The sequence below is a fragment of the Epinephelus fuscoguttatus genome, linkage group LG10 (genome assembly GCF_011397635.1).
Source record: "Epinephelus fuscoguttatus linkage group LG10, E.fuscoguttatus.final_Chr_v1".
NCBI lineage: Eukaryota > Metazoa > Chordata > Actinopteri > Perciformes > Serranidae > Epinephelus > Epinephelus fuscoguttatus.
Window position 1 is genome coordinate 41,084,720 of NC_064761.1, and position 114,058 is coordinate 41,198,777.

Consider the following 114,058-nt stretch of genomic DNA (forward strand, 5'->3'; position numbering starts at 1 on the left):
ATCTTCAGGTGATCGTACACTAAAGAAAACATTCTTATTATCTTACGTGCTATTTCTGCCAGTATGTCCCCCTGGATCCTACACGCTGCACCTTTAAGAAGGGGTCTCCATGAAAAGACTGTTTGCATTTTTTTTATTATCCCTGCACCATTAATTTTCTGTTGCATCCGTTAGCCCACAGTACCCGAGTCCACAGTGACCAGCTCTGTGGTGCCGCATGTTGCATTAATATGGTGATCGTCCCTGTTACAGAGGTGTTCCATCTGCCCAAAAATAGCTTCTCTAGTCTGGAGAACTGGACACAACCACACAAATCATGCCACACTCTTTTCGCCTGCTGCGATGGGTTTCTCTCTCTCTCTTTCACCATATGCAGTCGCTTTAGTTCAGCACACTACCAGCTCCTTGTATGTAAAAACCCATTTTTAGAGCAAACAGCAAGTCTTCTCCAACCAGCAAAAAGGTAGATTTCTTTGCTAAAACACAAGAGCAATATCCCCACTATTCTGGGATGTTTAGCACAATCACTGGAAGATTCCTATGAAAGGTATCCTTGTACATTCTTTAATCTATGATTATTCATCTTACAAAGAATAACAAGTCTTGGTGAGCTTAAACACTTTGGTAGGCAACTGTGAAATATTAGCTGGCAAATACAACTGCATGCCGTGGATACTTTATCCAAGCCCATACCACTCCACATCCAGCACCACTGCACTACTCAGACCTCTGCAGCTTTAGCAGCTTATTATAAAAAAACACAACTACAGTTTGAGCCTCGACCGCTCATCTGGAGAGTTCATTGCAGCTATATAATATTGCATAGATAATATGCTCAGCAGTGTCAGGGACTATTGATGAGTTTTAATGCAAGATAAAGCTTTGTCGATCCATTTTTCAGAGTCTTGTTTGTCCGCTGTTGCACACTCAGCTCAGTTATGTGCAACTATCATTCACAGTGAAGTAAAAGAGTCCATGAAGCAGCCTAGAGCTGAGTCTAACCCTACGAATTAACAGTCAATTCCCCTTTATTCACTCAAGAGTGGTTTTCACAGTTGTATCGCCCCAAAAACTGCCTGCCAATGCCTCTCTTTCACTTTCTCTCACACACACAAACACATACACACACATACACATCCTTGTTTTCTTCCCCAAGTCTGATTACTCATCATTGATTGCTCCACGTTGGCTGGTTTCTCATTCCTCTTGGTTTTTTTCTTCCTCTCCCCTGTGGGTTAAGCTCAGAGGAAGTAGTCAGGGGGAGGGGAAGGTGGGTTGCTGGTGCGGGTCGGTGGGGCGTCGCCACCGATGCCGTGGTTCGTGCTGAGGAGCTTCTCGTAGCGAGCCTTGTAGGCGTCTCTCTCCCTCAGCACTCGAGTCAGCTCACACTGTAGCTGGTCCAACTGAGGAGGAGAAAATAAATATCTTTGTGCTTTTGCTGAGACACAGTGCAAAGATGTTCACTTTTTATTCACGCAAGTGTCAGGAATGTAGGGAATTTAGGACTGTTATGGCTTTAGGCATTGGCATTTTGACTGGTTTTCTATAAGCCTCGCTTTCACTATGCAATTCTGTCTGCCACTTGGTACAATCCATAGATTTATAATAATGCCTAGATACTGGATACCAAGGTGGTGCCTGTTAATTCCAATGGAGTCGCTTGCCTGGCACATATGACAAAAACGTTTTTAGCTTCTGGGTTTACTTCCCTGGCATGCAGCTCACTAAATATGGGCAGTACAAGTTCCCACTCAGCTCACAGACTTTAAATAATGATGACGTCACAGATTTTTTAAATTGCTTTCCTTGGCTCATGGAAAGTTTTACAAGTATAAAACCTCCATGGATCAAAAATGGAAAGAACCATAATTGACTTTGTTTGCAGTTCGATGTGTCCTGTTGTGTGTTGTCAACAGTTTTACAGATATCTTTTATAATGGTGGCCTATGGGGAAAATGCTCTGTAGGCCTAAGGGGACTTTTGTGCTGCAATACCATGAGTGGCCACTGGGAAAACTGGCTTTAAGGCTAACCTACTTTCCTGGGGCGCTGGTATGATCTTGAACTATGACGACTAGATTTATGGCACAAACGACATGTGTCAACCATGGATATATAAAGAGAACTGGATACAGTGCCGGAGGCAGAGGCAGTTCCTATGAAAGTTGCTCACTGGTGCATGAAGCCAAACAAAGCTTGATTTCTGCAGAATAAAATTACCGCATTTTGCCGCAAATTGCCGAATGGCTAACTTCTGGTTTAGCGCTCTGCTAACTTAAATGGAGACGAAAATGACTTAATAGAGCAGCTTTTCTAGACTTTAAAAACATCATTGGCCCAAATCTCTATAGTTGGACGAGTCATTTCGCTGGGTTTTTGACAATTTAATATAGTGGGTAAACCGTGTAACCGCAACTTCCACGTCTGTCACGTGATGCTATTATGCCCAAAACCATTTTCCCCCAAAGACTTACATTGTGAAGGGGACAACTGTAAGTTAGGATACGCTTTGTGAGCATCACGAAATGATTCGTTTCACTATCGGAATTTGATACATTCAGTCCGATAAAATTACAAAAATCTAGAAGAGCCACTTAATTAAATCATTTTATCCCCATTTGAGTTAGGGGAAGGCTAAACTGGAAGTTAGCAGCTTGGTTGGCGAAGATGTGTAATGCACTCGCTCTATGGGCCCCATGATGTGGAAGGTCTGGGTAATTTCATACTCGAAAATCGGGCATTCTTGGCTTCATGAACCATTCATAGGAATGAACGGGGCTCCGCCTCCAAAGCTGTATATAGGTCTCTTTATACATCCATGCTACAAGCCCCCAGGAGCACCACTGGGCTTTGAAGCCAATTTGAAATAGTGGCCAAGTCATGGAATTACAACGTGTTGGTCTGTCACGTGATGTCATTAGGCCTAAAAAGATTGTAAGATTGTAAAACAGACATTTGTAAATCAGCAGATACATTTTTTGGAATGTCACAACCCCCACAAAATGACTCATTTGACTATCAGGATTTGATCAATTTGCTTTGATAACATTCGGAAAGTCTAGAGGAGCTGTATGATTGAATAATTTTATCCCGGCTGGCGTATGTGTCTGGTGCACTTGCTCTGTGGGCCCCAGGTTGCACAAGATCTGAATAATTTCATACCTTGGAAGTCACTTTTTTGGCTCCGTGTGCCTCTGAGCAACTTTCATTGGATTGAACAGGGTCCATATCCAGTTCTCTTTATACATCCACAGGTAGCTATCGGTAGCTATCCCCAGTTACTAATGAGTATCAATGTAAGATGGTGGAACAACTCAAATAACTGTTGAAACTCAACCTAGCAAAGGAAAAAGAGCCGCTTTGCTAGGCTCAAAGTAAAACAGAAAGCGACAGTGGCACAAACAGCAATACCACTAGGAAACACTAGGGGGATGAAAGTGTAAAGTTGTCTCTTTCCACTTTTACGATGAGTTTAGATTTATGATTAAGTTTGGGGTCTGAAAAACCTTGGGTGTACCTGTTGCGTGAGCACATGCTTCTCTGACTCCAGAGCGTGGCGATGCTGTAAGCGCTTGTAGCGGCAGGACTGGGCATAGCCGCGGTTCTTTAGCGTGCGGCGTTTCTGCTTCAAGCGCACCACCTCGTCCTTACTCACTCCCCGCAGGTGTCGGTTCAGCTCTCGCACTGACAGGCTCACCAGCTGCTCATCAGAGAAGCGCTCATTCACCCCGCACTGCTCAACAGATGGAGAAAACACACACACAGAATATGCTGTAGTTTAATGTTAACTGGCAGCGAGACACATGCTGGAGGTGATGTATGAGTGTGTACAGTTAGATGAGTGTGAAATGGATTTGTCTTTAAATACATGACTGGTGGACATGTGATGTGTTACACTAAGTGTGTGTGAGTGTGTCAGGGGGCACATTTCGGCACCACATGTCCATAATCTGTCATGTAATCTGACTGAGTGTGGGTGACAGTTATCGGGATTACGCACAGCAATAATAGCAGATATTATCATAAGCTCACACTGTGCTCCACATAGAGATCCACCCACACATCTTGATCGACCAGATTACAAAGTTTAGTTACCTAATTGAAATTACATTCAGCTCTCAACACTGTTTTATTCACAGCAAATGATTTTTCCTCCGAGCATATCAGATCATTTGAAGTGTTAGTTCTTAAATAATCATCCGTAGTATTGGCTTTAAGATTAAGATCTGGCTCGTGTAAACATCTGAAGCTCATTATAAAAGGTCGGCAAAGGAAATACAGAGAGATTTAAGTACATCAGTTACCAAATTTTGTAGCATTTATAAACAGCACATAAGTGTTTAATAAATGGTTTATAACACAGCAGAGTAGTAAGCAAATATAATTGTTTATTAATATATTTATTGACAACTTTAACTGCTTGGCGTTAATAATACAAAATATTTCCCTAAAGGAGGCGTTATAACTGAGGACAACTATTGTACATTAATAAACACTTAAAGCTGTCCTCATGTATGATTACAACGACATTATAGTGTGTTATAAACCATTTATTAGATGCTTATGTGGTGGTTATAAATGCTAAATGGAGGAGGGGGTAAAGTATAGCAGATAAATGCATGTTTTTCATTTGAGACTCTGCACCAGTGATTTAGCTCTACTTGTTGTTGCCACACAGAGAGCGATCCTTAAAGTGATGCTTCAGATAGACACAGACATTAATAACCATGTTCTAATGTCCTAATCCTAATCCTTCACTGTGCGATCCCTCTCTCCTTCCGCTCAGCCCTCTAACGCAACAAGTGTCACTGCTCAGTTCTTCCACCTCCAGAAATCTCCCATGTTGTATTGACGAACACTTCCTGTTGATCGCCATTCAACGATTAACCTATTTCACCTGATCAGGACTGATGAGCGTACCTGATTAAGTTGTGGGTGGTGATGATGGTGATGGCTGCCATGCATGGGGTGGTGCGGGTGGTGCTGATGATGGTGATGCTGGTGGTGATGAAGGCGACCCTGGGGGCTGAGGGGTTGTGGGTAGGGAGCTGAGGTGGGGGCGGCGTTTGGGAGCGAGGGCGGGGCAGATGAGAGGAAGACGAGCGGGCGATGGCACATGTCTGTCCCTTTGGGGCAGGAGATGTCGGCCCCGCTGTCGCTGCTGGAGTCCCCCAGGTTACTGCTCGAACTCTGAGAAAGCCCTGGAAACTAAAGAGGAGAGGGGGAGCATGGAAAAGGATGAAGAGGCACATAAGAGTCAGGTCTTTTTATGACAACACTCATAAGAATCATCAAGAAGAAATGACAGACTGTTACCTGTGAGCTGACAGCTGCAGCAGCTGAGTTCAGTAAAGCCTCCACAGCATCCTCACATCCCAGAAAGCCATTGACCGGCCCCCTCTCTCTGTCCCCTCGCTCTGGCACTCCCCCCAAGGCCCCCAGCAAAGTGGCGGGCCCCGTCACTTCCCCTCCAAACTGTTGCTGCAGTGCTGCCAGCCAGATCAGGTCCTCCAGCGAGGCCGGGGTGGGACCCTGAGGCCCGCCGTGGGCCGGACTGCCTTCCACGTTCCCCTGAGAGCCGGAGCTGATGCCGGAGGTGAAGCTGTTGGAGATGGAGAGCGGAAAAGAGATGGAGGAGGATGACGAAGAGAGGGAGGAGGAGCCTGAAGGTGGTGGGTGGGCATCGCTGAGTGTCGGTGAAGGTGGCAGTGAGTTGTAAGGGCTGGAGCTCAAACTGGAGTCCTGCGGAGGATGGCTGGTGTACGGAGAACTGGAGGGGTCGTGGGGGAGGCCAGATTTTGGATACGCACATGGGGGAGGGAGCGGAGGGGTGTCAGGTTTCACCTCAAACTTGAGGAGGTCAAAGTCGTTTAGGTACTCCATAGCCAGAGGGCTGGGAGGGAGAGAGGGCATGGGGAGGGAAGGAGAGGACATGGTGTCTGCTGCTGCTGCCGCTGCTGCTGGTGGGAGCTTCAACAGGGTTTTTCCGTATGTCAGGATTGTTGGAAAGTCCAATCCTCTGCCTCAGAGCAGCTCATAGACAGCAGCAGGGGTGATGTCAGGAAGTAGACTGGTGGATGAGTTTCCTCGGTGAGAAACTGTATGTCCCTGTGTCCTTGTCTCTGTTTCAGTTGTCCTGAAGGAAAGAGAGAATAAAAACAAGATGGTGTTACATGTGTTTTAGTTAAAGATCTATGGCACCATTTATAACGGATCTATAAGCTGTAGACTAACTAATGGCTTTATTAATTGTTTTTAAAAGAGTACTTGTATAACGCTTTAATTGTTCCACGTGTTCTTCTTTCTTGTCAAAACTTCCGTCTACATTACCCACAACCCCTCACCCCACCCACTCAACTGCAGGCAGGTCAGTTGGAGATTCAGGTGTCTTATGCTAGCAGAGGCTAAAGTAGCCTTGAGCTGCTAGATAAGAAGGGGTGGGTTATAGAAGCCTAGTAAGCCTAGATTGGAAAAATTATTTAAACCTGTGGTCTTCAGCACCAACCAAATCTGACTCAAGTGATGTCACTTGAGGTGATTTATCAGGCTCCAGCGGGAGCCACATGATGCTTTGTACAACTTTTTTCTCTACATGCACAGTTACGCCATAAACTTTTTGCAGACTGTGATGTGTTAAACTGGTGCAGTACCCTTTAATCATTCACTACTGCTCTATAGCAGCGGTTCCCAGCTGGTGGGTCGGGGTCCAAAAGTGGATCACGTGACTTGCAAACACAACGGAAAGCTACTTAACAGAGATAGCAAACTAACTCAACATGGCCAAACGCAGGTATGGAACTAAATGTATTAAACTGTGTGGACCTTGAACTAATGACTAAGAAGAAATCTGGACCCTGTGGCTGGATCAGTTGGGAACCACTGCTGCTCTTCAAGCCATTTAGAATGAAAACTTCCTGGTTGCCAGGTTGTGAAAAATCCTCCTCCAGTATTATACTAGCTTTGTCTTTTTAGCCAGCTCTTAATTTAATACAAAAACCTCCTTAAAGAAACAGTGTGTAAAAAATTTTTTTTTTTGGGGGGGGGGGGGGGGGGGGGTTTGTGACATCTAGTGGTGAGGACTGCAGATTGCAACCAGCTGAAACTTCTCCCTGTTAGAATTTCTTTAGTGTTCATTGTTCAGGAGGATTTTGAAAGATGAGGGCATTTAAAGGTCCAGTGTGTAAGATTTAGGGGGATTTAGAGGCATCTAGCAGTGAGCAACCAGCTGAAACCTCTCCCGGTTAGAATTCTTTCGGTGTCCATTGTTCAGGAGGTTTTTACTGGGAGCCAAATTATCCACAGAGGTCTCTTCCTCTCCAAAACAAACGGACACAGTGATTAAAACTGGTAAGAACACTGAATAAGGCAGTTTAACGTTAAAAAAAAAAATCTGTTTTTCAGTGCTGCTTGTCACTGAGTGGCTGCTAACTGCGGGGAAAATGGGAAAACGCAAATGGCCCTATCTCGAGCCAGTTCGTTTGTCTGTTCTGGGCTACTGTAGAAACATGGCAATGCAACAGGCGATCTCCATCGATCCAAGGATCTGCTCCCTATGTAGATATAAACACCTCATTCTAACGTAATGAAAACAAAAAATCTTATTTTCAAGTGATTATATATGAAAGAAAACATACTCATTACATTATAATCAGTTTCTGCCAATATCACATATTTGTTATAATGAATATTCACTGACTAAGATTTAAGCTCGTGTCATTACATTGAATATAAACCTTCCTTTAAATCAAACACAGTTAGATGTCTGACGTGTTTCCTCACAGCGCACTATAAATGCTTTGACGAAAAGATCCATGTGACTTAGTTCAACATGAAGTTAGACAGTCTGAGTCTGTGTGTCAGGCCTGTTTATGTGTTATATTAAGACACTAATCTGCAGCATCCCCCCCTCCCTTCCTAACACCTTATACACACACGTATAGGACTATAAACGCATGCACACTCATGTACACGTGCATGTTTACTTGCAAAAGTTTGTGACGTGTACAGACAAACCAGAACTTCTTGAGCTCACTTAACTTCCACAAAGCACTTAAAACTTCCTAATCTGTGCCTCTGCGTGTTCAATAACTTCTGTCGCTTCATTTTATGAGAGTGTCAGACAGTAATCCTCACGTTGCCTCTCTGTAGCCAAATCTCATCTGTGAAAGGGAGCACTGCAAGAATGTCGTTTTTTTTGTGTGTGTGAGAGAAACACATCAGAAAAAAAAAAATCCATCATCTTCCGCCTGCCAAGTGTTGTATTCATCTCTGTGTGGAAATGATTGCAGGTTATTGCGCTAATGTAATCACACACACAATAGATATAATGTAATATTTCTGGAAAGATCTGCCTACTGAACACGTAACTGACTGAAGCGAAAGAATTCAGAGGGCTTAATCATTTTTGGCAGAAAGATCCACAAGTCTCACAAACCAAATCCAATTATCAACAGGTGCAGGCTTTAATCCGGAGACTTTCTCAGATGAATTCAGACACATTTTTATACAACCGGAGGGTGAAACTAAAGTTTATTTTATAGCTGAAGCTGGTGCTGACCTTATTTATCAAAATGCTCTTTTTATGTTAAGTTTCAGATCAGATTTAAGATCACAAACTTTTCTTCTGCATGGAAATATACTGAAAAGTTATACAATTAAAAAAAGACTACAGAATAACTAAGATTTTATCCTGTTTTCAATCTCACAAATAGTTAAACATTTATCTAAGAATTCAAAACATTCATACACAGTTAAACAAACTGAAAAAGGCCAAGTATCTCCTCGGAATATCAATGGCAAGTTGAATATTGTCAGTATTAGTCACAGTGGTGACTACATCAAAGAAAGCCATAGAAGAGCAAAGCTATTTCCTCCAACAACACTGATTACAGGCCTCAAATGTAATAGTTTTAAGCACTAAATGAACATCTCATTAAAAGTCCACCTTTGACTTGTGCCTCGGCTGCACAGCTCATTAGTTTCGCCCCCCGTGGTTCAAAATGGATTGTAAAAGAAAGCAAACAGTGACGGGGCTTCATGGAGGCCTCAATCTGGATCTGGACCAGAGTCACGGCAAAAAGCCAGCCAAAAAAAAAAGAGTAACACGCACACATACACATGCGAGAGAGAAAAAAGTAGAATGAAAAGATAAAGGCCTGACGAGAGAGTCAAAGTGAATGAAATGATCTTACCGTCGGTCATAGAGATGAAGGATGGTTTCGAGCTCTTTTCAACATCCCCCCACCACACACACACACACAAAAATAATCAACTGACTGGTTGACTGACACGTTTGGAAAGAGACACAGAGGAAACAGAGAGTGTGTGTATGTGTGTGTGTGTGTGTGTGTGCGCGCATGTGAGTGTGTATAGCACTCTGTCACTGAGTGCCACTGCCCCCTTTCTTTCTTTCCCCTCTGCTGCAAATCCCTGTTTGCAACAATCCCCTCCTCTCTCTGTCTCTCTCTCCATATCCCTCTCTCATGGTTCACAGGCATGTTCACACTCTCTGGCAATGTCTCTCTCCCTCTCTGTGTTTTTATCTCTCACCGTGTCTGTCTGTCTCTCTTTATTTCTGTGTCTCTGTTCTCATTTCATACTGAAAGATCAGTGTGTAGGATTTAGGGGGGATATGTTGGAAGAAATTAAATGTAATAAGTATGTTTTCTTTAGTGTATAATCACCTGAAAGTGTGTGTGTTACGTTAAATCAGAATGATTTAAGAATTCATTTTAAACTTTTTAAAATTACATCAAAGCACAAATGAAACATCCATTTAAATGGTAAATAATGCAAGATAATGTGATGTGTCACACACATTCTCTCACGCAAACAGCGACATGAATGTTTTTTAATTTAAATGATGTTTGCCTCTTTATTAGGAAATGGATGCACACGACATACTGATACAATCAGTTTAAAATTAATTCATGACTTTTGTATAGGCCCAGTTTGATATTGCAATAATGTGTGGTTATCATAAATTTCTACGACACACCTCGCCCTCGTCCGCGGAGACTGCTGTGTTGCACCACCATGTTTCTACAGCAGCCCAGAACGGACAAACCAAACTGCCTCTAAATGGGTTCATTTGTGTTTTTCCATATCAGCCAGTGACGTTAGCAGCCCTTCCTTGATGAGCTGCATTGGGAAAACACTGAATTTAATGTGAAACTTCTTTATTCAGTATTGTTACCACAGAGGAAAAGACCCATTAAAAAACCTCCCAAATATCAGGATCTTAAGTTATCAGAGAAAGAAGGTGTGCACACATGAGTGGGTGCTGGGCAAACAGAGCAGGAGAAACACTGATTTGTAACATAAAACTGCTTTATTCGGGGTTTTTGCTGGTTTTAAATACCTGGGGTCTCATTTATAAAACAGTGCAGAGAAGCCATGCTGAAAATGTTCGTATGGACAAAAACCAAATATAGCATATGCCAAAAAATATTCAACAATTCTTATTATCATGCTTCTACCTTACCATCTGTGTTGCCAATTCCCTGTCTCCAGCATGGGTCAAAGTGTCTCCCATCAAGTCTGTTTTTTATAGATCACAACTTTTGCGTGGGAAGTAGCGTACGCGGCTTTTAGGCCTTGTTTTGTGTGTACGCAATGTTTATAAGTGAGACGCCTGGCCCAGTTTTTTTAGAGAAGCAGAGACTTGTGTGGATATTTCGGCCCCTGAGCCATGAACACTGAAGCCACTAAATCCCACTCTACACACTGTTGCTTTAATTTCTCTCTTTTTGTCTCTATTTCCTTGTTTGTCTCTCTCTCTCATACACACACACACACACACACACACACACACACACACACACACACACACCTCCATTCTCTCTCCCTTTGATGTTGCACATTATATCCCTGTGTAAAAGGCAAACATATTTCACCCTTGTGCTGAGTTTCACACACATGCACTGTCACACACATCAGGTATTCATCACATGCTAAGTCATGTCAGCTGCAGCACACATGTAGTTTTTAAACACTCCTCTTCACATGGTGTCAGCTCAGGTTCAGGTTTGTCATCTGAAATCATTTCACAGAGTAAAACTTGTCAGTTGAGCTGACACAAGTGGGACTGTAGACTCTGCACTGCCTCACAGTGGACGCTCACAGCTACTAAACTGAGCCTGTCAGCACATATGTCCACAAATATCCCGGCTGGACCACCGTCACAAAACCACCTCCATGAAAAAATGTAATCCTGTCCAAGAGGAAGAAATGCTCACTTTTGAAACTACATGACTGAGTTCAAAAAGGTGTCAAGGCTGCTGAACTTTCAGCAGTGATGGAATGTAACTAAATTCATTTACTCAGCTACTGTGCTGAAGTGCAGTTTTAAGGGACCTGAGTATTTCCATTCTATGCTACTGCACTGTATGTGATGTATTACTTTATTATTAAACCAGTCAGTCATGTATTAAATGCCTGAAGCTACAACATTAAAGGTCCAGTGTGTAGGATTTAGGGGGATATACCTGCAGAAATGAAATATAACATAATGTGTGTTTCCTTTAGTGTGTAATCACCTGAAAATAAGTGTTTCTGTTACCTTAGAATGAGCCGTTTATATCTACTTAAGGAGCGGGTCCTCATCCATGGACTTTGCTGTGTTGCATCGCCATGTTTCTATGGTAGCCCAGGATAAACAAACTAAACATTCAGTACATTTACATTACGTTAGAAAAAGATGATTTATTGTGTTAGTCGAATTCCTCCTGCATGTATACAGTCAATCTGAACCAAACTGGCCAAGGTGCTCTGCACATGCTCCACAGTTTCCTCCCCGGGCTTTGACCTGGATGTTGAAAGCATTAAATGTGTAACAGAAGAAGAAGCAGGTAAGAACATGGCAAAATCTACATCCAGATTCTTACATTTTTGGACGGACCAGATGTACAGAGCTGTAAAGTTGTCCACTATGGTACCAGTTAGCTGCTAGCTAACCTTAGCTAACTTGTTTGTCCATTGTTTGGTATGTGACGTAATAGGTCAACAGGAAAAAGGTCCAATACTAACAAGCTGAAAGAGGGAATATCACCACCCATCATAGCGGAGTCAGACATAAAAAGATTCTCCTTCGTGCTTGTACACTAGGACAAGGACAGTAGTCCAATTACATAGCCTAGTGGTGCTATATCCGCAGCTGACACTGACCATGACACGAGGACTTTGACAGAAGTCTTTGGGGGAATAACTATGTATGTGTAAACCAAAGATTATGTTAACTTAAACTTATTTTAATTATGCTAATTTTCCCTTGCCATGTAAATGTATCCTACAGGTTAATCTACAACCTGCAATATTTGGAAATTAATCTTTTTGAGAATGCAGCTTAGCCTTTGTAGCTTAACGCATTTATTTTATAGGAATTATTAAAGTGAACATTTCTGAGTACGTTAATGATTTTTACTTTACAGAGTGACTTACTTTTTCAGCTCCATGTGTGATATTGAAGGTTGTCATATTGTAAACTGACATTTATGTTAGTTATTAGGAGAATGTGGTTGGTTGCAGACTCACTGCCACTCGCTACAAACACTGCAAATAAATGTGTTTTTGCAAGTTAATCAGTGTGCAGGAGTTTGTTTGCAACCCACGAGGGTCTCCCAAGTGAGATTCTGTAAGTCATGTTTTAATTAAATTCGTATTATTGCTTTAATCAAAAAATATAATATAACGAGTCTTAATTAATATTATAAAATATTATAATGAGTCTTCTGGAGCTCATCAAGAGCTTCAGAAGCCAACCAGTAGCTCAGTGCCTGTGTGTATCTGGCCCCAGGTTTGTTGTTTGTCAGTGTTTTGTAATTTGATTAAACACATATGTTATGAGGAACATGCACCACAATCAAACACATTCATCTGAAATAATAAAGGTCGTAAAACTGGATCGTGACACCAGGCTCCTTAGATGCACACCTTCATCATTTCACCGCTGACACATTTGCTCTTTATGTGAATAACAGTACGGTGAACCTGGACCTTCGCTGCCCTTCAGAATCAGTCGACATGCTCATAGCCTGAAAACAGCTGCTATTTCTCTCCTTAAAAAAGCAGCTACACATCATTACTGTGGTGTCACTGTATTTAATCTATCTGGGATGAATAATTGAAAATGCATCAGCAGCCTTAATGACTTTTGTTAAACTTTTTCAGCTGCATAATGTCCAACATTGTGGGTAAACAAAACAATGCTGCTGTCATAAAGGTTTCAATATTTCCACAGAGGGGGTTTGTTTTTGTTCCTACAAATTAGCACCCCCTGCGTCTCCACGCTGCCCTGCCTGTTGCAGTTAGTCTCAAAACCCGTGAATTAATTCTGTTTTTTTCTGACCCATTTAAGTCCGCAGAGCAGAGAAATGCACAACAAGCATTTCTCGATGCTCCTTAAAAGCTGAACTTGTTAATCCGGAGTCTCTCTGTGTCTTAATAGTGTCTCGTTAAGGAATCAGTGAGTTAATAGTGTCTTCGCAAATCTGATTTGGACAGTAAACAAAACCTTTAAGGCAAGCAGACACGCTGACTCATGGAAACAGCTCAAGACTCATAAACAGGATTTAACCATTTATTTTGCAATTCAACAAAAATTTGGATCTCTAATGAGCAGAGAATTTAATGAGGGACGAGGAATGTATGACAAGTTTTCGGAAGGAAAAAACCCCTTATAACAGTTTCTGCTCTCTTCACTCAGCTTATCTTCCTCTCTTTCTCTGTTTTAACCTCTCTATCTGTCCATCATTTGTGTTTCCGGGGAAAGCTTAGCTGCTAAACCAACAGGGCCTCCCATGAGGGTGAGGGACAAAGAGAGGGAGAGACACAGAGGAACTTACCTCATACTTCATGCCAAACACACCATCATCCCTCCTGCATCTGCAGCTACATTTGTCCCGCAGCCACTTAGATGCATCTCAGTCCACCTCACATTCAGGTGGGACTCGATTTTACAGCCAGAGACTGTTCGCTGCTCCTCTGCAGCCTTATTTCCAGAGTTATATTTAAGTAATTAGCCTTGTAGAATCCCACGCTGTGATTAGCATAATGGGTAGAAGTAGTAGTAAGTAGTAGATGCTGTGGAGGTTGTTTTCTGACTGCAGGTTGTATGTTTACTGTGTGGTGGATTACAATATTTAATTCACTTTTACAGCCAATCACACAAATATAACGAGAGCTCAGGTTCAGAGTGTCTGTTTCTAGACTGCTGCTTCCTTTGAGGTTGTTGGTGGGATTTTAAAGGACTTGTTCAACATTTTTGGGAATATGTGTAATTGCTGTCTTGTGTCCTGGAGTCTCGCTGTCTCCAGTAAGCAGCCAAGACTCCGGAGAAATAGTGCACATGAAAACACAATGTGTTGTTGTTTTTATACAGATTACTCAAATAAAAGATGATGTGTTGATCAATGAGCTGCAGTGATATTAGTAGGTGGATTTGTTATCACTGGAAAGAACCAGACTAGCTCTTTCCCTTTGTTTCCAGTCTTTTTGCTAAGCTAAGCTAACTGGCTGCTAGCTTAAGCTTCATATTTAGTGTACAGACAATAGAGCGATATGTATCAAACGTAGACAACACATTCTCACTCCAACCTTGTCATGGACTTTACACAGTCACATATGACGTGCAAAGTACCCTGGATGTGTTGGTTGTTGACGTTCTGGGACACCGTGTCAGTTTCTGCCTGTTACATGCACTCTCTTTTTTTCAAAATACACTTCTGTTTTCACAGGAGATGTACTGTTTGCATTCAGTCTCTTTCAAAATAAAAGCACTCTGTCAGAACAACACCGTGAACTGACATCTTTTTTCCTTCAACAACAAAAGCACGTGGTTGTGTTGCGGAAAAAGAGCAGGATATAACTTTACAATCTCATGGGAAGCAGACACCGGCCTCCCAGGTGAAAGTCGGTGGTTGTTTGACCCATCCACCACCCCTCCTGCCCACCCTACACTGACTTTCGCTGCCTTATCTTTCACTCATTGTCCCATCAGTGACCTGCTGGGTGCTGTTAAACTATAACGGCAACAAGCCGCATATCATGCCGATGCGAATGAATGGCTTTTTATGTCTGTGTCTGATGCCAGAAATCACTGGCCAAGCGCCAGATTTTAATGAGTTTGGAGTGAGACCAGGTTGATGTAGCGTACTTCCAGGGTGTTTGCAAAGTTTACTGACTATGTGAGATGCACTGGGCTTTCCACTAACTCCAGTGTAAACCCATCTGAGTCATTATTAGATGTTCTGAGCAATGGACATAATGGGTGGGAGGGAGGTGGAAGAACCTGGTGTTGGAGACCAACAAATGACAATGGTTGCAGCATTTGTGCCACACAATGCCAGGTGCTTTTTAGCGACACACAACGCTGCATTTCCAGCCATGTTTGTTCCACTTTGTGTTTTTTAACGACACACAATCTTTTCCCAGCCATAACCACGTAGTTTTGTTACCTTTGTAACCTAACTGCAGACACATTCTTACCGCCGACCCCTTCTGCGTCAAGATACAATACAGGGCAAAATGCAGCCCTGGCATCATTTTAGTAACGCCAGGGCCTCTGTCCAAGCAGCAAAGGCCAATTTTTTAATAAATATTTAATTTTCAGTGTGTGGTTTAATGCTGAACACACACAACATGACTTAGGTCAAAAGAACAAAGGAAAAGGAAAGGCAGCATAAAAGTCTCTAATTAAGTGAAGTAATTGCACCTGAGAGGGCGATTCTTTTCCAGGCAGCATGGAAGCTCCTGAATGGTGACTTTTGACATTTATATTAGTTTCAAATAAAGACAGTAGCCATGTTTCCATCAGCCTGTTTAGATGCGCATCTAGAAGTATTGCATCGGAAAATTATGATGGAAACGCCAAAATTTGAATTAAATTCCCCTGATTAGCACAAACTAAAATACGCTCGCTTTAGCCGGGTTTTGGTTGATTCGAAAAAATGTTGATTCGCAAAACGGGGGATGGAAACAGTTATGTTCGAATTAAGTCTGACGTAGCGCACCTCTCTCCATGGTGATATCCACACTCTGGGTCAGGAAGGCAGTAATGCATTTACAAGCTGGTTGCCAACCGCCAGAAAACTTAGAAGAAGAATGCGAGACTCGTTTTGTTTCCGGTTCTGCAGAAAACTTGCGCGAGTTCGTAGTTTTCACCAAAGTCTGTACATTTAATGGAAACACACAGGATTCGTATTTCTTTTAATGCGCATTTCCCAATGATTCGAATCACTTTTGGATGGAAACATAGCTAGAGGCAAAGATTTTAGGGCCTTCGGGCAGCAGTCATCAACTGGATTTTAGGAGAAGTAGCAGCAGAAGGAGTCATTTGACATTTTGGGAAGTATGAGCAGTCTTGTTTCTTGGTGTCCTGACGTTACAGGTAACCAGCTGTTGGCTGCAGCTTCATATTGTCAAAGCTCAAGTTTCTTTTTTTTATTTCATTCATTCATGCTGTTTCCTGTTTTACTTTGAAACTCACGTCCTCTCTCGTTTCAGATCACTTCACTTCCTGCCCCTGTGTGTTTTCCCTCCCTTCTGATAACTTCACCTGTGTCTGATTGTCTGCTCCGCCCTGATTGGCCTCACCTGTGTCTCATCCTTCCCCTTACCACAGTATTTAAAGTGTATCTTGTTTTCGTCTCAGCTTCTCATGTGTCTAGCGTTCCAGCCTTTTGTTTCCCTGTGTGCTTTTCTTTTTTGGATTTAGCCTGTGGATTTGTTTGTCTCCACTGATAGACCCTCTGTGTAACCAACCCACCCTTTGACCAGCAAAGACTGTGTTATTTTACCTGTGTCTCCAGAGTTGTGCGTTTGAGGCCACTCTCACCTGGTTCTCCAGGTGAGAGTAGCATACAGACATGAAAGTGGTATCAATCTTATCTAACTTTCTGCAAGAAGGAAAATAATTTACCAAAATGTTGAACAATTCATTTAAAGTGTCAGAACTCCCTTTTTGAGTTCAGTGTCAAGAATTATCCAGAGTAACAAGGTTTTTAAATATCATTTTCAATACAATATAACCTCACTGTCAGTTTACACCGAAATGAATTCTGCATCCTCAGACAGCTCTGCTCAAGAGGTTCACCCACAAATTAGACAAACAATTACACCCAAAAAAGCACATCACACACTGATGACCAAGGAAGACGTCACAAAATATCCTCAGATTCAACTGAACTAATGAAACTGAAACAAAAAAATATGGCTTGGTGATTTGGCTGACCTGACCCTTTAAGCTGGAGCATCTCCCATCACTGCCCAAACACCCCCCAATGGGAAGCTAACCTCTCCGTCACCTTGTAAACCCGGTTTCATATCCTCCAGCTTTTATCCCCTGAGAGGCTTTAAGGGCAACGTGGGGTAATGAAATGGAGAGAACTGGGCGAAATGCAGGGCTGAAGCACAGGCAGAGGTGAGGGTTCCTTTCAAAAATAACAAGAGAAAGAGGGCAAGAAACAGCGCACAAGAAGAAGAAGAAGAAGAAGAAGCAGAAAAAGTGGCAGCCAGGACAGAGGGATTGAGAGAGTGATGGAGCTGAGGACAGGCCTGCACTGTTTGGACAGATGGTGTGAGGTGGAGGCCTGTAGGGTCGCACTACCTCAGCTTTATCCCACAGATACATGTCCTAATCCCGACTAACTCTGCTGCAAGCAACAGGCTTACACGTCTCACCTCAACTGGGGCCCCCTCCCTCCCTCACACTGAGGATCTGTCTTCTTCACTCTCTATACACACACACACACACACACACACATACTTGTTTTCAGGACATATCAGTACATATGACAAAAATGTGACAAATGGGAACGTACCTTTCCCAAGGTCCTAGAGGCTGGGGAATCAAAGTGTTTCTTCCCCATGCTTCCAGGAATGTGTGTATCTGTTGAGATTTTGGCTAGGGCTATATTTTGGTCAAACCTGATTTTAATGCGACTTATGAGGACACTGTCAGGTTTATGTGACTTATGAGCCATCACACACAGATTTGTCAAGTTTATGTGACTTATGAGTCATCACACACAGATTTTTCATGTTTAGGTGAATTGTGAAACCCATAGATACATAATCAATCAAAATAATCAAAAATGTGATCTTTCTACTTTTTAAGTAGTATTATTGTATTGCATTTATGAATTTTGTGGTAAATGTTCATCTAAATAAAAACATGGAAAACATCTTGCCATTCTTATTTTTTAATTACTAGTAAATATGTAAATTGAATCCAGAATAGATCACAGAGAATGCAGCAATCTTGCCTCCAAATTTCTCCAAAATTCCAGTGAATTTTCAGTTCAAAACCAGCAACACAATGCTGGAAACTTAGGTATAGCTTAAAGTAACAAACCTTTCAAATACTTTCTCTATTGCTTGTTGAAAGAGCAGAGTATGCACCTATCATCTTAAACATAATTTTCTAAAAGAAATTATGGCAGGTACTGTGAATAAAACCAAGAGAGTGGGGGGTTAAACAAAAAATACTCATTCTTCAATCTGAACATTTGGTAGCACAGAGCAACTTGAGCAACTGAGTATCATCATTTACAAAAGATATAGAATGAAAATAAAATTAAGTTCAACTGATATGGAATTGTACTTGGGCCACATGATATAGTTCTAGCTTTTCATCTTCCTTTTGTTGCTACGATTCTATTGTGAATGTAGTATTTGATGGCAACCCAGTCTCTGTCTTTCAGAGCTAGTGGTTCTGCTTGGAGGCAGGAGTCACATTCCTTTTTACCTGGTACTTTGCAGCTTGTTATGAAATGCAACATGTGCTGCTCAACAGCCTTCACTTCATCATCTGTCCACTTGCTTTTCACCTTCCCAGCTGTCATGAATAGAAACAAAAGAAAAAAAGTAAGATAGGATAGAAAATATTTTAGCTAATGATGTGGATACAAATTGCTTTTAAACCTTGCTTTCCACTGGGGTGTTTTGAGGATGCCTGGGATGAATGTAGTTGAAGTGCTGTGCTCTGCTGGGAATCTAAAAGGATGGAATAGAATAACAATGTAACACACATTCTACAGTCGATGGGTCAGAACATATGAGGACGTCACCTGAAACACACTCAAGTCTTTCACAGCCTAAAACAATATGAGGACAATGTAACACACATTCTACAGTCGATGGGTCAGAACATATGAGGACGTCACCTGAAACACACTCAAGTCTTTCACAGCCTAAAACAATATGAGGACAATGTAACACACACTCTACAGTCGTTGGGTCAGAACATATGAGGACGCCACCTGAAACACACTCAAGTCTTTCACAGCCTAAAACAATATGAGGACATGACGACTGAACACATATACAGTCCATGTTTCTAACTTCTAACTTCTCCTGCTGTTGTCAAAGAAGGCTCTAAAGCCCACACTGATGTAAACTGATCAACTTCCCCAGAAATCCAATCATGCAAGCTGATGAGCAGGAGGTGAAATGGACAAAAACATGAGCCAGAGGACAAAAAATATCAAATTTAGTGAGAATAAAGATTAATTTGATGCTTTAAGGGGAAGTTACAGCTAACAAATGGTACAGCCAATTTCTATCAGCTATGCTATTCACACAAGTAATGCTAACACTGATATTGTGAACATTTCACACAAACTGACTGTTTGAATTCAGTGAAAGGGTATTAAATTTATGCACTGGGCCCACCTGAGACATATATTTAAATCCAAAGAGAAGAAATTCATGTGTAATTACCTGTTGGAAGGATGAAGTGGATCTCTCACTTCTTGGTCTGCAGAAGGTTGAGTCAGGATGTCAACACTTGGTGTCTGCAACAAAACACAACAATACAGTGTCAGAAATATTCTGTAAAATAAATCCTCACTAATTAATGAAGTAATGATCATACTTGTTTCAGTGAACTAAATTCAAAGGTGGATGTGGGCTCATTATGCCAGACTCTATAGTAACAACTAACACTGTATAGCATCTGCTACCCAACAATATGAGGACAATGTAACACACACTCTACAGTTGTTGGGTCAGAACATATGAGGACGTCACTTGAAACACACTCAAGTCTTTCACAGCCTAAAACAATATGAGGACATGACGACTGAACACATATACAGTCCATGTTTCTAACTTCTAATTTCTCTTGCTGTTGTCAGAGAAGGCTCTAAAGCCCACACTGATGTAAACTGATCAACTTCCCCAGAAATCCAATCATGTAAACTGATGAGCAGGAGGTGAAATGGACAAAAACATTAACCAAAGGACAAAAAATATCAAATTTAGTGAGAATAAAGATTAATTAGATGCTTTAAGGGGAAGTTACAGCTAACAAATGGTACGGCCAATTTCTATCAGCTATGCTATTCACACACAAGTAATGCTAACATTGATATTGTGAACATTTCACACAAACTGACTGTTTGAATTCAGTGAAAGGGTATTAAATTTATGCACTGGGCCCAACTGAGACATATACTTAATTCCAAAGAGAAGAAATTCATGTGTAATTACCTGTTGGAAGGATGAAGTGGATCTCTCGCTCACTTCTTGGTCTGCAGAAGGTTGAGTCAGGATCTCAGCACTTGGTGTCTGCAACAAACACACAATAACAGTGTCAGAAATATTCTGTAAAATAAATCCTGACTAATTAATGAAGTAATGATCATACTTGTTTCAGTGAACTTAATTCACAGGAGGATGTGGGCTCATTATGCCAGACTCTAAAGTAATAAATACTGATGGCGGAATGAAGTCTCATAAATCAATTTCTTTATTTTCTGAGCCCACCAGATGGCGCTCTTTGTTCAACAAAAGGTTTAAAGCACACCAGATTTCTATTCTTCTAGCCTCTCTCCTTAAACCAAGAGCGCCATCTGGTGGGCTCAGAAAATAAAGAAATTGATTTATGAGACTTCATTCCGCCATCACTAGCAATAACTAACACTATATGGCATCTGCTACCCAACAATATGAGGACAATGTAACACACACTCTACAGTCGTTGGGTCAGAACATATGAGGACGTCACCTGAAACACACTCAAGTCTTTCACAGCCTAAAACAATATGAGGACATGACGACTGAACACATATACAGTCCATGTTTCTAACTTCTAACTTCTCCTGCTGTTGTCAAAGAAGGCTCTAAAGCCCACACTGATGTAAACTGATCAACTTCCCCAGAAATCCAATCATGTAAACTGATGAGCAGGAGGTGAAATGGACAAAAGCATGAGCCAGAGAACAAAAAATATCAAATTTAGTGAGAATAAAGATTAATTTGATGCTTTAAGGGGAGTTGCAGCTAACAAATGGTACGGCCAATTTCTATCAGCTATGCTATTCACACACAAGTAATGCTAACATTGATATTGTGAACATTTCACACAAACTGACTGTTTGAATTCAGTGAAAGGGTATTTAATTTATGCACTGGGCCCAACTGAGACATATACTTAATTCCAAAGAGAAGAAATTCATGTGTAATTACCTGTTGGAAGGATGAAGTGGATCTCTCGCTCACTTCTTGGTCTGCAGAAGGTTGAGTCAGGATGTCAACACTTGGTGTCTGCAACAAAACACAACAATACAGTGTCAGAAATATTCTGTAAAATAAATCCTCACTAATTAATGAAGTAATGATCATACTTGTTTCAGTGAACTTAATTCACAGGAGGATGTGGGCTCATTATGCCAGACTCTATAGTAACAACTAACACTGTATAGCATCTGCTACCCAACAATATGAGGACAATGTAACACACACTCTACAGTCGTTGGGTCAGAACATATGAGGACGTCACCTGAAACACACTCAAGTCTTTCACAGCCTAAAACAATATGAGGACATGACGACTGAACACATATACAGTCCATGTTTCTAACTTCTAACTTCTCCTGCTGTTGTCAGAGAAGGCTCTAAAGCCCACACTGATGTAAACTGATCAACTTCCTCAAAAATCCAATCATGTAAACTGATGAGCAGGAGGTGAAATGGACAAAAACATTAGCCAGAGGACAAAAAATATCAAATTTAGTGAGAATAAAGATTAATTTGTTGCTTTAAGGGAAGTTACAGCTAACAAATGGTACGACCAATTTCTATCAGCTATGCTATTCACAAACAAGTAATGCTAACACTGATATTATGAACATTTCACACAAACTGACTGTTTGAATTCAGTGAAAGGGTATTTAATTTATGCACTGGGCCCAACTGAGACATATACTTAATTCCAAAGAGAAGAAATTCATGTGTAATTACCAAGGAGAAGAATGAAGTGGATCTCTCGCTCACTTCTTGGTCTGCAGAAGGTTGAGTCAGGATCTCAACTCTTGGTGTCTGCAACAAAACACAACAATACAGTGTCAGAAATATTCTGTAAAATAAATCCTCACTAATTAATGAAGTAATGATCATACTTGTTTCAGTGAACTAAATTCAAAGGTGGATGTGGGCTCATTATGCCAGACTCTATAGTAACAACTAACACTGTATAGCATCTGCTACCCAACAATATGAGGACAATGTAACACACACTCTACAGTTGTTGGGTCAGAACATATGAGGACGTCACCTGAAACACACTCAAGTCTTTCACAGCCTTAAACAATATGAGGACAATGTAACACACACTCTACAGTTGTTGGGTCAGAACATATGAGGACGTCACCTGAAACACACTCAAGTCTTTCACAGCCTTAAACAATATGAGGACAATGTAACACACACTCTACAGTTGTTGGGTCAGAACATATGAGGACGTCACCTGAAACACACTCAAGTCTTTCACAGCCTAAAACAATATGAGGACATGACGACTGAACACATATACAGTCCATGTTTCTAACTTAACTTCTCCTGCTGTTGTCATAGTAGGCTCTAAAGCCCACACTGATGTAAACTGATCAACTTCCTCAAAAATCCAATCATGTAAACTGATGAGCAGGAGGTGAAATGGACAAAAACATTAGCCAGAGGACAAAAAATATCAAATTTAGTGAGAATAAAGATTAATTTGTTGCTTTAAGGGAAGTTACAGCTAACAAATGGTACAGCCAATTTCTATCAGCTATGCTATTCACAAACAAGTAATGCTAACACTGATATTATGAACATTTCACACAAACTGACTGTTTGAATTCAGTGAAAGGGTATTTAATTTATGCACTGGGCCCAACTGAGACATATACTTAATTCCAAAGAGAAGAAATTCATGTGTAATTACCTGTTGTAAGGATGAAGTGGATCTCGCTCACTTCTTGGTCTGCAGAAGGTTGAGTCAGGATGTCAACACTTGGTGTCTGCAACAAAACACAACAATACAGTGTCAGAAATATTCTGTAAAATAAATCCTCACTAATTAATGAAGTAATGATCATACTTGTTTCAGTGAACTTAATTCACAGGAGGATGTGGGCTCATTATGCCAGACTCTATAGTAACAACTAACACTGTATAGCATCTGCTACCCAACAATATGAGGACAATGTAACACACACTCTACAGTCGGTGGGTCAGAACATATGAGGACGTCACCTGAAACACACTCAAGTCTTTCACAGCCTAAAACAATATGAGGACATGACGACTGAACACATATACAGTCCATGTTTCTAACTTCTAACTTCTCCTGCTGTTGTCAAAGAAGGCTCTAAAGCCCACACTGATGTAAACTGATCAACTTCCCCAGAAATCCAATCATGTAAACTGATGAGCAGGAGGTGAAATGGACAAAAACATGAGCCAGAGGACAAAAAATATCAAATTTAGTGAGAATAAAGATTAATTTGATGCTTTAAGGGGAAGTTACAGCTAACAAATGGTACGGCCAATTTCTATCAGCTATGCTATTCACAAACAAGTAATGCTAACACTGATATTGTGAACATTTCACACAAACTGACTGTTTGAATTCAGTGAAAGGGTATTTAATTTATGCACTGGGCCCAACTGAGACATATACTTAATTCCAAAGAGAAGAAATTCATGTGTAATTACCTGTTGGAAGGATGAAGTGGATCTCTCGCTCACTTCTTGGTCTGCAGAAGGTTGAGTCAGGATGTCAACACTTGGTGTCTGCAACAAAACACAACAATACAGTGTCAGAAATATTCTGTAAAATAAATCCTCACTAATTAATGAAGTAATGATCATACTTGTTTCAGTGAACTAAATTCAAAGGTGGATGTGGGCTCATTATGCCAGACTCTATAGTAACAACTAACACTGTATAGCATCTGCTACCCAACAATATGAGGACAATGTAACACACACTCTACAGTTGTTGGGTCAGAACATATGAGGACGTCACCTGAAACACACTCAAGTCTTTCACAGCCTAAAACAATATGAGGACATGACGACTGAACACATATAGTCCATGTTTCTAACTTCTAACTTCTCCTGCTGTTGTCAGAGAAGGCTCTAAAGCCCACACTGATGTAAACTGATCAACTTCCTCAAGAAATCCAATCATGTAAACTGATGAGCAGGAGGTGAAATGGACAAAAACATTAGCCAGAGGACAAAAATATCAAATTTAGTGAGAATAAAGATTAATTTGTTGCTTTAAGGAAGTTACAGCTAACAAATGGTACGGCCAATTTCTATCAGCTATGCTATTCACAAACAAGTAATGCTAACACTGATATTATGAACATTTCACACAAACTGACTGTTTGAATTCAGTGAAAGGGTATTTAATTTATGCACTGGGCCCAACTGAGACATATACTTAATTCCAAAGAGAAGAAATTCATGTGTAATTACCTGTTGGAAGAATGAAGTGGATCTCTCGCCACTTCTTGGTCTGCAGAAGGTTGAGTCAGGATCTCAACTCTTGGTGTCTGCAACAAAACACAACAATACAGTGTCAGAAATATTCTGTAAAATAAATCCTCACTAATTAATGAAGTAATGATCATACTTGTTTCAGTGAACTAAATTCAAAGGTGGATGTGGGCTCATTATGCCAGACTCTATAGTAACAACTAACACTGTATAGCATCTGCTACCCAACAATATGAGGACAATGTAACACACACTCTACAGTTGTTGGGTCAGAACATATGAGGACGTCACCTGAAACACACTCAAGTCTTTCACAGCCTTAAACAATATGAGGACAATGTAACACACACTCTACAGTCGTTGGGTCAGAACATATGAGGACGTCACCTGAAACACACTCAAGTCTTTCACAGCCTAAAACAATATGAGGACATGACGACTGAACACATATACAGTCCATGTTTCTAACTTCTAACTTCTCCTGCTGTTGTCAAAGAAGGCTCTAAAGCCCACACTGATGTAAACTGATCAACTTCCCAGAATCCAATCATGTAAACTGATGAGCAGGAGGTGAAATGGACAAAAACATTAACCAAAGGACAAAAAATATCAAATTTAGTGAGAATAAAGATTAATTTGATGCTTTAAGGGGAAGTTACAGCTAACAAATGGTACGGCCAATTTCTATCAGCTATGCTATTCACACACAAGTAATGCTAACACTGATATTGTGAACATTTCACACAAACTGACTGTTTGAATTCAGTGAAAGGGTATTTAATTTATGCACTGGGCCCAACTGAGACATATACTTAATTCCAAAGAGAAGAAATTCATGTGTAATTACCTGTTGGAAGGATGAAGTGGATCTCTCGCTCACTTCTTGGTCTGCAGAAGGTTGAGTCAGGATGTCAACACTTGGTGTCTGCAACAAAACACAACAATACAGTGTCAGAAATATTCTGTAAAATAAATCCTGACTAATTAATGAAGTAATGATCATACTTGTTTCAGTGAACTTAATTCACAGGAGGATGTGGGCTCATTATGCCAGACTCTAAAGTAATAAATAGTGATGGCGGAATGAAGTCTCATAAATCAATTTCTTTATTTTCTGAGCCCACCAGATGGCGCTTTGTTCAACAAAAGGTTTAAAGCACACCAGATTTCTATTCTTCTAGCCTCTCTCCTTAAACCAAGAGCGCCATCTACTGGGCTCGAAAATGAATAAAATGCTTCATGAGGCTTCATTCCGCCATCACTAGCAATAACTAACACTGTATGGCATCTGCTACCCAACAATATGAGGACAATGTAACACACACTCTACAGTCGTTGGGTCAGAACATATGAGGACGTCACCTGAAACACACTCAAGTCTTTCACAGCCTAAAACAATATGAGGACATGACGACTGAACACATATACAGTCCATGTTTCTAACTTCTAACTTCTCCTGCTGTTGTCAAAGAAGGCTCTAAAGCCCACACTGATGTAAACTGATCAACTTCCCAGAAATCCAATCATGTAAACTGATGAGCAGGAGGTGAAATGGACAAAAAGCATGAGCCAGAGGACAAAAATATCAAATTTAGTGAGAATAAAGATTAATTTGATGCTTTAAGGGGAGTTACAGCTAACAAATGGTACGGCAATTTCTATCAGCTATGCTATTCACACACAAGTAATGCTAACATTGATATTGTGAACATTTCACACAAACTGACTGTTTGAATTCAGTGAAAGGGTATTTAATTTATGCACTGGGCCCAACTGAGACATATACTTAATTCCAAAGAGAAGAAATTCATGTGTAATTACCTGTTGGAAGGATGAAGTGGATCTCTCGCTCACTTCTTGGTCTGCAGAAGGTTGAGTCAGGATGTCAACACTTGGTGTCTGCAACAAAACACAACAATACAGTGTCAGAAATATTCTGTAAAATAAATCCTCACTAATTAATGAAGTAATGATCATACTTGTTTCAGTGAACTTAATTCACAGGAGGATGTGGGCTCATTATGCCAGACTCTATAGTAACAACTAACACTGTATAGCATCTGCTACCCAACAATATGAGGACAATGTAACACACACTCTACAGTTGTTGGGTCAGAACATATGAGGACGTCACCTGAAACACACTCAAGTCTTTCACAGCCTAAAACAATATGAGGACATGACTGAACACATGTACAGTCCATGTTTCTAACTTCTAACTTCTCCTGCTGTTGTCAGAGAAGGCTCTAAAGCCCACACTGATGTAAACTGATCAACTTCCTCAAAAATCCAATCATGTAAACTGATGAGCAGGAGGTGAAATGGACAAAAACATTAGCCAGAGGACAAAAAATATCAAATTAAGTGAGAATAAAGATTAATTTGTTGCTTTAAGGGAAGTTACAGCTAACAAATGGTACGACCAATTTCTATCAGCTATGCTATTCACAAACAAGTAATGCTAACACTGATATTATGAACATTTCACACAAACTGACTGTTTGAATTCAGTGAAAGGGTATTTAATTTATGCACTGGGCCCAACTGAGACATATACTTAATTCCAAAGAGAAGAAATTCATGTGTAATTACCAAGGAGAAGAATGAAGTGGATCTCTCGCTCACTTCTTGGTCTGCAGAAGGTTGAGTCAGGATCTCAACTCTTGGTGTCTGCAACAAAACACAACAATACAGTGTCAGAAATATTCTGTAAAATAAATCCTCACTAATTAATGAAGTAATGATCATACTTGTTTCAGTGAACTAAATTCAAAGGTGGATGTGGGCTCATTATGCCAGACTCTATAGTAACAACTAACACTGTATAGCATCTGCTACCCAACAATATGAGGACAATGTAACACACACTCTACAGTTGTTGGGTCAGAACATATGAGGACGTCACCTGAAACACACTCAAGTCTTTCACAGCCTTAAACAATATGAGGACAATGTAACACACACTCTACAGTCGTTGGGTCAGAACATATGAGGACGTCACCTGAAACACACTCAAGTCTTTCACAGCCTAAAACAATATGAGGACATGACGACTGAACACATATACAGTCCATGTTTCTAACTTCTAACTTCTCCTGCTGTTGTCAAAGAAGGCTCTAAAGCCCACACTGATGTAAACTGATCAACTTCCCAGAATCCAATCATGTAAACTGATGAGCAGGAGGTGAAATGGACAAAAACATTAACCAAAGGACAAAAAATATCAAATTTAGTGAGAATAAAGATTAATTTGATGCTTTAAGGGGAAGTTACAGCTAACAAATGGTACGGCCAATTTCTATCAGCTATGCTATTCACACACAAGTAATGCTAACACTGATATTGTGAACATTTCACACAAACTGACTGTTTGAATTCAGTGAAAGGGTATTTAATTTATGCACTGGGCCCAACTGAGACATATACTTAATTCCAAAGAGAAGAAATTCATGTGTAATTACCTGTTGGAAGGATGAAGTGGATCTCTCGCTCACTTCTTGTCTGCAGAAGGTTGAGTCAGGATGTCAACACTTGGTGTCTGCAACAAAACACAACAATACAGTGTCAGAAATATTCTGTAAAATAAATCCTGACTAATTAATGAAGTAATGATCATACTTGTTTCAGTGAACTTAATTCACAGGAGGATGTGGGCTCATTATGCCAGACTCTAAAGTAATAAATAGTGATGGCGGAATGAAGTCTCATAAATCAATTTCTTTATTTTCTGAGCCCACCAGATGGCGCTCTTTGTTCAACAAAAGGTTTAAAGCACACCAGATTTCTATTCTTCTAGCTCTCTCCTTAAACCAAGAGCGCCATCTACTGGGCTCGAAAATGAAGAAAATGCTTCATGAGGCTTCATTCCGCCATCACTAGCAATAACTAACACTGTATGGCATCTGCTACCCAACAATATGAGGACAATGTAACACACACTCTACAGTCGTTGGGTCAGAACATATGAGGACGTCACCTGAAACACACTCAAGTCTTTCACAGCCTAAAACAATATGAGGACATGACGACTGAACACATATACAGTCCATGTTTCTAACTTCTAACTTCTCCTGCTGTTGTCAAAGAAGGCTCTAAAGCCCACACTGATGTAAACTGATCAACTTCCCCAGAAATCCAATCATGTAAACTGATGAGCAGGAGGTGAAATGGACAAAAGCATGAGCCAGAGAACAAAAAATATCAAATTTAGTGAGAATAAAGATTAATTTGATGCTTTAAGGGGGAGTTACAGCTAACAAATGGTACGGCCAATTTCTATCAGCTATGCTATTCACACACAAGTAATGCTAACATTGATATTGTGAACATTTCACACAAACTGACTGTTTGAATTCAGTGAAAGGGTATTTAATTTATGCACTGGGCCCAACTGAGACATATACTTAATTCCAAAGAGAAGAAATTCATGTGTAATTACCTGTTGGAAGGATGAAGTGGATCTCTCGCTCACTTCTTGGTCTGCAGAAGGTTGAGTCAGGATGTCAACACTTGGTGTCTGCAACAAAACACAACAATACAGTGTCAGAAATATTCTGTAAAATAAATCCTCACTAATTAATGAAGTAATGATCATACTTGTTTCAGTGAACTTAATTCACAGGAGGATGTGGGCTCATTATGCCAGACTCTATAGTAACAACTAACACTGTATGGCATCTGCTACCCAACAATATGAGGACAATGTAACACACACTCTACAGTCGGTTGGGTCAGAACATATGAGGACGTCACCTGAAACACACTCAAGTCTTTCACAGCCTAAAACAATATGAGGACATGACGACTGAACACATATACAGTCCATGTTTCTAACTTCTAACTTCTCCTGCTGTTGTCAGAGAAGGCTCTAAAGCCCACACTGATGTAAACTGATCAACTTCAAAAATCCAATCATGTAAACTGATGAGCAGGAGGTGAAATGGACAAAAACATTAGCCAGAGGACAAAAATATCAAATTTAGTGAGAATAAAGATTAATTTGTTGCTTTAAGGGAAGTTACAGCTAACAAATGGTACGACCAATTTCTATCAGCTATGCTATTCACAAACAAGTAATGCTAACACTGATATTATGAACATTTCACACAAACTGACTGTTTGAATTCAGTGAAAGGGTATTTAATTTATGCACTGGGCCCAACTGAGACATATACTTAATTCCAAAGAGAAGAAATTCATGTGTAATTACTAAGGAGAAGAATGAAGTGGATCTCTCGCTCACTTCTTGGTCTGCAGAAGGTTGAGTCAGGATCTCAACTCTTGGTGTCTGCAACAAAACACAACAATACAGTGTCAGAAATATTCTGTAAAATAAATCCTCACTAATTAATGAAGTAATGATCATACTTGTTTCAGTGAACTAAATTCAAAGGTGGATGTGGGCTCATTATGCCAGACTCTATAGTAACAACTAACACTGTATAGCATCTGCTACCCAACAATATGAGGACAATGTAACACACACTCTACAGTTGTTGGGTCAGAACATATGAGGACGTCACCTGAAACACACTCAAGTCTTTCACAGCCTTAAACAATATGAGGACAATGTAACACACACTCTACAGTTGTTGGGTCAGAACATATGAGGACGTCACCTGAAACACACTCAAGTCTTTCACAGCCTTAAACAATATGAGGACAATGTAACACACACTCTACAGTTGTTGGGTCAGAACATATGAGGACGTCACCTGAAACACACTCAAGTCTTTCACAGCCTAAAACAATATGAGGACATGACGACTGAACACATATACAGTCCATGTTTCTAACTTCTAACTTCTCCTGCTGTTGTCAGAGAAGGCTCTAAAGCCCACACTGATGTAAACTGATCAACTTCTCAAAAATCCAATCATGTAAACTGATGAGCAGGAGGTGAAATGGACAAAAACATTAGCCAGAGGACAAAAATATCAAATTTAGTGAGAATAAAGATTAATTTGTTGCTTTAAGGGAAGTTACAGCTAACAAATGGTACAGCCAATTTCTATCAGCTATGCTATTCACAAACAAGTAATGCTAACACTGATATTATGAACATTTCACACAAACTGACTGTTTGAATTCAGTGAAAGGGTATTTAATTTATGCACTGGGCCCAACTGAGACATATACTTAATTCCAAAGAGAAGAAATTCATGTGTAATTACCTGTTGGAAGGATGAAGTGGATCTCTCGCTCACTTCTTGGTCTGCAGAAGGTTGAGTCAGGATGTCAACACTTGGTGTCTGCAACAAAACACAACAATACAGTGTCAGAAATATTCTGTAAAATAAATCCTCACTAATTAATGAAGTAATGATCATACTTGTTTCAGTGAACTTAATTCACAGGAGGATGTGGGCTCATTATGCCAGACTCTATAGTAACAACTAACACTGTATAGCATCTGCTACCCAACAATATGAGGACAATGTAACACACACTCTACAGTGTTGGGTCAGAACATATGAGGACGTCACCTGAAACACACTCAAGTCTTTCACAGCCTAAAACAATATGAGGACATGACGACTGAACACATATACAGTCCATGTTTCTAACTTCTAACTTCTCCTGCTGTTGTCAGAGAAGGCTCTAAAGCCCACACTGATGTAAACTGATCAACTTCCTCAAAATCCAATCATGTAAACTGATGAGCAGGAGGTGAAATGGACAAAAACATTAGCCAGAGGACAAAAATATCAAATTTAGTGAGAATAAAGATTAATTTGTTGCTTTAAGGAAGTTACAGCTAACAAATGGTACAGCCAATTTCTATCAGCTATGCTATTCACAAACAAGTAATGCTAACACTGATATTATGAACATTTCACACAAACTGACTGTTTGAATTCAGTGAAAGGGTATTTAATTTATGCACTGGGCCCAACTGAGACATATACTTAATTCCAAAGAGAAGAAATTCATGTGTAATTACCTGTTGAGAAGAATGAAGTGGATCTCTCGCTCACTTCTTGGTCTGCAGAAGGTTGAGTCAGGATCTCAACTCTTGGTGTCTGCAACAAAACACAACAATACAGTGTCAGAAATATTCTGTAAAATAAATCCTCACTAATTAATGAAGTAATGATCATACTTGTTTCAGTGAACTAAATTCAAAGGTGGATGTGGGCTCATTATGCCAGACTCTATAGTAACAACTAACACTGTATAGCATCTGCTACCCAACAATATGAGGACAATGTAACACACACTCTACAGTTGTTGGGTCAGAACATATGAGGACGTCACCTGAAACACACTCAAGTCTTTCACAGCCTAAAACAATATGAGGACATGACGACTGAACACATGTACAGTCCATGTTTCTAACTTCTAACTTCTCCTGCTGTTGTCAGAGAAGGCTCTAAAGCCCACACTGATGTAAACTGATCAACTTCCTCAAAAATCCAATCATGTAAACTGATGAGCAGGAGGTGAAATGGACAAAAACATTAGCCAGAGGACAAAAAATATCAAATTTAGTGAGAATAAAGATTAATTTGTTGCTTTAAGGGAAGTTACAGCTAACAAATGGTACGACCAATTTCTATCAGCTATGCTATTCACAAACAAGTAATGCTAACACTGATATTATGAACATTTCACACAAACTGACTGTTTGAATTCAGTGAAAGGGTATTTAATTTATGCACTGGGCCCAACTGAGACATATACTTAATTCCAAAGAGAAGAAATTCATGTGTAATTACCAAGGAGAAGAATGAAGTGGATCTCTCGCTCACTTCTTGGTCTGCAGAAGGTTGAGTCAGGATCTCAACTCTTGGTGTCTGCAACAAAACACAACAATACAGTGTCAGAAATATTCTGTAAAATAAATCCTCACTAATTAATGAAGTAATGATCATACTTGTTTCAGTGAACTAAATTCAAAGGTGGATGTGGGCTCATTATGCCAGACTCTATAGTAACAACTAACACTGTATAGCATCTGCTACCCAACAATATGAGGACAATGTAACACACACTCTACAGTTGTTGGGTCAGAACATATGAGGACGTCACCTGAAACACACTCAAGTCTTTCACAGCCTTAAACAATATGAGGACAATGTAACACACACTCTACAGTCGTTGGGTCAGAACATATGAGGACGTCACCTGAAACACACTCAAGTCTTTCACAGCCTAAAACAATATGAGGACATGACGACTGAACACATATACAGTCCATGTTTCTAACTTCTAACTTCTCCTGCTGTTGTCAAAGAAGGCTCTAAAGCCCACACTGATGTAAACTGATCAACTTCACAGAATCCAATCATGTAAACTGATGAGCAGGAGGTGAAATGGACAAAAACATTAGCCAGAGGACAAAAATATCAAATTTAGTGAGAATAAAGATTAATTTGATGCTTTAAGGAAGTTACAGCTAACAAATGGTACGCCAATTTCTATCAGCTATGCTATTCACACACAAGTAATGCTAACACTGATATTGTGAACATTTCACACAAACTGACTGTTTGAATTCAGTGAAAGGGTATTTAATTTATGCACTGGGCCCAACTGAGACATATACTTAATTCCAAAGAGAAGAAATTCATGTGTAATTACCTGTTGGAAGGATGAAGTGGATCTCTCGCTCACTTCTTGTTCTGCAGAAGGTTGAGTCAGGATGTCAACACTTGGTGTCTGCAACAAAACACAACAATACAGTGTCAGAAATATTCTGTAAAATAAATCCTGACTAATTAATGAAGTAATGATCATACTTGTTTCAGTGAACTTAATTCACAGGAGGATGTGGGCTCATTATGCCAGACTCTAAAGTAATAAATAGTGATGGCGGAATGAAGTCTCATAAATCAATTTCTTTATTTTCTGAGCCCACCAGATGGCGCTCTTTGTTCAACAAAAGGTTTAAAGCACACCAGATTTCTATTCTTCTAGCCTCTCTCCTTAAACCAAGAGCGCCATCTACTGGGCTCGGAAAATGAAGAAAATGCTTCATGAGGCTTCATTCCGCCATCACTAGCAATAACTAACACTGTATGGCATCTGCTACCCAACAATATGAGGACAATGTAACACACACTCTACAGTCGTTGGGTCAGAACATATGAGGACGTCACCTGAAACACACTCAAGTCTTTCACAGCCTAAAACAATATGAGGACATGACGACTGAACACATATACAGTCCATGTTTCTAACTTCTAACTTCTCCTGCTGTTGTCAAAGAAGGCTCTAAAGCCCACACTGATGTAAACTGATCAACTTCCCCAGAAATCCAATCATGTAAGCTGATGAGCAGGAGGTGAAATGGACAAAAACATGAGCCAGAGGACAAAAAATATCAAATTTAGTGAGAATAAAGATTAATTTGATGCTTTAAGGGGAAGTTACAGCTAACAAATGGTACGGCCAATTTCTATCAGCTATGCTATTCACACACAAGTAATGCTAACACTGATATTGTGAACATTTCACACAAACTGACTGTTTGAATTCAGTGAAAGGGTATTAAATTTATGCACTGGGCCCAACTGAGACATATACTTAATTCCAAAGAGAAGAAATTCATGTGTAATTACCTGTTGGAAGGATGAAGTGGATCTCTCGCTCACTTCTTGGTCTGCAGAAGGTTGAGTCAGGATCTCAACTCTTGGTGTCTGCAACAAAACACAACAATACAGTGTCAGAAATATTCTGTAAAATAAATCCTCACTAATTAATGAAGTAATGATCATACTTGTTTCAGTGAACTAAATTCAAAGGTGGATGTGGGCTCATTATGCCAGACTCTATAGTAACAACTAACACTGTATAGCATCTGCTACCCAACAATATGAGGACAATGTAACACACACTCTACAGTTGTTGGGTCAGAACATATGAGGACGCCACTTGAAACACACTCAAGTCTTTCACAGCCTAAAACAATATGAGGACATGACGACTGAACACATATACAGTCCATGTTTCTAACTTCTAATTTCTCTTGCTGTTGTCAGAGAAGGCTCTAAAGCCCACACTGATGTAAACTGATCAACTTCCCCAGAAATCCAATCATGTAAACTGATGAGCAGGAGGTGAAATGGACAAAAACATTAACCAAAGGACAAAAAATATCAAATTTAGTGAGAATAAAGATTAATTAGATGCTTTAAGGGGAAGTTACAGCTAACAAATGGTACGGCCAATTTCTATCAGCTATGCTATTCACACACAAGTAATGCTAACATTGATATTGTGAACATTTCACACAAACTGACTGTTTGAATTCAGTGAAAGGGTATTAAATTTATGCACTGGGCCCAACTGAGACATATACTTAATTCCAAAGAGAAGAAATTCATGTGTAATTACCTGTTGGAAGGATGAAGTGGATCTCTCGCTCACTTCTTGGTCTGCAGAAGGTTGAGTCAGGATCTCAGCACTTGGTGTCTGCAACAAAACACAATAATACAGTGTCAGAAATATTCTGTAAAATAAATCCTGACTAATTAATGAAGTAATGATCATACTTGTTTCAGTGAACTTAATTCACAGGAGGATGTGGGCTCATTATGCCAGACTCTAAAGTAATAAATAGTGATGGCGGAATGAAGTCTCATAAATTAATTTCTTTATTTTCTGAGCCCACCAGATGGCGCTCTTTGTTCAACAAAAGGTTTAAAGCACACCAGATTTCTATTCTTCTAGCCTCTCTCCTTAAACCAAGAGCACCATCTACTGGGCTCGGAAAATGAAGAAAATGCTTCATGAGGCTTCATTCCGCCATCACTAGCAATAACTAACACTGTATGGCATCTGCTACCCAACAATATGAGGACAATGTAACACACACTCTACAGTCGTTGGGTCAGAACATATGAGGACGTCACCTGAAACACACTCAAGTCTTTCACAGCCTAAAACAATATGAGGACATGACGACTGAACACATATACAGTCCATGTTTCTAACTTCTAACTTCTCCTGCTGTTGTCAAAGAAGGCTCTAAAGCCCACACTGATGTAAACTGATCAACTTCCCCAGAAATCCAATCATGTAAGCTGATGAGCAGGAGGTGAAATGGACAAAAACATGAGCCAGAGGACAAAAAATATCAAATTTAGTGAGAATAAAGATTAATTTGATGCTGTAAGGGGAGTTACAGCTAACAAATGGTACGGCCAATTTCTATCAGCTATGCTATTCACACACAAGTAATGCTAACATTGATATTGTGAACATTTCACACAAACTGACTGTTTAAATTCAGTGAAATGGTATTAAATTTATGCACTGGGCCCAACTGAGACATATACTTAATTCCAAAGAGAAGAAATTCATGTGTAATTACCTGTTGGAAGGATGAAGTGGATCTCTCGCTCACTTCTTGGTCTGCAGAAGGTTGAGTCAGGATGTCAACACTTGGTGTCTGCAACAAAACACAACAATACAGTGTCAGAAATATTCTGTAAAATAAATCCTCACTAATTAATGAAGTAATGATCATACTTGTTTCAGTGAATTTAATTCACAGGAGGATGTGGGCTCATTATGCCAGACTCTATAGTAACAACTAACACTGTATAGCATCTGCTACCCAACAATATGAGGACAATGTAACACACACTCTACAGTCGTTGGGTCAGAACATATGAGGACGTCACCTGAAACACACTCAAGTCTTTCACAGCCTAAAGCAATATGAGGACAATGTAACACACACTCTACAGTCGTTGGGTCAGAACATATGAGGACGTCACCTGAAACACAGTCAAGTCTTTCACAGCCTAAAACAATATGAGGACATGACGACTGAACACATATACAGTCCATGTTTCTCACTTCTAACTTCTCCTGCTGTTGTCAAAGAATGCTCTAAAGCCCTCACTGATGTAAACTGATCTTTCCTACTAGAAATTATTGTCAATCATTTGAATTAAATACACATCTTTGTACCTCCTCATACTTAACAGATCTTTTACTGTATAATCTATGAAAAGAATTTACTTACCAGAGCTCGCCATGGCCACTGAGATTTTCCATAGTCATAGGTTACACTCTCTGCCTGGATGTCTTCAATTGCAAACAGGCACAGATGAGGTTTTCCCTGGACTGTCAGCTTTTTCATTTTGCAGTTTGGGGACTTGTGGGCATCATTAACCAGCCGGCCCATTGAGTCATCTTCATGGGAGGCATCGATGCTAAAATTGAACAAGGAAACCTATCTCAGTTTTCTCCACTAAAACCATAATGTTGCAAAGAACAACTGATCTTCTATAGGCCTTTACTTACCACCATGTGCTGTTGTTCCATTCAAAATCAAACAGGAAAGCATTTTGCTTCTCTGTGTATTTTTTCTGCCGCTTGTCTCGTTCATGTTGTGAGATTAACTCTCCACGGTATTCCACCACAAAGGATCCCTTTTCAATCGGTGCACAGGCAAATACACCACGTCCTAATACACCAAAGATCATTAATTAGTGTCAAGTAATACAATCCAAATCAGGTTCACTAACTGCAGCTAATCAGCTATTGACTAAACATATGCAGAACAAACATAAGACTTTTTAACAGTGTGAAAAAGATCTGAATGATGTTTAGTGATGTTTGAAATTGATGTTTAGGGCTGCAACAACAAATCAATAAAACCAATAAATAAACTATTATTAAAATATTGGCAGCAAATGTCATTATCAGTTTGTTGTCTTGCATGATTATGTCTATAATGTCTAGTGACGTTCATGCAGTAACCAAAGGGAATAATATATAACATACCTTTATAGTCATTGATCCACTGGACCTTTAAACAAGGCTTGTCAACTCCAGATAAAATAAATTGAGCAGCCTCAGCTTCAGGGAGAAGTCTGGCTCTTCTTTTTGACATGCTCTTTACTTGGCCATGTACACCTCAACCTGCAAACATTTACATGGGAAGATGACAAAAAGTCAGTGAGACAAATATAAGAAAGAACAGTACTTACTTTAAATCAAACAGGACTTCTAAAATGGTATTATTCATTACTCATTTGCTGATCAGGCTAATAGATCGGTGTGAACCCTGTGCAAATGTGATAACAGTGTGACATTAAAAAACCTTAACAAATAATATTAACCTACCAAAGCACCTTCAAAGATAAATGTTGCTATGAGATCATTATAAAACTGTTCGCTCCACTACCATCACCTATACTGACTAACTAAGATTAATTTGTGTTACATAGGAAAACATTAATATTATCATCTAAATTCCAGAAAACATATCTTTTGCTGAAATCAAATTTGTGTTCAAGAACAGTTAAAAACAACTTGACTGTCTCTGCAGCCGAAGCTGAAAAAGTTTGTTTGGAGAATTGTCCCTTTAACTCATGCAGCGATTTTAACAACTTCTGCTGTCTATTGTTGAAGATAAAGCTAAAGTAAGTAATTACCATTTATCATGCATCATGCATCCCTTACAGTTTGAGTCCACTGCGTGTTGAATTTCCTTTCGCTAATTAGCCAACTTTACCTCATGAGGTGATTGTTCCAGCGTGACGTCGAAGGATTAAATGTCTCCTGTGGGCTGAAGGTCCCGGATGTTCCGTTCACCGAGCGCTCCGCTGCGGTCGTATCTGTTTTAGATGATTTGAGTCTATCGACCAATTAGAGGCTGCGTTTGTAATGAATGCCTCACGTGCCGCAGCGCTGATCTCAAACATAGTAAAGCTGGATTCCACCCGCAGTTGAATGATAAAACGGAAACAAAACTGAAACCCAGAATAAGACTGGGCTGTGTATGGAACTGTAGAGGGCTTTTATTTTGAAAGAAAGAGACTCACAGGAAGTGGTTAATGCAGGATCTTCACCACTCACGGACTTTCACCGTCGTGTTTCCAGCAAAGGTTTCCAGTCGTTTTCAGGTAAGGACAATCTTTCTAACCTACTGACAATTGTCTCAACAATGTTTTGCAAACTGCTCTTACACTAAATTTGGTCCCGTTTGCATGTAAAACTGTTCTTTAACAACACTTGATAGACGCTTCAAAAACGTCCTCATTTTTCATGGAGCCCTGATTTTGGTGTGTTTATATAGGCTAAGTGTGTGTTATCATAAAATGTCCTAATTTGTCATGAACACAAGAGCAGCAATCTTGGACCTTCAGGTGAAAATACAGATATGAGGAAAATGCTTTAAAAATGTAGTATAATGTGTTGTTCTGAAGGATTTTATAGTTGCTTAGTGAATGAAGTGACTTCATTACCACTTTTAAATACTAAATTAATAACCAAAATAAGCTGGCACTGTGCACTGTGCATTTTTTAATAGTGTGTTAATAGTTGTTAAACATCTGCACTTTATACTATATTGTAAAACATATAAGGAAAGTTAAGTGAAGTTAATGAAGTATTGACTATGTCAATCAATACTTACAGATACACAAAGTGAGGAGACTGACGCTAATGATGACCATACTGAATCAGATGACGACAGCAGCAGCAGCAGCAGGAACCTCCAAGTTCAACCTATTTTTGCTGCACCTAAAGGTCCCTGAGGTAGAATACTAATTAACTAAAATGTTATAAACCCACCATGAATTGCTCTTTTGCTTACCCGCCGGAATGCTGTTGTCTCTTAAAACATTTTGAGTGAAAACAAGTAAAGCTTGACTACCTCAGTAGTCAGTTATTTCAAAGTTGGCAGTGCTTAAAGATTTCCTTCAGACAGGTTACAAGATTATATACAGTACTCTACTTTGAAAAGGTACATTATCTTGTTTAAATTATGGAGTGGGAGATACTGGGATCTGTGATGTCATACAGCCTGATGGCTAATGGTATGAAAAAGCCCCAAGAGTGCTTTGAGGCATGTGGCTGGATGAGTCTATGGCTGAAGTGCACCTGAGCAGCTTTAGCTTAGCATAGAGAGGATGAGAGGGACTGCCCATGATAGTTTTCAGCTGTCCTGTCATCATTTTATCTGTTACGGTCTCCACACTGTCCAGTTCCATCCCCATCACAGAGCTGCCTTTCCTCACCAGCTTATTCAATTTATTTACATCACAGCTCCCGATGCCATCTCCCCAGCACCTTATGGCAAAGAAGATGTGCATCCACAGACTCATTTTGAATTTTTTTATATTTCCAGACATTTCTCAAACAAGAGCTGCTGGCCCTGCACAACGGATCCTGAAGATCTTCCCTCGCACTCAGCATGGTCAGCGTATTCAACTTATACATTCTCACTGCAAAATTGAGAACAATCACAACAATATCCTAGACCAGTGGTCACCAACCTTTTTAAGTCCAAGATCCCTGACCTCGGCCTTGGTGAAAGGCAAGATCTACCTATTGAAGTGTTGATAGAAAAAGACAGCTAACACTGTGTACTTCCTACTTGAGGCCTTTTATTTGCCTGTATTTGAATTACATGCACCTTGCTGCAACATTCAAATTGATGCAACCAAGAAAAGACTAATTAATTGGCCTATCAAACAGCTGTCTTGCTTAAAGAATTGTACAAAATAACATTCACTTCAGAGTCATGTAGTTTCTTAACACAAAAATAAAGGCATGAGGAATACCAGCTAACAACATATTGACATTCTTCACATTTTGATACTTGGACTTATTATTATTCATACTTATCATTCAATTTTCAATTCAATTCAATTTCAATTTTATTTATAAAGCACAATATCACAAATCACAATTTGCCTCACAGGGCTTTACAGCATACAACATCCCTCTGTCCTTTGGACCCTCACAAAAAAACCCTTTAACAGGGAAAAAAAACAGTAGAAACTTCAGGAAGAGCAACTGAGGAGGGATCCCTCTTCCAGGACGGACAGACGTGCAATAGATGTCGTACAGAACAGATCAGCATAATAAATTAACAGTAATCCGTATGACACAATGAGACAGAGAGACAGACAGAGAGAGAGAGAGAGAGAGAGAGATATGCAGGTAATGACAGTCGCTTACAACAACATTATTGAAAGTAATAATATTACAGTTAAAGTTCTGGCTACTGCGGTACAATATGTTGAAAGTATGTATTAATATCTTGCAATCATTGACAGACATTTTTTATAAAGTGGAACTGTAATGTTTGCTTTCTCAGTCAGTGCTAAGCACAGTCACCTCATGCAGCATCACTTCTAGGTTTCATATGTAGCCTATCACTCTTCATTTTGACACTTGACCGACTTATTCTTACTTACTGTCATTTACAAATATAAGCATTTTATGAAGTAGATCTGGCTATTTTTTCTCAGTACTACGTGCAGTCATCTTATGCAGCATCACTTTTCACATCAGAAGGCAGTCGTGTTACTCAATCAAGTTAATGTGATGGCTGTGACTGGATACTGTCTGTGAGTGCTTTATAGTTTGGCTCATAGCTACAGACAGCCAGTCTGAGACAGTCTGTGAGATGTCTGTCAGTAAGGCAGCTCCTGTACTTTGATTTGATTATTTTCATCTGTGAAAATGCCATTTCAAATAGGTACGTGGATCCAAAGTAGGCACTCACTCTTAGTGCACATGCAGTGAGGAGAAGAAACTTCTCTCTGCTGACAAGTCCCCAAAAGTCACTGTCCCTGGATCTAGCTTTCAGCTCAATGTCATTTTGTAAATCAACCATCTCCATGTCAACTCCACTTGGCAAAGTAATTACTTTCTGGAATTTGGCTGCTACCTGCTCTATATCAATGGACAGGAATGGGTTTGAGATGAATGCAGCAATATCTTCCATGACGTCTAACTCACCAAAACGCCGATTAAACTCCGTTGTCAGTTTGTCCAGGTGAGAGCAGTACTGCTCAGGGAGAAAAGCATCCTTGTCTTCCAAGGCCTGTACCATCTTATCGAGGCTGGGAAAGTGTGTCAGCCTCCCGTTTGTGAGATGTGTCGTCCAAACACCGAGCTTGGCCTTGAACGCATTCACTGCACTTATCATGTGGGGCAGGAGTCGGTCTCTTCCTGCAGCTCGTTGTTGAGTGTGTTCAGTTTTGCGGTTATGTCTGTGAGAAACCCCAGGTCCAGCAGCCATGCATCCTCTGACAGTTCCTTGTACTCCCTGCTCCTTGTCGACAGGAAAGTTTTGATCTCGAGCAGCAAGTCGACAAATCGCTGCAGCACTTTGCCGCGACTCAACCACCGCACATCAGCATGAAGAAGTAGGTCTCCGTAAGCAGCATCAAGCTCATCCGGGAGTGCTTTGAATAAGCAGTGCTGAAACGCCGCCGAATCAAGTTGACTAGTTTCACCACCAGCCATTACATGAGAAAAGTTCAAGACCTTCCCAGCCAAGGCCTGCTGGTGGATCACACAGTGATAATTCACGGCGTAAGGAAAATTGGGGTCATTACGGCACAGTCCTATAAATCCATTGCACGCACCACGCATTGCTGGGGCCCCATCAGCAGTAATCACCACCAGTTTATGAATGGGTATGTCATTATCGCCAACATATTTTTGAACTCACTGTAGATATCCTCACCTCTCGTTTTCTCCTTTAAGTGCAAAAGAGTGAGAAAGTCCTCCTTTGTTGTAGAATCCGTAAAACCATTTTGAGAAATACAACAAGCTGCGCTGTGTCCATTAATATCCAGGGATTCATCGAACTGTGGTGAGAAATATTCAGTTTGTCAAGTCCTTTAACACTTGTCTGTCCACGCCCTCTGAGAGTGACCGTTGCAGGGCCAAGGGTACACTACAGAGTGCAGTTATGATTTCTTCTTTGTTTTTGAAGTCGCTGAAAACAGTCTCTGCTGTAATGGCCATTGCTTCCTTAACTAAATCTCCATCTGTAAAGGGCTTCTTGTGTTTAGCCAAAAGGTGACTTACACGAAATGATGCTTCAGCTGCAGCCTTATTTTGAGAAGCAGGTTTGGTGAAAAGTGATTGCTGGGCCTTCAACCCCGATTTCAGCTCGTCAACTTTCCTTGCACGGATTGTGCTCTTTGGCGGGTAGCCGTCTTTGAATTTCTGGTGGTTGGTGTTCTGGTGCCGCTCCAGATTTCCTCTTTACACAGTGCTTGAGTTTGGTGGCATAACATACAAACACTCTTGTCTTTCACCAAGGTAAACAGAAATTCCTCTTCCCATTCTGGATGGAAATGATATGTTTTTGCCTTCTTACGCGAGCCCTCTGCCATGCTAGCTAGCCCTCCGTCTCATTGTGTGCGTCTAAGTGACTGAGTGCACTTGTGTCAGTCACGTGACTGTGTGCGTGTACGTCACATAGAGGTGACTAATATTCTCTTATCTCATTGGTCACTTTGATGCAGTGTCTACGACACTGCAAATAGCTGGATCAAGAGAGAGGTGCTTGCAAAACAGAACATTAATATTGCGGGTGCAGGCTATTTGTGTATTTCTTAAGCTGATTTTCTATTATTTTGAGAGCTACAGGAAAAGTCTGGAAGATCTACCAGTAGATCGCGATCGACGGGTTGGCGACCTCTGTCCTAGACTCTTATTAAGAATATAGAATGTTGTTGTTTCACTGTGAGAATTGGAGTGGTGCTTATTCTGCTTCAGACTGATTACTATACAGAACAATGAGATGTTTACTGTACAGAGCTATTCACTACTGATTGAGAACATTGTTGTTCATTGTGAGAATTTATGGTGCTGCTTACTGTGCGTAAAACTTCTTCACTATAGAGTTGAAGAGTATTGATTAGAATTATTAAAAATGTAATAATTATAATAAACATTTCAACTTCCCATAATTGCCAGCGCTATAAAAAGTGTTGTTCTTGCACAAGGTCACATTGCACCCATTTGATCTACTTTAGGCTACTGTTGGTAGTATTATTGATTGATTATTGATGAGAATATTAAAAACAATGGGATGTCAGAAATTTATTGTTTTGATTAGGCAAATCTAATACAAGAAAAATACAAGATTAGATCAACAGTAAGAATTGAGAATGTTTTTATTTGACTCTAATTATATGGAATATGTGTTTTGCAGTAATGATAAAACCTGCTTCAAATGTGTTAGTTTGTCTGAACAAAGTGACATATGAGGACGTGCAAAGTGACGTCACTGAAAGTGTGTGAAAAGTGTGTTAAGTTCCAAAACTGGCCACTAGTTGGCGTAACTGAAAATGAGCAAAAACGCTAAACACACTTCACACACTATTTTCATAAAATTGTGATGTTTCAGGACATTGGAGATTTTTGGTCTGGGAGCATGTTGGGAGGGTGTAGAACACTGTAGAGAGCTCAGAAAAATGAGGACATCAAAAATGTCCTCATTTTTCCAAGTGTCCTGATACTGAAGGTGTGTTATCATAAAAATGTCCTGATATGTCATGAATACAAGTGCACACACACACACACACACACACACACACACACACACACACACAGATAAAGCGAGGACATATATATAAAGGCACCTTATAATCAGGCCTAAGCAAAATAAATGACATCCAATGGGCCTTTTTCATTGCAGACACTTTGGCTCATCATAGTAAAACAGCACAGGTGTTACTAGTAACATTAACAATGATGGCTCAAGTGTCCCAGTAAGCCATGACAGTGTGACAGTAAGGCTGCTCTCAGACCTAGAGTCGTCTCCTTTGGTCTGAATCAGGGACTCATGTTGTTCCAAAGTTGTATAATTGCCTAGAGTTGGTTGGTGTTCTCACGGCAGCATTTACAAGAGGACCAGATCAAATGCCTTGTGTGAGAAAGCTGCTCTTGATTGGTCAGAATTTCCATGCGGGAAAAATCCAGGAAGTAAAGCAAACGTTGAAGAAGAGTACACTTGCAAGATAAATGTGACACTTTCTAATGTCACAATGGAGGGACAACTACGCAGGTTGATTTTAGCGCTGCTCATCGTGGACTATATTGCTGTCATTGTTCATTTTAGTCAAAGCATACAGTTTGAAAACGAGGCGCGGCTCCAACTAGAAAACAATGTTTTGATGCATTGGATGTGCTGAATGTGCATATTAAGGCAGTACAGGAGGAGGTGCACATTAATAATCCTCCAGGACTGTAACATGCTCATGTTTAACCCAAACAATGTGTCATGTGACTGCAGTTGGTTCAGATCCAGGTCGGAACACCTTCTCACCACAAACCAACCGCACCAGAGTTCCTTTGTAACCGGACCGAGACCACCTCTTCAAGTAGGTCTCAGTCTGGTTGTTTTGGTGCACACCTGAGTGTGATTGCTGTGTTCACACCTGCCTGAACAGACTTAGGGGGCAAACGAACTTGAGTTTGAGTGAACCAAACCAAACAGGGCAGGTGTGAAAGCACCCTAAGGCAGCATGCACAATACCAGGAAATTTAAGCTGAAGCAGCTAAATAGAATTCAGCCATCATTCTTTTCCTACTGTGACACGTCAGAATGTGCCGTGAAACACGCATTCAGCAGCTTCCTGTATGCTGTATGTACCGTATATATACGTTCTATGATGTTTAGTATTTGAAAATGTTTCTGTTCAAACAGATCAAAGTGCTGTTGGAAAAAAGTCAGCTCATTGCTGAAAGCCAGGAATACTAAACTTACTTGGCCTGAGGGCCACTTTTGCAAAATGAAAGGAGGCAATGGGCCAGTAAACAAACATTAATAACGTTCGTCAGTATATACATCAGTCAGCCAAACCATTAAATCCACTGGCAGGTGAAGTGAATACATTAATCATCTTGTTACAATGCAATATTCTGCTAGAAAACGTGGGTGCTGGTATTCATGTGGATGCGACCAAACACCCTCCCTCATGGCAATGGTACTCCCTGATGGCAGTGGACCTCCAGCGGCACAATGCCCCATGCCACACCACAAAAACTGTTCAGGAATTGCCTGAGGAACATAACAAAGAGCTCCATGTGTCCACCTGGCATCCAAATTCCCCAGATCCCAATCTCATCAAGTGTCTTAGGGACATGCTGGCACTTCACCTCACAACCCACAGGACTCAAAGGATCACTCCCGGAGGTCCTGTATCTACGCCTCGACAGGTCAGAGCCAAGTCTGATTCAAGGAGGCCCCAAGGTGGATTGAGGGTACCTTTAAGGTACTGGCACATCCAACAAAAGCTCAATCAGATTGGGATCTGGGGAATTAGGAGGCCAGGTTGATGCCTTGAGCTCTTTGTCACGTCCTCGGGCCAGTGCTGAACAGTTTTAATGGTGTGGCATGGTGCATTGTCTTGCTGGGTGGGTCACTGCCATCAGAGAGTGCTGTTGCGATGAGGAGTGCCATGAGTGGAGCCTGTCAAGTGGCATCCACATGAATGCCAGGACCCAGTGTTTCCCAGCAGAATATTGCATAACAACGAGATGATCAGTGTTATTCACTTCACCTGTCAGTGGTGTTTATATTTTGGCAGATCAGTGTATAATAAATGAACTGCCTGTTGTCAGCCTTTCAACGCTTGCTGTCCTCACTCGTCTTTGCCAAGAAGTAAATCAATTTGCAGCAGCTGCACACAGGTCAGGTATACACAGGGGCATTTCTATGAGTTAAGTCAGGGTTTAGCCCCGACCTCTGTCTGGGGCTTTGAGGGAACCTCCCCAAGCACTTTTTTTTGACAAAGAAGCTCTATTTTGATGCTCCTTATTTACATTCAAATAAAAAAAATCCCAGTGTAAATCTTTTTATTATTATTGTGAATTAAAAAAAGGTTGACGGGCCACCCAGAACCCTACCGTGGGCCATAGTGATGCACTGTTTGGCTTTTTTTAAAGCTCGCACCAACCAGTCCCCTTAAGAGAGCCAATCCACCCAACCTGCAAATATATGCGTTAGTCAATGACCCGAACTCGACCCCCAAACTGAAGCTGAATGACAACCTACTAGCTTGCCGCTATATTGTACGTCGTTTCCAGTAAATATCACAATATAAATCATGTGATTTCTGTTTTTAAAAGTACAAACATAGGAAGACATCAAAGACTCACCCATATTTAAGTGGTCATGTTTTAAGTACGATCTCAAATGCACAGCTGAAACACCATGCTGTTTGTTTACAGGAGCACACCACTGATAGGCACATGACTTAACAGAGGTGCATATTTAATGTATTCAGTGTGGACAGAGAGGCACTTGCTTGCTGTTTGAACATGGCGTTAAGGCTACATATTTAAATATGTCAGACTTGAAAAGCTTTTCCTGGTCAAAAAACAAATAACGGAAGGCCAGAGTGCAACAGCTCTGATGATAAAACTGCAGAGAGGGGAAGAGACAGTGGACTATTGCACAGTGTTTCTGTAAGTTATTAATAACTTACTCAGAACGCTGCTTTGACCCGTGGGTTGTGGGTGGACCTGCACATGGCATTCATCCTACTGTGGCTCATTCAGCACTTTTTTTTTAAAAATTCTGATTCTGAACATTACATCAAAGTAAAATGTATGGTTCGAATGTTAGATGAGAAGATTGGTACCACTCTCATCTCTGAAAGTGGTGATTTTTTCATTGAACGTTCAACAGGAAAGCAAATAATGTTGAATTATCCCTCCAAAGTCTTTTTACATGTTTGCATTATTCTGTCTACCCTCTGTGACTTGAAATGTTGCTGTGATATCAGCAGGATGCTTCCCGGCTCTGTGATTTCTCTCCCCTCTGACTGAATTCAAACATAATTTAAAGAGAAAACAAACGTGGCATGCTGTGAGGTTTTCATTATGATCCAATACATTCAGACACACACTGTTCCATTCTGCGGTAAAATCTGCCTCGAGGAGCATTGTTTATCATCTAACGTCCTCGCTCCCCCTTCTCCTGGCTGCCTCTAATCTCTGTGTTTTTGTAACATGCATCTAATCCATCACTTCAACTGTTAAGACTTAAACTGCGCTTTTAAGTCTGATTCCGAGCTTGTGTAACAACAAGATTACACATTTCATACCTCTTACTGTAAGCTATTTACTGTCTTTTATTGATTTTTATTCCAGACCATCTTACCCGTGACCTTGTTGTTTGTGTTTGTGTCTGTGTGCGTCGAGTGTTTACACATGCTGTCCACACGTGGGGTCTCATTGTGAGTGGACTTATCAGGCTAGTCATAGGATTAGCGTTGATTCTCTCCCTGAAACTAGTGTCAGATTAACAGATACCCATGCGTTCATAAACCATCTGTAATGTAGACATAAGCTGTCAGTGCCCCTGCTATTGCAACTGTCTATCCCCACCTCAGATCAATGAGTGCACTTAATCGTGATCATATCACTTCCATTTATTGAGTGGCAGCTCTGTGAGCATCGCTGCTGCTGCTGGAAGTTCATTTGGATATTTAGGTGTTTAATCCTTTGGGGAAGTTTGTCACGAAACAGCGTTGGGAAAATGACACAGATCATTACTGCAGTTCTTCCTCATGTTGATGCACATGCTGCTTCACTGTATGTCGTGTTATTTGCCATCAAACTGATGAAAATGTTACTAAGAGCATGTTTGGTGAATCCATGAATAAATAAACGACAATAAATGACAGAATATTGCTCATAAATCATCTTATATTATACAATAACTCACGCACAGCAACAGTAATGTTGAATCTGTCGCTGGAGGGCTCTGAATCTCAACAGGCAGCTGAAACTGTCCAAACTCACATCAACACTGACACACACACGCAAACACGGAGTAATAGACAACTGTAATCTTAAAACAACACAGATGAACAGAGATGGAAATCAGGGGGTGGCAGCAGACAGAGAAGTTAGGGAGGATGAGGAGGAGGAAGAGAGGGATGAACGGATTAAGGTGGTCGATACTTTGGCTCTTCTCCCAGACTGAGAGATGACACTAAATCTGTTAATTCATCCCCCTCCCTCCTCTCCTCACACACTGTACATAGGGTCTTCTCCCTTCCGTCATCCTCTTGCAGGATAATGATACAACAGACACTTAAAGTCCAATAATTCCAAACGTTTTCAGAAAATTTTAACAAGCACACTCGGGAGAAGAAAGTGCAGGGAGCTTTAAATTTAGAAAGAAATCCATAAATTCACAGTAATGATGAACTTTAGTTAGAGTTTTGTGAGAGGAGGCGTTAACATGAGGCTGGAGCTCCTCCGCAGTACACCTGCAGTTATGTTCACAGCAGCTGCAACATTATTATGCACAGAGATGACTAACTGCAGCATTTTAGATTTAATGATCACTTATGTTTGTTTTATATGTAAATCCATGTGTGCGTACATATTTACATCACTGTGTGTGTGCTCAGGTGCGCACATATGTATCAGAAGTTATGTTTGTTTATGAGTCTTATAGCATTCATACAGAACATTTAATGAAACTACAGTACGAAGTCATCATCCTGTAAACAACTGTATTCATTATTAATAGATTATATAATTGTAGTTATGTATTATTATGATTTTCTGCATTTTTATAACGAGCTATAACGAAGCTGATAGCACAGAGGCAATTCAACAAGGAACACCAGTGACCAGCGCAGATGGACTAATGGAAGACAAGGGGAGCAAAAAGATCGAATACACAAGGAGAGCAGGGAGATAATGAGGGACAGGTGATGGCAGGGTTGATGAGAAGCAGGTGAAACGAATCAGGGCAGAGCAGATAATCACTACGGTGGGAAAACACACACAGGCAAGAAGTGAAATCAGACATGACACACGAGCAGTTAACCTACAAAATAAGACAAATAGGAAATAGACAAATGAATGAAACAAGAAAAACGCAGACACTATGGGCCTTTTTCACAGCAGACATTTTGAGTTGTCATTGTGGGAAAAGCACAGGTGAAACTGATAACATTAATGATGGCTCTGTCCCATTAAGAGTCCCAGTCAGGTATTCCAGTGAGCCAGCATGTAGTGTCAGCGCCCCCCCTGAGCAGAATACAGCCTTCATTAATGTTATTGTTTTTTCTTATGACATGTCAAACTGCACAACAACCACAGGTATTTTTTTCAGGAAATAGTTATTTTAGGATACTTTTTTTTTTTTCGTATTTGTAGTCATTCCAAACTATAGTAAATTCTTATTTGTAAAATACCGAATAAGCAAAGGCCATTTTTTCCACTTTGTTCCAGACTTTGTTCCAAAATGTCTCAACAACAGTGAAATATATTGCCATGAATATTTGTACACAGGTTTCTCTGAAGACAAATCCTAAGAAATCTGGCGATCCTCGGACCTTTCCTTTAGTGCCAAAATCAGATTGATATTTTTGTTTTTCTCGACCGCAGTGGTTCTTAACCAGGGGTCTGAGGACCCCAAAGGGTCTCTATGGTTATCGCCTCAATTGTAGTTGTCAGCTATAGAATTCTGGTCGTAATCATATCTCTGTCCATCCATCCATCCATCCATCCATCCATCCAACCATCCAGCACCCCAGACGTCCTTCTCCCCAGCAACACTTTCCAGCTCTTCCTGGGGGATACTGAGGTGTTCCCAGGCAGATATGTAATCACTCCTGCGTTTTCTGGGTCTGCCCCAGGGCCTCCTACCAGTTGGACGTGTCCAAAACTCCTTTCAACACAAAGGAGCCACGGCTGTACTCTGAGCTCTCTCTGGATGTTGGAGCTCCTTACACTGTCTCTAAGGCTGAGTCCAGACAGGCAGACACAGTTTGGAGGAAACTCATTTTGACTGCTTGGATCCACAATCTCATTCTAGCAGAGCTAATGACCATAGGTGAGAGTTGGGAAGTAGATGGACCAGTAAATCAAAAGCTTTGCCTTCAGGCTCAGCTCTGTCTTCACCATGACAGTCCGCTGCAGATGCTGCGCCAAACCAGCCAATCCACCTGACGCTCCATTCTACCCTCACTCATGAACAAGACCCCGAGATACTTGAACTCTCTGGCTTGGGGCAGTAACTCTCCCGACCCGGAAAGAGCAATGCACCGTTTTCCATGGCCTCAGATTTGCTGACTCTCACCCCGACTGCTTCACAATCGACTGCAAACCGCCCGAGTGCATGCTGGAGGTCACTGTGTGATGAAGTCAACAGAACCAACGCATCTCATTAATCATGTCTAACAACCCAAATTTTTTTTAAGATGGATGCCCCTGAAGCATATTCCTATTAATTGGGGGTCTGTGACCTAAACTGTATCAATTTAGGGGTCTTTGACGCTAAAAGGTTGAGAACCAATGCTCAGATGGACTGCCATGAAATTTAGTATACGTTAGGGTGACCATATTTTGATTTCCAAAAAAGAGGACACTCGGCCCGGCCGCGACATAGCCTACCTAAATGATACTCGCAGTTTACTCAAAGATGCCTTATAATTTTAATATATTTAAAGTTTATATGTATGGATAGAAAATTCAGTTATATTACAAAATAATATCTCTCAAAGACAGAAATTCAGATAGGCCCCTATAGATAGGGGACACATACACACACTAGAGTGTGGCTACCCGATCCGAGCCCAATGGGTCCTGACGGTAGGCCTACCTGACGGGTCAGGCCGGGTTCGGTCAAAAATGTATAAATTGTATTCGGGCTCGGGTCAGATTCGGTCAGCTTTCAGTAAAAATAAATAAAATCCTATTGTCTGTCCTGTTTATTGCTTGGGCACTGTTATTTACGTGACAACACCTGAACACAACACACACAGACACACATTGGCCGTTTGTTTCTACCTCTCCCCTCTCTGGAAGTCTCGGACCTCCAGCCGCCTGCCTCCGCCTCGATCAAACACTGAAAATAAAATAAAAGAGGGAGACAGGTGTCTCCTATTTTATCTTATTTTGTTTTATTTCTCCCTCTCCCCTTGCTGGAAGCCTTGGACCTCCTGCCTCCTGCTCCCGTCTCAATCACAGAGGTCTCCCTCTCCGCGGGGCACCCACGGTGCACGCCCGGCCTGTTAAATAGCCTGTAACCATAACAACTGTGTGACACAAACTCAGTGCTTTAGTCATTAAATAATGACGGGCTCGGTTCAGTTTCGGACATAACAAAACAGAATGACTGTCGGGTTCAGACGGTTCGGACAGAAATATGCGGCCCGTGCCGCACTCTAACATACACACACACACACACACATACAAGGAAAACTGGATTATCATCAATTTATAAACACCTCCCGGACGCCCCGGACAGGACGTCAAAAGTGGACATGTCCGGGCAAAAGAGGACGTTTGGTCAGCCTATTATACATATAATATATAGCATATAGTCTAATTCTCCCCTCACGCTTTGGTGTTACCCTAATGTTCCCTCTATCTCAATCATCAGGTCAAAAAATACTTTGGTTCATTACTATACACATGCAAAATGATAAGTAAGTTGAATGGTGACAGTTCCATCATCAGGACGGCAAAGTGGTGCGGTGGTTAGCATTGTCGCCTCACAGCAAGAAAGTTGCTGGTTATAAGCCGGGCAAACTTTGGGGTCGGGGAGCCCTTCTGTGCGGTGTTTGCATGTACTCCAGCTTCCTCCCACAGTCCAAAGACATGCAGGTTAACTGGTGACTCTAAATTGTCCGTAGGTGTGAATGTGAGTGTGAATGGTTGTCTGTCTCTATGCATCAGCCCTGTGATAGTCTGGTGACCTGTCCAGGGTGAACCCCGCCTCTCACCCAGTGTCAGCTGGGATAGGCTCCAGCCCCCCCGCGACCCTCAAGAGGATGAAGCAGTTACAGAAAAAGAATGAATGAATTAATGAGTTCCATCATCAGCTGCATGTTGTTGTTAGTAATGATTACCAAATTAAAATGTTAACATGCTAAACTAAGCTGGCACATATGGTTACCATTATACCTGCCTAGCCTCAGCGTGGTAGCGTTATCACTGTTAGCATGTTAGCATTTAGCTAACAGAGCTGCTCTATGCTGCTGTAGACTCAGTCTTGTATAAAATACTAATGGAAGCACTTCTGCATTATTTATTGTATTTTTTTTAAATGACCATTCTTTTAAATGCAGGAAGGAACTCTTCCTTCTAACTGTAATTACTAATTAATTAATTATAATTAATTACATAATATAATTAGATAATCCTGAATAGCTGTGGCCAGTCTCTGTACAGGTTGTATTTGTTGATTAGCTGCCACACACCTGTGACTGAAGCTGTTCGAGCCGCTCTGTCTAACAAACAGGCTGCCTGGCCATAAGGTGACTCCGATCGCAGCAGTCCCTGTCACCCATTAGGGAGACAGTTCCCATGACGACCTAGCAGAAAAGCTCACTCATGACCTTTTGTAGACATGGTTGTAATTACATTAAATTACACTGCATCTTATCATTGTCTGTTTTCATGAGTCATTTCCCATGTAGCTGCTGTGGCACGAATATCATCCAGCAGGCCTGCTGCGAGGAGCTATGAGCAAATACACCTTCACAGCTTCTTCATACTCCGACAGCGCGGAGGACGATGTTAAACAACCTCATTCAGGTTAAAATACTTATGTTTACTGTCTGTAGAAGTTTTATTCTTTGTTTTCCTACATGAACTGGCCTCACAAGTCGTTAAGGCCTTTTCTCAAACACGGTGGATCCTTCGTGAAGACGGAGGGAAAAGGAGAGGATTTGGATTTTGGGAAGTGTTGTGTGAGCACAATCATGCACATTGCTGTGGACTGCCTGCATCCTTTTATTTTCACGCATCTTTCTCCTCTACCCACACATGTTCTCTCTCCGGCTCCTCTCTTCCCTCGGCCTTTATGTGATCATGTTGCTTGGTAACTGCAGAAGAATGATGAGAAGAGTAGGATGTGTTCGGGTGCCTCCTGTGTGATGTGATGTGTCTTCACATCAGCTGTAAAGAATATGGTGTATTGTGGCCAAAATAACAGCCGAAGGAAACTTGGAGTAAAATATTTCAGGATTGGGGTGCTGTGTGAACCTAAGTCTCATCACTTTGGGGTTAGCGTTTAAAAATAATGAACATTTGTTGAAGCAGCATTGACCGAGGTATTTAATCTTCTGATTGCTAAGCAGCAAACAGACGGTTGGCTTTGGGACCCACCCTGATCTAAAGGAAGGTCGCAGTATAATGTGAAGTTAAATTATGCAAGAAAAGAGCCGAAATCCTGCTTTAAAAGTGTAAAAAAATGTTTAAAATGAAAAAGGAATCAATCAAATAATCTTTAATTTACTGTCGGCGTCTTTAAAAGCTCAAAGCTCGCCTTCCTGCAGCTGCTCTCTCGACAATTCATCAATAACAGTGGGCACATTCATTTTGGGGAGTATCATTGCATGAGAGGACTCACTCACTGTGGATTCCACATTACATTCGAGGTGGAGTGGGAGTAAAAGTTCAAACCAACACTAGGGTTATATTTCACTGTACTGTTATGAAGTCATTGTTGCAGAGACTGCCAATACGCAGCCTGTAATCTCACCATAAATCAAAATTTGAGATGTTAAATTGCTCCAGCGGAGGCTTGCTCGTAGCTCACACACTGGGCTGAGAGTGGATGCGGGGCAGGATATTAAATCATCTTTTATCTGGAAAACTGCGGTGATTAATTAATGTGGAGGCTGAATGATTGAATGAATGAATTAAAGTTCACACACACACAGTATCTCCCTCATCTGAGCAGCCATAACATCTGGGGAAAAGAGAAGACTGTTGTGCAAAAATGTACATGTGTAATATTTAGTGAACACAGCAATTAGTCTCAGTCATCCAAAAAAAGAAGAAGAAAAAACTGCTTAGCATTTCTCCAGAGGCTGTTTGCTCGTTAAAAATCACTGACTTGGTTTAAAAAAACAAACTCTTTATCTACATCTCAACAAACTGCAAAGATTTCCTTACCCTGGCTGTAACTGGTATCTGACTCATTACAGCATCTTTAGAAAAAAGGTCACGGCATGGTTGCTAATGACAACCCGCGAGACTGCTGCTCCACTCAAATCATGTGAGTGTGTGTGAATGCAAGTGTGTGTGAGTGTGTGTTTCTGCCTCATTTGTAGGGATCAGTCGCCCCCTGCTGTTTCTCACATTCTTTGACTTCTGAATATATCAGGTTGCCATGCCAACTGGAGAGATGCATTTCTGGAGTAAATTAAGCCTCCACCTGTGATCATGGAAATCAAGCTAGTCACTGGATGAATTCAGCAGCTTAAATATTCCACTTTTTAGGGTGATGGTGAACTAATTAGGCTTTAATTAGTCCAGTAGTTTTCCATTACTTCCCTTCATCTCTTAGACCAGTGGTTCCCAACTGGTGGGTCATGGTCCAAAAGTAGGTCGCAAGTCCACTCTGAAAGGACTGTAATAGCTCTTTTTGACAGTCATGGTCTGGCTTGGCCGTCAGCTCAGCACACCTCCTTGAAGGTGTGTCTTAAACTGATGACAGCTTCTCTTGACTGATGACGTTTAAAAGCAGCAGGCTGATCCACAGCTTAAGTCCCCAGTAATTTTTGTAACATGTTTATCTACAGCAGGGCAGGTAAGAGAAGTTTACCTGTTGGAGGTGAGCTGTTTGCAGAGGTGCAGTAAGAGCCTGTTGTCTGCAGCTCTTCATCAACATCTCACTGTGGCTGTTTCTGCTTTCACTTTCCTCCCTGCTGTATTATTAGACTTGTCTTTATTGAAGAAAAACTGCTAATAAAGCTCAGCTGATTCATTGATAACAAATTTCATTTCCAATAGATTCTTCACAGTAAAAGTCCCCTGTTATTTTGTTATAATAAACTACTATTGTGAAGCAACACAAGGAAATGTTGGGTTTTCAGCAGCAACTTCACACAACTTCTGATAAGCCCGATAGCAAACATGAAACAGTAAAATAAAGCAGATATCTGAAGTAAAAACAGGACGCAGGAGAGAAACTAAACTCCAAACCACAGAGATTCAGTTAGAATCGTCACCTTATCGTGGTGGAGGAGTTTGAGTGCCCTAATGACCCTAGGTGCTATGCTGTCTGGGGCATTTTGCCCCTGGTAGGGTTTCCCATGGCAGATTGGTTCTGGGCGAAGGGTCAGACGAAGAACGGTTCAAAAGACCCTTCATGATGGTTATGATCAAGGATACGTGTACCCGGCCCGGAGGTTTACCAGGGCCCCGCCCTGGAGCCAGGCCTGGGGTTGGGGTCCGTGGGCGAGCGCCTGGTGGTCGGGCCTTCGCCCATGGGGTCCGGCCGGGCCCAGCCCGAACCGGCTACATGGGTTCGTCCCCCTGCAGGCCCACCACCCGTAGAGGGATCCAGAAGGGTTTGGTGCAATGTGGATTGGGCAGCAGACCAAGGCGGGGGCCTTGGCAGTCTGATCCTCGGTTACAGAAGTTGGCTCTTGGGACATGGAATGTCACCTCTCTGGCGGGGAAGGAGCCGGAGCTTGTGGAAGAGGCTGAGCGCTACCGGCTAGATATAGTCGGCCTCACCTCGACACATAGTTCCGGCTCTGGAACCCAAGTCCTTGAGAGGGGTTGGACTCTCTCCTTCGCTGGAGTTGCTCCGGGTGAGAGGCGGAGGGCCGGAGTGGGCTTTCTGATAGCCCCCAGACTCTCTGCCTGTACGTTGGGGTTTACCCCAGTAGACGAAAGGGTTGCTTCCCTGCGCTTCGGGTCGGGAACGGGTCCTGACTGTTGTCTGTGCTTATGCACCGAACAACAGTTCAGAGTACCCACCCTTTTTGGAGTCCCTGGGACGAGTGCTGGACAGTGCCCCAACCGGGGACTCCATTGTTCTGCTGGGGGACTTCAACGCTCACGTGGGCAATGACAGTGGGACCTGGAGGGGCGTGATTGGGAGGAACGGCCTGCCCGATCTGAACCCGAGTGGTGTTCAGTTATTGGACTTCTGTGCGGGTCGCAGTTTGGCCATAACTAACACCATGTTCAAACATAAGGATGTCCATCGGTGCACGTGGCACCAGGACAGCCTAGGTCGCAGGTCAATGATCAACTTTGTAGTCGTATCATTTGACCTGCCGCCATATGTTCTGGACACTCGGGTGAAGAGAGGAGCAGAGCTGCCAACTGATCACCACCTGGTGGTGAGTTGGATCAGATGGTGGGGGAAGACGCCGTGCAGACCTGGCAGGCCCAAATGAACAGTGAGGGTCTGCTGGGAACGCCTGGCGGAAGAACCTGTCCAGATGATCTTCAACTCCCACCTCCGGGAGAGCTTCGACCGCATCCCGAGGGCGGAGGGGGACATTGAGTCCGAATGGGCCTTGTTCCGCTCTGCCATTGTTGAGGCGGCGGTTGCGAGCTGTGGCTGCAAGGCCACTGGTGCCAGTCGCGGCGGTAATCCCTGAACCCGCTGGTGGACACCAGAGGTGAGGGGAGCCGTCAGGCTGAAGAAGGAGGCCTACAGGGCATGGTTGGTCTGTGGGTCTCCGGAAGCAGCTGATGGGTACCGGCGGGCCAAGCGGAGCGCGGCGGCGGCAGTCGTGGAGGCAAAAACTCGGGTGTGGGAGGAGTTCGGTGAAGCCATGGAGGAAGACTATCGATCGGCTCCAAAGAGGTTCTGGCAAACTGTCCGGCGCCTCAGGGGGGGAAGGCGGCAACTTGCTCACACTGTTTACAGTGGGGGCGGGGAGCTGCTGACGTCAACTGGGGACATTGTCGGGCGGTGGAAGAGAAAAGAATGAGATCGCGAATACAAGCGGCCGAAATGAGTTTCCTCCGCAGGGTGGCTGGGCTCAGCCTTAGGGATAGGGTGAGGAGCTCAGACATTCGGGAGGGACTCGGAGTAGAGCCACTGCTCCTCCACATCGAGAGGAGCCAGCTGAGGTGGTTTGGGCATCTGGTAAGGATGCCTTCCGGACGCCTCCCTTGGGAGGTGTTTCGGGCATGTCCAACCGGGAGGAGACCTTGGGGCCACCCCAGGACACGCTGGAGGGACTACATCACCCGGCTGGCCTGGGAACGCCTCGGGGTTCCCGCGGAAGAGCTGATGGAAGTGGCTGGGGAGAGGACTGTCTGGGCTTCCTTGCTGGGGCTGCTGCCCCCGCGACCCGGACCCGGATAAGCAGAGGACAACGAGTACGAGTACGAGTACGAGTGCTACAAAACTCCTGAGAGCTGGACACAGAGAGACTTTTTAAGATGGCTTTCTCTCTGGTGTCCTGCAGACAGAGGTGAGGAGAGTCACACAACACATAGGCTTGTTTTGGGGACAGAATGGGGGTCGTCAAGGGTTGGCTGCGGTCGACGAGATGTCACCGCTACCCGCTTGAGAGCAGGTGACCCAACTTTTGGACCTACTCTTAAGAGGGTCCATCTCTGTTGCGGCTTGGCATGGCACGGCGCGTCTAAACTGACAATGGAAACAAAAATCAGTGCGGCATGACTTTACTCGGCGCGTAACTAGTAATGTAACTATGGAAAAAGGGTATACTGTAAGTGACTCGCAGATGTGTCAACACACTTTATTTTTAAGTTCAAATAATAAATTTGGAGCACCAAGTTTTTGTTCTAAAGTGCCCTTTCTTGCTGTAAAATGAGTGAATAACGGACAGCTACTTGACAGAGACAGCAAACTAGCTCGACGACATGGCCAAACACAAGTATGACACTGAATATATTGATGTGTGGACCTTGAACTAATGACTGTGGCGATATCTGGACCCTGTGGCTGGACCACTGTCTTAGCACATCTCTCTTACATCTCTTTTATTTCTCTTTGGATATATTGCACATATTTTTTTAATAGTATTCTATGTTTTCATAATTTACTGCAATTTTATTCAATATTTGTCTCTTGATTTTTGCAGTACTTGCTTTACTTTTCTTTTAATTTTCTCCTAAATTGTTCATGTTATGCACCAAAACTCCACAGCAGGTTCCTTGTATGTGAAAACCTACTTTGGAATAAACCAGATTCTGATTGATGTTGAGACATTTGACCTCTTTGGCCACTTGGGTGCTGCAACAAGCCTTAAACACTTTGACATATTATCCCTTTTATGTAGATGTGGTGAACTTGTTTACACAACCAGCAAACATGGAGCAACATAAACATTCGTTTAGAGCTGTTTTTCTTCCCACCTGATGACTGTAAGTGAGTCATTGCATAAAAATTCTCCTTTTAGTTGTTTCCCACCAACTTCTGAAAGACACACCTGGCTTTTTAGCTGCTCAATGCTCCACTACTGTGTGTACACTAGTGAGTTACTAACACCTTTCTGGTGCTGTATAGGTAGCACATGATGGATTTTATGAGTTTTTGCTGTAAATAACACCAGAAGAGCAGTGAGAGTGAACCAGAACAGTTAGAGAAATGAAAACAAAGATGCTATTAAAGAGTCCACGGAGCTGAGAGGAGCTGTACAGTAACAATAAACTTTGCAGAGAAGTAGGGTAATATGCATATAGAAGTAGTCATGTGGGGGTGTCGGTAGCTTAGTGGTAGAGCAGGCGCCCCATGTACAAGGCTGTTGCCTGTCCTGTCCATTAAAGGCAAAATGCCCTAAAAAATATCTTAAAAAAAAAATAGTCATGTGATCCGCCATCAAGATAAATATATTGATTATAGCTGCTTTAAAGGAAAACTTCACCCCCTAAAATGACCATTTGTTTATCACTCATTCTGTGTTATGTTGAATTTGAAAATAACTTAAAAAATAAGTAAATATAAGTCATATGGAACCACAGGTCACAACAGCATATCAAAACATCCATTTACAAACTCTCACACAACAGTGCAGTATAATCCAAGCCTCATTTATCCAGTGTGCTCAGTACTTCCCAAACACATGAGTTTTTGCGAAAACCTTAACACACACGACTCACTAATGCTCTCTTCAAAGCCAGGAGCTGCTGGTCTACTGCTGCCTCCATCAGTTAGTTTGTGTTACTGTGTGACTTTGGTGTTTCTAAAGTCCAGTTCAGAGAAAAGAGTCGGTTGAAACAGGCAGCTACTTGCAATGTGCTGCTCTGCAACGTTCAGACCAACTAGATGAGACGGTGTATCATCTCTATGCTCTGATGTCCAGCTTTTCAGTCTTATTTTGTGGCTGTATATAATTTGTAGCTTCCTAAAATATGAATGAGGACAGTGATAGTGAGATACTGGCTGCTGTTGCATTTGTAGTAGTGATGAAATGGTAAAAAACAAACAAAACTCAGATGGACTGTATTCACAATAAATGCACCACAGTAATATAAGTAAGCAGCGCCAGTTAGTCAGTGAAAATATGCATGTGTGAGGAAGCATAAGCACATACACATACACTGTGAGGACAAAAACAGAGGACTCGGTGGGGATGGAGTACCTGCTTTAGCAAGTGAACACGCCGTCTGTGGTTATTTTGACTCGACCAGCAAACTTCACTACAAGCTGATTGGCTGTTGAAACAGGTGCTTTACGTCCTTAAACCAGTCTCATCGCAAATCATTCATCTGAACTGGGTTTAAGGGTTAGTTTGGATTCAGCAAAGTCACACAATAACACAAACAAACTGATTGAGGCAGTGGTAGACCAGCAGCTTCTGTGTTCAGTGATGTAAAATCACTGGTTTTGTCATTGGAGTCTGGCTTTGAAGAGAGCATAGATAAGTTTTACCGTCCGCTCAGTTCCCCGTTGGAGAGGGCCTCCTGCTTGAGAAGTGCTGAGCATACGACTGCATAAATGAGACTTTGTTAAGTCTGCTGTTAAATGTGGATCCTTGTGACCTCAATTCATTATCAGTTTTCTCTGTTTTTGGATTCTTTGCTTACCGTGGAGGCATGCCAGAAAAAAGTTTTCTTCAGGAACTGAACGTAGCATGGGGTCAGCAACTGATGTGAAGAATTCCTTTTAGTATATTTCAACTGAAACAGTTTATTTAATGTGATTTAGCGAACCACAAAGAAGCATCACAGTTTTTTTCCATTAGTGTTTTATTCATACAGTGAGGGTGCTCATACATAATATTTATTTTTTTCTATAAAATATATTACCTTTCAGTTCCTGAAAGCAAAACTAGATATAAATCATCAAGTTTCATCTGATAAGAAGCAACTCATTTTCAAGTGTCAACCAAGGCAATCAACTGTATCAGCAGTCAAAAATGCATTGCAGATTTAAGAAATCACATTCTAATAAAGACTTTTTTTTTTAATCTGTCTAGCAAAGCCACAATGCTCCAACACTCAGCCCACCGTCCACCAACACAAAAGACAATGATCATTTTGGGTTTTCTAAAGTAGCAAATACTGTTAAAATACTGTAGCCACAAAAAGAGTTTTCATGTGAGAGGAAACGGAAACACAGTCGGAGTGAAGAAAGAGAGGAACGTGACATTAAGGGAAAAGAGTGTTTCAACAGAAGCAAGTGACTGATGCTTTATGATGTCTGTCAGACATTTTCTCTCCGGCTCTCCCCCTCCTCCTCGTCCTCGTATGGTTTTTCTTTGTTTCCTCGTTGGATGAAATGCTCCACAGTTGTCATGACAACGCTCCGGCCGGACAGCGGCGGGTGAATTTCTCGGGCATCACAACAGCTCGCTGTGACCAGAGGCTGAGTTGAGGCTGTCTATAAAGTAGAACAGGACACGAGGCTGATCAGTGGCAGGGAGTCACTACTATCAGAAAAATATCACTGTGGTTAAGCAATACATTTTATCCATTCAGATCTACAGATACATTAAAACAGTAAGTTCACAATGTGTAGAGATGTAAGGTTAAAGGTGCAGTGTGCAGGATTTAGAGGGATATAGTGGCAGAAATGGAATATAATATAATAACAACGTATTCTTTAGTGTATAATCACCTGAAAAACTCATTATCATGTTTTTGTTGCTTTAGAATGAGCTGTTTATATCTATGGAGTCGGTCCTCGTCCACAGAGATTGCCATGTTGCACCACCTTGTATATGTAGAAGCCCAGAACAAACAGACCAACACATTCTCACACAGACTTCGTCACATATCAACATTTGGTCATGAGTGTGCTGGTTGTTGGCATTCTGGGACGTGTCAAGTTCTGTCTGTTACATGTATCGTCTTCTTTAAAAATACACTTCTGTTTTCACAGGAAATTTACTGTTTACATGCAGTCTCTTTCAAAATAAACGCACTACGTCAGTACAACAACGAAAATTGATGCTCTATTTCCTTCGAAAACTAACGCACGTGGTTAGGATTAGGCAACAAAAACAAGTGGTTAAGTTTAGGAAAAAAAGAACAGGGTTTGGCTCTTTAAATTTTTGGGACACAAAAAACACTCTCCTGGGTGAAAGTCAGTGTTTGTTTGACCAATCCACAACCTTTCCTGACCCCCCCACTCGGACTATCCCAGCTGTAATTTCTGTTCTTGTCGCCGAGTGCTGTTAAACCATAACAGCAACCGGCCACGTATCATGCCGACGTTAAAGGACGGCTTTTTCGTCAGTGTCTGACGCCACAAGTCACTGCCCGAGTGCTGGATTTTGACGACTTCAGAGTGAGACCGGGTCGACCAAACACTGGCTCTAAAAAGGGCCATTCAGGTTCCATATCCGCCATTGTAGTTCACAGCTCCTCCACAAATAAATGTGAAACAGCTTTATTCAGTGTTTTCACCAGTTTAAATCACCAGGTCCGTTTGTTTTGTAGAAGAAGAGACCTATTCTGACAATTTGGCACATGGCAAAAACCTCCTGAAAGTCTTGATCTTTAGTTAGTGAGAAAACGTGAGCACACATTAGCAGGTGCTGGGCTAGTGGCCTGTCTCCAATGTGCCAAACAGCACAGGAAACCCCTGATTTGTAAGGTGATTTGTATGATGAAGGCCTTTTCATCATTGCCAGGCAACCACCCTATAACATCCAGTGTAATCAATCTTTTCACTGTAATTAGTATCTAGTTACTAAATGCTGAGGCAGAGGGTAGCTGCTGTAGCTCTGGTTGAGGGTGAGAGGCTAATAGTTTGTTGGGCACAGGGAAACAGAGATCTGTGTGGGTACATGAGACCCTAACAAAGAGGGTGGATCATGGGCAGTACCACCAGTTGGTCCAGGAGCTTCACCTTACTGATGACCATTTCCAGGCATATTTTAGGATGACTCGGGGGCAGTTTGACGTCCTGCTGTTTCTCCTCTATTGTTTACAGACTGTAAACTTGGTCCGCCTCTCAAATCATCTGATTGGACAATGGGATAAAAAAGATGACGTAAGAAGAGATTACGTGGGGCATTCTTTCGCTCGGAGCTGAAGTTTTTTTCAACTTGAGGAGTTCAGAGTGCTCCAGCAAAAAAGCCAGGTGCCAAGAACACAGAGAGACGTGAGGTGCGTTGCAATGCCAAAAACAAAAGTAAAAAGCTTCATTCTCTTTAAAAACAATTACAAAATCTGCCTCCAGCTGCTAAAACACTTTCTGTGTGATCAGAATCATGACCGGGAAAAGTTTGAGCTGGTTGCAATCTGCAATCCTCACTGCCACATGGCACTAAATCCCCTTAAATCTTACACACTGCTTATTTAAGTATCCCGTGTTTAACTTTTAATAGATTGCAATTTAATGACCACGTTCCACATTATAACACATACTGTGGTGTTTTAATTACCACTTGACTCACTTTACCACTTGACATCTGCTACACACACACACACACAAACACACACACATATATAAAAACAGAGAGACATGTACCAGACAAGTCCAGTGACTTATTTCTGTTTTGGGGTAGTCTAGGTTTTTTCACGGGGGGTTTGCGATTTGGGGGCTTCTCAACGTTATTAGGGCTTTCCCTGTCAGTGCCTGAGTTCAGTGAGGACAAAGAAACACAAATTAACAGTTAGATACAGACGATTTACACACAGGTCAACGTATATACACAAAGTTCCAACATAAATGTACCATGTAGCGACCTGTTGGGTAAATAGTAAGAGTATTTACTGTGATGCATAAACGACAAACTGTACCTGCGTCACAAGACATGGCCTTTCTGTTCCTCTGTGGTTTCACTGGTGCCTGAGGTCTCAATCCTTCTTCACCTGAACAACAGGTATGAAAACAACAGTAGTTTTATCTCTTATTATCATGATTTTCTTATTGCCGTGCCAAGTTCTGCCTGTTACATGCATTGTCTCCTTTCAAAATACACTTTTGTTTTCACAGGAAATTTAACATTTACATACAGTCTCTTTCAAATTAAACACACTACGTTGGTACAACAGGGCAAATTGATTGAAATTTTTCTTCCTACAAAAACAAACGCATGTGGTTGGGTTTAGAAAAAAAGAACGGGTTCGAGTTTATAATTTTACAGGATGTGAGCACCACTCTCCCGAGACAAGTCGGTGTTTGTTGGACCCACCCACCCTACTCGGACTTTTGCTGCCTTAACTCTCATTTTTGTCCTGCCATGTTTTCCCCTGCACCACCAGCCACATTAAACTATTATGGCGACAGGCTGTGTATCATGCTGATGTTGAAGGTTGGCTGACGCCGGAAGTCATTGCCCAAGCGCAGGATTTTGACGACTTCTGAGTGAGACTGGGTCGGTTACTGCTGCATCGATAAAGTGGAAAATGAGCATTGAAACCGATTCAAATATTCAGAATTGATATGTATCGCTAAATTTGCCATGAGACTTTACTCAAGGGAAATAATTCAGTTTAAAATATAAGTTTTTATGAAAAATAAATAGATGTGATCAATGTCCCTCTTTTCAGTGAAAAGTTACTTAACACATTCTTTTTAGGCATAACTGTATAAAATCTAAAAAAAATCCAACGTAACATTTCAAAGGCAAGTAAGTTAAGTCATGTTAAATTTAGCCATGCCTTGAGTGGAAGAGTGGAACGAATTTCAAGGACTTTAAGCACTTTCTGGGCTATTTTCAAAGTACTCCAGTATTTGATTTTTCCCCTCAAAATTCAAGCACTTCAAGAACCGGAGAGTGGTATCAACCTTCTCATCTAACTCTCTGCAAGAAAGCTAATAAGTGTTTTTTTCAAAATGTTGAACTGTTCATGAAAGTTTTCTGCAGCTGAGCTGTTTATTTGCACCTGGACATCCCAAAATAAGAGTCTGAACAAAAAGTAAACCGTTTACAGTGATATCAAAGTCAGGCAGATATCTGAAAAATCTCATAATGGGAATGTGAACACAACTGAGCGCTTTAAGTCTCACATTTGTTAACACCACCAAGTTGTTTGTTTGTGTGTTCAGTGGAGTTACCTTGACTTGCAGCCCTGTCTGGTAATCCATGTGCAGGCTTGTTCACAGGAGGTGGCACAGGAGGAGGAGGTAGGTTCCTCTCATTGGCTGCTTCTTTTGAAAAAGTCACATACGAGGACGTCTTTGGCTGTTTTTCGGATCAGAACAGAAAACATGAACAAATCAAGCGGATAAAGATAATTATCTGTACTGGAAAATTTGCTCTATATTTACAGTAGGCCTGTGGATACTGTGGATTAGTTTTCCTATATAAAACAAACCGAATCATGCAGGGCTATAAATCGCACACCTTTTCTGGAATCGGAGGAGGTTGACCCTCCGAATCTCTTCTTTTTTCTCTCTCTTTCTTTTCCATCTTTCCAGGATCCCTCTCTGTTTCCCCTTCCTCCTCTGTACCTATGAATTAAAAGAAATGACTGTCACCTACATGTCGGTTTGTGGTGTGATAATACACTCAGGCGACGACTGCAGCTGAAACCTCTCAGCAAAAGCTTAAACCTCCTTTCCAGCCTGCAGCACGTAGCTGACAGTGAAGTACCTGGTAGAGCGTCTGAGCTCTCGAGCCGATGTCTCTGCCTTAGTTTGGACAGGTTGGGTTTACTGCTTTGCGGCGGGGGATCGGGTTTAGTTGCACAGGGAACTCGCCCTCCTCCTCCGCTGCTCCTCCATCCCTCTGTGAACCCTGCACTGGCATCTGGACACATTTGTCTGTCTCCCTGCGTGTCCTGCTGCTGCCAGTCTGTAGCTGACGCCTCTGTAGTTTTCAGAGGATCTGTTTCCTGTTTTGGCGAAGGCGTCCTGTCTGATGGGTATGGAGGCAGCGGCCTTTGAGCCAAATGAAGCGCCTGCACTTGTCTCTCACTTGTCTTCCTGCTCGCTTGTCTGCTCTCAGTCCACTGACTGTCCACTTGTATGTCCGTCGGCCTGTTCTCCGACCATGACCTGTCTATCTGTCTGCCACCCATCCACTGTCTTTCTATCTTTCTGTCAATCTGTCGCTGGGTGTGTCTGTCAACAGTCCACTGTCTGTCCACGTGTCTTTCGGGGTGTCTGCTCTCAGTCCAGTACCTGTCTGTTTGTCTGTCGGTTGTTCTCGGTTCTCCAAAAGTTCTTTCTTGCCCCCTGCTATCAAACCGCTGTCTCTCTAAATGTTTCTCAGCATGCTGGTCGCTCTGCCTTGTTTCCATCCACGACTTGTCCACTTGCAGAATCTCCGTTGGCCTCTGTTTGTCGTCCACCCAGTACTTGTCTGTCTCCTCTGGATGTTCAAACACAGAATCCACTTCGGGTTTCTGTCAAAACACAACAAAGAGAGGCAAAAGAAAAGATCGTACCCGAGACAAACTTCCAATGAAATGAATGCTTGTAGTGGGTCCCACTCACTGTACCTCTCTGGGAGAAAAAAAGGGGTGTTTGCTTCCTCCTACACCCGGGTGAGGGATGCCCGGCACTGGCGGCGGACTCAAGACGAGCGTAGTTTTCCCTTGGTGATCATTTGTCTTCCCATCAGCCCCTTCGCCTGGAGATCCAGCCCTGGCAGCAGACCTTGGAGGCTGAAGGAGTGTGTATACATTCTCTGTGGCTGTCCTGAAAGTTGGAAGACACTGACAATGACGATGAGCCACAAGGCTGCTGTTTCCATAAAAAGTAATATAGGTCCTGTGTGCAGGATTTAGAGGGTTATAAGGCAGAAATGGAATATAACATTTGTAGTTATGCTTTCTTTAGTGTATAAACCTGAAACTAAGAGTCATTGCATTTTTATAACCTTAGAATGAGCCGTTTGTATTACCATCTGTGTCGGCAATTTCCTGTCTCCAAAATGTTCGTGAGCGTGGGTCAAAGTTGCTCCCATACAATCTTTTTTTTTACAGATTACAACTTTTGTGTGGGAAGTAGTGTATGCATCTTTCAGGCCTCATTGTGTATGAACGCACCACTTATTAATGAGACCCCAGGTCCTTTTCCACAAAGTCTGCAATCTTATTTCTACAGTAGCCCAGAACGGACAAACCAAACACTAACTCTAGATAGGGCCATTCGTATTTTCATGTTTGCCACCATCGTTCTCCTACACTCTCCTACACGAATAGGTATAACTGCGGCTGGAGTGGCTATGAGACGAGCCCACCATACCCACGCATCAGGCCATGGTCAGCCCACATTGCCCTTTGGTCCAAAGCAGAAGCCCTGAAGAAAACCTTAGAGCCCTGACACCCTAAGCCGCCCACTGATCAATCGTTGGCCCTTGTCAGCTTTTTTTCGGCTGATTCAGTATGCTGAATTGGTGTCGAGACAACAAAGCCCTTCTGCGAATGAAATCACTCTGATTGGCAGTTCAACTCAGTGGACAAGAAGAGAAAGGGAAGTTAGGAAAGCAAACAAGCAGCTAAAGTCAAAAGGGTATGAGATCAAAACAAACTTGTTATATAAGATAACATTTCTTGTTTTAGCCATCGAACTCTTAAGCAGAATGGTTCATAACTGTTTGTGTTTTTGTTCGCTGGCACATGGTAAATATCCTATGTTCTTCTTCTTCAACATCAGGTTGTGAGTCAATGTGCTCACTGGCTAATTAGCATCTTAAATGCGTCCAATTGGTCTTCTGTTTTCTCTTTTTTAACGATGAATCCAGACTTTACCGCCTGCTGCTACAGAGAATTTTTTACTGTCATGCAGGCTCAGACTGTACAACTAGTTAGCTGTTGGCTGTAGTCTTTGTGATGTGTTCAAATGCAGCTTTTTGGCAGAGAAATAGGTGAGGTGAGGCGACACATCAGTCAGCCTTTGTCACCACTAGTTTTTCAATGTTGGTTTGGTGCATCTGGGCCTTTAAGTTAGCATTTATCTAGCTATTATATTAAGGCCCAATCCCAATACCCCCCGCGTAGGTTACGTTCACGCATACGTAACTATTGTAAACAGGAAGCTGCAAGCCATCTACATTTCCAACCGGCATCTACAATGGAGTCTCATTCATTCTACCGTTTGCGTTTGCCGCATTCATCATGCTTCGTTTGATGAATGACAGACGACAGGGGACTTCTGCTAGCTAGCTAACCAGCTAACATTACGAGGCAGCATGGTTATACTAGCTGGTGTGTTATCGTAATGTGAAAAGTCTGACAATTTTGCAGAACAAGACAGATGACAGATGCCAGATAGTGCGAGCTAGCTAGCTAGCTAACAAGCAACCTGACGACGGTAACGTTAGCTATGTATGAACTTTTTTCCCCGTCTCTTGCTCGGTGGTAGCCATGGCGACGTCTACCCCTCGCTGGCAAGTCAGTATCTGAAATCCCTCGAACTGAAGGGCTAGTTTCATACACACTACCCGATTATGCCCCTTGCCCCTACACGCAAAAAGGAATTAGGACACCACTATCCCTCGCGGGAACGCGCAAATGTAGGGGTAGGGCTAAGGAGTAGGCCTAGCCTAATGATAACGGTTATGTCTGATTACATGAGGTAAATCCCATCTTTATGTGCAAAGAATTATGAAGGTGGATTATTGCTATGTTTGGCCTCATATTTGTTCATTGTGCTGTAGGAGGATTCAAACAAACCGTCTGCTGGTGGGCTTGCCTTGTACTAGTGGTGGGCACGGTTTGTAGGGGCGTATCATGTAGGCTTTAAACTGAATGCGTCTGCAGCTACACATGGCTTGGAATACAGGAGAGGTTTCACTTGGTTGCAGTCTCCAACCTCAGCCACTAGACGCCACTAAATCCTCCACATCAGTCCTTTAAGACTAAAATGTAACAAGCTTTGACAACAGTGTGATCAGAAAGTATCATTTTTCTGCAGAAATCATCTATCTTGCTATCCTAATCTGTATTTGACATGCAGCGTGTTCATCCTTAATCACTTGGCTGACTGTTGAATCCAGAATCAGAGCCACCGGCTGTCATCTACATCTGTGTACACACGCTGGTATCAGCCTGCCTGCACTTTGGCAGCTACCAGCCATTTCTCGTATCAACAAAGAAATGAGGGAGATTTAGAGTGATATTTGTCAGAGTATTTATGTAATTCAGTGCTGCTGAATGTTCTTATGAGAACCAAGAAGAGATGAATGTGAAGCTGTACAGCAGAATATGGAAGGAAAATGGGTCTTTGTGTGTGTGTATTATTATCTAATGCACCATATAGGCATTGTGTTGTGTTTTCAACGCTGTACCTTTCTAAACGGACTGTGTGTGTGTTGTGTGTGTGCATACACAAACCCTGTGGGTGCTGAAGCAACAAAGTGACACCCATCTCCGTAAACCTCGGCTTCAGGCTCCGGCCCCTGATTGGACAAAGTTTGGTTGCGGTTTTTACGAAAACCGAAGATGGCAAGCATATTTTTCCTCTTCTTCCTCCTCAGCGAGTGAGCTTTGTGCAGAGAGGAGAGCTGACTGAAAGAGGTGAGAGAGGTGGAAATGTCACAAATACAGTCCAGTCATCTCTGTTAGGATGTCTTTGAACTCACTGCAGCCATCCACACTGACTGTTTCCCTGCTTTGTTTCTGGTACAGCGACAATTTCAGCGTTGCTAGGCTACATCTCTTGCTACACAATGATTTATCTAAAGTGCACTTTTTTATATTATATGCAATCATATTAAAAGCACCGACTTAACCTGCAGTGTGGAAGGGAGCAATGTTATTCTGATAAGCTGTGACAGCTGTTCCTGAATTCAGCTCCACCAAAATAAAGGATTACCAAACTGCTGCTTCAATACTTCAAAGGGTCACAGTGGTGGTTCTGCATGTTTAGAACATTCATTTAAAATTTTGTTTCATTTGAATGATTGCTCTTGGACCAAACGTTCATTTTGCAAAACAACAAAAATCACCAGCTGCTAATGACAAAATAACATCCTCCTTTGAGCTTTGTCAAAAAAAAAAAAAATTCCTTCTCTCTTTGAGTCTCAGACCCCTTTGATCAACAACATGCAGTCACCAACTAACCAATCACGTCTTGTTACCTCACACCAAAAGCTTCAAACAGCCAGCTCCAGCTCCTCTAATCATCAAAGAGTGACTAAATTTATGTTATAATTGAGCAAAAATGATGGACAGCAGATTCAATTGCCTCTGAATGTACGAGCAGCCGCAGGATGTGCTAAACAAGCTGAACCTCACCATGAGATTACTTCAAAGACAGATAACACGCTGGTCGGAGGAACACAACCTTCTTGAATTATGAGAAATAATAACCTAAAGATGAGCCAATTAAAATAAAGCCTCAGAAACTGTCAGAACCCAACAGGTCTGTTTGAATGTGTGGATGTGATCACACGTATGTTAATCGAAATGTCACTGGATTCAGATTTGGATGTCTGATCATGTCACATTTATTTAACTTTTTGTTTCTTATGAAAGTATTACACTTAAAGAGGACCTATTATGATTTTCTTTATTTTGGGTGTTGGATGTTCATATTAAACGTGGCCCAAGTTTTAAAAAAGTTAGCTTAAAGTATGTAAAAGCATCCATGTGAGCAAAAACATCAGGCCTCAGACCGCTCTGAATAATCAGATTACAGAAACGTTTTTCTTTCTTTCTAGACAAGCCAAAATCAGCTCGTGACAGATTTCTTTATACAGTCATCTGCTCCAGGAAAACTATTGCAGTATTTACATTACGTAGCCTGCCACATGTAGCTGCGTGCTAACATCAGAGAAACATTTAATCTTGGTTGCCGAAGTTGTTAGTTTCTCTACGATTTTGGATCAGATTCTTGCTTGAACATGTCCAGTTGTGAAGATTTTGGTTTACAGCCACTCGTTATAATCATTTTCTGGCTGCAAGTACACTGCTACATGTAGCTACATACATGCTAACATCAAGGAAACATCCAGTCTTGGTTGCTGAAGTTGTTAGTTTCTCTACGATTTTGGATCAGATTCCTGTTCAAACATGTCTAGTTGTGAAAACTTTGGTAAGCTTTTGTTGGTGATTTTTAACAGTATAAAATGCTCCTGTACTCCATTACATTATTCCCCAGCTGCAAGTAGACTGCTACATGTAGCCACATGCTAATGCCTGGGAAACATGTAATCTTTGTTGGCGATGTGGTTAATTTCTCACTGTTTTTCAATCAGACTCCTGCTGGAGCATGTACAGTTTGTTGGTTCAAAGCTTTTGTTGAGGATTTTTAATGTGAGAAAGTGCAGCTATACACAGCAAATTCCTGGCTGCAAGTACACTGCTAAACGTAGATACATGCTAACATCAGGGAACTGTGTTATCTTAGTTGCTGATGTTGGTAATTTCCCCCTGATTTTGGATCAGATTCCTGCTGGAAGAATGTGTTGAAGCTTTTAGTGATTTTTCACAGCGAAAAGTGCGTTTATACTCTGCTACACACATTCTCCAGTTGCAAGTACACTGCTAAATGTAGCTACGTGCAAACCTCAGGGAAACCAGTAATCTTGGTTGCCAGTGTTTTAATTTTTCACAGACTTTGGATCATATTCTTGCTTGGACATGTCCAGTTGTGTAAATTCTAGTTCACAGTCGTTTATTACAGTTATTCTTAGGCTGCAAGTACACTGCTACATGTAGCTACATGCTAATGCCATGGAAAAACGCCATCTTGGTTTCTGATATTAATTTCTCCACAGTTTTAGATCAGATTCCAGCTGAAACATGCCCAGTTGTGAAGGCTGTTGGTTAAAATATTTTTTATTGGTCATTTTAACAGTTGAAAGTGACGCTATGCTTTGTTACAGTCATTCCTTGGCTGCAATGACCAAGCCTCCAGGAAGTGCACTAGGCTATGAAGCCAGTGGAATTACAACTTGCAGGTCCATCACATGATACTATTTGGCCCAAAAGACTTTTTTCAATAGACTCACATTAGAAAAGACATGTCTGTAAATAAGTAGATAAAATTTTCGACTGGCAGAATAGTGCACTTGCTCTATGGGCCCCATGATGCAGAGGCAGTGTCAGTCTTCCGGGTTATTTCATGCTACGGAAAAATATCTTTTTTTGACTTCAAGCTATGGGGGCGGTGGGGGTTTAAAGAGACAGGCTTCAGAGTGAATACAGGTGTTCCAGCACCAACAGTATAAGGAAAATAAAGGCTTCTTTTTAAACATGAAAGCATGTAAACATGTTCTAGTAAAAAAACAAAGTATGAACCTGAAAACGAGCACAACAGGTCCCCTTTAAATCAATACGTTCTTCAGATCTGAATGGAGCCTGATATAATGGAAGGTATTCAGTAAATGAGTAAAGGCTGTTTTTACACAACTTGCGTTGATTGGTATGCCGCTGAAGGTTATATCTTTGTGTCCATTGAAGCTACGCTTTTCAGGCTCATGCTTTTGCTCTGACAGTGTCATTTGTCGGTTTATATTGTGTCTTTTGTTGTGTGCCTTTCTTGGTTTGGACAGTTTCCCCCCTTTTGTAACATACTCTCATTAAGTACGATTACATTGATGGGTGAAAAATCCCTTTATTGTCTGTAAATCTCCGACGCAACCTTTGGTAAAGATTTGAATCTAGTATGCAGCTGACTTTTCCCAAAGCACAGAAAGCATACATTTTAGAATGATTAATTTCAACCACAGGTGTCCATTCATTTCAGTACACTGTGAAAATAGTTAATTTTATTCACAAGCTATATTATCGGATGATTAAACCCAGGAGGCAAATGATAAGTAACCATGTCTGGTTCTTGTATTTACTGTAAAAGGTTGCTGTTCAGCGGCTAACACTCTTGAACGTCCTTGAACAAGAAGAACTGTCAAAGCACTTTCTGCTCACAGCTGCATTACCACGCAATATCAAGCTCAATGTGACAAAATGCTCTCCGTGATGTATTGCCTACAGTATCTCCAGTAAGTCTGAAGACTGTACAGTAAGTTGACTTTCAAAGCACGGTGACATAAATGGAAAATAATGACTGTCATGTAGTGTGGAGCAGGTGGACCCAAACCCAGGAGACTGCAGGCAACTGATACTCAGTTAAAATCAGTTTTTATTCAAAGTTAGAGCGGGGAAAGCAAAACTGAAGATCACATAAAGAAAAAACAAAACAAAACAAAAAAAGCAAAGACTGAACAAAGACAAACTAATCTGATGAGGTGATGGAGTGCAGGTGGAGAAGAGGGAGAAGAAGCTCAGCTGAGGAGAATAAGGTGATTAGGTAGGAGAACAGGCAGTGAGCTGACTGAATGGGAAAAACTCTGGAGCAGAAAAAGGACTAACAAGGCTGATGTAGGACAGGTGTGTAGATGGGCAAACGAGGGCCAGGCAGCACAGGAATCCAGGAGGGGAACAACGCAGCAAACAGAAACTCAAAAACCCGGAAAACACAATCCTTTCAATAATAAACTGACTGCAGTGAAAACAAAGACAGACTAACTTATATAGGCAACTTAAATGACTCTATAGTTTGCAACAGATAGATATTAGTCCAGTCTTCCGAAAAAGGCTGAAGGCATAAGGACACAAAGCAGACTGTGACAATCAGTTCATACTTATTTTCCACGATTATTCCGAATGTGACATTTTTCTAAACTTGATGCAAGTCATGTTTACATATTCTGAATTAGGCTTTTTTCCTAAATTAGCATTTTCCGATTAAGGAGTGGGATATGCTGGTATTATTTGGGTTTAAGGAGCATTCTGGACATGGATACGGTGCATTCGGAATATGTGTCTCAGCAGGGTTTTTTTACCGCAGTTTGCGACACACGGCCTCTTGCCTGATTACGGTCAGCTCTGTGTGGTGTCATAGATACATTATATACAAACCAATTCGCAAACAGTTTGCAAGACAGTGGCAGAGATGCATGCCCAAAAGAAAAGCCAATAAGAGAAACACACCTGCTTTTAAATATTTTAAAAGACTTGGATATCAACAGGTTTTTGGATACGTGCAAATATCCCAACCCTGACATTTTCAAGACATTTTCTGCTACTGGTGGAAAACAGCTCCAGCTCAACTTTTCAATATTTTGACAAGATAAACAACCTGTTAGGGCATGTTAACTGGTGTACGCACGACTGCATGTAAACAGGGATATTAATTTTCATTAGCCATGTCAACAGCTTATTGTCTTATTCTGAATAAGGAAAAAAACCCTGAATATTTTGCACATGTAAATGTAGTCAGTGAGTGCTTGAAAAGAAGGTACTCGTGTATTTTAGGGTGGGCTTTGGGAAATGGCCGTGTGTTAATGAGATTTGTAGCTAAAACATGTAAATGGAGAAGATGTTCTATAAGAAACAGTGATGTCAGCTGAAATAGAGGCCGTACAATTAAAAATCTTTATAAAAAGATAAATATAACGAGGGTATAACATGACAACGACAGCTTTTTTTCCCCTTGGTTAGTAACAGATAACAGCAAAACGACTGTAGTAAACATTAACAATAAGAAAGGGAGAGAAAGCACAGTTGGTACCGCTGAATTGATGATGCGTTTGAAACCATTTCAAACATGCAGGATAGATATGTATTGATAAATCTTTTTTGTGACAATGCTAATAATAAGAGATGTTAATGAAGAAACTCTTACCTGTCAGGGAGAACTCTTTTGGTATAGAAATCTGGGAGTCCATCATCAAGAGGGCTTATTCCTCCATTTTCACTGCAATGCTACACACACAATACACACACACGCACAAACGTGTTTTAGAGGTCAGTTTACAGACACTGGGTTTCATTTGTAAATGTTCTGTATGCACTGAAACAAATGGATTACACTGGCTTCAGTGAGACTTAATCCAATAGCAGCCATCCACTTTGTTTAGATTACCTCTGAATGACACGGATCACTGCAAGCATGCACGAACATTAGAAAATGGGAGATGGATGGATGGATGGATGGATGGATAGATAGATCAAACCCGCCTTACTGTCTCAGCAGGGATGTGCCCTCCTTTGTGCCTCCGCGGAGGCCTTGGCCGAACCCGTGTCACATGATGGAGAGGCAGACCCTGTGTAGGCAGCTCCGACAGGCCCTCCCAGGACGCTGAACGGGATAGCGGTGAGGAGTACGATGGCACTGAGGGGGGTGGAGAGGAGCTGGAGTCGTCACAAAGACCTGATGACAGCAAGGAACGGTGAAAAGATTACAACTGATGTGAGGGCAGGAAACTAGGAAGGCACAGTCATGGAAAAAAGAGGTGGGAATTACAGGGAGCCATCGTTCTTCTGCTTCAAAGTTGACAAATTTATAACAATCTCTGAGATTTACTGACTCAGACTTGGCTCAGGCCAGATTAAAAGAGCCATTAACAGACTTCTCAGATGGAGAAACGGGAAAGAGAGTCAACAGAAAAAACAGTAATGGAGAACTGAAAGAGATGGGATGGGGTCAGAGTGAGACAGGAAAGAGGAGGATAAGAGGATATACAGCAGTACTCACTCAGCCTGGTGGAGACAGGTCGTATTCGTCTTGTTCTCGAGCTGCGCTTCTTAATGGCTATTGTGTCCTGGGAGAAAAAAAGAAAAAAAGGATACTAAGAGGCTGAGGGATAGTATTAGAGTACGGCACACAAGTAAAGATATGAAGTAGCACAAATGATACAAGCCCTCCTTTAGGCCAATCAGTGCTTTCGTCAGTGGAGCACTGTGAAATATTTTTTAAAAAACAAGACCTGAATCTCAGTCTGTACAAATTGGACATGTCACAGCAATCAATACAAAATAACAAAGACACACTGGGACATAAAAAGGTAGATGAATAACAGTACAATCAGTTCGTGCTGTGAATAATTTCATCATGGGGTGGCAGGAAAAGCTTGATTATAGAAAATCTTTTCAGCCAAAGGAAACTGGATCTAACTACTGAAACAATTGTTCATGAAAGCTGAAGTCAAAATGAAAGCTTGCACAAAGATTTTTGGCAGATGGATTAACTGCGGCAGATTGCTGGTTGAAGCTTTTAGCCATGCTCATGACTCACTCTAGGGATGGCAATGTCAGTCTGTCGGTCAGTCCACCACTTTGGTCCAAATTTCAACAACAGCTATTGGATAGCGAAAGTGAAATTTTGTACAGATTGTGACAGATTTTGACACATTGTGCCCATAGGATAAATCCTAATGACTTTTGTGATCCCCTGACTTTTCTTGTAGCACCACCCTTAGGCTCACATTTGTGTTTTTTAATGAAATATCTCACCAACTATTGGATAAATTGCCATTATATTTTGAATGGGCATACAAGTCCACTTCGCAAGTATGATCCCTAGAATGGCAAAGACCTGCCCTGCTCTGCCTTACTCTGCTTCTGATTTGTTTACCTTGATATTCTCACCATAATCAATCTCACTACTCTTGCTTAAACCTAACAAATCCAACCAACAAAGGCAAAAAGACCAACCAGAGGGAAAGTAGGGCAGAGTCCTGCACTGGGTCGGGTACCCGCGGGTTTTTAAAAAAACATTTTTTCCTGGGTTCGGATCTGGGTGGAAAAAATAACATGCGGGTCGGATCGCGGGTTTTAGATAAACACATCAGTCATTAGTTCGGTAAACTACAGATAACTATCTTGGTCATTATTTACTCTCTGAGGATCGCCTCCGCTATTTCGCAACGGTCATTGGTTCAGCTGTTTACACGTTTCACCATCTAATAACACAATTTGTGACTGGAAAACAGAATCAACATGGCTGCCACCGTTTAACAAGCGCCGATTACAAAACAGTAAATAATTATTTAGGTATTTAGGTAAGTGGATAAAACGTACAACTATCACTTTATAATGTTTCTGAAGTGTTTCCCTGATGGATTACTTCTTTCCTCGATGGATTATAAAAACACGTGACGGCTCGTAACTGCTGAACGTCGCTCTGGACAGAAAGTAAGTCTATTATTACACATGTAAAGTTCCTTTACATAGATTAAAAGTTTAAAAGCATTAAACGTAACAAACGAGTGCTTTTACACTCGTATGGGAGAAGAACACAGAGGGTTGATGATGGAGCTGAAGTCAGGTTTTTATTGTGAGAGCTGCTTCATTCAGATCGTTGTTTACTTACTGGCACCTTAACTGTGGCGATATGCTGTTCAATATTCAGGCAATATGACCCAAAATGATTACTTTAAATCTGGGTTACGGGTCGGGCTGCGGGTCGTGTTTCAACAGGTCGGACCGGGTTGTGGTACTAATTGGCCTGATGCGCGGGTTTGCAGTTCGGGTGCGGGTTTGTACGTCGCCGGGTCGGGGCGGATCTTGAAAACTGGACCCGTGCAGGACTCTGAAGTAGGGTGGGTCATGCCGTCATCAGTTCATAGGGAAAAAAATTGGCATCATGCTCAGAATGAATTGTACTAACTTTGGTGATCCTATTTTCATCTTGCGCCATCATCAAGTCAAAATTGCAGTTGGTCCAATACTTTGGCTTATGACTAAATACCTGAAACACAAATGATATTCCCCTCATTCTCCCCTATACTTTGATTTTAGTGCTAATTAGTAAATCTTAGCATGCTAACGTGCTAAACTAAGATGTTGAACAAGGGAAACATTATACCTGCTACACATCAGCAAATTAGCATTATCACTATAACCACGTTAGCATGCTGACATCAGCATTTAGCTCAAGTGCAGCCTCACAGAGCTGCTTCCATAGTTTTACTTCCTTATACTTGTTAGCTACAGCATTGGTAAAAATAAGAGAGATCAAAATATTCAACCCAGACTTGCTCTTGTTGTAGCTAGAGAAAGCAACTAGTCATTGTCATGAGCCATGTCATCAAGACAATCACCAAGGGTCTTTAAAACACACTCATTGTTTGGTTTGACAGTGAGATACAACAGAGTATCGTCAGCGTAACATTGAAAGGAAATACATGTCTGAGTACTTTAAAGAGGAAACATGTAAAGAGAGAAGATGATGGGGCCTAAGATGGGTCCTTGAGGTACTCCACAGGAGATACTAGCTAATGCCAATAGACAATGAATCGTAAAATAGTGCTGTGACCTGTATCAGGAGCTAAGCACATCATTTATGATCTCTTATTCAGAGCTGTTATATTCCCTAAATCTGTATTAAGACTTCAGAGATTGGATCCAAATAATTTAAAACTGTTGATTTAAAGGAAAGTTTTGAGAAGAGTGACTGCACTGCTGATTGATTGAAACATAGTGCTACATAATCTGTGGTGAAAGAGATGTCACAACACTCCAAAATCTACCTCAGGTTCACTGAAGGGCATTATCTCCACACAACAAGCTGGTTTCATGAAAGACTGTTTCTGATAAACTGCTCTGATATTTTCAGCTTGACAAAACAATGATAACATTCCTGGCAGGTTTTAAAGGAGACATCAAGGCTAGAGGTGCATGAAGGGGTAATGACTGCGCTTTGGCTGATTACGATGAAAGGGGCCCTGGGCTTATTGCAGAGATAATGTCAGGGAAACAGTTTACTACTGCAGTTTTACCTGATTTCTTATAAATATTGAGGTGCTTGATGATTAAGAATACTTTGGCAGGTAAAACATACAGGAAAACAAGCTATGTTGTACTTTGGTGAGAAAAAGGGCCAGCAGCACAGAAGACTGGAAAATATTTTCAATAGAAGAGCGCGTTGGGAATTCAAATAATAACCCTTTGATGAAAAACACATAAACCACTTCAGAGTTTTGGACAGAGCATACAGGACTAACCAAATCAATGTTACTTTTACTTCCTCACTTTTGGGTCAGCGGGTATCATGCATAAAAATGACTTGATTTGTGCCAGTTTAGTGCCAGTCAGGCTTTTAGTGTAGGAATTATAGGCCTTTTGAGATTTCAACTTTTAATAGGGTGCTTCAATCAAGCCAATCAGTGAAAAGCTTCTAAAGGCCAAAACACAATTGAACTGACAATTCATCATCAGTCAAAGTATTGTTGAAACGTCTCCAGTGGAGGAGTTGGGGCTTATCAAGTTTTGACCTTTATTGCTTCTGTCAAGAAAGTCAGTGCAATGTTTCAAATGCCAGAGCCCCAAAGAATATCCATCATTCCTCCAAGTTTTGCCAAAATTGAAGCTTTTTTAGGTCAGAAATGAAGCCAAAGTTTATTTATATGGTAAACAAGATGAGGAGAGTGATCCCAGTGCAGTCGACATATTCATTGATGCATTTAAAATTGAAGACAACAAACGTCTAAGATCATGATTACACATAAGAATACAAAACTCTCCTCGACTGTTCATGTCAGACAGAATTGGGAGATAGAATCAGGCCCGGAGATAACTGAGGAAGATGGAATAATTTATGAGAAAGTGACACTAATACTACCTCAGGGTCTTTCTGAGAGTTAGAAGAACACAATTTGATATTTTGTGACTCTAAAATTGAAATTCTCACAAAGGGGTTCCCCAGGACAAAACAAATGCTGGAGGCAGTGTTGTTAAAAAACAGAAGTGGCTTTTCATATTATTGGGCTTTTTTTTATATTGGCAAGAGACTGCTAACGAGATAATAATATACTTGGGAAAGTGAAAAATCCTTTCCAGTCTTGTTAAAATACTTTCGGCCATTGCACAGAGATGGCTGCAGGCAAAATACCATAAGAGATGACTAAACTGCAACTGCAATAAATTAAATGGATGTTTATTGTTGGTGTCATGGTGTCAATCTTCACTGAATTCATGTTTATTTGTTATCCCTGTATTTCCTGTTTTTTTTTTTTGGTAACCATTGTCTCGTCTCGTTCCAGATCACTCGTCCTGTCAAGTGTCCCTCCTTTGTGATTACTTGCCCTGCCCCAATGTGTTTAACCTGTGTCTCATTGTCTCCCTTGTCTTAGTTTATTTAAGTCCCTGTTTCCCTTGTTTGCTGCCAGATCATCTTTACCTTTGAGTAAGAGGTCCAGTGTTTCCCTAGTGTTCCCTGTGAGTGTGTTTTTAACCCTTTTTGCCTATTGAATTGGTTTATTTTGCCTGTGTAGCTGATCACCCATGTACCGACCTGAACCTGATTAAAGACCCTGAACTTTTATCTGAGTCTGTGAGTCTGCTTTGAGTCCTTCACCAGTTTGTGCTTGACAGTATGACTATGACAACTGGTAAAATACTGCAAAAAATGGACTGATGTACACCAGTTGCCTGTAAGATTCCACTGACTAGAAAGACACTGTTTCTGTATAAGTATGTTGATCATATCAACCTACTCATCCACACTTAAGAATAAATAATAATAAAATTGAAAATACAGTTGGAAAAAAAAAAACATGACAAACCTTTGTTTTTAACATAAGGCTGTTGGTCATGCTAGTTTTTGTGGCGTGTCCTGCACTGTTGGCACTGGTTGGCCCTTGTAGGCTTTTTTTTTTTTTTTTGCATATTCAGCATGTTGTATTGATGTCGGAGATGGTGGAGCCCATCTGTGTGTTAAATCACTCTGATTAACAGTTCAGCTCAGTCCACGGGAAGAGAAACAGAATTGAGGAAAGCAAACAAACAGCTAAGATTAAGAGGATGTGAGATTGAAACAAACTTGTTATATTAGATAAAATTAGTTTTTTTATCCATTGAGGAAAGTGGTTTGTAATTGCTTGAGTTATTGTTCAGAAGTGCATGGTAAATGTAATTTTTTCCTTCAACACTAGCTTGCATTGTTGATGTGCTGGGAACTGCCCATTGGTTCGACATCCCATTGTTCCGACCATATTAAACTCATTGTTCCGAAGTCCGTTCCGAAATCATCATCATGCCCTGTGGTTAAGGTCTGGTTAGGTTTAGGCACAAAACCCACTTGGTTAGGGTCAGGAAAAGATCATGGTGTGGGTTAAAATGAAAAAGAAAGTGGCAAACACATAAGCTGTGAGCCTGCTCCGCCTCAAGCCGGTCATGGCGCACCATACGCCCGCCGCGAGCTGTTCAGCACCGCGGACAGTCGGACTAATGGGACGTCGAACCAATGGGCTGTCGAACCAATGACATGGACCCGATGTGCTAACTGGCTAATTAGCATCTTTAATCTTTCCTGTCGGTGTTTCGGTTATCCTTTTTGAATGACGAATACAGACTGCCACTACCTGCTGGTGTGGAGAGTATGGACCTCTCATGCAGGTGCAGAATGTACGAGCCAGTTGGCTGTGATCTTTGTGGTGTGTTCAGGTGCAATTTTTTTGATCAAGAGGTGATGCAACACTTGGCCCTCGTCGCCACTAGTTCTTTGATGTCAGTTTGGTGTGTCTAGGCTTTAAAGGGAAATTTCGGTTTATTTCAACCTGTCTCCTATCGTCCTAAATTTGTTTCAAGTGACTAGTGACATAAAAATAATAGTTAGCATGTTAGCCATTAGCCTAGATACAGCCGGGGCGCATAGTAGTGTCAGACCTGGGCATACCTTCAAGTGCAAAGTTAGGTGTGCTGCCATGTTTGTTTACCATCTAGCTCTGGCCGCGCTTTGGAAAGCAGAGCTAGATGGTAAACAAACATGGCAGCACACCGGTAAGGTATGACAACACGTTTGCATGTCGTTTTCTATATGTTCTCTGACATTTATCCTAACGATATGAGGCGGTCTTTGTGGGAAAAAAGCTTGTTTAGTGGACTAACTTTGCACTTGAAGGGATGCCCGTTCACTTATGTTTTAACAGGTCTGACGCTACGGCTGTATCTAGGCTAACGGGTAACATGCTAACTATTATTTTTATGTCACTAGTCACTTGAAACAAATTTAGGATGATAGGAGACAGGTTGAAATAAACCGAAATTTCCCTTTAACATGAAATCTCAATAATGCGAAAAGATGGCACGTCTGAGCCCAAGATGAGCTCAGACACACCCTTATAAACACCACATGCGTCTGCATCTTCATACTCACTATGCTGGTGCTGAGCTCCTCATCTGTGATGTCCAGAGAGTCTCTGTGTCTGTTGAACCTCCAGCCAGTCCCATCTTCACATGTCCCGTCCCAGCGTTTCAGGTGAGACACCTGCCGAGTCTAAAACAGACAGACAGACGGCGCTCTTCAATTCCTTTGACGCCCAATCAATCACTTTGTCTCAGACACATGAGTATCTACAATCAGTGGTCAGTGCCTTTTACAGTAAGTGTATTTACCAGGGTCTTATGGGTGGCGTAGAGCTCCTGCAGGATCTGGTCCACGATGGAGTTGGTGAGATAGGAAACCACTGACAGCTTCACTTCTCTGCAGGAGATTGGGTTAGGAGAAAGTGAGAGACAGACGGGAAGAGGTTTGGTAAAAGCGAGAGGAAATCAATAACCTTCTTATCAAATTCAACCCTTTACTGCTGCCCCCCCTTCAATTTCTGCATTTCTCCTCCTCTTACTCTAAGGCTCGGTGGATGTCCTGCGCTGCCCTTTCCATCAGAGCTGTCCGGATGGCTGAGCGAGGGATGGACACGCGCTCAGAGACAGATGAGAGTGGAGGGCTCAACCTCTCTGCCGCAGAAGAAGATAAAGGGCAGAGCTCGCGACAGAGAGACACCATAGAGTCGACGATCACCTGCAATGGATGCCAGTGATCAGTAACTCAGCCATCTGTGACGGATCATGTGAAAAAGAGGCTGTAACATCTACCTGCAGCTCTTTGTCCGCAGCTTTGGCGAGTTCACCAGCCAGAGAGTCCAGTCTCTGCCGCACCGGCCCGTCCACAGACAGCACATGAGCCAGCTCACACAGTGAAGGGTACAGCTTGAGAGGCACAAAAGAAAAATCACATTTCTGTGTGACAGTAAGGCAAATACTACTCTCACACATTTCACATCACTCACAGCACGGGAGTTCCTGGCCTCTTTTAACACTTGTTTGGCAGCTTGAATCTCCTCCATCTCTCCGACGCCTCGTAACACACACACCTGCTGCTGGACACGCACGCAGAGGCGCTCCATCACCTTGGAAACAGACAGGCGAGGGAGTGTTACGAGCACAAACACAAATTAAAAACGCTCATAAACAGAGAAGCCAGCGCACACAGATACCTGCTCGGCAGTGCTCGTAACCAGGCCTTGGTGCAGCCGCAGAGCCTGTCTCTGAGAGAAACGCTGGGTCTGGTTGTTCCTCACCAGAGAGCGCTGGATCTGTGCTCAAGAGAAGCAAAAGAAAGTTATGAGTTAAAAAAAAAAAACTGGCCACAAAAACATGAGGACTGGCTAAAAAGACGGGGTGATGATGCAACAAGCAGATTGTTGAGGAAACAAAGTGAAATGAAGCAGAGTGAGAGGATGCAGAGAAGAGGCTGCAGTTTCATTTTAGTTTCATATTTCTGGGCCGTGTTTACTGAAGGCATCTTAGGACTGAGATGACTGCAGAATCCATCTCACAAACCTATTTAAAAGCTTCTCATAGAAATGAGCATAGATCAAGAAGCACGTGTTTTTTTTTTTTACATTTTCATTGTTCTTGTTTATTAACTTTTATCCTGAAACTGATGCTCTCTGTAGTGATGTTTGAGGCGGAGTTAGTTATTTTCTAATCAGAAGACAAAGAAACAAATTTAAGGTTCAGTGTGTAGGATTTAGGTTTAGTTTATAATCACTTGGAAAAAAAGATCTGTTGTGGTTTTTTCATGACCTCAGAATGAGCTGTTTATGTCTACATGGGGAGCAGATCCTCGTCTACAGTGATTGCCATGTTGCATCCCCATGTTTCGTCAGTAGCCCTGAACCAGGGGTCTGCAACTTTTAACATCAAAAAGCTATTTTTGGCCGAATCTTTGTTTTTTTTTTTGTTTGTTTTTGGTTTTTTTTTTTAAATCTGTCTGATTTAATTTAGGTAAAGCTGACTTTCAACCTAGACACTTCAATGAATATTTATTCTGTGTTTTGATATCTGCTGGTAAGAAAGCCGTCAGAAGACACTGGCTGCTTTCTGACCCCCCCACAGTAGAAGAAAGGTCCGATATAGTTAATGAAATGTACAGAATGGAAAAAAATACCATCTCACTTTGCCTACAAATATGAATGAATACATTTACGAAGTTATGGTCAAACTGGATCCCATATGTGCAACAGTCACAGGCACATTTTTTAGAATCGACAAATCAATAGATCCTGTAAAGAAAGTAAAAATAATGTACTGGATATTATTTGGTACTTTGCAGCATTAGTGGTGAATACAAACAAATCTGTCCACTCACTATGAAATTCTCTATTTTCCTCTTAGACGTGTTTTTTTTTTTTTTTTTGTAGGATTTGGAATCAATAGCAAGCCTCACTAAGGAGACTCAAGCTTCGCCATCATCATTTACTGAGATTCAGCAAATTTCAGGAAAAGGCGCCAGGCCATAGACATATGTCGCACATGGTTAATGAGATGTAAAACATTTTTTTATTCAGTGTATAGGCTACACATTTATACAATTGGAAAACGTAAGAATCGCTTCAGGGCTACACAATGATAACTAAAAATTAAAATGTTGAAAAATAACATGGAAGTTATTCACTTCCATGTTATTTTTTTGTCAAAGCCACAGGGAGCCACTGCAGAGGGGCTAAAGAGCTGCATGTGGCTTCTGATCCGCAGGTTGCCTACCCCTGCTCTAAACAAACCAAACGCTGCCTCTAGGTGGAGTCATTTGCATTTTAGCGTCAGCCACTGAGGTTAGCAGTCCTCTGTGATGAGCAGCATTGAAAAAACACTGTTTTTAAACATAAAACTATTTCATTCAGTGTTTCTACCAGTCTTAATCACCAGGTGTGTTAGTTTTGGCAAATTAGAAGCCACTGCAGTTAACTCAGCTCCAAGTAAAAACCTCCTGAACATCTGGATCTTAACTCTGACATGTTGAACATCATCACAGAAACATTGATTTGTAACATGAAGCTGCTTTAGTCAGTGTTTTTAAGGTTTTAATCGCCTGGTCTGTTTGTTCTGGAGAGGAAGAGACCTCTGTGGATAATTCGACTCCCAGTAAAAACCTCCTGAACACTGAAGGGATTCTAACTGGGAGACGTTTCAGCTGGTTGTAATCTGCTGTCACTCAGTCTTACACACTGCTCCTTTAATTAAGCAATTTCTGATGTGGACCAAACTGGCCATATGTTGTGTATCCACTGAGTGATTTACATGTGCCAACCTCTTCTCCATGTGAGCCAGCAACCAGCCAGACTGCAGTAATGACTGCAGCGCTTTGATGGAGAAAGATGTGGGCGACGGGAGGTGTTTTATTTTATTTATGTATTTATTTGCAGCAGCATCAAAGTAGAGAATCTCTACCTGAAGCCTGATGTATTAATCTCCTCTGGCTGAAGTGCTACTTTCCTGATGTTTTCAGTTTTCCTATCTCCTTTTTTTTCTCTTAATATATGATGTGTATGTTGTTTCAGGTGAAGTTTGTACCTAACAGTAACGTCTGCCTCCAGCTGTAGCTCAATGATCAAAGTTTACTTTCTTACACTTACTTTCATGTGGTGACGTGAATCATAAAGTACAGCCAGCTGAAAGCTCTGACTGTTTATTGCACATTAAGCTACTGAATGATTGGAAGTATAAAACATTTCTATAGTGCCGTTTCCAAGATTTACACTTAACACTATGCAGCTCCCCTCTGCTTTATAGGGAGTTTCAGCTCATTGTTTAACTGTCCAGCTGCAACTTTACTGTTTCGCTTCACTGTCACTGCTCTCGGTGTTGTTTCTGGCCACAGCAGGCTGCTGTACTCAGAGACAAAACTCCAAAAAAAAAAAAAAAAAAAATCCACTGTACACAACCTGCTCTGCACCACACTGCAGACAGACACAGTTAACATCTAGCTGGTGAAAGCAGTGGTTCATTTAGCTGCTTAACAACCTGGGACCGGTTGCACAAAACACCTCATATTTTTCCTTAAGTTTGACTTGGGGTGAAGTTAACTCAAAAACATGAACTTATTTACTGTGTTTAAAGAGATTTTACAGCTGTAAAAGTTTCCATGGAAATTATTTGTGTGTGTGGACTCATGTTTGCGATGCCGTAATCTTCTCACAAAGTTGGCTCATACAGTAGTTAGATAGTGAAAAAATGGAAGAAAATAAGACAAGAAAACCAAATCTGTCAGAGGAGGAAAACATTATACTTCTGGAGGACTACAATTATCAAAAGCACAAACTACAAAGTAAATTTGATCTCAAAATACCAGAAAACAGAAAACCATTGTAGGAAGAGGCAACGAAAATTAATTCAGTCAAATCAATAAATAGTGTAAAATTAAAAGTGTATCTAAAGCATTCTGTACAGTGGTCAAGGAATTCCTTCTAAGACCAAGGCAAGGAGAAAACCATAAATACTTCAGTGAACATTTTCAGGAAATCTTAAGGAGAAGACTTAAGGGTGTTTTGTGCAACCATTTTTTTTTTCTTTTCAGGCTACTGTCCGGTTCTGCCTTCCAGCTGTTGCGGCTTGTTCTCGCGAGATTTCGGCCGCACTTTGGAAAGCAGAGCTAAATGGTAAACAAACATGGCACCACACCGGTAAGGTAAGACAACACATTTACATGTCGTTTTCTATATGTTCTCTGACATTTATCCTAACGATATGAGGCGGTCTTTGTGGAAAAAAAGCTTGTTTAGTGGGCTAACTTTGCACTTGAAGGTTGCCCGTTCACTTACGTTTTAACAGGTCTGACGCCCCGGCTGTATCTAGGCTAACGGCTAACATGCTAACTATTATTTCTATGTCACTAGTCACTTGAAACAAATTTAGGACGATAGGAGACAGGTTGAAATAAACCGAAATTTCCCTTTAACTAGGACTTTAAGGAGAATCTTAACTTGTGTTCTGTGCAACCGGCCCCAGGTATTTCTGTCAGGGGTTGGTGGAGACCAAAACAGAGTTTAAAGAGAGTAAATATGCAACATATTGTCTAATTGTTGATGTTTGCAAGCTCATTAATATTCCACTGTTATTCCAAATGTAACATTATTCCAATTTCATCCAGGTCATGTTGTCAGCAAATTCTGTTTAGACATTCAGAATTAGCACTTTTTCAGAATTAAGCTATTTCCGATTAAGACGTGGGATATGCCGTATTATTCAAGTCTCAGGAGCATTCTTTGGACGTATATATTGCGCATTCCCAATGTGCACTTTGGGTTTTTACCACATTTTGCAACGCACGGCCTCTGGTCTGTTTATGGTCGGCTCTTGCCAACAGTCTGCAATGCTGGGATAGAGATGCACTCCAAAGAGAAAAAGAAAAGCCCACATTTCTGGTTGGAAGGACAAACACATCTACTTTAAACATTATTAAAGACTTTGAGATCAACAGGTTTTTGGATATGTGCAAATATCGTAACACCACCATTTCAACAAGGTGGTTGAAGGAATGAAAGAGGGAGTCTGTGGTCATAATGTTGAGCGAGTTCACACCAGTGGAAAACTTTAAACCAAAATGAAATATTGATGCAAAGAAGCAGCTCATATTTTGACGTAATAAATGACATGTTAGGGTCACGTTCATGAGAGTGTGCATGGCTGCATTTAAACAGGAATATCAGTGGGATATTAATTTTCATTAGCCATGGAAACAGCTTAGTAGGAAAGTTGTCTTTTTTGGAATAGAGGCAAAAACTGTAAGATTTTGTGCACAACAACAGAGTCAAAAACAACTGTAGCTGCTTTAGGTGCTGCTTTGGGAAACTTTATGAGCCCTTGTAGAAAACATTTGAAGAAAACACCTCCTTGGCCCCATTCCCCAAAAGCATTGTAAGATTAAAATGACAGACTTACAATAGCACTAGTCAGACTTTACTGGTCAGTTCCTAATTTGGTGAATCAGGTTTGATTCCTTCAGCAGTCAGATTTTTATGATGATCATCACAAATATTATGGTTTTGTCTTTTAGATACACAACTGATGGATACAGTTTTTGTGTCCGAAATGTAAAATGTTGATGAATTAATGGTTCCAGTGCAAATGCTAGAAGCTAAGTTTGGTTTTGAAGATGGAAAACGACATGCGAAGATTTCCTAAAATCTTCGTGATTTACTTTAATCTATTGAATCTAAGTTTAAATTTCTGACAATGACTGCATCAGTGGCTGCACTCCGATGCCAACCTTGGTCAGTGCCTGCTCTGTCCTCTCAGGGGCGCTGCGGTACGCCTGGCTGATGTCACTGAGGGGTAGAGGCATGTACTGCAAGGTGAAATTGCTGAGAGAGAGGAAAGAGCAGAAGAGGAAGGAAGGAAGGAACAGAGGAAGGGTAGAATTATTGAAGGAGACAGTACCGGACTAAAAAGACAAAGTAAAGTGGGTTACAGATTCAAGGGTTAGTTAAGGTTAATATCCCCAATGGACAAAGCTCATCCCAAAATATCCCTGCTATGCCATGCAACGAGTGAGTAATACTTTGATCTTTGCAACCATGTCATCCTCAGCCTAAAGGTAAGTCTGGACCATTTAAGATAGCAAAGTGGAAAGCAACAATTTGCTCAGCTCATGTAGCAAATTTCAACATGCTTAAAAAGCTCTTAAATAGAAGGTAAATCCATCACGCTTTTTTTACAGCGCTCTGTTCTTGCAGCAGATATATAAGATACCCTCTTGTTTATTGATGAAATTCTAGCAGGCACATAAAAAAATAAACGTTGATGATGTTTTAATGCTCTTACTGCTCAAGTGCTCGGGCCACATCTAGAAATCCTGCTGCGGAGGTGTTGTTGCGATCCCATGTCACACTCCTGCAGGGCAAAGTGGTGAGATGCACTGAATGCAAACCTCCATATAGAGCATTCGAGCTGTGCTGCAAAAACACAAGTATCCTCTCTCTACATTTCTTTTCCTTCACCTGAGCGTGGTGTTGATCTGCAGGGCTTTGCTCAGCATCTTGGCTCCGATGTCGTCCATGTTGTTCCCGCTCAGGTCCACTTTTCTCAGGCAGGTGTTGCTGCCCAGGGCGTTGACCAGCACGGTGCCTCGTGAGCGCAGGCGCGAGTCAGTCAGGGACAGAGTCTGCAGGGCCTGGAGAGGCAGAGGGGAAACAACGGAGGGAGAGGCATGTGTGTTAAACTGAGTGTGTGTTGGGAGGGATATTTAGGTATAAATTAAGCTGAGAAAAACTGAGTGGTGGAAAGAGATGAGGGGCTCGGGAGCTGTGAGGATAAAGTGCAGTGGTGAGATTTACTGCAGAGTGATATGACTGCTCGCCAACATGACTTTACATGCTGTACATATGAATTATTTACAATATGTGTGTGTAGCGATATAGACACAGCGCTCGCAAGGGTGACAGGGACAGTAATAATTGATGTTACAGTGACACCTCCGCAGTGAAACATAATGCAAAAATGATGTGTCCCCGTGGGCGCGGGAATGTTAATGCTGAGGTTGCTGCAGCACCCCTACTGACAGGGGGTGGAATAACACAATATCCAAATGAAGAAAGGGCTATCTGAACATTTGTTTTAAAGAGAAACTTCGGTATTATTTAACCTGGACCCTATTTTTACATGTTTTTGTGTCTGAGGGTGATTTCGGATCTAGTCTCCTTTGGTCTGAATCAGGGACTAATTTTGTTCCAAAGTTGTATAGTTGCCTAGAGCTGGTTGGTGTTCTCACGGCAGCATTTACAAGAGGACCAGATCAAATGCCTTGTGTGAGAAAGCTGCTCTTGATTGGTCAGAATTTCCATGTGGGAAAAATCCAGGAAGTAAAGCAAACGTTGAAGAAGAGTACACTTGCAAGATAAATGTGACACTTTCTAATGTCACAATGGAGGGACAACTACGCAGGTTGATTTTAGCGCTGCTCATCGTGGACTATATTGCTGTCATTGTTCATTTTAGTCAAAGCATACAGTTTGAAAACGAGGCGCGGCTCCAACTAGAAAACAATGTTTTGATGCATTGGATGTGCTGAATGTGCATATTAAGGCAGTACAGGAGGAGGTGCACATTAATAATCCTCCAGGACTGTAACATGCTCATGTTTAACCCAAACAATGTGTCATGCGACTAGCCTGGTTCCAGACCATAGACCCCGCCCACTCAACTGAGTAGGCTTGCATCTCTGGTCTGGCATACTGCCATGAATTTGCGATTTATCTCGTCCAAACAATGGACGGACCAATGAACGCTGGGGGTGGGGGCGGGTCTGGCGATTAGCCAATCAGCGCCACGCTGATGTCAAGCTGTACGCCGGTGGGTAACTGGTGAGGATAGCAACAATGGCGACCGCTACAGATCCTACAGACCACATTAACGATTCTATCGAGGTATTTCGCCACCACTCGCATTAATGGAGGACCAAATTAAGGAAGCTGCTAAACTGGATTTAACGATGATGCAGCTGGGTGTGCATGATGACGGAGACATTTTAAATGGGCAATGCTCGCTTGTTTTCGGCACCCCCGAGGCATTGATACTAATGACGTCAGATTCTGGGTGAGTCGTTGATCTCTACTGATTGGTTAGGGAAACATCAAATTCCCTCCCCCTTGTAAATTGCCTTCAATGGAGGCGGTGTCAGACTGAAGGTTCTGGGAGCTTCAGTCTGACACTCAGGCTATCATGTGACTGCAGTTGCTTCACATCCAGGTCGGAACACCTTCTCACCACAAACCAACCGCACCAGAGTTCATTTGTAACCGGACCACCTCTTCAAGAAGGTCTCAGTCCGGTTGTTTTGGTGCACACACTAGTGCCCAAACGAACTGCACTGAGGGGGCAAAATAAATTGAGTTCGACTGAAAGCACCTTAAGTGACTAATGGGAACAAACACTCCATTAAAAGTGATTTTTTTTCCACTAACAGGCTCAGACTGTTATAAGAATTGTCTGGCAACATTATGGAAAAGATCCTACAGAGAAATTAAATGTTTTTCTGTACCTTTCGCCTTTCGTCTGTTTCTTATTGTGACCAAGTCTTGCTCAAGGAGACGTCTCGCTTTGAAATTTCGCCAAAGCTGACTGACAAAATGTGAAAGTGTAGCTTAGTGTTATTAAAGATACTGTGACTGTCATGGCTGAATATTTAGCTGATTTTGAGCTGAATGTGAAAAAGTCCTTGAGGTTTCAGAATGAGACTTCTCCTTGAGCAAACTTGGCTACACACAATAGCAAACAGACTGTATCAGCTAAAGGTGAAGAAAAATGTTTCATTTCTCTGCAGGGATCCTTTCTGTTATGTTGTCAGGTACTTAAAGCAATCTGAGCCTGTCAGAGGAAAAAACAAGCACTTTTAGTTGACGTAAATTGATGGTGCACAATTGCTCACAGTGATTACACTGCAGCCTGTTTCACAGTCTTCCTCAATACTGGGCCAATTTCAAAAACTGTTGTTCCAATTTTCCAGGCACAAAAACATGGGAAATTAGGGCCCAGGTTAAAACATAACTAAGTTTTCCTTGTACTTGTCAGAAAATATATGACAAAAAGAAACCAATTGGACATAGGGGCCCATATTGTGAAGGAGACGTCTGTTAACCTGTGGATACATTTTTTTGAGCATCACAACCCCTGCAAAATGACAGCATCAGAATTTGATCCATTTAGTTTGATCATAGTTTGAAAGTCTAGAAGAGCCACACGATCGACTTAGCCGCTTGGCTGGCGAATGTCTCTGGTACGCTTGCTCTATGGGCCCCGTGATGCGGAAGATGTGGGTAATTTTATGCCCAGGAACTTTTTGGCTTTATGCGCCACTGAACATATTTTCTAGGAACAAACAGGGCCTCGCTGTCAACACTGTATCCAGTTCTATTAACACATCCATGGAGATTTGTGTTAGCAGAGGCTAATCAATGTCACGGGCAGGTGGATCAGAGAACCAGAAAGTGTCAGGACAGTTTTGTAGCTGATTTTTAGATCTATAAAATTCCTTGGACATGAGAGACTTGCACTATGGGGGCATCGCCATCGAGATGGAGCTAATGATAGAGCGGACGACAAACTGATGTATGATTCGCCCAGGGCACATTAGTGGCTTCAGTGAAGAGACAACTGGATGTCCAACACCATTTAAAATTATATATTAGAAATTTTGGCACATATAGTCCAGAGAGAAATGTGTCTGAGAGAAAGGAGTACATATTGTTTGGACTAACGGCTGATGGAGCTGATGTATGTATGTCTGAGCAGTTTTCCTGTGTAAGCACATGCACATTTGTACTGTGCATGCAACCCTTAACGAATGTTTCCGTGTGCATATTGTGTCCAGGAACCCTGTGTTGACAGATTTATTATTATCTTCCTTTCCAAAATGGAACTAGGAACTAGAATATGTGATTTTTTTTTCTGTGTCTTTGCAGCTGATCTATTTCCATTTGGATGATTTATTATGAAGCAAAACCAGTGCCAGCAAACTGATAAATTTGCATCCTGCAGTATGTTTTTAAGAGTGAGAAAATGTCCTGTGTTATCACTCACACATTCCTCCTCCTGTATGAGATGAACCAGCTTCTGCAGGACTTCATCCAGAACCCTGCAGACAAGCAGAGACGAGGCTGGGTGAGCTGGCGCGAGTCATTTCCTGCTGCCAGCGAGCTGTCCGCCCGGGGAGCGGCAGCCGCATATGAAAACGGAAGTTAAATCACAGACACGTATATTCGAGCTGGCATATGCAGTACACATGCCCTCTTGCTTACGTACACACATACACACACATGGATAACTGCAGTAAAGCGTGACATAGAGCACCAGCAGCACCTGTTTTTGATGTTGAAGTTCTTGCCCAGATAAAGGTGTTTGAGGGAGGGGTGTCTGGAGAGGGCCGGCAGTACAGTGAGCAAATCTCCATCGAGACCTGTCAACACACACACACACACACACACACAGAGCTCAACATGGCTCAATTCATTAACAGCCCACTAAAACCTCTCCTGCCCGAGGACAAAGAGTCAAGGTCACAGTGGGATGTGTTGCAGCGTGCCATCCTACCATTGTCGGAGATATCCAGAGTGCCGATAGAGGAGACTCTGGGGAAGAGTTCCTGGATTACAGCAGCTCCTGCAGACTTGAGCTGGAGAGAGAGACGGGAAAACCAACATATGCACAGGCATGAATCCCAGTCATTTTAGGTTTAGTCTTTGGGGAATTGTTCTATTTCTCCACAGCGAGGCAGATTTATGAATGCCTTTTTTATGTCTCTGCAAGCAGTGTGAAGGTTTGCTGAACGGTGAGCTCTGCCTCGCTTGTGATCTGCAGCAGCTCTGCTCAGTGGTAGGGAAAACATCATCTTCCATTTGTTGGCTTTTTTTGCTTAAACAAGTAAATAAACAAATAAATAAATATCTTGAAGAGCTGTTTATGGTGCACATAAACAGAAACCAGCTGGGAGTTTGATTTAACTGAATTGACCTGCTTCGAAGTGAAAATGTTTAACTTCATCTCTCCTTAACTACCTAACTTAACTTTTAGAGATCAGAGGCAAGTTACAGAAAACACATGAAGTCTATCTCCTTATTAAGACCAGGGTACTTAAACACATCCAGGCAATGGATTCAAAAAGTTTCCCTTTGATTAAGCTTCTGTATTCTGTCTCATCCCTACATTAAGCCTTTGGTGAGAGGAGAGACAGAACACAGAAACTTTCCTGTTGCCTCTTTTCCCTTTAAAGGCTTCATTGATTTTCTCACAGCCTGGTAAAACCTATATACTGGTACCCATCCTCCATTTATGATGCATATAATTTTTTTCTTCTGTGTAATCTCACCTCATGTTTTCATTATTTTCAGTTTCATTAGTTTCAGTTCAGGTCATGCTGTTATCCGGGCCATATGGAGACCTACTGATGAAGACTTACAGTGGTCCAAACATGTTGGCGCTTTTATTATTTGGCCGCTACAGTAAAATAGGGGTGGGAAAAAAATCGATACAGTATAGTATCACAATATTTAGCGTGGCGATATTGTATCTATATACAGGCGCCAAGTATCAGTCTTCTATTATATACATTATTAATTTTTGCAAACACACATTTTAATATAACCTTTGGTACTACAATAATAAAATGAGTTGCTTTTTCGGTCCACTAGATGGCGCTGAGTATTTTTTTTCCTGGTGAGCAGAGATCTTAGTCTGCAGCATTGGGCAGGAAGTTCATCAAAACTAAGATGGAGGCACCGGGGAAAGAAATCAGAAATGCACCGGCAGCAATTAAATCAAATGTCTGGACTTATTTTGCATTTTTTAATACATAAGGAAAGGGGGACATGGATATGATACATGCGATTTGCAAGCAGTGTCATATGAGAAGTAGTCTCTATATACAGACTCTACATTCAGTGAATGTAGAGTCTGTAGGCAAACCCCGGAGATCTTGCCTTCGGAAGAAGAGCGGAAGAGCCCTGGTTTCCGATTGTAGGCTGTTTGTAGTCCGCGTGATATTGACCAATCACGTTTGAGCCAGCTGCAGTTGTTGCCAGGTTAAACGGTCCGTGCGGTGAACTAATGAGGCGGAACATAATTGGCGTCACTGCAAACTCTGAATCCATCGCAATGGTTCAGTATATTTACTTATATATAAATGGAAGTCGGAAACGGAAATTGGCCTCCTCAAACCGGAATGCCAAAAAATCGGGGGTCTGTCTCCAGAGGCTGTATTCGCCGTCTGCCAGAAGTCAGACGCCGAATACAGCCGATGGGTTCAGAGAACGTATGAGAAGAAAATACTCTGGGAATACTACGAACGTGCGGGCTCACGTCACACTGCACTATCCAGGGATAACATTAGCTGCTGAAAGCCAAGCTAAGCTAGCGTTGTTGAAAGTGAAAGCTTTTGTTACATATTCAGTCAGTATATGACTCCGTCCTGACGTTTTTTCACCGACCCAGCCGTACCAAGCTCTACAGAGAAGTGAGGCATAAAGTTGAGGAATATATATAAAATATATTGTATCACAATACTCAGCATATTGCAATATCGCAATAATATCATATCGTGATAATATCGTATCTTGGGTCTTTTAGTGATTCCCATCCCTACAGTAAAGGCTTTTAGATATTTCCCTCTACTTTGTGTGCTCTGGGAAATAACTTAATTTTAAGCCACAATACCTGTGCTTTTACTCCACTATGTTCATTTGAGAACTACAGCTACTATTTGGTTTACAGATGGAAATTGTTTTTTTATTTTATTTTAGTGTATATGAAGTAACTGAAAACTCCACCTCACCTAGCCGCAACATTAAAATACTGCTTACACATTAACACTTCAAAGGATAATCTGTTATTATGTAGAATACCACAGGGGCCATTCTGCTGCATGGTCAGGATTTTAACTTTAAATAAATGTAGCTGATAATAATCCCTTACATTTTTAATACAGTGATTTTTCTTCCATATTTTTGCACTGAGGTAAAACTATGGAAAACCTTTACAGTCAGTTCAGATAATATGGGTTCAAAATGGTGGCAAGGTTATTATTATATTATATTATAATTTATTTAACTATAGTTACTTGTGTTTTTTATTGTTTTTACTTCTACTACTTCTTGTTGTCACTTTTATGTGAGTTTCACTTTGGCTTTTTTTTTTATTATTATTATTATTTTACTCGGCTACATTGTAAATGAGGTCTCTACCTCAATGTATTTCCAAGTTAAAATAAAGGAAATAATAATAATATTAATAATAATAATAACAAAATAAAAAGCAAAATAAAAACTAAAATTAGGTGTGAAAAAAACATTTTTGTTAACTGAAATAAAATAAAAACTAGACTTTAGAAAAAGAAAACTAACTGAAATGATATTGTGTACTAACAAAACAAACTGAAATAAAATAAAAAATATACAGAAAATGTCTTCAGTTTTAGTCTTTGTCAAATTGGTTAAATGTGTCAACACAACAAGCATGAGAAGACATTTGTGCAAATGTTTATAGACACTGAGAGGTTTACATTACTGCGATTCAACTGCCTTTACAAAGTGCTGTGTTTGTATTGTTATACTTATTCTGAAATTCCTAAATCTGAAATTAATAAAAACTAAATTGAAATAAGACTGCACTGAAAACAAAAAAATAACAACAAAATAAAAATGAAACTCAGGGCTTTAGTTGTAAATCACACTTTGTAAATCTGTGAAAAAACTCTGCAAATTCAAAATTCTGAATGCAGCCATTGAGAAATCTTAAACTGCACAGATGATATGAACTGTGAGGTTTTTTGGCCTCGACTTCAGCTGTAAAATCAGGGCCAACAGTTGTACTTGTGACTTCATTGTGTCTGTTTATGTGAGACTTCAGTGTCACTGACAGCGTGGGAACTTTGTGTTTCAGACATAGTGTTCTGCTGTGAGTCTCACATGTTCCCAAAAGCAGCAGTCTTTGTGTAACCTCACAGTTTCATTCAGATATAAACGTTTTTAACGACCACACATTCACAAACTTACATTTCTCAAGCATTTGCTTCCACAGGTTCACAATGAGCCACATCTCTGAACATTATGTCACAAGCTCACGATCTTACTGAGCCTTATCTGAGCCGACAGGATGAGCTTAAGATTTAGACTGCATGTCCCCCACTCTGTATAAGGAGAAAACACTGAACTATCCCTTTAACTTCGAATGCACTGCAGATGTAGAGATGAACTCTTACCTCACAGCCACTGATGTCCAGATGAAGGTCGTTGATATGAGGATTGGAGGTTAACCCTGTTAGGAGAGCCCTGTGGAGACAGGAAGGATAGTGACAGAGAAAAGACAAGGAGGGGAAGCTGAGGACATCTATTCATTGTAAAGGAGTTTGGATAAAAGGGTGCAGATTTGGATAGAGAATAAGAGCCGACAAGCACCTCAGAACATCAGGGGGCAGCTTCATAGAGGCCAGGCTGACATAAGTGAGGCTGAAGGCCGAGCTGAAGAATTGCCGGAACAGCGGCAGCGTGTCCTTCACTTTCCTGTTGCATAAAGAAAAGACAAGATGAAAGAGAGCAGAGGTAGAAGTGAGCGGATGATGGAGAGAGTGGGATGGGATGATACCGGCCACACAGAGGAGATGAAGTGACATTGTTGACATGCTGGGTAAATATGAGTGCAGTGCTGAGCGCCGAGTACTGACACAGAATGAGAAACAGAGTGAATATTGCTTTGGTGTTAAGAGGGGGGAGTGAGTGGGGTCAAATGATAGATAGCTTCTGCTTAAATATTCATGAGTCTTATCTATGCAGACAGCGCCGGGAGTTCTGGTTTTAAACGGCAGTAGACACACCCACAGAGAGGAAGCACAATGTAGCAGTGATTCCCACAAAGCTCATTTCTGATTTCCCATTAGGCAAGAATTGAAGATAATGCCAAAAAAAAAGAAAGAGGGAGGACGAGAGAGGAGAGATGAGGCATTTAACGGCGAAATAAGGATGATATATTCCCAGATTTGGATTTGCAGCTGCCTTTATTGTTCAGGTAATCTTAAAGAGGTGACTAACCTGTGGGAGAAGGAGTTTTTGGAAAGATTGAGGAAGGCAAGATCAGCGCAACACCCCCTCAGAAGAGCCCCAAATAGCTGCATGAGACAGGGTGGAGACAGTTAATCTGGGCTGAGCATTGAGCAGAGAGCAATGCATTTCTTTTTAATGTTGTGCATAAACATTCGATCGCGCGCGGCCATTAAATACTTACAGAGTCCACAGAGCAATCTGTGCCTGACAGATCCAAATGGACCAGGCAGTTGGGCTGAGACAAGAACAGATACAAGTTCTGGAAAAAGAAAGAGAGAGACGTCATATTAAGCTGGGAAAGTGGCATATAAATGGAGCAGTGTGTGTTTTTGTTTCCAGATGGGTTGTGCTTTCTGACCGAGGCATCCTCCCCTGAGAGGACCCCGGGGTTCTTGCTCAGGTCCAGGTGCAGGAGAGAGTTGGAGTACTCATCGCTGGAGCACAGAGCCTGAGAGAGAGACACCACTCCTGAGAGGGAGAGAGATGGATAAAAGGAAAAAGAGACGGGAGGAGGAGGAGGAGGAGGAGGAAGAGAAAGGGGGTTGTTGTAGAATATTAAAAGAAAGAGAGAACACTCCTAAAACATTTTGAGTCCTTACATTATTCATACACATCTGCAGCAGCAGGTATCAGTGAATGTAATGGGAAGCAGCGCATAGTATCTGCCTGCTTCAATGTAATATTTAAATTCTCCGCTGGGTACACGGTAAGATGAGACGGTAACAGGAGGCACGCTGCCTGCGGGGCAGCACAAGACATCAAAAGTCAATATGGAGTCGTAGCAGGGGCAAATCATGAAACAAAGCTCTTCAGCGGGGAGAATCATCTGGGGCTTTGGAGGGTTTATACTCCCTAAATAATAATCTAACCCAAGATCAGTCAGCTGAAGCTTTACAAAGACTTTTGTGAGTCTTACTAAACCAATATCCACCTGATGTTGGTGAGGTAGTAGGAAGTCCTGCAAATGGTGGTCACACTTTGACATTGCTCAACTGGATTAGCGAGGGACAGGAAATACAGAGAGACAGGCACAGACCTTTGGAGGTGAGTGAGGTCTTGGAGAGGTTGAGGAGACGCAGTCCCTTGCTGAGGCGACACACCTGCTGGATTAAGTTGGACACACCTGCAACGTTCAAACAGGAGGTTTAGAAGTGTAGCTATAATAGTGCTTCTCTTTACCATCACATTAAATCAGGAAATCAAAGTTGTTTGTTGTACCCTGGTTGTCCAGTGAGTTGTGGGCCAAGTTGAGCGAGTGGATGACAGAAGCAGGGTTCTCTGAAAGAGCAGCTGACATCTTCTGCGGAAAGTCTCTGTAAAATAGGTCCTTAGTTAATTACAGACAAACATATTCTTTAAGTGCAGACAAGCATTTATAAAGAGGTATTGTAGCGATTTAGCAGTGACCTTTAATTGATTGAGATAGGTTATAGAAAAAAAGATCAAACCTGTGCAGCAGAAGCCGAGATTTCACGACGTTTGGTCTAAAAACACAGGATCCTACACTTCCCATAACCCCCTGAGACCCTGTGTCCCCATATGAGGACATCACATTTTGGGTTTACTTGACCTTATACTTCATTCTGCTTAACTCAGACCTGTTGTCCTCGTTCGTGGACAATTTTTAGTGCCATCTAGTGGTAGTAAGAGCACAATACATTAATCTATGTAAAAACAAATATGGCGGCCATCTCTGCCAAGTTAGTCTGTGGCAGATCCCCACACAAAAGTGGACAAGGTCAAAAAAACCTGATCACATTTTATGGTTGAAACTTGTTTAGCTATGATTAATAATGTTTGTAATTTGATATGGCAACAAGTTTGACCAATTTTAGCAACAGTAACAAAGTAAGACACTATCTATTAGGAGGTACTCGTTTGAGGACACTGGGACTTTATTATCGTTGACAGTTTTTTTGTACTTATCACGTCCTACTGATCCCAAATAGCTACGAGAAATTATAAATGCATACCAAACAAAAGTTGGGTCTCAGGAGGACAATGCCCCTCAGCAGCGTTTATCAGACCCTCCAGACTGATAAATGCCCACATCTTTGAGACACGCCCCGTTTGTAACACAGGCTTTGTTTAAAATTCAAAGTCTCAAACCCAATCTGAGACAAGCCAGATGACATCATGCAAACTCTTTTCCAGACTCAAGAAAGTGTCCTTCAGAGCCAAAGAAGACATCATACAACTGTTAATACTTGTGTGGGATCGAATGGATAAGAAGCAAAAGGTACCAGAGGGAACGAACTCACGATTTTAATCCAGCGTTCTCCAGAGTGATCTCCTCCAGGCTGGAGGATTTGCTGACTGTGTGCAGGACCTGCTCAGTGACCTCTGACCCCTGGAGGAAAAAGGAAACATCAACACTAAACATTTCACTTGTTTTTGCTGAAAAGACTCCATCTATTTTCCGACATAGGGTGAGAGGTGGAGTACACTCTGGACACATAGAGACAAACAACCATTCAAGCTCGCATTCACACCTACAGCTATCTAAGTTACCAGTTAACCTGCATGTCTTTGGACACGGCGACAACATGCAAACTCCACACAGGAGGGCTGTGAGGCACCTAAAGGGACACTTCACCCTGAAATAGATCTAGATTGTTTTGGTATGAGTTGCCGAGTGTTGGAGATATCGGCCGTAGAGATGTCTGCCTGTCTCTCACATATAATGGAGCTAGATGTAACTCAGCTTGTAGGTAGTAGATGCACGCTTCCTTCTGCACAGTGACTGTTGGCGGGTGTAGATCAGTAGAAAGAAAACAGTTCCCACATGAAACCACACACAGCAAGGTCTGCGGATTATGTTGAGTAATTGGGTCATGATTTCTGGAAAGAGACATTGCTGTTGAGTTTTTCAAATGTGTTTTTTTTTTGTCTCTTTGAGCACCACGAGCCGAGTGCCATCTAGTTAGATTGTATTGGCGAGAAGCAGACATCCCTACAGCTGATATCTCCAACACTCAAAAAACTAGCCCTAGATTGATGACTAGCATCACAGGTGAGAGAAAAAATATGTACTTTCATTTTGGGGTGAACGGTCCCTTTAAAGCCTCTTTTAACCTCCCAATATAAGCACAGCAAACATAGTACTTACTATCCGCAGGTCTTTGCAGTACAGTTTAGTGAACCAGGTGTTGTATGCCATCGACGCGACAATCACCGCCAGATCCCTGGAAAAGATGAAACTGAGGTGAGTGAGGTTTTATATTTTGGAGGTAACAGTGTTTGACCGCTCTCCGTCCCTCACCTGCTCTCCAGGTGGCTGAAGTCCAGCAGATTAAACTCTCGGTTGTCCTGGGAGTGATAGATGGTGTCCACGTCCTAAGAGCAACATTACCCATGAGCCTGTTTTCAGCAGCATATGACCCCCTCATTTTGTGCACAGTGCTGTACGTAACACTCAAAAGCACTCACAGCGACACAGGCACAGTCCCACAGCTCTTACCCACTGCACTTCCTCCTTGCAGCTGATGCCATTATAGTCGCACAGAGCGGCGTATGTCTCTGAGAAGCCTCCTGAGAGAGGCAGGCGGGAGGAAAGAACAGAGAGAGAGAAAAAAATGAATCTGAGATGATGTGAACAGCTGCTTCCTTCAGCGATAACAGGAGAGAAAAGGGAGGGAAATGCACACAGAAACATTTGTCCAAATTATCAATCTTTTATTTGTGTGACAGAGCACTTTAAAAAGAACATCTGGGGGACCATTTGGGAAGTGTGTGAGCCAACTTCCTCTCGAGGCTGCCAAGTGGTGTGGCTGTGCCCCCGTCTGTGTGTGTGTGTGTATATGTGTGTGTGACTGCACGTGTATGCATGTGTGCAAATTCCCATGTTTGATGATAATGTCTCTTTTACCACAGGCCCTCTGGGTTTCCACTGAAGTCTCTGAGCTGGGTGAATACTTCCTGCTGCCCTCAGAAAGGTCACTGTCTGAATGACAGATGGAAGGGCTGCAGAGATGAAAGAAACAAAGATATGGAATCATTTATCTTAGCTTTAATTGTATAAATAAAGGTCGTTTTTTTAAAGCTTTGTGATTATCTAGCACTGCACAGATATGTGATTCATTTAGATGTTTTTATCTTTGACACTTACGCAAAAATGGAGTTGTTGAATATTCGAGACAGAGCGAAATTAATATGGCTGACCACATGATTGAGGTTTTCACGTGACTCAAACCTCAGGGAGTAGCTGGACTTGTCAGTGTCGATGATAACCTGCACAGAAAATGTAGCCATAAGGGACAGTATGGAAATTATTGGAGTGGGGAGGGGGTTGAATCTTTTATCTCACTTTAAAAAATCTTCCTTCCCAGCATTACTAATATTTTGATGTAGGGCTGCAATATGGAGAAAATCAGATACCACAATATTTTAAAAGATATTTTTGGGGCTTTTTTTTGCTAGGACAGATATAGCATGAAATGGGGAGAGAGAGTGGGAATGACATGCAGCAAAGGGCTGTGGGATGTGGGAATTAAGCCTGTGGCTGCTGCGGCAAAGATGCAGCCTTTGAGTGAGGTGAGGCTCTACCAGGTGAGCTAGTGGGCGCCCAAAATACCACAATATTTTTCACTAAATACATCAACATCAATATTGCAACGATATTGTAGGGATGCTTTCATAAAATATTTACACAATCAGACGTTCTGATAAATAATCATTGGGAATTAGAATGACTAAGTGGGTAGAGGCAAATAATACAACAGCGAGAACAATCTGGTAAGTTCAGAAAATCACATCACTTTACTGTAATGCAGCCTTTAAAACCAGGAAAAGACAACTTGTGCGATATTATGATATCCAAAATCTGAGATGATATCTAGTCTCATGTCATGATATCAATATAATATTGATATTTTGACGAGCCCTTAAAAAAGTACAAAACTCACTCCACTCAAAATCCCAAAATATAGCCGTGAGTTTGTTCCTTTCAACCTTAAAAATGTTGAAAGGAACAAAACCTTTCCATGCTCTCCCCAAGAAATTTAATAAAATTAAAAATCTCCTATTTCTGACCACTTCACCAACCCCTACTAATTTTCACACAGTCCCTTAGCAGTTTCCATCACCGTCAACAACAGAAGACAAAAAATTATTCAGAGAGCATTAACTGTCGCTGTAGCTGTTTTGACAAATGCTTTAAATGCTTTTTTTCATTCTTTGAAGGACAAGGTGATGTAACCACTCCATTATACAACAGTGCAGACAAACAATTAGCTGCAACAGTGGAGCTGAGTGCACACAGAGTTCAGCATTAATGTTAAAATTCACCTGGTGCTCAGGGTGGGAATTCAAAGCTCGAATCTCCAAGAAGTTGAATGTAGATTCTACCTGTTGTTACAGATACAAAGTAAAGATGTCAGCTGACGTTGTGACAGAGAAAGCTTCATGCTGTGCAGTGACTGGAGACACAGAGCAGGAAGAAGTACCTTAGCCGGAATCTTTGGAGCCAGAAAATACAGACGCCATGTTGTTAGGACCTGGAAAAAGGAGAATACAGTAAACTGACTTACGGATTACGGAAAAGTTAACTGCACAGTCATACTCCCCGTGTGGAGAAAATAGTCCCAGGAGTTTCCATGGCAATGATGAGAGGAAAATGAGGAGTCCTTTCCATATTCATGCATTGATCCGGCTAAAAGCTCTCATGTCTGAGACACGTTGTCTAACATTAATAGATTGACATACACGCTGAGAGATGATGGCATGTTGCGACACTTTAATCACATTCTCGCAAATACGAGATGTAATTTCATTAGCATTACATTACGTCTGCTGTGGGCAAACATGAAAGTGGCTCATATATTAAATTTGAGACATGCAGGGGCTCCGGACTTAACAGGCAATAATTCCTGGCCATTCAGCCCAGATCTTTAATATCAGAATCTAAAGGAGCAGTGTGCAGAATGTAGTCGCACCTAGAGGTGAGGATTGCCGATTGTAACGAGCTCAAGGTCTTCCGGTGGAGCAAGCTCAAGCTACTGGTTAGGGTTTCTTCATTGTTCATTGCTTAGGAGGTTTTTATCAGTAGACAAATTATCGCAGAGGTCTCTTTCTCTCAAAAACAAACAGACTGGTCAGTTAAATCCGGTAAAAACACTAAAGCAGTTTCACGTTACAAATCAGTGTTTTCTGCGACACTGTTCTGCTCGTTGAAAATAGGCCGCTAGCCCAGCACCTGCTAATGTGTGTTCACCTTTTTTATTTGATAATTTAAGATCCACACGTTCAGGAGGGTTTTACTGGGAGCCGAAATATTCACAGAGGTCTCTGCTTCTCCAAAACAAATGGACATGGTGTATTACTCTGGTAAAAACACAGAATACAGCAGTTTCATGTAAAAATGAGTTTTTCTCTGATGCTGTTTGGCTCATCACAGACTAATGTGCACTCACCTTTCTTCTCTGATAACTCAAGAAACAGACATTCAGAAGGTTTTTACTGGGAGCTGAACTATCTGCAGAAGTCTCTTCTTCTCCAAAACAAATGGATACTGTAATTTAAATGAGTAAAAACACTGGAAAAGAAGTTTTTCCAATGCTGTTTGTCAGGGAGGGGCTACTAACGTTAGTGGCCAATACAAAAATGGCCCCATCTAGAGCCAGTGTTTGGTTTGTCCGTTCTAGGCTACTGTAGGAACATGGCAGTATAATATGATGGACTGTTTGGACGAGGACCCGCTCCCTTTGCAGATATAAACGGCTCATTAAGGTGACTAAAACACAACGCCTCTTATTTTCAGGGGATTATAAACTAAAGATAACATTACATTCCATTTCTGCCAGTATAACAACCTGAATCCTACACACTGGACCTTGAAAGTACAGAGCCGCCCATTTTCAGTAGTAAATCATGATGTTTGCCTCCACATTTTAAGTCATGGGATTTGTTCCAGAGCCTGAAATGCCTGTCATGTTGGGTCAGGGTGCCAAATTAGCATTTTTGCTACACTACCTCCGCTAATTTGCCGTCTGCAGTCTGAAGTGCGTGGGATAATTTTTAGTGCAATGCAAAGTTGATGAGAGTTTGGACGTGACTGGCAATCTGAAAGCAAACAGAGAGCTTATTTGTGCATCTCCATCCCAACAAGCAGCATTTCTGTGCCTGTACCCACTTATTCTTGGCATGGTAAGATTTGTGTCATGCAGCTGTTGTTTTTTTTTTTTTTTTTGTTTTTTTGTTTTGCAAGCACACCCTAAAAAAGTCAGTGTCTCTCTCCATCAAGACAAACAAAGAGCAATGATTCTTTGGCATTTTGCTGCTCTCCACCAGCCCCTGAGTACTGCCCTCTGCTCTTTTTCTTCTCCTCTTCTGCTCCGTCGCTCCCAATCATTTACTCCATTCTCTATGACGGCCCCGCTAAAACACTCCCTCAGGACAAAGCTTCCCCCCTCCATGTGCCTCTCCCCAATGAAACACAGTAATTAAATTACAGCTCTCCCGCTTTGCTGTTTGTGTTTTTTTGTTTTTTTTTTTGGAAAAGAGGAGCTTGACACAGGCCTGTCAGAACCACACACTGACAGCCTCTTACACCCACGCAGCAAGTGAGGTGTCGGAGATGTAGTCACTCAAAATGTGCATGTGAGATGGAGGGTGGGAGAGAGATAGGAGGATCTGCGTTTCACTTCAAAGACTGTCTGAATGAGTTGATTAAGAAGACCAGATTGTATCACATTACAGTGATGAGTCGGGGTTACGGGTGGTAGTTAAGAGAGAGCACACAAGTAAACAGGAGTAAATGATGCTGATGCAGCAGGAGAGAAAGAGACTTACCCAAGTATTCACATCAAAGGGAGACCACACACACACACACACACACACACACACACACACACACACACACACATCATGCTCATTGTGGCGTGTAATTATGCAGGAGGGCTGCTACAGGACAGATATTCTAATCTTCCCTTGTTTGACACTTCAGGTGAGGCCTCTGTGAGAAATCAAGATAATTCAAGTAACCTGCAGTGACAGATCGCAACCTTAAAGAAGCTTCGATTCAAAACCTTAACATGTTTAGGCTCCCCCCAAAAAGCTAGCCCAGTGCGTTTGATCAAACTCCAATCTATTTTTCCGTCTTCTGTGCGCGCCCAGCAGGAGCGGGAACTCTTTCCAGTTCGGCTTTTAAGAGGAAGCAGTAAATGAGACATGGATTGGAAAGAGATTATTGGAAAGATGTTTCTGACAGATAAAGATATCAAAGTGTCTGGATATCAAAGGCCGTACATGCAGAAACTCTCCAAACCATGCTCGCCACATGACAAATCATTAAAGCGTTCACTGAGTGGAAGCGCTGCTCAGTTGAGGGCAACAGTCTTATAAACTGTGTAAAAACCACACTGACTTCACTGGGGATTGTGTAAGATCTTGCTTATACCGACATGGTTTAGCTGCTGCACTTAAAGGAGCACTCAATCAATAAACCCTGCTCTGTGCTTTATTGTGTATATATGTTACCACTGTGTGTGTGTGTGTGTGTGTGTGTGTGTGTGTGTGTGTGTGTGTGTGTGTGTTTCCATGCACATATACGTCCACTACATTCTGCAAAAACAGGAATTCTTCCCGAGTCCAGTCTGGTCCATAATGTAAGAGCTGATTGCCCCAGATTTTATCCTGCTTCACTCGCTCAAATAGAGATTTCACATCTCTGTCTGTCCCATATTCTCTGATGAAAGCACCCCAGAATCAAAGGCTGTGAGCTGCTCAGCCCCCCACTGCCTCCAGAGCAGACCCAGAGGAATCCACAGCCGCTCCCTCAGATACTGTCTATCCAATATTCATCCTGCCAAGCTGCCAACAGCAGCCACAGAAGAGCAGCGGCAGTCAGAACGCCGTCAGTGAATGACGTTCACTATCACTGTTGAATCATGGAGAGCCTCTGCCTCTGCTGTCATGGACGTCAACACTGTAGCAGAGATCCATTAACACTGCAGTGGGAGTTAACATCAAAGATACTGTACATACATGGTGCACTCATCAGACTGCTTATGTTGCAGGATTCGGACGCTCTTCTACATCAGCAACCTGGTGTTAGTGTAACACAGAGGCCCATTAAAAACAGCCCAGCCCTCGGTGAACACACCCAAAGAAACAGCGACTCACCAGTATCCTGTCCTCTGTTTTGCCATTTTTGGTGTCGAGCTTAATCCCATGAACAAACTTGATAGATGATTTATCGATAATCTTCCTGATGCTTTCTGTGGATGAGAAACACATAGACGTATAACGTTAGAAAAACAGTGCTCTCATTCTCTCTATTTCAGCCTTTAAATGGACCAAAAAACAGCACTTTTTGCATGTGTCATGGCATTTAATAAAAAACACATTACTGCAGAGCATTTTTCAAAGCATGCTGTTGTCTTTTAGATTTGTTTGTGTACTCCTGCTTTCCACACAGACACTGGTTTCAGTCATTACCGCTCAGTGTAGAAAATGAACCTGCGAGAGACTGAAAACTTGAGGCAGGTGATTTATCACGGTGAAAATTATGTCCGCATTTATTTTTCTCAAAGTCACATTAAAGTTGCATGTGCGTGACTCCGGATTGATTTGAAAGGTCTACACTGCATTACCATACACCAATAGCATTAGTTTGACAGAAATAAAAAGGGATATGTTTACTGTCGATTATCTGTCTGCTGTGTCTTCCAGTTGATTTTCATATTTTATCATAATTGCCCTCCAGGTATGGAAAAACACATTAAAATAACACTGTGGAAGATAGCTGGTGCTGATGTGATAAGTACTCATATTTTATACCAAACAGTGCAAAACAGGGGCACCGCAGTGCTCCAGGGATTAGGGTACTGACCATGAACTACAATATGGGGGTTATGGAGCTGATGCATGGAAATGTACTGAACCTTTTGAAGCTTTTGAGTTTGACACTCAATTATAGTACATGCACGTTCGACGGCTAGTGCTGCCCGACCCATATAACTTCTTTTTAATACATTACCAGTCATCATGTTTAGCATCCACCTTGTACATTGGTAGGCTGTGTAAAAGCTTGATTCGATGTTGACTCTTTGAAACCTGTATTTCTTTTAAAAACATGGGAAGAAGGCAATGAACAACATAAGAAGCAATGGCCCCAAAATACTGCAAAAAAAAAAATTAATAAAAAGAGAAAATTAAAAACAAGAAAATTAGTTAAAGAAAATGAAAGAAAGAAAGTAAAAAAATAAGCGAACAAGAAAAATGACTTGGAAAAAGTGCTCAAATATTATAATTATACTATATTATTATAATATATTATAATATAATATATATAATATTATATAATTATATTTTTAAAATGTAATAATTCTAATAATTACAAACAGAGTTTTTCTTTAGCTTTTTTCTGTTTTTCCTAGTTTAAAAAAAGGCTAAATCTTATTTTTTTGCTATTCATGGGACATTTTTAATCAAATTGTTCAGTGCCTTTTTTCCCATGTTTTTGAAAGAAACTGCACCAAATTGCTCAGAGTTGAAATGTTTAAATACTTGTGAACGGCGTCTGAAAGCAGCACAAGAGAAGTGATGTTGCTCCAGGTTTCAAAGGGTTACAGAAAACGGTGAACACACCAAAGTCTGAAGAATGACCATCTGAGGGAGCGCGTGAATGCACCACTGGCCTTGGCTGGTGGAGGTCTCGACTCAATTTAATTGGTCCTGGCTCGTTCAGTCTGTGCTTAATGTTACGACACTTTAAGGATTCATGAGCACTCGGATGTTTGTCAAGTTGACCCCGTAAATTCCAGACACTAAAAACAGTCATTCAAGAAGATGTTTGGTCATTTTCGTCCATCAATATGTTGTGATATATAGTGATACTGTAAGCAAGGCGGCATATTGCGATTTCTTAAATCTAATTATAGGAAAACAGTCATAGTATAAAGAACACATCACCGTATGTACAGGTTCTGAGTAATCCCACTGATCTGGAGTGGGAGGGTCAAATGACTGAAGATAGATTACAACACTGCTACATCTAGTGGTCAGAGGTGTATCTGAGAGTGTATCTGTGCCTTCCAATACCCATACTGCCACTCCATAAAAACATTTAGGATGTCCCAATACATAGTATGTCAAATGCAGCGTGCCAAAAATACCAGGATGTTCTACTACATCCGGTCTAATTTTGCAGTCTGGAAGCCAGCATGCTTTTCTGGCTGTTCTGACCCACAGTCACAGTCACACACACTCTGCAACAGCTTGATGGCTCACTGACAGCTGTTTAACAGCTGATTGACAGCTGTCAGAAGTCTCAGTGACGAATGACAGCACATTCAAGTAACTATTAAGTAAACATTACAAACAAGAACAGGACATAACTATAAAAATAACGATGATAGAGCTGCAGATGTAATTTCACTGTCGCAAATATAATATGTTGAAATCTACAATCTGTGCAGTTATAACTTATAACGGTAAGTGGCGTTTGTATTATCTCCAAGGTAACGGATATAAAAGCAAGAGGGTCAAAGTTCAGGTTGTAGTGTTATGAGAAAGTAGTATGTCCCTACTACTGCATGTGCATACTGCATGCAACAGTGCGTACTTTTAAGGGCAGCTGTAGTACCTACTAAAAGTAAAAAGAAAAAGTATGTGATTTGGAACGCACCCCATGAGTTGTCTGCACACAGTTCTCAACATGAAGGTGGCTAAGCAAGTAATTAGCAGCTAATGGTGCTGACGCCATAAACAGCACTGAACAATGGCAACAGTGCTGACAGAGCTAACTGTGTTAACGGGGGGAACACTACGCTTTCTTAAAGGGATAGTGCACCCAAAAGTGAAAATTCAGCCATTATCTACTCACCCATATGCCGAGGGAGGCTCACGTGAAGTTTTAGAGTCCTCACAACTCCACCTAATGGAGGCTGACGGCGCCCCAGATTCAAACGTCCAAAAACACGTAATTGAAACCACAAAATATCTCCATACTGCTCGTCCGTAGTGATTCAAGTGTCCTGAAGCCCCGACATAAAAAGTTGTTTGGAAAAACGTCATTTGAACTTTGTTTTTAGCCTCATTGTAGTTAGTCTTGCCACCAGACAATCAGAGATCTCTGCCTTCTGATAGTCTGGGGACACTCCTTTCTAAAGTGTGTTTACAACACCGGAGAAAACGGCCGGCAACAAAACAATGCCTCTTGCATTTTTGAAAAGTTCACGCCCTCCCGGAAATGTGCGCTCCCCCTTTTCTCGTCCACAAGGAAACAAACACACAGAGAGCTTGAAAATGGATGCCGAGAGATTTAACTCTGTTTTCTCAAACTTGTGCTCAGTCTACAAGATTGTGGAAATGAAGGACTTACAGCGACTTTGTTTAAAACTTTTAACGCAGTCGAACTATGTTTACGAGCACAAGAGTTCAGCGAGCCACCAAAGGACTGCCCTGCAGATTTACTATTGGTTCTGCAAAGTAGGGAGTTTTTTAAACTCTGAAATGGTATCCGCCCATCTAAACACAAAATCAGGAAGAAGGGTTAGGGCACACACGTGCGTGGCACACACGTGAACACGGTGCACAGAGAGGCGATTAGAGCTACAGGCTACAATGAGGCTAAAAACAGAGTTCAAATGATGTTTTTCCAAACAACTTTTTATGTCGGGGCTTCAGGACACTTGGATCACTATGGACGAGCAGTATGGAGATATTTTGTGGTTTCAATTATGTGTTTTTGGACGTTTGAATCTGGGGCGCCGTCAGCCTGCATTAGGTGGAGTTGTGTTGCTACCTCCTCTCCCCTTGGATCTCCGCAAGAGATGTGAGGACTCTAAAACTTCACCTGAGCCTCCCTCGGCATATGGGTGAGTAGATAATGGCTGAATTTTCATTTTTGGATGCACTGTCCCTTTAATGCCGCTGTCCTCATATCAGTGGTAACTGCCGTATGAGCGCCGTACGAGCGCAGTGCGAACTGGCAGTGTTGAGCTAGCCAGTGGGCGGTACCAACATGCACTAAAATGCAGTTGCAGTCAGATTGGATTACAACACACACACACACACACACACACACACACACACACAGATAGCCTGACTTCATTCTCTCCTCAGGATGCCATTACTCCACTATATCTTTACTTTAGCTTTACATTCTATATTAACACTCTGAATGCTGCATTCAGAATTTTTCAACACAACACAAAATAAACCACTGCTACGAATCTCTGCATATGAACTATTCATTAAAAATTTAACTCATACAGTATCATAAAACAATATTGTGACACTCAAGTGTATCGATATTTTCTCACACCTCTACCATTGACTGCTATGTCCCTGGTTTCAGACCAGCCACGGATCTTTGTGCACATCATTCCCACTTTCTCGAACACCTTGTTTCCTGTCATCTTCCGACACTCCAATCTCTAATAAAGGCTTAATGATGTCCCCAAAATACTGTGAAACTTCCACCGGTATGGTCATTTAGATAAGATCAAATCAAATTAGTCCAAACCAAACAGAGCACTAAATGACTCTGACCTTTGGGTGGACAGGCCTTTATTCATGTCTTCATCTAATAACTGAAAGACACATCAGGCTTGTCATTTGAACAGATCTGTCGTGGCATTTCAGATGGTAAAATAATCAAATGAGCTCTGAGTCCGTATGTATCCTGATGGTTTGATCTCTGAGTCTGTATGTATTCCGACGAGTTGAAACAAGATGCAAACCTCTTTCATGCAAAATGATTCAATCTGCATGTAACACTGAAGCAAGACGACTGACATTTAACGGGGAAGCAGTCTGGACAGCATGGATTAATCACAGAAATACAACAATAGTTTTCCTCCGTGTCCCTCAGTGACTTCAGCCCAATGCAATCACCAAGCTGCTCTATTTTGTAGCATCATCAAAATGGTTCACAATATGCTTCAGTGTCATTTTTTTCCTCACAGGAGCAACATGACACATCGGAGCATCAGTGTTTATGATTCACTGAGAACTGTTCCTGTCAAACAGCATCACTGTCAGCGCTGTGACCCCCTGACTCGTATACAGGCACACAACCTGCCTGCCGCGCCAGAAGAAGTGTCTCACTGGCAGGGTGGGAACACACAGCACCGACACACTATCACAGAAACATACAGTCGCTGGCAGGAATTGCATGATTCAGCCTCTCCATTACTGTGGCTTCACAGCATCCCGACTGATGGGTTTATGAGAAAATCAATACTAAAGCCAGGACGCTGGGATTTGTCAGCGGAGTTGATACAGTCACACTGGATAGTAAAGCAAGTTCCTCTCTTTGTGCAGCAGTGTTTATCCATATTTTAGGTGCACACAAGTCTCATATATCATATATTGTACTTTTCACTCCACTGCATTTGTCTGTCAGAGATGATTACTTTAAAGAAAACATGATCAGTTAATAAAAAATGAAGAATTATAGAACAAACCAATATAATATTATGACACTAACAGGGTCCATTGTGCTACAAAATTTGATCTTTTTTATTTTGACACTCAAGGTTCGAGGTGTGAGCTTTCGGGGGATTTCGTGGCATCAGTGACGACTGCAGATTGCAGCCAGCTGAATCTTCTCCTGCTTTGGATTCCTTTACTGTTCACTGCTCAGGAGGTTTTTACCGAAAGCCGAATTATCCGCAGAGATCTCCTCCAGGTGATTAAAAGCAGTAAAAAGACTCAACAAAGCAGTTCCACGTTACGAATCAGTGTTTCTCCGATGCTGTTTGGCTCGTCACAGCAGCACCTGCTAATGAACGCTCACCTTTTTTCTCTCATGACTTAAGATACTGACATTCAGGAGGACGTCTTTACCTCTTTAAAACAAACGGACACTGTGATTTAAACCAGTAAAAACACCGGATAAAGCAGTTTCATGTAAAAAAAAAATATGTGTTACTCCCATGCTGTTCGTCAGGGAGGGGCTACTAACTACGGTGGCCAATGCAAATGCAAATGGCCCTATCTAGAGCCAGCGTTTGTTTTGTCCATTCTGGGCTGCTGTAGAAACATGGCAGTCCAACATGGCGGTCTCTGTGGAAAAGGACCCGCTCCTTATGTAGATTAACGGCTCATTCTGAGGTAACAAAACACAACGATTCTCATTTCAGGTTGATTATACACTAAAGAAAACATACTTTTTATATCATTTTAAATTTCTGTAAGAGCAGTAGAGAGCCACCTGTTTTTAGTAGTAAATTATGATGTTTGTCTCCACATTTCAAGTCATGGGATTTGTTCCAGAGCCTGAAATGCCTGTCATGTTGGGTCACAATGCCAAATTAGAAAAAGAAAGAAGAAGAAAAACAGAGAAAACTTAGCCACTTATAATATTATATTCAATTTCTACCAGTATAGCCCCCTTACGCCTACACACTGGACTTTTAGGTTTTTAACTTTTAAACATTTTTAAATTAAAGTTTTACTAGTTTTACTTTAGTAAAGGAGAGGATACTTCTCTCTCTGCTGTTCAAATGCATGTTGCAGTATAATCTGAATGTCTGTACTCTGCCAAAAGATTGGGAACACTTTCCAAGCCTCAAAAACTACAGAAATTATTTTCTCAAAACAAATATGCACCAGTTTTCTGCATGCTGATCACCTCAACATCAGTGAGTGTCTATGGTCTTAGTCCATCCAGAGAACAGATGTAGACTAAAGTCTCATTCAGGTGACCTTGTGCAGGCCTTTAGTCCACCAGGGCCACGGTGGCCCCCGGTGCTCCTCCTGTCAGTCAGTCAGTCAGTGCAGGCAGGGCAGGAGGAGGCGGTGCAGCCGCCCGGCAGGTGACTGAATGAGGAGGCAGGGATTCCACTGGATTAATCATCACAGTGCGCCTAATAGAGCCATTAGGAGTAATTAACGCAGCAGCAGAGTCCCTGCTACCCTAAGCATGTGTGGAGTGCGCGTGTGGTTTGTGCGCGCGCGTTGCGCTCGTATTCACTTGAAGGCTGTGCTGTGACTTTGACATGTGTAAGCTGTTGCTGTTTGAGAGAAAAGGAATAAATATTTGTGCATTCTGTCGCGGGTTTGTCTAGCTTATGCATTTCTGTTGGCAAGATACAGTGAACATCTGCCTTCATCAGTCCCCTCTCTTTTCACTTTCGCACGCACACACGCACGCGCGCAATCACTACAGCGCTCGAGCTGGCTAGGCAGCAGAAAAACAAAGATAAAATACTCCTAGGTTGAGGTTGAGAGGGGGGAGCATGCTCTGGAGCAGGTTTATTGGCAAAACCGTGCAGAACAAAACGCTCTCAGACTCACGAGTACACACCGTTATTTCCACAACGCCCCTTTTCCTCTCTGGCCTAAGGCTGGGGTTTTTATTAGACTACCTGATCCTCCCCGAGGGGCAGATTAAAGCAAGGTATATTTCCCTGCACTGTAAATAATTCATCTGTACATTAACTGATTCACATGCACTGAGGAGGAAAAAGACGCCCCGGAAAGCTTCAGGACGGAATGTAAAGGTGTAGCTCATGACTATCATCCAATGCGTCTGTTCGGTCGCAGCCTCCGCCAGACGCGCGGAGGAAAAGCATCCCGAGCCTGAACGCAGACACGCCGGGGGGTGACCGCGGTTATAACCCGCAACAAGACACAACACGGAGCACAATAACCGAGCGGCTGTCTTTACCCACCTGTGATATCCTTGCTCACACTTACGAAACCAGAGGCAGTGATCTCTTTAGAAGCCATGTCTGTTCCTCTCTCCTATCGCCACCCCTCCTCCTCCTCTCCTCCTCCTCTTCTCCTCCACCTCCTCCCCACTGGCTCTCTCTCTCTCTCAGAAATGGACAAAAAGGATGGTCTCTCTCCCAGGCATTCCAGCAGAGCATCCGACTGCCCGACGCGCTTCCTGGAAGAAACCCTGTGGATGTTGGGAGTCTGGATGTGGGAGCGACGGGAGGTGGAGGGAGGGGCAGAGAGGTGGAGGGAGGGATGATGGGGAGAGGGCGGGGACCATGGAGAGATAATGAGATAGCTGTAGTTACCTGGAAAACACACAAGTTAGAAATTCACTGGAATTACGCTGTGGTTTGGCTGCAAAAAGTTCAAGGAGAAGCAAAAACCCAAACTAGACTGAGGCTATTTCCCTTTAGTGTAAAA

The 114,058-nt window shown here is 41.6% G+C and overlaps 2 protein-coding genes across 4 annotated transcripts; both read right to left on the bottom strand.

The window, feature by feature from the left end:
• Positions 1-1,241: 1,241 nt before the first annotated feature.
• On the bottom strand, positions 1,242-5,915 carry nrl (neural retina leucine zipper; the record flags this gene model as incomplete). The annotated part of the gene is made up of 4 exons (XM_049587122.1): positions 1,242-1,403; positions 3,517-3,735; positions 4,908-5,207; positions 5,316-5,915. Coding segments are annotated over 4 exons (1,281 nt in total), but the record flags the coding sequence as incomplete, so codon positions are not given.
• Positions 5,916-60,446: 54,531 nt separating this feature from the next.
• On the bottom strand, positions 60,447-113,704 carry LOC125895247 (capping protein, Arp2/3 and myosin-I linker protein 3-like). 3 transcript variants are annotated; one of them, XM_049586913.1, is made up of 40 exons: positions 113,590-113,704; positions 106,088-106,182; positions 102,412-102,462; positions 102,254-102,313; positions 101,076-101,197; positions 100,836-100,930; positions 100,428-100,498; positions 100,230-100,303; positions 100,077-100,152; positions 99,229-99,317; positions 98,186-98,280; positions 98,004-98,090; positions 97,326-97,435; positions 97,149-97,226; positions 96,956-97,032; positions 96,326-96,430; positions 96,130-96,199; positions 92,469-92,550; positions 92,238-92,334; positions 91,959-92,013; positions 88,382-88,554; positions 88,206-88,274; positions 87,652-87,745; positions 82,598-82,696; positions 82,391-82,510; positions 82,197-82,310; positions 81,947-82,122; positions 81,717-81,804; positions 81,478-81,597; positions 75,076-75,142; positions 74,564-74,751; positions 74,224-74,303; positions 68,928-69,101; positions 66,090-66,288; positions 65,240-65,993; positions 64,991-65,097; positions 64,702-64,828; positions 63,441-63,512; positions 63,169-63,276; positions 60,447-61,071 (listed from the first exon to the last, which is right to left on the bottom strand). In XM_049586913.1, exons 1-40 carry the CDS (start codon positions 113,645-113,647, stop codon positions 61,031-61,033), a joined length of 4,617 nt encoding a protein of 1,538 aa, XP_049442870.1. In that variant the 5' UTR covers positions 113,648-113,704; the 3' UTR covers positions 60,447-61,030. The 3 variants fall into 3 exon arrangements, with proteins under 3 accessions (XP_049442870.1, XP_049442871.1, XP_049442872.1); XM_049586914.1 differs by lacking the exon at positions 63,169-63,276; XM_049586915.1 differs by lacking the exons at positions 100,836-100,930; positions 101,076-101,197; positions 102,254-102,313; ... (1 more) ...; positions 106,088-106,182; positions 113,590-113,704 and having other exon boundaries at positions 100,397-100,454.
• Between the last annotated feature and the right edge of the window lie 354 nt (positions 113,705-114,058).

Coding starts and splice junctions, on each gene's coding strand:
- LOC125895247 (XM_049586913.1), bottom strand. CDS start 113,647: ATGGCTTCTAAAGAGATCACTGCCTCTGGTTTCGTAAGTGTGAGCAAG. Junction 96,200..96,325: donor CTGCCCCCTGATGTTCTGAG/GTGCTTGTCGGC, acceptor CTGTCTCCACAG/GGCTCTCCTAACAGGGTTAA. Junction 66,289..68,927: donor GTTGCTTCAGCACCCACAGG/GTTTGTGTATGC, acceptor TCCAACTTTCAG/GACAGCCACAGAGAATGTAT.